This window comes from Phocoena sinus, chromosome 17 (genome assembly GCF_008692025.1).
Source record: "Phocoena sinus isolate mPhoSin1 chromosome 17, mPhoSin1.pri, whole genome shotgun sequence".
In the NCBI taxonomy this organism is placed as follows: domain Eukaryota; kingdom Metazoa; phylum Chordata; class Mammalia; order Artiodactyla; family Phocoenidae; genus Phocoena; species Phocoena sinus.
In genome coordinates this window covers 44532032-44676210 of record NC_045779.1, presented here as the reverse complement: position 1 = coordinate 44676210, position 144179 = coordinate 44532032, and the positions used below count along the sequence as shown (strand labels likewise).

Here is a 144179-nt window from a genome sequence, read left to right as displayed (position 1 = left end):
GGGTCCAATAACTAGTCCCTACTTGGGCCTCGGTGCTGAAACCTGTGCAGAGATCACAGAAACGGTATTACAGCCAATGTTAATTTTCTTGCTCCCAGTGAGATACCAGCCTTTCTTCCACTGAAGTGTATTGTACTTGAGACATGAAAGGGTTGTCTTTGGTCAAATTTTCATCCAGAGCAAAAATAAACTAATGAGGACCTACTGTATAGCACAGGGAACTCTACTCAATACTCTGTAATGGCCTATATGGGGAAAGAATCTAAAAAGAGTGGATATATGTATATATGTATGTATATGTGTGTGTGTGTATAACTGAATCACTTTGCTGTACAGCAGAAACTAACACAACACTGTAAATCAACCATACTCCAATAAAAAAATAAAAATTAAATTAAAAAAATTTTTTAATAAAAGGTAATGTTGGACTCAGAGCAAGGATATTGAACAAAATTCTGAAAAGTTGAAAAATAACATAATATAACATAAAGTAAAATTAAAGTAAATTAAATTAAAAAGGGCATTTAATGGGGAATACAGATGGAATGATCCAGGGTCCTTCCACAGACACTTTTTTAGGATGTAGACAAGAAGAAAGGAAAGAGACGGGAGTGAGAAGACAAATTATATGATATTTCTTTCTTCTATTCCAAAGTAAATTTGTTCCTGCCTTTGCTTTCATCTAATACTGCTATCATAATTTCTCTTATTTGCTTCCCATTCTTGCATAGAAAAATGGAATTCTGCACCATGATTGAATCTAAATACTCAAATCATTTAAGATACACTACTCCTGGGACATACAGCAAAAGGTAATAAGTTTCTCAAAATGTGACCTAATTATAACTGTCCTTTTAAGTTTTATTTCCTACTGGGACCAAATGTCTGCAGTTAAAAATAATTCTTGAAACAGGTCCATGTTGTCACAAAACTTTTCAGAGTCACTTAAATGTTATCCATATCCCCAATTTATTTTTCTCCTCTGTTTCTGTGTGATAAAAGCCAGAGAGCCAGGAGAGGCAGGAGGCCAGGCCACACTTTGGGCAGAGAACATGCTGGGCCTGAATTCTCACAGCCAAAGTCCCCCTTCTGAATGGATGAGGAGTCAGTTTACCACTGGTTCACTGACACTCTGCGCACCAGTGACCCCATATCATTCCCGCCGTCAGCCGCCAGATAAGCTTTGAACGCCCAACAGTCAGAACTTCTTGCCCATTTTTTCCCAGGCCCCCCATGAACAGCAGACTCACATGGTTTGAGCTTTGCTCTCATTTGCTGCACCAAATGGTCCTTGAGATGTTCGGGCCTCAAGCCCCCTCCGTCTCCATGGTCCAGTGTTCACTCTCTCTTTCTAATGTCCATTTCAGTGACTCTCCTTCTGGAGGCAATCCTATGTTTCTGAACAAAAAAGCCCACTCTCGGTCTGGCCAGCATCTCTTGCTTGATTTGCCCTGATTCGAAGAGACCTGGCTTCTCACCGTGGGATTTTCTAAAGACACTTTCAGAAGCTGTTGCTTTTTCAATTCTGCATTTAACTCTCTCCGAACAGGAAAAAAAGATGAGGGTTCTTCTGATCTAAGGCCACATGCCCTGAAGGTTCACCACATATGTCCTGAAGTCACACAGACCTAGGCTTGAATCCTAGCTCCACCACTCATCTGACTCCAGACACAAGCCTGAGCTCCCCAAGTCTCAGTTTCCTCATCTGTGAAATGGGGATGATAAAGGAGGGACTTTATAAAGTTGTTTTAAAGATTAAAATTGATAAAGAATGCCAAGCAATTACCACAGAGCCTGAAGTGTTGTAGGCACTCAGTAGATATGAGCTATTATTATTAGGGCATTTGAAAAAAATCACTTCTTCCAGGCTTTAGTGCAGATAGAGGATGCTTTTTTTGTTTGTTGAGGGTGCCGGAAGGATTCAAGCCAAAGATGGCTAGAAATTAAATTCCCTTAGTCTTCTGGATACTCTTCTCTCCTGAGTCCAGCTCATAGGAGAAATAAACAGCTAAGAAAAGAGAGAAGCCACAGCCAGGATCTTACCCAGGAGGCCCTGGTGAGAGCTCACATGCAAAGACGTGCCATTTCCAGGGCCTTCTACACCCTGAAAAGGAGAAGCTGAGTTTTGAAATGAGCAGATACATTTTAATTTTTAATTTCAGATATGCACATTTATTCTGTGCTAAATGGTACCCTTGAGCCTCATTGGGAATGTGGGTGACCAGCCGACCGCTGTTCAAAGCTAGATATGAAATACCAGATCTGGTGTTGGGAGCTTTATAAATGATATAGAGTGTCACTGGGAGCTCCCCATCTAGTCTTGGCAAGAAGCAGTGTAGGCTTCTACCCAGGGAGACTAGCAGAAAAGAAACAAGGAAAGAACATTGCTGGCTGGAAGCAACAAAGAACAGACAGACAAAAATGAGAACTGTTATACTCCAATAAAGATGTTAAAAAAGAAAATGAGGGCTTCCGTGGTGGCACAGTGGTTGAGAGTCCGCCTGCCGATGCAGGGGACACGGGTTCGTGCCCCGGTCCGGGAAGATCCCACATGCCGCGGAGTGGCTGGGCCCGTGAGCCATGGCCGCTGTGCTCCTCAACGGGAGAGGCCACAACAGTGAGAGGCCCGTGTACCGCAAAAAAAAAAAAAAAAATGAGAGCTGCGGGAAGCACTGCTTGGCAGTGACTGTGATGGAGACCAGTGGGCAGGGGGGAGCAATCAGGAAGGGGAGTGAGAAACCTAACAGGCTTTCTAGCTCACCAGCTGGGTTTCCACACTGTGCTGGGTGCTATGAGGTCCAGAGTCATACGAAAGTCAGTCTCCACACAAAGCATCTGGCAGCATTTCTAGGATATTAATGCACGATTATAGAGCTCACGTGTAAGACAAATGTAATGGGAACACGAGCACCTTCCATTAGATATTAATAAACAGAAGTTACCCTCAACCAGCGAGGAGTGGGCTGTGGATCCCCAAGCCTTCTCACCCCTTCCTCACGGTCTCTCAGAAGGGCCCCCAGGGCAGAAATGCACCCCTTCACATTCTCTTTATGGGCTTGCCTCCCATCCGTGTCTCACGACCCCCCTCCCTCACCTGGGATCACCTGCTGTATTTGTTTCCTAGGCTGCCATCACAAATGACGACAGACAGACTTTCTGCCTTAAAACAATAAGATTCTTTTTCTCCCTGAAGTCTACAAGAGGGAGGCAGGGCTGCAATTGCTCTGAAGGTTCTAGGGGAGAATCCTCCCTTGCTTCTTCCAGCTTCTGGTGGCTCCAGGTATCCTTGGCTTGTGACAGCATCCCTCTAATCTCTGCCCCAATCTCCACATAGCCTTCTCCTCTGTGTCTGTGCCTTCTCTCTTTTTTTTTTTTTGCGGTACGTGGGCCTCTCACTGTTGTGGCCCCTCCCGTCGTGGAGCACAGGCTCCGGACGCGCAGGCTCAGCGGCCATGTCTCACGGGCCCAGCCACTCACGCGGCATGTGGGATCCTCCTGGACCGGGGCACGAACCCGTGTCCTCTGCATCGGCAGGCGGACTCTCAACCACTGCGCCACCAGGGAAGCCCCTGTGCCTTCTCCTCTTTCTCTTCTAAGGACACTTGGATTTAGGACCCACGTGATCCAGGATAATTTCACATCTTGAGATCTTTAACTTAATCACATCTGCAGAAATTCCTTTTCCAAATAATGTCACATTTACAGGTGGTGAGTGTTGGGGCATGAACATAACTTTTTGAGTTCCACCATTCTACCCACTACACCTGCCAAATAAACAACTCACACTTGTCTCAGACTTTGTTTTTGGTAGAACCCGAACAAATCAAGCAGCCAAAGAAATACAGTTTATCTAGCCCACCCCTCCACCACTAGGCAGGTCCCATAGAAAGCACACCAAACAAAGAGCTCATAAAACTTATCAAACTTCAGTGCCTATTTTTTTTTTTTTTTTTTTTTGCGGTAGGCGGGCCTCTCACTGTTGTGGCCTCTCCCATTGTGGAGCACAGGCTCCGGACGCGCAGACTCAGCGGCCATGGCTCACAGGCCCAGCCTTTCCGCAGCATGTGGGATCTTCCCAGACCTGGTCACGAACCCGCGTCCCCTGCATCGTCAGGCGGACTCTCAACCACTGCGCCACCAGGGAAGCCGTTCAGTGCCTATCTGATTCAGCACTGTAGTCCCACGGTTTAGCACACAATGCCTGGTACACTGTAGGTCTCAAAAAATATTTGTTGAATGAATAAAGTCTCACCATCAGATCCCAGGTAGAGAAATAAACTTTTTTTTTCTTAACTGTTCTTTTCCAACAGCTTTATTGAGGCATAATTTACATACAACAAAATTCACCCACTGTAAGTGTACAATGTGATAACTTTTAGTAAATTTATAGAGTTGTGCAATCGTCACCACAAACCAGTTTTAGAACAGTTGCAACACCCCACAAAGTTCCCTTATACTTGTCTGCAGTCCAAACCCCGCTTTCACCCCCAGCCCTAGACAACCACTGATCCGCTTTCTGTCTCTATAGATTTTTCCCTTTCTGGATGGTTCACATAAATGAAATTACATAATATGTTGCCTTTTGCTCCTAGTTTCTTTCATGTAGTATAATGATTTTAAGGTTGATCCACATTGTAGTATATATCAGTAACTCGTTCCTTATTGCTGGATGTATTCCATTGCATGAATATGCAACATTTTCTTTATCCATTTACAATAGATGGGCATTTGGATTGGTTCCAGTTTGGAGCTATTACGAATAATGTTGCCACGAACAGTCACATACAAGTTTACATGTAGTCATATATTTTCATTTCACTTGAGTAAATACCAAAGAGTAGAATCAAACTTCTCATTTTGAAAATTTCAAATCTATAGGGAAGTTGAAAGAACAGCACATCATACATCCTTTACCTCCATTCTCAGTTGGTAACATCATGCCATATTTATGTTATCTTTCCGTCTTCATGAAATATTTTTTACGTACCATCTGATAGAAAGTTGCAGACATCGTGACATATTTCCCTGACTTCACCTCTTAATTATAAGGTGATTCTCCTACATAATCACCATACCACTATCACAATGAAAACTTTTTGCCCAACTTTGAGTTTTTCAAATCTACGGACAGACAAATTGCAGGAATAATACACTGAAATGGTCCTTGACTTTGCCACCATTTCCCATATTGCTGCTTTGACCCTTCTCTCTCAAACCTTCTCACTGCCATTGCTCCTAAAACATTTGTGTTGGGTTGTTCTTGGTGCAAAGCCATGGAATATTCCTGACCTGTCACACTCTTACTCCTCTATTGTTTATTCCCTGAGTTTTCAGGGCTAGCTTCACAAGACTCCAAGGTGCCTCTAACGTGTTGTCCTGAGGGGTATTGCAAAACTCTCAAAACTTCCCTCATCTCTTTCAAGGCTTTGCTCAGATGTCAACCTCTCGATGACACCTACCCTTCCCCTTTCCACATGTGAGCCCTGGCAGCCACGCTGGACCACTCCGTCCACCATCCATCCTCCCCCCGGAGGCACACCTGCCCTGAGTGGAAAAAAGCTGGGTGATCTGCCCTGACTTGCGAGGGATGCCAGTCAGATTCTTTCTCTTGCAGCCTGAAGTGGGAACTGGGGCGGGGGATGGGGGGGGCGTCCTGCATGATGGGGGGCGGGCACTGTAAGGAAGCTGACAAAGAGTCTTGGGTCAGAGGTGGTGGAGAGAGGCCGTAGGAGAAAGGAAGTTATGAGGAAACAAGGGGAGTGATAGCTATGAGACAGAGGAAAGCCCTTGGAAGAATAGGAAGACAGTGAGACATTCCACAGATCCCTGCCCGCGAGGTCCCTTGAGCTGCCCTGGATTCAGGACATATCTGGTTCCAGTCTCTGTGAGGCCTGGACAGTCCACAGGTCCTGTTTTCCTACAGTTTCTGTCACCCTCACTGCTTCGCAATTTCTTCCCCACAAAGCTCATCTCTTTAACTAGGTTGAGTGACAGTTTAATCCTTGCAACCCAAAGAAGCTGAGTAAAATGGAAATACACGGGTGTTTATTGTGTACAAGAAACTGCAGGGAAAAACAAACCTCCTGGAGATGGTCCCTATGTGCGAGGAGCTTACTGTTTTCTCCTCTGCTTTTCTCCACAGCAACACATCCTCTTGTGGTGTCCTACAGGCTTGCTACTCACACTGTGGTCCAAAACCCACCTACATATACATCACTTGTGAGATTGTTTTTTTAAAAAAAGCAGAATCTGGGACCTCACCCCACATCTACTCAACCTCAGGTAAGAACATTAAACTTTGCAGAGCATTGCTTCTCCCCGGCTCTTAGCCCCAAACCCATTGTACAAATCACCTTTCCACTCTCGGGGCTCCCATCTGCCACTGAGTTGATAGCCAACATCAATAATTCTATGGATATCAAAGCTTTCGGTAAAGCTCTCTGCCTATAAAATGCAGGTTTCTTAATGCTCTTCCTTTGTCTGTATCCTTCGATGTCTTTCGTTAGACTTTCTTTGTAATGGTGTTGTAAATGGTTTTCATTTTTTCAGAGGTTCATCCTGCTTTGCGAAAATCCTGTGGAGTAAATCCAAGGCTTGCGGGAATCTCTTTCTCTACCCTGTTCTTTACAACTGCAGATGATCTCTAATGAGCATTTTAACTACATTCTTTCAACATACCGTCATCCTTGCAAAGTATCTATAGGTTCAGGTTACAGCTTGTTTTCATCTCAAAACACCAGAGAAAGATAAAAAAACCCATCAAGAGATGAAACACCAAGAAAAACAATGAGACCATTTTTTCCAGGAGAGATTCATGTTTTAGTTTCCTAAACCGTATGCCCTCAAGTGTCCATCTCATGGGTCAGTTGCTGGGCCGGGTGTATCATACCTTCAGAACCAGTCACGCCCACTTATATTTGTAAATCTTCCTGCAGGTCCTCAGAAAGGGGACATGGAACAGGGTGAAGTTTTGTGTGAGCCACCCTCTGATTTCCCCTCCTATCCTCCCTCTAGCCCTCTGTTCTCTCTTGTGGCCTTTATTCATCTTTCCTTCCTCCCAATAAGATGTCTTGAGGGCTGACAGTGGGCCACATACTGTGCTGTGCTGGGTACTGGAGATGCAGCCACTAAGAGGGTACAGGTCCGCCTCATGTTGGGACAGTGTGGCCTGGGGGCTGCCTTGAGAAAATGATATCTGAGCCAAGGGCCCAAAGGATGAGTAGTGGTGAGCCAGGCTAAGAAAGAAGGGGATCCCCTTGTTCCCTGGAGACCACCCCTGCTCCCACTTGGTATCTTTGCTTGTAGGCTCCACACTGCCCTTGCCCAGTGCCCTGTGGGCTGACAGCTCCGGAGCCCAGGCTTGGACACTTGCTTCCGTTCCTGTCTGTGTCTGACCTTGGCCTGGGCCGTTTTCTGCCCCTCTTGTCCCATACTCGTGCCGACAGCTCACAGGATCCCTCCCCAGTTGATAGGCAATGGCAGCTTTTTTCCTCTCAACTTATTAGAAAGCGCTTCTTTCCTAATAGAATTCTTGTTTGCTCTCAGGACAATAACTCAGGCTCATTGCAGGGTGTATGTGTACGATACAGTCAGTGGTTGTGCAGGAAACCATGTCTAACACAGCTGCATCTTCTCGGCGCCATGCCCCCCGGCAGGTCTCAGTGGCAGGAGAACCACGTGTGCTGGGTCAAGTCTGGCTGCATCTTGCAGATGCCCTCATTCAGGCTGATGGAGGCCTAGAGTAAGTGATATTTCCCACATGCTTCTCTCCGGGTTAGACAAGCAGCTGCTGGATTCCTCTCCCGCTCTGAATAAATTCAGTTGTTTTGCTAACTGGACTACAGCTTCTTTTTTCAGAACTGTCACAGGCATATTTTCGGGTTTCTGTGAACAGGTGCTGCAGGAAGCACGATTCATTTGTTTATTAGGATGTTACCCTGTGTTTTGAAAAACAATTTGAAGAGGAAAATTGGCCTCTCGATGCCTTCTGCTTTTTCTCCTTAGGCCCTAAGCTGTGAACAACTGCTATTACCTTTAGTTTACAGAATCCCCATCTGGTTTGGTACTTTGATTTATGTTGGCTGTAATCCAGAATGGCTGATTTGGTTTATTTTAAGGAGTTTTATTTTAAGACACTTTTGACATTTAAAAATTTAATTGGAACAATCTGTACCCAGAAATTTTTTAATGCAGTCTAGGATTAAAAGATGTTCTTTGACATGTTTTAAAAGAAAGCAGGGTTTTAAAAGAAGGCAAGGCTTTGCACACCTGCTTAGGCTTGGTACTTCAGGATTTCGCTGAAGATGTGGAGGGAGAATCCTCAGGTTGGGAGTCCCACCAGTAATGAGCCTCAAGCCCATCCTTAAGATTGATTTACAAACTCTGCTGGATGGACTGTCTGCTGTGAGCCAGTTACAGGGTGATGAAGGGCGTGCTCTTAGCCCGCTCTCATGAGGTGGTCAGGTCTAAACTGGGTTGGATTCAGGAAATCTGCCTCATTCCCTTCACCAACGGTCAGATTTTCCTGGCTCTGAGAGGCAGAAAGAGACCAGGCTGGATTAGAGCGCCTCCACCTGAGAACTGAAGTTACAGCTAAAAGTTCAAGAGCCTGGTGGGGTCTGATGCTCCCAGAAAGCATCCCAGCATCCAGAGGTTGGCCTGAATCTCCGGGGACATTACACACAGTGCCTGGAATTCTTAGTACTTTTTGGTGAGCCTCAGCTGATCTGGGATCCCTGAAATTGCTGCTGATTGAAGCAAGGAGCTTCCCAGCCTCCAAGAGGGGATTGAGAGAGAGAAAACCCATAGCTCATCAAGCCCAACAGATCCTAAGAAATGGGAGGGGCTGGTGTTCATCAGGCCCTGGGTAGCAACCTGCGAACCATACCCTAGCCCCTGCTTCTCTCCCCAGCTCCAGCTTTGCTGCTGGTATTGCCACATGTGAGCACAACCAGCCCTTGGACTTAGAGGATTTCCCCTAATTCTTCTTCTTCTTCTTTTTTTTGCCGTACGCGGGCCTCTCACTGTTGTGGCCTCTCCCGTTGCGGAGCACAGGCTCCGGACGCGCAGGCTCAGCAGCCATGGCTCACGCGCCCAGCCTCTCCGCGACATGTGGGATCTTCCCGGACTGGGGCACGAACCCTTGTCCCCTGCATCAGCAGGCGGACTCTCAACCACTGCGCCACCAGGGAAGCCCTCCCTTAGTTCTTCTACTTCCCTATTTCTCCAGACAGCACCTCCATTCTCCATTCTCCCAGTCACCATCTTAGAGTCGTTAATCCACTTTACTTTCCTGCCGTAAGGCTCAAACATTTAGTGTGTGTTCTTGGTCCAGTTTCTTAATCTCTCTGAACCCCAGTCTCATCTATTTAAAAAGTACCTACCTCATTTTTAGAAAAACTTTGATGTCAAGAGTTTGAATTTATTTGGGAAATGAAGCGGAGGTAAAAGGTTTTAACTTTTCATGAGCAACTACTATGTGTCGGGCTCTATTAGACATTTTACATTGAAGCTTTAAACTTAATTAACATACCCCTCCCTCTACTTTTCAGTTGTAACTCCTATTATTTGCCTACTTGTATCTTACTCCAGGCAAACTAGATTACTCCTTCTTTCTCACTTGAGCAAGCTTGAATTCTCTCCCAATTCTTTGTTTTTGATCATACTCTTTTTTGTTTCTTAAATTTATTTATGGCTGCTCTGGGTCTTTGTTGCTGCACGCAGGCTCTCTCTAGTTGCGGGGGGGGGGCTACTCTTTATTGCGGTGCGCATGTTTCTCATTGTGGTGGCTTCTCTTGCTGTGGAGCATGAGCTCTAGGCACGCAAGTTTCAGTAGTTGCAGCACCCGTGCTCAGTAGTTGCGGCGCGGGGCTCAGTAGTTGTGGTTAGTTGCTCCTTGGCATGTGGGATCTTCCCGGACCAGGGATTGAACCTGTGTCCCCTGTGTTAACAGGTGGATTCTTAACCACTGGACCACCAGGGAAGTCCGATCATACTCTTCTTTTCTACCTGATCTATCCCACCTCTCCAGAATGAAATCCTATACATCTTTTAAGGTCCATCAGTGATGTGCTGGTAAATATTTAACAACCAGCTCTGCAGACAGAAAGAGCCCTGCTTTGTAGTTTTTGTCAACTTTCATAGTGTAAAAACTCCCACCCTGGCCAATTGCAAGCTACCAACCTGATATCAACTGGCTCACAAAATTTCTGAAGATGCAGAGACCAGAATGAGCTGACTCTAGTGCACCACCGAACCTACAATGTCACCTCTCTTGATACGTGCAAGCTGTAATATTCCTTCCCTCCTCTAAACTTCCTTAGTAATTTGTACTCTCTCGTGAAAGTCTTCTTCATTGTATTATGGTTATAATGAATCCCTGTTATCATTATTAGCTTTTCAAGGATATGAACTGTGTCTTACTCATCTAGGTATTCACAGTGCTGCCTAGAACAATGATGGTGTTTCAGTAAATATTTGCTGCATTAGACTGATGATGAAGATTATCGCTCAGGCTTGACACACGGTTGTGGGGAGGAGACAATGACATCATTAGTAAAGCGCTTACCAGAATGCTGGGCCCAGGGAGTGCTCAATTAGTGATCACCTGTGGCTTCTGGAATTAAGGGGGCACAAATTTTAATTCTAATGGTGGTTCTCAACAACTCCCTCCACCCCAAAATACACACACATTATAAGTACCTCGGAAACTTTTACAAATCCCAATGCCCAGGCCAATAAGTCAAATAATCAGTATTTTTAAACTTCCCCAAGTGCCTCTGTTGTGCACCAAGTTTGAGAATCGCTCTCCTCTGCGTGTCCGATCCTCTCCCTGGCTGATAAGTCAAGAATGTCGAAAAGGAAGTGCAACCAGCTAGTCCTTTAAAAATCCTCCTGTTCACTAAACGATTCCAGTAAATAGGGGGAAAACTCACTTGTAGGATTGCCTTATTTGGTGATCAAGTTGGGTGGAGTCACCTGGGAGGGGCAAAGCTGAGCATGAGTAATGAATGCAGCCTTCTGTAGGGGCAGCAGAGAAATAACTCTGTCAGCAAACTCCTGTAAGTGAAGTTTTTCAAGCTGGAGAGTGTTAGAGGCATCTCATTTAAACTAGATTTGGTCCTTGGGATGATTTTGTGCAGAGTAAACAAAGGTAAATTTTGCTTCAATGAGCATCAGTGTATTTATCCTGATTCTTTTGTTCCACTAGAATTTTCTTGTATTAAAATTACTGAGGGGGCTTTCCTTGTGGCGCAGTGGTTGAGAGTCCGCCTGCCGATGCAGGGGACACGGGTTCGTGCCCCGGTCCGGGAAGATCCCACATGCCACAGAGGCCCGCGTACCGCAAAAAAAAAAAAAAAAAGAAAGAAAAAAAAAATTACTTAGGGATTTCCCTGGTGGTCCAGTGGTTAAGACCTCGCCTTCCAATGCAGGGGGTGTGGGTTTGATCCCTGGTCGGGGTGCTAAAATCCCACATGCCTCGTGGACAAAACCAAAACATTAAACAGAAGCGATATTGTAACAAATTCAATAAAGACTTTAAAAAACTTTTTTTTAAGTTACTGAGCTATGAAGCCTCAAAATGATTCTTATTCTCCTATTTGTGGTAAGGAGGATGGCCTTCCTTTAAGTCAAGATAATATTGCATTTCTATCATTGAGAAGCAAGTATTGCTTTCGCCATTAGAGTTGGTGACACTGAAACAGTGTGAAACCTGATTGGTCCAAAGTGACCAATCCTATTTGACGGGGGTTGCCAAATAGGAAATCAAAGATTCCTGTCCTAACCACCTGACACACTTCATCCTTCATGGATATTTTAGCGATTGAGATTTTGTCATCTATTTCTCATGTTAAAGGTATATACCAAACAAAAGCAAAAACAAAAACAAAACAAACTTTGAAAGGGTTTGATCCGAAAAGTAAACTAAGCAATTCTGCTTTAATAGGTTACTCCCTTTGTTTTTTCTTATAAAAATGATAGCCTGGGAGTTCACTTTAAAGAAGGGGGAATTGGGAGGAAGAGAAAAGAACATATGTGGGCATGTGTTACAGAGTCACATTTTAGAGGTCTAACATGCTAAATTTCTTTGATGTGTCTCTATGGATGAGTCTTTAAAAAATGATTTTCTTTTTGGAGGCACTAATGAAAATATGTAAGCAAGTGTTAAGTGGCTGACGGTAATCCTTCAAGGAGCATTATTGGCTGCGTTGGATCGTACCAGGTGCTTTTGTAAAAACCATGTTTATTCTACACTTAGTCTAATCTGGAACTTTCTTATAGAGACTCTGGATTGTCTTTGAAATAAACATTTTTAGCTATGCTATTCAGTGGATTATAATTTTTTTCTCCTATGGTATACACATAGCATATCATTAAAATATATGGATTTTTTTTTTTTTTTTTTTTTTTTTCGGTATGCAGGCCTCTCACTGTTGTGGTCTCTCCCATCACGGAGCACAGGCTCCGGACGCGCAGGCTCAGCGGCCATGGCTCACGGGCCCAGCCGCTCCGCGGCATGTGGGATCTTCCCAGACCGGGGCACAAACCTGCGTCCCCTGCATCGGCAGGCAGACTCTCAACCACTGCGCCACCAGGGAAGCCCATCATATATGGATTTTTTTTAAACTCTAAAGTAAAACGAACTTTTAAAAGAAATCTTGGCAGAACCTCAGATGTTAGATCAAGGTTCTGTAATACCATAAACCCATCCAATTCCCAGTATCATTAGAACTCTGGCTGCTATGTGAATCACAGCCTCACAACCATAACTCACCTTTCTATTACTTTTTCTCTGTTCTAACATTATACATTTATAAAGGACAGGTATTATGATACCAACTTCTATTATATCAAATTTATCCCAAAGTACCACCAACAGGGACCACTGAACACCATTATGGGTAAAGCTCTGAATCAGGAATCAAGTCTACTATTATCCTCAAAAATCACAGTGATTTTGATTCACCAGATAAAGTTACAGGTCTAGCTATAGAATGAGACTGACCAAAAGATCCAGCAGTTTCCACTTGTTGCTGCAAATCTAACAAGAGACAGTGGCAGTAGAAATGGAGATGTTCCATCTACAGGTCTTACACATCATTCTTTTTCTTTGCACAAGGATTCTGTGATAATCTTTCAGCCAGACTGTTGTATGAGCACTCAGACTCCCCTTTTCTTGAGAAAATGGGAAGGGTTGTACAAACTCCCTGAGTTCTTTGAAATAAGGGCCTGCCCAGAATCATAGTCACCTAAAATCCCATTGTGTTGTAATAAGTGGTAAAAAAAATGGATGATAAACCAAGGTCCAGTTTGGTTGCAAGGATAAATTGAAACTAGGAAAAGAGGGAAGGGCTACTGGTATTGCAAAAATTGTCTGAAGGAGAGAAGGGTGATGGATGAGTTCAACTCTCTCAGTGCCTTAAGTCAGGACCCTTTGGAAGTCTCCCTAATTGCATCTTCTTATTTTTTTTTTTTTTTTTTTTTTGCAGTACGCGGGCATCTCACTGTTGTGGCCTCTCCCATCACAGAGCACAGGCTCCGGACGCGCAGGCTCAATGGCCACGGCTCACGGGCCCAGCCGCTCCACAGCATGTGGGATCCTCCTGGACCAGAGCACGAACCCGTGTCCCCTGCATCGGCAGGCGGACTCTCAACCACTGCGCCATCAGGGAAGCCCGCTAATCGCACCTTCTAAGGAAGGGAGCATTGAAGATACAAAAAGAGCACTTTGCTTGCAAATATGCCTTATTTTAACCGTGGGAATAGCTACACAGAAACTGGCCCAACATTTGTGGGTGTTTACCTGTTATGAAAGATGTTGAGATGCAGAAATTCTAATTTCAGAAGATCTGGCATCCTGTCAGGGTTAGAGCAAATAAGGATGGGACACCCAATATCCACAGGTGAGAGGAAAACACTGCTTATCAATTAAGACTGGCTTTAACTGCTTACAGCAAACAAATAACATTGGCTTAAGTAAGACAGAAATCTCTTTCTTTCTCATCCTGTAAAAGAACCACTCTAGGGCTGGTATAGCAATTGCATGGTTTTAGGGACTCAGGCTCTGCCATCCTTGGCACATGGTTTCCACTTCATGGCTCAGGATGGCTGCTTGAGATCCACCCAAAAAGGAGGAAGGGAAGGGGAAGGAGGTAGAGAAGCTGCTCTACCTCAGCTGGGTACACATCAGCTGTTTTTTTGGCAAGTTTGCCAGAAACTGCCTTCCGTTCATATTACATGGACACAATTAGTCCAACTGACCATCTATCACTGCAAAGGAGCTTGGGAAATATGCTATTTACAGCACTCATGGCCCCGGGAAAAACTGGAGTTCTGTTACAAGCAAAAAGGGAACAGATACTGAGGTAAGAACCCAACAGGGTCTGCCACAACCTGAACGATGTCAGTGCTGAGATTCAGATTTGAGAGGCTGCCATAATTAAGTGGAAAGCCTAGAATTCAGGAGACCTGGATCCTGTTCTCACACCTACCCAAGTGCCCAGTAGTGACTTAGTAATCTCGTCTGTAAAATAGATATTTCATGGCTAAAAAGTAAATATTGTGACACATGATATTATAAGCATATAAGAGAACCCCTTGTTTAAAGTATCTCCTCTCCAATAGAGATATTAAAAAATAATAAATAAATAAATAATATGTTGAAAAAAATAAAATGATTTAAAAAATAAAAATAAATAAAGTATCTCCTGAATTAATTACCTGATCTAAAGCACATAGAATGGTCAAAGAGAATAGAATGGTCAAAACTTTGAGTTGAAAGGGACATTCAAGGATATCTAATTCAACCTCCCTCCCAATACAGGAATCTCTGCCACAGCAACCCTGACAGATGGTCCCCTGTCTTGTGCTTGAGCACCCCTAGAGCGTGTTATTCTGCAGTAGCATTGATAGACAGCTCTGGTTGTCAGATAGTTTATCTGGATGGTGATCCAAAAACTGCCTCCCTCGAACCCCCATCTCCTGAAACAACAGAGAAAAAATCCATTGTCTCCTCTTCATGACAGTGCTTCAGCTATTGGAAAACAGCTCTTCTGTCATCGCTTAGTCTTCTACCCTTCAAGCCAAACATTTCTGATTGTTGCAACTGTTTCTTAAGTAACTGGGTGCCCATCCCTCTCACCATCTGAATATCTTTCTCTACGTTAGTGTTTCTCGAACTCTGTTGACTATGACCCACAGAAAGAAGTCTATTTTACATATCATCAGTACACATATACCTGCATGTAAATGAAACAGAAGTTTCATAAAACAATACGTAGCCTTATTAACAGATGCGAACTTGTATATTTTCCAGTTCAACTCTATTCTATTCAATATATTTGTGTTCTATTTTATTTTGTAAAGGCAGGTTGCTCTCCACTCAATGGATTTCATACTCACTCATAAGTGACAACCCATAGTTTGAAAATCACTACTTCAGATGCACTCTGGCTTATAAATATTCTTGGAGGGTAGTGCCTTGATGCTGCAGGCTGATTGGAGCAAGCAAAAGGGGCATTTACTTCCTGAGTCCAGAACTTAGTGTCTTTATTTTAAGGAAACCTAAATGCATTGAATTTGAAAATAACACCATCACACCATTGGCTGAACATTTGAGTCAGTTATAACTGACCTTCTCCATGTGAATAGCTATCTGAACCTGCTTTACCCCACCCTCTCCTTGTGCAACTGACTTTTTTAAACCTAGATACAGAGCTTTAATTTAATCCTGTTAAATTTCTCTTTTTTCAGTTTCAACTTTTTTCAATGTTTCAAAAACTTTGGGGATCATTTTTGTCACCAATCTTTCCAACTTTATAGCATATATGTATTTTATAAGTATATTTTCCATAGAATAATAAAATTTTGTATGGTTTAGTGCTTAAAAGATGACTGTTGACCTAAAGTCTCTGACCCTATTATAGCCATTTATAAACAAATGGTTGAAAAAGAAGCAGGAAAGATAGAGATCTATAGTACTGGATAAGAAAATAAAAGTTCTGAGAGGTAGGATTTGAAATTATTTTTATTATTTTGTATAGGTTTTCTACTTAAACTCAAATTAGATAATGTTTACCCATCGTGTGGCAAGAGAATGCTAGCATGCTTCAACTTCATGGGCACTCAGTTTGTGAAGATCAAACATGTATGGCCTACACTGCTAAGACCTGGGAATTCCACCCAGAAACTCTGGAGAGATGGAGATCCCCTGATGTGATGCATCTCTTCCGGCTAGAAGGTAAAGTAGGGCAAGTGGACATGATTTTCATTTGTTTATTTATTCATCTATTTATTCTAGAGATATCTGTTGTGTCAAACACTGAGAGGCAAAAGCAGGGGGCCCTAAATTAGGCTCTAGGGTTATGGGGATGGAGGAAATGCAAAGCAGGGAGCCCTGAGCATCTCCTCCCCTGAACTACTCAGTCATTAAGTCTCAGTGAGCTCAAGAAATAAGGACTTTCCTAAGAGCTGGTAAGAGTTAGCTAGACAAAGAGACAGCCATGTACCAGAAGGCTCAGAGGTGAAAGAAACATGGATACTTAATGAACAGCAAAGGACAAGGACATTACTAAAGTTCTTCAAGAAGGACGTGGCTTTGAACACACTGATTAAAAGGTATTTACTTGCCACATGTGCAGGCTAAGGCTGTGATGAGGAAACCAGAGGAGGTGGCCTCCATCTACGTACCATGAAGGACACCCGTGTGTCTGCTTAGGGTTCTCAAGAGTTTAGGGGTAGCTCGAGGACACTTAATGTCTTGGCTACCTGTGGGTTCTAAGTCCTTATTGGATCAATAGAAGCTGAAAGTTGTTGGCCAGAGTGGAAGAAGGAATGGAGAAGAGGAGATGAACTTAGCAAGAAAGGGAATCATTTTCATTTGATCTTCACTACAAATTCCAGACTCAGACCAACAGAAAGTATTGTTTCCCCCTTGATTTTTCTCTTTTCTTTTTTCTTTTTTTTTTTTTTTTGCGGTACGCGGGCCTCTCACTGTTGCGGCCTCTCCCGTTGTGGAGCACAGGCTCCGGACGCGCAGGCCCAGCGGCTGTGGCTCACGGGCCCAGCCGCTCCGCGGCATGCGGGGTCCTCCTGGACTGGGGCACGAACCCGTGTCCCCTGCATCGGCAGGCGGACTCTCAACCACCGCACCACCAGGGAAGCCCCTTCTTTTCTTTTTTTAAACTGTCAGGTTTTTTGTTTTTTGCTTTTTGTCTTTTTGGTTTTTTTCCCTAATGAGTAACTGTATTCTACATGGTCCAAAAACTGAAAAGGTTCAAAAAAGATGGGTGATCAAATTTCCTTCCCTCTTTACACCCTGCCACCCAATTTCTCTTCCCAGAGAAAAACAAGGTCTTTTTCATATTTCCAAAAATAGTCTCTGCACATGCAAGCGATATGTATGCATGTATAACCCCAAAGCTTTAACCAAATGGCAGCATGATACACACACAGACAATAGGTAATATTTTATGTTTTTTTTTACAGAACTGACCAACCCAGAAGGGGAAAACATTTTTTCAGTGAAAGAGAGGGGACCAGTCTTCAAGAAATAAGAAAACGTGAATATCAAGAAGACAGTAAATAATTTTTTAAATATATGTATCTATTTTCCCCCAGTTTCACCATTTATATATCTCAATTTCTCATGAAGAAACAAGAATTCGTAGGAAAAAAATATAAAGGGAAATATTGTTGGTTCTTCTTCAAGATGTTTACTAAAATCCTTGAGTTATAAAAAAAAAAAGCTTGCAATCTTTTTCTGTCAAATATAAGAAACATGATAAAAGGAACGCTGAGTAAAGTAATACTTTGTACTTAAAATATTATGCAAGCTTGAGAATTCAGAAAGCTACACATGACTCTGTATGCACCTTCAGAAATATTAACAATCTGTACTGACAAACGGGGCCATCTAATTTTCTCTTTTGTACTTCCAGATTGATGCAGAAACTAGGGAAGGAATGTTCAGGCTGAAATGAATAAAAGGAACATTATAAACGAGTAACAGGATAATTAAAGCATGAAGCCTTCCACATCTCGAGATAATGGTAATGTCAAGTGTAGTTTTAGCTAATTAATTGGTTAAGAACAATTTGCCTCAGTGACTATCTTACATTTGAATACGGAACACTTTTTGCTTTGCTAGAAACTGAGAAGAGAATTTTCTTGGAGCTTGTAAAACAAATAGATTTTGGCCACCAAAAGTGTAATTACAAGTCAGAAAACACAATTTGAATTAGTGAAGGGGAAAATTACAGAGACAATTTTCCCCTTCACACTAACTTGAGGGATCACACACCTTATTCATCAGATCTGATAACTTTTGGAAGCTTCTAAATATCAAACCCACACTCAAAGTGGGAGAACTTGTCAATCGGATAACATTCCAAAGAAAGTGTCTGCAGACTCAGAAGGTAATTCCATAGGAGGAATTCCAGAAACATTGTGAGCTAAATCAGCAGCATCTAAAGAAATGTGTGGTGATATTATGTCATTGTCTCCCAAGTTACCTTGAGGGGGACTTGCTAATTTTAGATGCTTAAGTTCTGAGAGATTTGCTAAATCAGCATCCTTACTTCATAGTTAAAACGGTACAGACTTTCTGCAGAGGAAATCCAATCTTCCAGGCTTAGAGAATGAGGCCAAGAAGCAAATTCAAGAACTATCTTGCAACTTGAAATTGAATTTCAAATTAGTTAATTTTCTAATCGAATCATATTTATGTATAAAAATCGCACATAAGAAACAGGACAGGAAGAAATTTACCAGAACCTTAAGACAGATCAGCTTCAAGGGGATTTTATCCTTTATTCCTTTAAAATTTACTTCTTGCATTTTACACAATGATTATGTAATACTTTAGTAATCAAGATCAAAGGGGAAAGTTTGCAACTGAAAAAAAATATCTTTCTATCTGCACCCGTACTCCTTTTCCCCTGTGTGGTGGGATAGCCTTCTAAACATTTTTGAGCTTGTCCAAGTTCCACTTTATTGTTCTCTGTGGCGATTTCCTCGGTAGACTAGAGAAGAAATTGAGGAATAAAAAAATACAAATCACTTTTTGTAACAGATTTCCCTCCACCTCTACTACAAAGCAATCTAAATACTACATCTTTACTCTCAACCTTTTTATGGTCACAGAGAACCCAGATGTTCTCTTTCGTTTCCCCTAAAGGGGAAATGGTAAATCACCTCCCCTCCCCCTTTCCCTCTCCCACAGATAATTTGGCCTCCTTCTTTCATATGCTGTGTATTTAAAGCTCTAAATGGTCCCCTGCCTTTTACCCGGGGAAATAATTTCTGCATTTTTAAACCAATCCTGCCAGTCAGTCAGGATAAACAGTCTTTTTAGAAGCTGGCCCCAGATTCTTCCCTCTGTCTCCCTTGGGGCATCTTCAAGACAGTGGCAGGGAGCGAAGTGGGGGCCACGGTAACTCGGAGGAGCTGCAGCTCTCTGGCATCAGAGCCCTCTGGCTTCCGGACACTTGAAGAGGAGGAAGATGACTTCTTGGCCAGGTAAAAGGGCATCTGTGTTTAATCAGGAGACATCCCAACCTTCTCCAGAGGTCCGCTGTGGAAGAGAAGAGGTTGCCTGGATTGCCTCCTCCTTCTCCAAATCCAGGAGACTCAGTGCCAGGATGTGACCTTGAGAAGTCTCTGTTCCAGTTCCTGGGGAGGGAGTTAAACTGGATGGTCCCCAACGCCTCAAAAAGCCTGGGATTCCAATTCCAGTTTATCCTAGTAGACTTCAGGGTATATGAGGACACATGGGAGAACCTTCTCTCTGGCCTCATTAATGAAGAACGTTGTGCTTTTCCAGGGCTGGTTTGTTTTTTTATCTGGGGATTCTGACTCTTGTAATAGTTCCTGCTTCTTGCTAGGAGGCTTAGCAGTGAATCTGTAGCCTCCCTGTAGCAAATATCTAGGGCTTTAAGGCTCGTATTTTGTGCACTAATTTCACTCTAGTTCCCAACTTCCTTTACTACCTTTATTTTCCTTTTTGGGGACTTCCTTGGTGGCGCAGTTGTTAAGAATCCTCCTGACAATGCAGGGGACACGGGTTCAATCCCTGCTCCAGGAAGAACCCACATGCCGTGGAGCAACTAAGCCCATGCGCCACAGCTACTGAGCCTGCAGCCACAACTACTGAGCCCATGCGCTGCAACTACTGAAGCCCGCATGCCTAGAGCCCGTGCTCTGCAACAAGAGAAGCCACCACAATGAGAAGCCCACACACCGCAAAGAAGAGTAGCCCCCGCTCGCTGCAACTGGAGAAAGCCCACATGAAACAACGAAGACCCAATGCAGTCAAAAATAAATTTTTAAAAAATTTAAAAATATATTTATTTTCCTTTTTGTCATTTTTCTTACTCGTTTTTATACTACTGTTCTTACCTGTTTTATCGTGTTATAGTATGTGTCCCTTTCAAAGCTTCTTAACATCTTTTTTGGAACAAAGTAGAATATAAATAAAGTTAAATCAATTTTGAAAATATAGATGTTAGGGGGTATTCACTTTTCTCCTTATCTCTGTCTTCTCATCAATTTCTCCCTAAATCCAAAAGTAGATCTCAACTCCATCATTCTGATTATGCAAATATCTTAAGCTACAAAAAGTTGGTATTATTAAATTATAAATTTCTAGCCAGCAGGGATCAGGTCTGATGAGGGATAATGCAGCTGTGCTAGGAGGAAAGAGTTTGAGCTGGTGTTTTGTTTCCAGCTCTGCCATGTACCAGGTGTCTGACCTTGGGCAGGGCCTTTCTCTCTGGATCTCAATTTCCTTGTTTATAAAATGAAGGGGTTGGATCAGGTCACCTTTAAAATCCCTTCCAGCTCTGAAATTCATTGACTCTCTGACCCATTGTGGGTGCTTAATAAATAACAAGCACACTTCCAGAGAAGAATGACTTGCATTTGGACACATCAGTCAACACATATTTACTTAGCATTCACCCGGAATGTGGCTGCCTTGAGGGGCAAATCAGAGACAGCCCCCTGGGGGTCCCACGGAAGCCCAGAACTAAAGGAGAGACCTAGGCACTCGTTTTTCCCCACTGCTTAAGGGTTCCAAGTTTTTACCAGATCACTAAAAGCTGAAACTCCTTGCCAACATAAAGAACCAAAGGCACAGGGGTCAAGCAGCGTTCGTGAGAGGAGAGTTCATCTGCTTTCAGAGAGAGAAAATTTTGTGGTCCTTTAGCGTAGAGGGCTATAGAGAAAATTTTTTAAATTAAGTAAGGTCTATGTTTCATTTTAATACTCTATAAGTCAAAAGTAACCTGTTTGAAAATAGGAAAGATATTATGTGTAATTTAGTTTTGCCACAAAATTATTGTGCTTGATATATTTTCTCTTTAAAATAAATGCTTGTTAATTATAAATATGCTGATTGACTTTTGTTCTGAACTGTTTGCACTTGTTAACACACACGGAACTCTAAGCTGCTGATAGCATCTTTTAGGGTTTGCCAGTTTGTGAGGGATGGAGTCAAGTTAAGGATAAGCTGGGCTTTCCTGGTGGCACAGTGGTTAAAAATCCGCCTGCCAATGCAGAGGACGCGGGTTCGATCCCTGCTCCAGGAAGATCCCACATGCCACGGAGCAACAAAGCCCATGCGCCACAACTACTGAGCCTGCGCTCTAAAGCCCACGAGCCATAATTACTGAGCCCGCACGCCTAGAGCCCGTGCTCCACAACAAGAGAAGCCACCGCAATGAGAAGCCCACACACCACAAGGAAGAGTAGCCCCTGCTCGCCGCAACTAGAGAAAGCCTGCGCTCAGCAAGAAGACCCAACACAGCCAAAAAATAAATAAAACATAAATAAATTTATTTTAAAAAAAGGAGAAACTATCAACACTATAAAACACACTTGTGAGTGCATTAAGTGTCCCGTAATTATAAGAAGTACCCACCCATTTTCAGAAAAAGGCAGAGAAAGAAAGGAGGAAAAAACCTTGCCGAACACATTTTTGCCCCACACAAGTAACTATCTCATATTCCTTATTTCTCTAAACTGTTCCAGGAAGAGTCCTAACACCTACTGGTTCATTTTAATCATCTCAGAGGATTTCTCTTGGGACATATGTCTTTACTTTTCTAATGGCCAAGTTGTCGCATTCTTCCTCCTAATTATCTACCGAGGCAGATTCCTGTTTTACAGGGTAGTAGACTTGAGTGGTGTCCCGCATCCCAAGGAAGGAAGGATGTGGTTTGCAGAATCCCAGACCAAACATCTGGACAAAACACCTAAAAACCTTTTCCTGTCCTGCTCCACTGAAAACTATATCCGCAACATCAGTGGACAAGCGTGCTTTGTAATTCCAACAAACTCGGGAGCATGATAATGGATGCTCAGGCCTTCTGATCCAAGAGCTTTGCAACGTTCTGACTACTTCCTGCCTCTCACTAAGCATTTCGATTTGTTTCCTCCCATCCTCCCAGGTGGAAATGAACTTGAAGTCTTTTTTTAAAAAAATTGTATTTGTCAAGGTGATTGCCGGAGGGGTAGCTCGTAAAGGGGCCTTTGGCTTGAGACAAGGCCTCTGACACAGTAAAAAAGGCTGGAGGCACTTCCATGCTTTGACGCTCCAGGTCTACTTCTCTTTTAATGGAGACAATTGAAAATAGGGGGAAATTGGGGGTATTTTTTTAAATGCTTAGTTTTAACGAGGTAAAACTTGCACACACACACAAATGCAATGCAATAATAATATAATGAATAATAATAAGTAATAATAAAAAACAGTGAAGTTAAATAAGCCTAGTTAATTGTGGAATTTACTAAATATTAACTCATACTGGTCTAGCGTGTTGTCTGCCTCAAGTCAAAGTTGTATAAAGATCCTTATGTTTCAATCCCCTTAGGCATTTCTGTGACTATGTTTAACTTCATCTGAAGATAAAAGGGAAGCTCTTAAACATACCCTTGAGGCTCCAGCCCCAGGCTCCCCTCCTCCCGTCTTTGGGTTGTGGCCTGAAACTGGCTTTAAAGTCTTCAAGGCCACCTGCAGACAACATCCTCATCAGGTACGGTGATCCCTAGAGCTAAGGAACTGAAAAGCGGTCGCTCATCCCTGTTTTCTTAAATAGCCTCTTTATTTTTTAGAAAACCCGAAGGACAGAACCACACCTTTTCTATCAGTTTCCTAGGGTTTTCAATGACATTGTTTTATGTTATGCATGCTTTTCTTTTGAACACAGCAACTTTCCTATGAATAGCTTTTTATATTGCTTATTCCTTTCTTGGATCTCCTGGAGCTCTGGAGAGCGCCCAACTCGATGATGTCACGAGGAGGCAAGTTTGGGCCACGAAAAGAGCATCTTGTTGTAGTCTGCAACTCACTCTCTTTCCCGCTCTCCCCTACAGCGCCCCTGTTTCCTGCAGAGTCAGCCAACCAGAGTCACCTCTCCCTGCCTTTTGTGGGGCCTCCCACATTGATAACTGATATATGTGAACTTTACCTTTGCTCTTCTCTTCTCCATGAAACAAGCTAACCCAAACCTCGTTGGAGTGTTGGTCTCATAAAAGCCGTGACCCCTCTATCCATTCATATGTAAGTATTTTGAAAGACAACACTCCACTAATTGCTACTTAAGCGGATTCCCTTCCCCATCATACTCTGACTCTAAGAGACCTTTCTCAGAGCCTGCCTACAGGACAAACCACCACCCTGATCTTAATAATTAAAGCACTTCCTGCCAGGATGAATTTTCTGTTGTAGACTGTGTTCCAGAAAATATAGATTGGTCTAGTCATTACCCCTCCCCCACTCCCTGGATCAGCAATGATGCCTGGAATGTTTTTTATTTGATAACTTCTAATGTTTGATTTCTTGAGGCTAATGATTAGTTGCTCCTTGCAATGGTGCTTTACAAACAAAAACAAACCAGCAGCAGTGGAAGATCTTGATCAAGTACACACGGAAGAGATAAAACAAGATGTAGGGTATCACTCATTGTAAGTCTCTTTTGATCACATTTTAAAATTTTATTTTGTTGAAGATACAGCTAAAAAGCTTTACGAGAATACCTCATCTTTTTTTTTTTTTCTTTGCGGCACGCGGGCCTCTCACCGTTGTGGCCTTTCCCGCTGCGGAGCGCAGGCTTCGGTAGCGCAGGCTCAGCGGCCATGGCTCATGGTCCCAGTCGCTCCGCGGCACGTGGGATCCTCCCGGACCGGGGCACGAACCCGTGTCCCCTGCATCGGCAGGTGGACTCTCAACCACTGCGCCACCAGGGAAGCCTGACTTAATACAATTTCACGTTTGCTAACTGCTGGTTTTCCACTGTTAACTTTCATGAGAGAGGACTTGCTTTGACCCTACCCAGAACCCTGTACAAGCCCACATTCACTGTGCTTCCTGATCTCTCTGTCACGTTAAAGGCTTGTCCATGAGCTGCTCCTTTTCAAACTTCACCCTTCCGATATTAAGGATGGTGAAGACGAGTTAGGATAGTTATACTAGCGGGTGGAGATATAAACTCTTACCAGACTCTCAGGGAGAGCTCCAATTGGTCAAAAATAGAAATAAATTAGCATACCCTGCCTTGGGTTTGCTTCTGGACACTTCCCTGCTTCCCTGCTCCCTACTCCTGCCAGTTCTCTGAGCCTCATCAGAGTTAGTTTCTCCCACCATGGCTTTGGATTTGTCTACCAATTCATTCTCTTTTACCTTTCTCTCTTGTTTCTTCCTTGTTTCCTTTCATTGCCTTTTCTTGTCTCCTTTTCTGACACTGGCATTCTTTCTTGACTTCTAATTTCTCATTTCTCATGTCTTCCATGAAAGGAATAACCTTCATCGTTGCTGACCAAGTCTGTCTATTTTTTGTTCTCTGTGGGCTTATGCTGAAGCTCTGTTCAAAACTGCCAATGTACACTGGGCCCTGATAAAACCATAGAAAGTGGAGAACCCACCCCAAAGATAAACAGTCACTTCCTTCTTGGAAGGGCCATTCGTAGTCCAACCAATACTTCTTTCATCAAAAGCTGCGAAAGGCAAACTATTTCCATACCAAATGAGCTCCATGAAACCGGCCCCTCCTGTATTCAATCAACAAATATTCCTTGAGCCTCACAGGGTCAGGCTGTGTGAAAGGTAAGGACTCAAGACTCCACGACTGGCTTGATTTCTGCCTTTGAGAAGTCACTGGAGTAAACAAATAATAAAAGACCCACCAATGCCATCCCTTCTACCATCACCCCGCCCTCTTCCCTGCGTTATTTTTCTCCATATCACTTATCGCCATCTGACATGCCCTATATTTTACCATTTTTTACCATCAGTTTCCCCCTGACTAGAATGTAAGCTCCGTGAGGGAGGGATGTTGTGTCGGGATGCGTGGCTGAATCCCTAGTACCCGAACATTGCCCAGCATGTGAAGGACTCAAACATATAAGCTGAATGAATGAAACACAACATTATGTGTGCAATATCAGAAATGTGGACGAAGAGCTGCGGAATTACAGGGATCCCCATGGAACTAAGGGTCAGTGTGTGTGTGTGTGTGTGTGTGTGTCTGTGTGTGTGTGTGCATAAAAGTCAGATTCAAAGAGAAATTTGATGCTTTTGGAATGATGTAGGTAAAATACCAAAGCCTTCAGAAGAGGCTTGGTCATCTGGTGCTGGGTTGGAGAGCTACAAAGGAGGGGGAAATGTGACATATTCCACCCTTAAAACTTATTGAAGTGTTTGTTGCTTTGTCGAGTTGTATTGGAAATGCTTATATTTCATTTGGAAGGAGAGGGAACGGGGAGCATTCTCAGTGCCTCCTTAGAACACAAAAAGGAACGCTAGGTCACAGCGGTCAGGCAGGCAGCAGGGGCTTAAGAGCTCAGGTGTGGGAAGTCCTCATTTCTCTCCTGTCTCTGCTGTGTGCCCTTGAGCATGTTACCTGACCTCTCTGAGCCCCACTTCCTCAAAATATGTAATAACACCTTGTACATGTTACCTTGTAGAGGTGTCCCAAGGATTAAGTGAGAAAATGGATATAGGGTGTTTAACATGGCACCTGCCTGTTAAGCCCACAATAAAAAGGTAGCTCTTCTTGTAGTAAGGTCACAGCAGAAAAAAACAGAGCTCTACCCTCGCGCATCCATACTGCTGAGGAGAAGGGACGCCGCATCGCTAAGTGTGTATACGTAGTTTCAAGTAAGGCCTAACCAATTTTCCCCAGCTCTTTATTTTTACATAAAGTGGCACCAAACGCAACATAAATTAGGTGCCAATAAAAACTGACACCCCCTCCTATTCCCAACCTTTCCCAAACCTGGTAGAAAAGAGGTTTCTCTCCCGCTACTGAGGAGCAGTGGTGACGTTCTTCCACTCAGACTATGATTTCCTGGGTGACTAAGTCATTATCCTTCTCCTGCCTCCTCCCCACACTCACCCCTTTCTCACCCCCATTACTTCTGCTGAAAAAAGCTTTTAGAAGACAATTTTACAAGCTGCTCTAGCCATCGATTTAAAACAGTTTTTTCTTTCCTGAATGCAATATATTTTCTAAAATATTGAAGAAAACACCTTTTTTCTAAGGCAGAGGAAGGCAATAAAAAGGTACACAATGAAAGAGAAAAAAGGAAAGCCTAGGAAACAGGAAACCCAGTGGGATCCACTGGGCCTGGCTGGACTTCCTGGGGGGTGAGTTTCTGGGAGTTGAGTGGCTTTGTCTTTGTGGGGATTAACTTCTGAAAAAAATGGGATCTGCTTGGCCAACTATGGCACTGGATAAAATTTTGGACCCATAAGGTAAACCTGAGGACTCTAGATTCTTTGTGACTGTTTCATCTGAGTCAATGTTATCACATATAAAACTGAACTCCTTATTGCCATTTTTAATAAGAATTATGTATGTGCCTTGCTACTTGGGTTTGGGAATTTTTACACATGGTGGACACAGCCATAATCAACCCAGATCGAGGTATAGGACATTTCCAATTCTCCAGAAAGTCTCCTCTTGCCCCTCCCAAGTCAAAACACCCCACCCCACAGCAGGAAGCCCTTGTTCTGACCTCTGTCACCATCAATTAGTTTGCCTATCCTTGAACTTCATATAAATGGAATCATATAGTAGATACTCATCTGTCTGTCTGCTTTCACTCAACATCATGTCTGTGAGATTCATGCAAGTTGGTGCATATAGCAGTAGTTTGTTCCTTTTCATTGCTGTGTAGGACTCCATTGTGTGACTACATCACAATTTATCTCTTCTCAGTTGTTGGCATTTGGGTTGTTTCCAGTTTGGGACTACTATGGATAAAGATGCTGTCAACATTTGTCTACATGTCTTGGGCGGACTTAAGCACTCATTTCTCTTGGGTGTTAGGAGTGGGATTTCTGGCTGATAAACGAGTCAAACATTCAGCTTTCAGTAGATCCTGCTGAACAAGTTTTCAAAGTGTCTGTCCTATTTTATACTCACATCACGACTCTACACTACTTCCTGCCTTAATGGAATAAGGAGTAACTGTTATGAAACAAAATATTCTTTGGTTGCTCTACATTCTCAGCCTCATGTGCAAATCAAGGTTCCACCAGTTACTATTAATAACAGTTTTTACCTGTTATTCCCTCTGCCTGGAACACTCTGCCACTGGGTATTCCCTGGCAGCTCCTCCTTATATTCAGGTCCTAGCCCAGAGGATGCCTCCCCAGCAAGGTCTTCCCTGACTGCCCCATCCAACTGAATGCCTCTGCTTCCCTAGCTAGTCATCGTCATTTCACCCCCTGCTTCATGTCCTTTCCGGCACTTATCCTGTTTGTTCATCAGTTTAATTATTGTCTATCTATCTCCTCTCACTGGGAACAAAAGCTCGGTGAGGGCTGGGTGTTGTCTGTCACAGAGTTCAGTACAACCAACACAACCTGTACAACCAATGAAATATTGCAGAAGTGACCATGTGTGACACCCAAGATCAGGGAATAAATCATATGGCATCTGCCGTGCTTTCTCTTGGATCACCTGCTGTGAGGGAAGCCATATTGTGAGGACATTCAAGCAGCCTGGAAAGGCCTGTGTCTTCTGCCAACAGTCTGCATCATGTGAGAGAAGAACCTTGGAGTCAGTGCTTCCAGCCCCAGTCAGGCCTTCAGATGACTACGTCTTGGTTGATCCCATCATGAGTGACCTTGAGCCAGAGCCACCCAGATAAACCACTTCCAAATTCCTGACCCACAGAAACTGTGAACGTGGCATGGACTTATATATACTACCAAATGTAAAATAGATACATTTGGGCTTCCCTGGTGGCGCAGTGGTTGAGAGTCCGCCTGCCGATGCAGGGGACACGGGTTCGTGCCCCGGTCTGGGAGGATCCCACATGCCGCGGAGCGGCTGGGCCCGTGAGCCATGGCCGCTGAGCCTGCGCGTCCGGAGCCTGTCCTCCGCAACGGGAGAGGCCACAACAGTGAGAGGCCCGCGTAACGCATAAAAAAAAAAAAAAAAAAAATAGATACATTTTACATTTGGGGAGCAGTAAATGGGAAGTGGGAAGCAGCCGCATAGCACTGGGAGATCAGCTCGGTGCTTTGTGACCACCTAGAGGGGTGAGAAAGGGAGGGTGGGAGGGAGACGCAAGAAGGCGGGGATATGGGTATATATGTGTACATACAGCTGATTCACTTCGTTATAAAGCAGAAACTAACACACCATTGTAAGGCAATTCTACTCCAATAAAGATGTTAAAAAAATAATAAAATAAAATAAAAAGTCACAGAACGGTTGTAAAAAAAAAAAAGAAACTGTGACCACATTCACCTCATTGTGGTTTTAAGCTACTAAGTTTTGAAGTAATTTGAACACAGTAATATTTAACAAATACCAGCACTCAGCAAGTATTTGTTGAACAAATGAGTGAATTAGAGTAAAAGCAACAGAAAACATGGCCTCACACCATCTACTTTGACCTGGTCAGAATGCATGTGCCACAGGCCTCTCCACTCTCCTTAAGTTTTAGCTTAAGCTTATGATCCTAGAGCAGGGTTTCTCAACCTTGCCACTCTTGTTATTTGGAGCTAGAAAAGTTTTTGTTTGAGGGGCAATCCTGTTCATTGCTGTAGGATGTTTAGCAGAATCCCTAGTCTCTACCCACTAGATGCCAGTGGAAACTCCTCCCTCCAACGCAACTGTCACAACTAAAAATGTCTCCAGACATGGCCAAATGTGCCCTAGGGTGCAAAATCATCCCTACTTAAGAACCGTTGCTCTGAAATAGTCATTGAAGAGAGGTTAGAAGTACAATACTGGTTGGGTTCAGGGCAGGTACAAAATTTTACAGTGTTTTTTTAAGATATGTGACTTACAAGAATCCAATCAACACATAACATATTTTTTCCCAAAAAAATAAATAAATAAATAAGAGCTTAGTTAAGCCAAGTACATCTATACATAAAACAATTCTTTCTTATAAGTAAATGGCCCAATTAATACATATTGTGGCTAGGTGTGAAAAAAAAGACAACACCATGACCAAGTCAAGTTCAACCTCTGGCTTTAAATAAAATATTGGAAAGATGATTTGTCCCATAAATCTCCCTTTGGAAGAGGAACAGAAGTTACTCTTTTTTCTTTCTTTCTTTTTTTTTTAAGTATAGTAGATTTTCAATGTTGTATTTATTAGTTTCAGGTGTACAGTAAAGTGATTCAGTTATATATATACATTTTTTCAGATCCTTTTCCCTTATAGGTTATTACAAAATATTGAGTGTAGTTCCTAAAAGTTACTCTTAAAGTAGAGCAGTACAGGAAACCAGCCTTCCTCAAATCCACCTGTTTACTTCCTGTTCCCTCTAGCCTGGAAGCCTTCTCAAGAGAGCCATGCAGCTTGCCCCTTACTCCCTCCAGGTATCTGCTTAAATATCTCCTCATCAAGAAGGCCTTCCAAGACCAATCTTTACCGATAGCACCCCCGGCATCCCCGCAATCTTCTACTCATCCTGTATAGCAATTATCACCATCAGATAGACTGCATATTCTGTTTGTCTTCAGCGTTGGTCTCTGCATTGCTAAAATGTCATTTCCAGAAGGGCAGGGACGTTGTTGATACTCTGCTGTATCCTTACACCTGCAAGTAGTGCCTCACACCAGGTAGGTGCTCAATAAATGTTTGTGGAATGAGTGAATGACTGATGTGGTGGCTCAAAGGCCAAGGAGGGCTCAAAGTGCTCCCCTGGGATGGGACGGGGTGGACAGGGGAATGCTCACGCATATCGTACTTTTTGCATCTTGAGTCGTGTGAAAATAATAGCTACTTAAAACAATTAAAAAGTGAAAGAAAAACGTGGTCAGTTCCCCTCTTTCACCAAATGGGGCAAATCAAGTCTGCTCCACCATCTCAATATTACTTTACATGTGTGTCATATGCAAAAGGTTTGTTCACCATGTCTCATTCACCCTCAGCGCAAAACTGGCTGTGTTTTTGTTGTTATTTTCACAACATAAAATGATGGATTGTTTTGGATCCTCATTCCTCATTTGAGAGCCTCTTGGCCTCTTTTAAGTCAAGTTTCAGTGTTTCTTCAGTTCTTTCAAGTATTTTCAGCCATAGAAAAGAAAAGAAAAGAAAAAGCCAATCTATCACCATGTGTCCCCTACAATATTGAAGAACAATTATTTCAAGCATATTATAGCTACTTAACTTGATAGCTACTTTCTGAGAAAAGAGAAGTGTAAATTCAAGTTTTGTAAATCAATGAGTTTAAATGCATCGTGGAGACATTCTAAGATGATCCTGTGGTGAATAGTTTTATTGAAAAAAATGAAAAAGAACCTGCAAAACATGAAGAACAGAAGAAAGAAAAAAATTCTGATATTGAACCCAAACCGGGTGATTTGTACCCATTTTTCATTTTGGTCCCATGTTGGTTATTCAAGTGTTGAGTACGTCTTTTGTGTTTTCCTTTACACTGTCTCCTCTCTAGGTAAAAAGTCAACAGTACTTTCCACCGTTCCCAGGGGGAAATATCGGCATCACTGGGATGGGTGCGGGATCTTGAGAGACTTTTGCAAACTCCACAGCACGTCTAGCAGTGGAATCTGACATACCTCAGGTTAGGGGAAAGGAGCCGCCATTGCAGGTTAGGTTCTTCGGGAGGTAGATGCTGAGAAAGAGTGAGGGGCACAGAGGTCTACTGGGAGGTAAGACCTATAAAAGGAGATGGGGAGCAAGCAGAACTGGGCAGGCAGAGTGGTCCGAAGGCCATCAGACTGGACAAAGTCTGCCAGCCCCACAAGGAGCTCAGTCACAGGGACTGCCTGGTAGAGAAGTCTTGTGTTGAGGGGACGTGGCTAGGCTAGCACCGCCCTTTTACTCAGCCCTTGGCTGGGGATCCCCCCAGAAGACTGTGACCTTGACTTGAAGAGCTGAAGCAGATCCTGAGGGAGCTGACGGCTGTAGGCTGTTGGACAATCACACACCCTGTGGCTGGGCAGCCAGTCATTTCTTGAAGGGGGCTCTGAGCAACACATGTCTGTCCGCCCCAGGAGGGAAGGAATGGGAGAATCTGACAGACATTTTGCAGAAGACTTGGCAACTCTTGGTGCTTGGTCATATCTATAGGAAGAGGTTAAAGAGAACCCTGACAGGGCTTCCCTGGTGGCGTAGTGGTTGGGAGTCCGCCTGCCGATGCTAAGGACATGGGGTCGTGCCCAGGTCCAGGAAGATCCCACATGCCGCGGAGTGGCTGGGCCCGTGGGCCATGGCCGCGGAGCCTGCGCGTCTGGAGCCTGTGCTCCGCAATGGGAGAGGTCACAGCAGTGAGAGGCCTGCGTACCGCAAAAAAAAAAAAGAGAGAGAACCCTGACAATTAGGATAGCACTACCATCAGTAGACATAGTTTGGACGGGATGTAACCTCTTCCCACGAGACCCACAGCTGCCTTTTATTGAAAGTAGCCCAATTATTTTCTGCCTAAGTTGCCATGGCCTGTGCCCCCTGTGTTGAGTGACCAGCCATGCTCCTTAGCTGCAACTTATAGGGCTCACCAGGGGATTGATCCGAGGCCCAAGAAGGCCACATGCAGGATGGGGGTGGCTTGATGTGAAACGGTCCCATTTTGAATGAGGACAAACTAACTCAACACTCTTGTTAGTTTCGAGGAGCAGTTGAAGCAGGTGCTCAGGCTGCATCCTAAGGGACACTGAGTGTTGTTCCCACTCTCACCTGCTGCACTGAGCTGACCAGAGAGCCGTGGACATCCACCCTGCTGTTGCCTGAAGAGGCAATATGTCCTTTGCTACCCAGTATCCTTGCAGGAAACTCCTGTCATCACAGGTGATCTGGGGATGCCATTTCCTTAGAGTCTGTCCTTTGAATTTCAAAATGACAATGCTGACGGGTATTTTTTCTTCGTAAAAAGTGGGTGAAAATATGAGATTTGACCCTGAGACTCTAAGAACTGTCCTTTAGTTTTTGGTTTCGGCAACCTTCATAAACATTGAGCACATCCAACTTACCTCCTCACCTCCCATGGTGGTGTTTCCCAGAGCAGGAGCTGTCATGTCTCTAAATTTTGAATGTCAGGCTAATCTGCCCGCCGCATTCTTTACTTGCTGCAGGTGATACAAAGAACTAACTCTCAACAGTTCACAATCTAATTAGCAGGACCCTATCTCAAGCAGACCTTATTTAAAGTTGTTCTGTATAAATAAAACGGTTTACAGTACTATCTGTGGACTTCCCTGGTGGCTCAGTGGTTAAGAATCTGCCTGCCAATGCAGGGGACACGGGTTCGATCCCTGCTCCAGGAAGATCCCACACACCATGGAGCAACTAAGCCCATGCATCACAACTACTGAGCCTGTGCTCTAGAGCCCGCGAGCCACGACTACTGACCCCACACGCCACAACTACTGAAGCCCGTGCTCCTAGAGCCCGTGCTCCAGAACAAGAGAAGCCACCGCAATGAGAAGCCCAGGCACCACAACGAAGAGTAGCGCCCGCTCCCCGCAACTAGAGAAAGCCTGCACTCAGCAACGAAGACCCAATGCAGCCAAAAAAAAATTTTTTTAATTAAAAATGAATACTACCTGTTAATACCAAATCTCTGTAACCTCCCAGTATGAAAAGCCTTAAAAGCTTTCAAACCAGAATTGAGCTACACACACACACACCTGCGCACACACACACACACCTGCGCACACACACACACCCGCGCACACACACACGTACAATTTAGAAGCAGGGGAGGGTTCTGTTTCTATAATTCTCTGCCTCTACTACAGGTTTGGAATTCTTCGACCTTCAGGTCATAGAATAAGGATCATCTCTTCCCAGGCAGAAGCCAGATTAAATGGAAAAGGGGAACTACTAAGAGGTATTGCAGGGAATTTTATTTTTAAAACAGTGATCAAAATTGTAGTTTGAAAATTAAAATTTTAAAGCGCTTAAAGGTGAAAGAGAAAATAAGAAAAAGTTACAAGGGTACTACTCAAATTCATACATTTCCTTTCAATATGGTAATTAAAAATCAGAGTTATACCAACAAATACAATATTCATTCTCTACACTAGTCCTTGGGAATTTTTGGATATTTTTAACTGAATGGAATAATGTGTTGGAAGAAGTCAGCTTCTAGATCTCAGAGCCTGTCAGGGAGAAAACTCAGAAATGCTAAACAGATAACATATTTTTCAAGTTTATATGTGTTACAATTCCAATAACTTAGATGAATAATATCTGCATGATATCTGCAAACATAGCTGAGGGGCTTAAGGTAAGGTGAGGTACAGATTAAGTAAAGCTTAGAATGCAAATAAAAATAAAGATGGGAGGCAAGAGATCGCAGTGGCTAAAATACCAGCGTCAGAATCTGGCTTTGGTTTGAATTCAAGCTCTGCCCCTCGACTAACTGAAGAATCCTGAGCAAGTTACTTCCCCTTTGTGGGTCTCTATTTGCTGTAAAATAAGAATAAGGAGATGATCCAAGATGTCAGTCCCCAGGGCTGTTCACGTGGATGAATGTTCTCCGGTATGCCTGAACCGGTGTCTATGTCCCTGGGGTGAGTCGCAAGCCCATCACCAACACCGCCCCTCAGCAGAGATTTTGCAGTTGCGCCTGTCATCTTTCACATCAGACAACAAGTGGATTACCTGACAGCAAATGGAAAACCAGACTATTAAAATTTTCCTGGTATCAAAGCATCCTGCTCTGGTCATTTCTTCAGGTCACCATTCTCTTGTGAGGGCTCCCGTGTACATGTAAATATTCAATAAAATTTGTATGATTTTCTCCTGTTAAAAAAAAAAAGAATAAGGAAATCTACCTCATGTTAGTTTTGTGAGAATTCATGTATAAAGTACTGAGCACACAATTTGGCACGTAGTAGGTGTCCAATTAATGAAAATGATCTATAATAAAAAGTAACCTAAAGTGAAAACCTTATCACAATGATCACTTCTAATTTTTAAGTGATTAACCTGAGTTGTAGACTAGGAAGACTGAAATATGAGAATAAGAGCTATTATTTATTGAACCTCTACTATTCGCCCTGCATCGTGGCGGACACTATTTACATATCACTAATTTTCACATTATATGTGATATTTTTTTCTCTATTTATAGCTGAAGAAACTGAGGATCAGAAAGTCAGAGAGGTTGCAAGTGACTCTATAACCTAATCTCTATTCACGCTGCCATATTGCCTCTAAGAGTTGTGATGCCATCAAATTAATCTGTAAATAAAATTAATTTATTTTAAACAATGTAACCAATTGCTGACTTCCATATCATTCCTGTCAGATGTGCTTAATGGACTCTGGCCTTGAATCTACTACGGGTCTTCAATCTACTGGATTGAAACGAAAAGCAAAATGGAAGATTCTACTACCCTCCATCCATCTCTAGTGCCACTATCCTACTGGATCGTGGCACTTACTGTCATTCCTAGGAGAGGCATGCCACGAGACACATCTTCTACAACACAGAGAGACTTCTCAAAGTCAGAGAAAGGAATGATTACCTTTGAGAAGGGTCAGAAAAATCGCTAAGAAGTTATTTGCTAAAATGCTAACATGCTGGCTTGAAGAAGTTAAGTTCTTCACATTTGGTTAGCAATATGACCACCAAAGTATCCTGTTCACTTTAATTCAATGAAGGATGAGCAGTAATCACTATGTTTTTTTAGTTATTCTGCTGTATATCTTTCTTTAAACAACTTAGTACTATACATGGAAATCCAAATACACACACTAAATAAATTAGGAAAGTTGTCCTCTTTCTCTCTCTCTCTCTTTTTTTCTAATGAAGAGCGACTTTTGTTTTCCTAAAAACCTAATACCCTTTGAAGCTGGGAAGAAGCACTTCAGAATTCCTTTAAAGGTAAGCTCCCTCAAATACTTATTTGGTGTTTTTTAAACATGTACCTAATAAGTCAAAAAAATTAAAAATATAGAAAATATGCTATACAAATGGCAAGTAAGCACATGAAAAAATGCTCAGCATCATTAGTCATTAGGGAAATGCATTTTAAAACCACAATGAGATAGCCCTACACACTCACTAGAGTGGCTGTAATTAAAGAGACTGACAACACTAAGTGTTTCCAAGGATATAGAACAACTGAAACTTTCATACATTTCTTGTGAAAATAGTACAGCCACTTTAGAAAGCAGTTTGGCGGTGTTTTATAAAATTACACATACACCTACCATATGACCCTTCAATTCCACTCCTAGATATTTACCCAAGAGAAATGAAAGCAGATGTCCACACAAAAATGGGTATGTCAGTGTTCACAGCAGCTTTCTTCATAATAGCCAAAAACAAAAAAACAACCAGATGTCCAGCAATGGGTGAACAGATGAGGAGACCATGGTCTATTCCTACAATGGAATACTATTCAGTAATAACAAGGAACGAACTAAATAGATCCACAAAAATTTGCCCAGCTGATTTTCGGCAAAGTTGCAAAAGCAATTCAATGGAGGGAGGATACCTTTCTTAAAAAAAAAAAAAAAAAAATGGTGCTAGAGCAATTGGACATCTATAGGCAAAAAAGAAAATTGAATCTCAAACTAGAGTCATAGAATCCACAACAAGTATACGAAATAGGTAACAATTTTAGGACTATTTATGCCACTATTAGCTAGGATTACTTTTTTTAAAAATATAAATAAATTTATTTATTTAGGCTGTGTTAGTTTTGTGAGGATTCATATATAAAGCACTGAGCACACAATTTGGCACCTATTAGGTATCCAATAATTTGTTGCTGTGCATCGGCTTTCTCTAGTTGTGGTGAGCAGGGGCTACTCTTTGTTGTGGTGCACGGGCTTCTCATTGCGGTGGCTTCTCTTGTTGTGGAGCATGGGCTCTAGGCGTGCGGGCTTCAGTACTTGTGGCACGCGGGCTCAGTAGTTGTGGCTCGTGGGCTCTAGAGCACAAGCTCAGTAGTTGTGACTCACAGGCTTAGTTGCTCCACGGCATGTGGGATCTTCCCAGACCAGAGCTCAAACCCGTGACCCCTGCATTGGCAGGCGGATTCTTAACCACTGAACCACCAGGGAAGTCCCTAGGATTACTTTTTTTTTTTTTTAATTTATTTTTTTGTACAGCAGATTCTTATTAGTTACCCATTTTATACATATTAGTGTATATATGTCAATCCCAATCTTTTGACTACAAATGATAGACACTCTGAACTAGCAGGGGCTTAATCTCATTAACAAAAACAACAAAAATGCAGGTTAGGGGTAGTACAGAAGTTCCGAGAAGTTCTGAGAGCCCCACGCTCCTTCTGCTTGTCTGCTCCACTTTTCTTGGTATTCTACCTCAGTCCAGGTTGGCTTACCTAGCGCTCACTATGTCCACACTCTGGCCAGCAGGAAGGGGAAGGGACAAAGCAGTGAGCATCCTTTCCCTTTCTGGATACTTCCCAGAAGTCTCACATCAAACATCTCCTTACATGTCTTGGCCATTACAAGGCCCACCTAGTTGGGTGGGTGGTAAGAAATGTGGTCTTTTTTCCAGGGAACATTGTGCCCAGCAGAATATCAGAAATTCTACTACTGTTTCTAGAAGAAAGCAAGAAGATGTATTGGAGAAAACTTGCAGACTCTTCCACAGGCCACATTTACATTTGTTTCTTCAATGGTTCTCAAGCCTCTCTCTTCTTGAAAAGTATGAACAAAAAATATGACTTTTCTATAAAAATATAAAATACCCAACACTCTAGGGAGGGTGGGAGGGAGGGAGACGCAAGAGGGAGGAGATATGGGAACATATATATATATGTATGACTGATTTACTTTGTTATAAAGGAGAAACTAACACACCATTGTAAAGCAATTATACTCCAATAAAAATGTTAAAAAAAAAATAACCAAACACTGGAAATGGCCCAGATGTCCTTCAACAGATGAGCGGTCAAACAAACTCTGGTACACCCATACCATGGAATACTACTCAGCAATGAAAAGGAATGAACTATTGATACTTGTAACAGCTTGGATGCATCTCAAGGGGATTATCTCAAGATTATGCTAGGTGAAAAAAAAGCTAATTCCCAACAACTTCATACTATATGATTCCATTTATGTAACACTTTGAAATGACAAAATTTTAGTAATGGAGAACAGATTAGCGGTTGTCAGGGGTGAAAAAGGAGGTGGGGATACAGGAGAGAAATGGTTGTAGTTATAAAAGGGCAACAGGATCCCTCCTGTGATGGAACTGTTCTGTAACTTAACTTTAGGGGTAGACAGAGGAAACCATGTATGTGGTAAATGGTATAGAATTAACACACACACCCACAAATGAGTACAAGTAAAGCTGGAAAACCTGAATAAGATCTGCAGATTGTATCAGTGTCAATATGGTAGTCAATATATTATACTATAGTTTTATAAGATGTTATCATTGGGGGAACTGGATAAAGGGTGCAAGGGATCTCTCTGTATTATTTCTTAAAACTGTATGTGAATCTAATATTATCTCAATAAAAATTTCAATTAAAAAAACACCCAACACTCATTAATTGGCTCATCATCCATTCAATAAACATGCTTTCTTTTTTCAAGAAACTGTGCTAGATGCTAAATCATTAAGATAAAAACACACTCAAGGGGAAAAATATCCCTCATTATTAGTAGCAAAAAAACAAAACAGGCGAAACAAAAAAACCAAAACCCTTACTATTGATCTGTAGTTTCTTTAAGAATACCTGGTTGTTGTTGTTGTTGTTGTTTTAATGTTTATTTATTTATTTTCTTATTAGTCATCCATTTTATACACATCAGTGTATACATGTCAAACCCAATCTCCCAATTCATCTCACCATCACCCCCACCCACCACCACTTTCCCCCTGTAGTGTCCATACGTTTGTTCTCTACATCTGTGTCTCAATTTCTGTCCTGCAAACCGGTTCATCTGTACCATTTTTCTAGGTTCCACATATATGCGTTAATATACGATATTTGTTTTTCTCTTTCTGACTTATTTCACTCAGTCTCTAGATGCATCCACATCTCTACAAATGATCCAATTTCGTTCCTTTTTATGGCTAATATTCCATTGTATATATGTACCACATCTTCTTTATCCATTCATCTGTCGATGGGCATTTAGGTTGCTTCCATGACCTGGCTATTGTAAATAGTGCTGCAGTGAACATTGGGGTGCATGTGTCTTTTTGAATTATGGTTTTCTCTGGATATATGCCCAGTAGTGGGATTGCTGGGTCATATGGTAGTTCTATTTTTAGTTTTATAAGGAACCTCCATATTGTTCTCCAGAGTGGCTGTATCAATTACATTCCCACCAACAGTGCAAGAGAGTTCCCTTTTCTCCACACCCTCTCCAGCATTTGTTGTTTGTAGATTTTCTGATGATGCCTATTCCAACTGGTGTGAGGTGATACCTCACTGTAGTTTTGATTTGTATTTCTCTAATAATTAGTGATGTTGAGCAGGTTTTCATGTGCTTCTTGGCCATCTGTATGTCTTCTATGGAGAAATGTCTATTTAGGTCTTCTGCCCATTTGTGGATTGGGTTGTTTGTTTTTTTAATATTGAGCTGCATGAGCTATCTATATATCTTGGAGATTAATCCTTTGTCTGATGATTCATTTGCAAATATTTTCTCCCATTCTGAGGGCTGTCTTTTCGTCTTGTTTATGGTTTCCTTTGCTGTACAAAAGCTTTTAAGTTTCATTCGGTCCCATTTGTTTATTTTTGTTTTTATTTCCATTACTCTAGGAGGTGGATCAAAAAATATCTTGCTGTGATTTATGTCAAAGAGTGTTCTTCTTATGTTTTCCTCTAAGAGTTTTATAGTGCCCAGTCTTACATTTAGGTCTCTAATCCATTTTGAGTTTATTTTTGTGTATGGTGTTAGGGAGTGTTCTAATTTCCTTCTTTTACATGTAGCTGTCCAGTTTTCCCAGCACCACTTATTGAAGAGACTGTCTTTTCTCCATTGCATATCCTTGCCTCCTTTGTCATAGATTAATTGACCATAGGTGTGTGGGTTTATATCTGGGCTTTCTATCCTGTTCCATTGATCTATGTTTCTGCTTTTGTGCCAGTACCATATTGTTTTGATTACTGTAGCTTTGTAGAATAGTCTGAAGTTTAAAAAAAAGTTCTATAAAATTGATCTAACCAAAAAGGGATTAAATTTTGGCTTTTAAAGAATATTAGGTTTTTTTGTTATAATACAATCCTTTGTTTATTTGTATATTTTTCAAAAATAGACTTGAAGGTGATATTTTAATTCTAATAGCCATTTTTAAGTTTATGTTTTGAGTCTTTCCCCTGAATAAAGTAAATATTTTTAAAATGACAGGGTCCTTTTTATGTTCAGTATTTATATGTAACTGGATTATCCAGGACTTGTTTCTCTTCTCCTTTGATTCCCCTACCTCATTTCATCACTAACCAAATCTCTCCTGGGGTCCTCTGCAGAGAAATGGACATAAAGTAAATTTACTCAGTTTTTCTTAATAAAGAAATACTTCCTAGTATTTCTGGGTTTAAATAAATACTGAGAATGTTTTTATCAGTGAATTTCATTTATTCATGTTATTATTCATATGTAGCAATATCAGTAGTCTCCAAAATGCTATTCTCTTTTAAAAATCCATTTATTTATTCATTATTCCTCCATTCAACCAGTCTTTATCAATTGCCTACAAAGAGGTGGCTAATATATTTGTCTTTCCCACCAAAATATGACTCTATTGTGGTCCAGAAGTTTCCATCTTTCCACTCTCAGCACCTGTTACATGTGGTATTTAAGTAGCTATTCAATAAACATCTGTTCAGAATGAAAGAATAAATGTGGTCTTTCCAGAACCCAGATCCGTTGATGTTGTTCTGTTTTCCTAAAGACAATGAAGACAATCCATGATGATGTTGAATGTTTCACTGACATTCCAGAATCCCCTGGTTCTGATATTATTTACTTGCCCCTCCAAAAAGGCCCTTGAGATGTTTCAGCAAAGGAGAACATTAGGGTACCATAAGGAAGGCCTGTCCTAGAATGCACTCTCCATTCTCCGTCTCTCTGCAGCAGATGTCGGCGCTTTTCCTGCATTTATATTTCCCTCTATTCTCAGTCAAGTACAACTCTCGCTTCTCCCTGACCTCTGACTCTCAACTTACTCTAATAAAACAATCAAGTCTTCTTTGTCGGCAGCTCAGGTTTGATTGTTCTTTCTAAAGCTTGACCTTTGTACTGTTTCTAATCCCTACCTTCTCATATATGTAGCCGTTGCCTAGCAGATACGCTTTGATTTATTTATGCCACTTGCATGCATAAGCTATTGCTAGCTGCAAAGCTGTGATAGGAAAGTCACAAAAGGAAGGTGACCTCATCTTATAAATTGCTTAGATAGATCTTTTGGCCAATGGTGGTTTAGAGAAACAGTTCAACACATGTGCCCTTTCCTTCTACTGGTCCCTTACCAATTTAAATGTTCCTGCAGTTGTTACTTATTCAGTTTTTAATTGACCAAGCCTGAAGCCTGCTGAGTATACTAACCTGACTGAAAAATCAATGTTTAACAAATAAATGAGGCGTTAACTGTATGAAAGTTAGTCATGTCAAAAACACACATCTTGACTGCCCAAAATAACCATCTCATGTCCTATAGAGTGGGTTTGGTTTAAATTTCCTATCTAGTCGCTGAAATATTGAAATATTTCAGGGATTCCTGAGGATTTCATGGTTAAGAAAGTGTGTGAACTCCTCCTAAACATAATTTCAAGTTGAAAGCAATTGCCCCGGAGGAAAGAGCAGGGAAACTAGAATACAGAAATTCTGCTCTTAGGTCCAGAAAAATTTTATATCAGGTCCTGGGAAAACTGCCAGAAATTCACCTCGCCCTTGATGCCTTTTCCAGATGCCTAAAGGGGGGAATTTTTATTTTAAGTCTTCTGATATATATGCATTCTTATTGTATTTTCAACCCTTAATGAATTCCACATGTTCCCTTTGCTTATTCTTGGGTACTCAGGACTAAAATATAGGCCAGAAGGGGACAAATTTTTCCTCTGACCTTTCCACTCCATGATTGCTTTTGAATTGTAAATGATGCACTTTTGAAACTGTGAGTTCCCAGCTGCTTTCATCTTGCTCAAACCATTATCAAATGGTGGCAATCTCCAAAAGATGATCAGACATGGTGGTACCTGCACCTTTTTTCATTTTGCTTTGTACATATGAGTACCTCTCATATGAAATGATTCCTGAATTCAGAAGACATTTCTGGTAAATATCATAAGCCAGCACCTTCATTTCTGCACCACTAATCTCAATGGTAAGTTCCAAAAGTTATTTTAATGCTTAACACCAAATTAAAGTTTTTACCTTTGCTTACAAAATACAAAAAAATAATATATTAAAAAATATAATTGTTCAAGAGGATGAGAAGACAAACCACAGACTGGGAGAAAATATTTGCAAATGACTGATAAAGGACTGTTATCCAAAATATACAAAGAACTCTTAAAACTCAACAATGAGAAGACAACTGGATTAAAAAATTGACCAAAGACCTTAACAGGCACCTCATCAGAGAAGATATACAGGTGGCAAATAAGCATATGGAAAGATGCTCCACATCATATGTCATTGGGGAAATGCAAATTCAAAGAACAATGAGATAACACTACCCACCTACTAAAATGGCCAAAATCTAGAACACTGACAGCATCAAATGCTGATAAGGATGTAGAGCAACAGGAACTATCATTCATTGCTGGCAGGAATGCAAAATGGTATAGTCGCTTGGAAGACAGTTTAGTGGTTTCTTACAAAACTTAACATACTTTGACCATAAAATCCAGCAATGGCACTCCTTGGTGTTTACTCAAAGGAGGTGAAAACTAATGTCTGCACAAAAACCTGCACATGAATGTTTATAGCAGCTTTATTCATAATTATCCAAACCTGGAAGCAACAAAGATGTCCTTTGGTAGGTGAATGGGTGTATCAGAGTTTTGTGGTATATCCAGACAATTAAATATTATTCAGCCCTGAAAAAGAAAAGAAAAGAAAATCCAGGGAACTTCCCTGGTGGGCCAGTGGTTAAGACTCCATGCTTCCATTGCAGTGGGCGAGGGTTCAATCCCTGGTCAGGGAACTAAGATCCCACATGCCATGGGGCATGGCCAAAAAAAAAAGAAAAGAAAATCCATGGAGGAAAGCCATGAAAAGACATGGAGGAATCTTAAATGTATATCGCTAAGTGAAAGAAGCCAATGTGAAAAGGTGCTACTGTATAATTCCAACTATATGACATTCTGGGAAAGGGAAAACTATGGAGACAGTAAAATGATCAGTGGTTACTGCGGGTTGCGGGGAGAGATGAATAGATGGAGCAGAGAATTTTTAGGTGAAACTACAGTTTTTAGTGAAACTACCCCATATGACACTTTAATGATGGATATATATCATCACACATTTGCCCAAACCCATCGAATGGACAACACCCAGAGTGAACCCAAAGGTAAACCTGAAACTTTGGGTGATAATGATTTGTAAATGTATTTTAACAAAATACCACTCAATTTTAACAAATCAATTTTATCAGTTTTAACAAATATCCCACTCTGGTGGGAGATGTCAAAAATAGGGGAAGCTATGCATAAGGGGGTGCTGGGGCTATATGAAAATGTCTGTACCTTCCTCTCAATTTTGCTGTGAACCTAATATAAAGTCTACTGGATGGCTTCCCTGGCGGCGCAGTGGTTGAGAGTCCGCCTGCCGATGCAGGGGACACGGGTTCGTGCCCCGGTCTGGGAAGATCCCACATGCCACGAAGCGGCTGGGCCCGTGAGCCATGGCCGCTGAGCCTGTGCGTCCGGAGCCTGTGCTCGGCAACGGGAGAGGCCACAACAGTGAGAGGCCCGCGTACCGCAAAAAAAAAAAAAAAAAAAAAAAAATTCTACTGGAGACTGCAACAGGAGACTTAAATGTTAAGATGTTAAAATGGTGCCAAGCTACAATCTTTGCTACAATGGTTCCCATTTTGCCATTAAAATATCATGAAAAAGTTTTTGAAAAATAAGAGTCAGCCATTTGCAAAGGGCATTTCCACTGACTACAGTGCAGAGGAAACTAAACCAAGAAACTTTGTCATGAATACTTTATCCTCTGAGAAAGAAGAGCAAAATGGGTACGAAGAAGTTAAGCCTTCACACTGTTATTCAGTCAGAATCTCCAAATCCCAGGAGAAGGCACAGTAGAATTACAGAGGACGAGGGAGGCAGGGGTGGCTGGTTACAGAATGTGATGGATAGACCCCTGGCATAAGGGGCTGCAGATAAAGCATCGTGCGGAAGCATGCTGACAGCCTTCAGCATTTATGATTGTAGTTTTTCCATTTATCACAGCTGATTAAAGAAGAACCCCAGATAGCCTCTGATTCTTGTCAACATAAATTCTCCTCCTTGCAGACAACTGAACAATGGGTCAGGGGAAGATCCTGCCGTGGCAGTTGCTCAACAGGTGATAAATGTAAATGTCTGCAGGATTCCAGCATTTGGGTAGGTGAGTGTGTTCCTGCACTCTCCCTACCACTTTAGATCTGTTTTCAAGACTACGGTCAAGAGAAGCAGAGGAAATTTCATCTGCCAGTTGGCCAACTCCGAGACTGGAAGGAACTTCCCTTATTGACATGCAATAGGAAAACAATCACCACCCCATCATAGGATCGAAAAAAACTCTATAGCACAAGGAAACAGAGTGCTATCTGAAGACTCCAAAGAAGAGTATACAACTGAAGATGATTTACTATAGGAAAAGAAAACTTTAGAAAATGTCTCTTTGTGTACTCAATAGGATGTGGGGAGATATGGTATCTATCAGTCACTGGTAAGGTAAAAAATGTAAGGAAGCTAAAAATTTCACTGTGGAATTAAAAATGCCATTGGAGGCAAAAAAGCAAAATTGACTCTGCTGATGGGCAAATCAGTCATGTATAGGATGAATATGAGTTTTTCGGGGAAACTTCCTCACTTCTCCATGGACAGTGCTCACAGCTCTGATTTCTCAAAACACACAATCTGCTTACCTTTACAGGCCCTTACTTCACTGTGCTTCACTGTAATTGCATTTGGTGTTTGGCTCTGTCCCTAGACTGTGTGCTCCTTCAGAGAGGGAGCACGATCCATGCATTTTTACCCCTCCAGTGCAGCAGCATCTCTGACCAGTGGGCCCTAGTTAAGAGCCTGATGAAGGGATGAAATGAGAGTTCACAGTTGACTTGGCTTTCTTATTGGTTTACATTTTTGTTTTTTTAATCAGCATGCAAAAAACCCAGTCTGTGACCAAAGTATCATAGAACACAGGGCTAGAGTCTGGGATGTGGGGATACAGTTAAAAGGTATGGACTGAAAGTTTTTTCTGGAAAAATAAGGCTAAAGTAGTAGACAACAGAATGAGGATGGCATCAAGTAAATAGTAAATTAAAAAGTAAAGTAGTGAGACTCAGATTAATTTACTTTTATTTATTATCTTTGGCTGTGTTGGGTCTTCGTTGCTGCACGCGGGCTTTCTTCTAGTTGCGGCAAGTGGGAGCTACTCTTCGTTGTGGTGTGCATGTGGGATCTATATCTTATATATATTATAGATATATATTATACTTATACTTAATATCCTTATTATAATATATACAATATTATGTATTTTATATACATAGTGTCTAGCAGCATTCCCTGCTAACTTAGCTGTTATTATTCATTTGTAGATGGATATATCTGATGTCTCTGCTCTTCAAAGGGTTGTGAATATAAAATGAAACCATATATTTAAAATGTCTTTGAAAAGTATGTGGGATCTTCCCAGACCAGGGCTCGAACCTATGTCCCCTGCATTGGCAGGTGGATTCTTAACCACTGTGCCACCAGGGAAGTCCCTTAGATTGATTTAGAATTGAGCAAATGCTACTTTCTTAAGGTCATGCTAAAAGTCAATAGATTAGTCGCAAATACATAAAATACCTTTTATCACAAGATCAGGTTCCCTTTTCTTACTCTCTCACTTCTTTTCCCTCCCAACCCCCTTTTTTCTTTCCCATTTTCTCTTTTAAAAAAATGTTTACCATGCTTTGGATTTGCCAATGACATCTACAGACATTACAGTGCTAGCCCTTATAACAGATAAATCCTAAATCTCAGTGGCTTAAAAAAGAGAAGATATCCCTCAATAAAGTCCAAAATGTTCAAGGCCGACTCTCATAGACTTTCAGGGACTCAGGCTCCTTTCATTTTACAGTCCCTCTCCCCTAAAGCCTTGAAATCCTCTCCATTTCAGGTGGCAAAGAGAGGTGCATTAAGGGACCTAATAAAGGTTCAAACAGGGAAGTTTTTATGGACCAAGGCCACAAGTGAAGCACATCACTTTGGTCACATCCTATTAGTTACTGATCAGGCTCGTGGCCACACCCAATTGCAAGGGAGACTGGGCAATGGAGTCCAGCTGAGGCTCTGAGAGAGAAAAATAGGTTTGGTGAATAACTAGTCTGCCTCTACCACAAACTCTAGGCTGTTATTCCAACAATAGATAATTGTGATATAGAGCACTATGTGTAGCTCTCTCCTTACTCTATCTCTTACTTATTCTTGCAATAATCTGATGGAATTGGATATTAGTATGTCCAATTTAGTAGTCTAAGGTCATGTAGCTCTGAATGACAAACAAAAATTTGTATCCCATTCTGACTCCAAAGCCCACTGCACTATGTTGCATTTCTACAATCAAAGCGTAATGTTGAAGTGAGATTATAACCTGACTGAATTGTGATTAAGCTTAAAAGATCATGTAACTGCCACATCATCAATAGAGTCCATCCTGTGAGATGTTTTTGCAATTAAAACGATGGACTTACACTAATTCACCTGAACGCCTTCCCATTTTAATGTATAACATAGATCTGAGGAGATCTTTGCAGTCTCTTGTACAGGAATGGAGCAATAATCACTGTCCTACCACTTACGGCTCCTTTGCGCTAACAGACTAACAAAGTTGCATTTCCAGAGTGAACACCTTTATACCTCATACTTTTCAAAGACGTTTTAAATATATGGTTTCATTTTATATTCACAACCCTTTGAAGAGCAGATACATCAGATATATCCATCTACAAATGAATAATAATAGCTAAGTTAGCAGGGAATGCTGCTAGACACTATGTATATAAAATACATAATATTGTATATATTATAATGATAATTAAGTATAATATATATCTATAATATAGATCACTTATACATTATTATATTATACATATGTATATCTTTCACATTTTAAGATACTCATATAATTGCTTATATGATACCTTTATTATACATTTATATATGTATATATAAATATATGTATGTATATACATATATCTTCATTTATTTATTTTTAAAAATATTTATTTATGCATTGGGCTGCACCGGGTCTTAGTTGCGGCATGCGGTATCTTTAGTTGCAGCATGTGGGATCTAGTTCCCTGACCAGGGATCAAACCCCGGCCCCCAGCACTGGGAGCACAGAGTCTTAGCCAGTAGACCATCAGGCAAGTCCCCTATATATGTCTTCATTTAATCCTCAACACCATTTAATGAGTTAAGTGTTTTTATTACCAGTATTTTATTGATGGGGATATCAAGGCACAGAAGGTTAAGCAACTTGACGGAGGCAACAGAGTTGAGCAGTGAAGAAAATAAAAACAGGTTAGGCTACTACTCAAAGTCTCTAGTAATTGTCCTAGAGTTCAAGTTCATAGGTTCTATTTCTTCGTTTTCAATGATGCTTGCCATATATTATTCCTGTTCCTCAAAATACTTATCAATTGGGGCTTTCATGACATTCCCTATCCTTGCTCCCCTGCAACCTCATTACACTTTATTCCATGAGCGTGTTGATCTGAGTATGTAAAACCTAATAGCTCCTGTCGTTTCACCAAAATAGCCTTGCTATTTTTAAAAAATTTTTTTTTTAGCCTTGCTATTTAAAGCAGGAGGCAAAAACCTAACTTAGCTGTTTCCTAAGGTAAATCCACAACTTATTTATGTAGAGAAATCCCTAAACTTCCTCTAAAACAAATGGCATATATTCTATCTGGACATGTATTTGAGATATTAAAGAAACATCAGTTTTTTTGGGGGGTGGGGAGCCCGTGGTTTACAGGATCTCAGCTCCCTGACCAGGGATTGAACCCAGGTCACAGCAGTGAAAGCCTGGAATCCTAACCACTAGGGCACCAGGAACTCCCATCAATTTCCTTTTAAGAAAGATGTTTTAAACTTAGTATCATCTGTCAAATTTCTGGTGCCTAGCACAAAACTGGAGACAAAAAAAAATTTTTTTTAAGAAATCTTCTGAAATATTAGTCATTTTAAGTGAGTCACTCCCTAAAAGAATTTGCTTGGGAGTCAAAGAAAGGTGACTTTAATATCCCAGAAACAAAACCCTGATCAATTTGTTCATCCATTCAGCCTACTATGACTCTGTTCCGATGGGGAAAATAAAAAACACTGAAATTGAACCGGTCACTGGAAAACTCTCTTCCTGGTTTATCTTTTACTATATAAATGCCAGTTGGAACTTCAGGCAAAACGTCATTTGTAGAACAGTCTTGTGGCACAGACACTGTATCCATCATGCAGAACGAGACAAGGTGCTCGTTAGAACCAGGTGCCGGACGAAGGAGGAAACATTTTGTGTCTGCTACCGGTAAGTTCAATCCTCTGCGGAACTTGAGGCTGAACTCCTGTGAGGCTCCACCCCTGTGAGGCTCCTTTGTCAGCTGTGCCTAAAGCAGGGCCCTAGTAAGTGCTCAGTAAAGAGATGTTGGAAAAGTCAATGAGGCCAAGATGGAGTTTACACATGGGTAGTAGGAAGAGCTCTGAGTTCTATAAACTCCAGACGACTTTTGCAACTGGTTTTGCAGGTCAACCAGGCACTACTCTCTTCTAAGCTCTAATACATTTAAAGGAAGACGGATCAGGGACATTTCACACTGTGAATTCATCTCTTAGAACTTCCTTAAATTGACTGGGTGGAGGCCCTACCGTTTTAGGTTGGCACGTTAATGCGGCACCTGCAATTTCCGCCCTTCTCTTTCCTCTCTTCCTGGCTCCCGGTCCCTGCTCCTCGCCCTGCCTGCGGCCCACCGCCAGCTGGGTCAATCCGGGCCCCGGGCAACCCCGAGTCCCTAAAACCTTGCTTCAGGAGAAAATACGTAATCATCATTACGTTTTAAACCACTGCAGCATGAGGTCTTTAAGTGAAAGCTTTATTTGGACACAAAAATGTAACCTACGAGAAACGAGGCAATACGGTCAAACCTCTTTCTTTGCCTCCCTTCTTGTTAAGGCCTCCCCGGCCACCTCAAACCCTCCATCTAAGGAAGCTGTCTTTTCCCCTCGGAGATTGTAGGCTTTCTGAGAGCCTCCTTCCAGGCCTCAGCTCCGCCCGCCCGCCCCACCTCAGCCCCACTTCGCGCCCACCCATTGTCCCCTCGCAGCTGTCACTGCGCGCTGATCCCCAAATCCCGATTGGAAAACCATCCCGTCGCTCAGCCCACCCTCTGGGACCGGACGCCTCACTCTCTGCCGAGCCTTAAAAGGCCTCCGGCCGCTTTCCCCGAGCCAGCAGGTAAAGCCGCGGCGGCGGAAGGGAGAAAGGGAGGGGCCGCGCACCCCGGTCGCCCCGCCCGAAGTGGGGGAGCGGCGGGCTAGCGGGCTAGCGCGCCACCACGCCCCTCCCCGACCCTCTGACCGCGCCCTCCCACTACCCCAAGTCCAGATCAGGATGCTAGCGCCGCGGAGCCGCTCTCGTAATCCCGCCCCTCGGATGGCCCCGGGGGCAGCTACCACCGCGAAACACGGAGGGCGGGGCGGGCCAGGCGGCTGGGAGGTGGTGGTGGGGGAGGATGTGAAAGGTCCCGGATGTTGCTGAAAGGGAGCCCCCTGCTAGAGGGAGTAACTGGCGCAGGCGCAGAAGGATCGCACGAAAAGCTACGGTGGGGGTGGGGAGAAATTTCCTCCTGGCTGGTTTAGAAGAGTGAGCCGGCGGAGGTAGCGGGGGGATCCGAAAGGAAGGCGAGTAAGGGTGGGGGTATTGGTGGCCAGGAGAAAAAAAAAAAAAAAGAGCTTCCCGTTCAGGCGCACTCAGGACAGCAGTAGAAAAGCTGGAAGCCGAGCGGGCTGGGGAGGGGTGCTGGGAGCGGAGAGGACGCGCGCTCCTCCGCTCGCCCTCTAGTGCGGGCAGGCAGGACGGCCTCGCGCTGGGGAGCGGCGGTTGCTCTGGGCCCCCTGAGCTGTGGGCACCAATCAACGGTTGCCATAGCAGCGTTTGACGTCATCGTGCGTGTGGCGCCCCTGCTGCCGGGGCTGGTGATTGGAGGAAACCCCGTGTCTGCGGAGCGGCTGTAGCCTGTGAGCAGCGAGATCCAGGGACAGAGTCTCAGCCTCGCCGCTGCCGCCCAGAGACCGCTGAGCCCCGTCTGTCCGTCGCCACCCACTCCGGACACAGGTAAGGGACCCGGCCGCCGCCGCCTCGCCCGGCTCCTTCCTGTCCCAGGCCAGCCTTCCGAAAGCGCGGGGGCCCTCCCCGCTCCGCATCCCTTCAGCCCCACTCGCCCGGCGGGAGCGGCGCTGGGCTGAGGCGGAGTCTCCTCAGGCGGAGACGGGCGGCGGCTTCTCTTCCGCTGGGTTCGGGCGGGCGGCTCGCGGCTGCTTCGGGCTACTTGCTTCCGCATCGGCCGCGATGAGCGCCCGGCCCCGGTCCCGGCCCCCTCGGTGGGAAGGGCGCCCACACGCCAGATCCCCGGGACCCGCCCGGTCGCCGGCTCCCGGCCGGCCGAGGCACCGCCGGCTGCGATCCGTTCCCACCCGCGCCCCCGAAGGTCCCTCTTCAGCACCTCCCCGCTGCCCGCTTCCGCCCGAGATAATGACTCGGCGGCTGCGGGCATTGCAGTGGCGCAGGTGAGGCCGCCCCCTCCCCGCCGCCTCCCCCCTCCCCTGCCTCTCCCGCCCGCTCCTCGGCGCAGCCTCCGCGCCCCGCGCTGCGGTGGCGGCACCCAGCCCTCCCCCACCCGGGTGGCGGGGCGGCGGGAGGCCCGGGCACCGGGCTGCGAGCCGAGGCGGCCCGGAAGCGCCCGCCAGGTAGACCTGGGCGAGGCCGCACTTCGGGCCAGCCGGCTCCGGGGTGGGGCTCGCCCGCGACCCAGAGCCGAATTTCCTGGGTTCCGCGGCGGGGGGACTTGAATATTCCTGGCGGGGTGGGGGATGGGCTGGCTTTCTATGTCCGGGTGGAGGGGGGCTGGAAGCCCAGGTAGGGATGAGGATGGGGAAGACGGTGGGCCGCGCGTCTCGCTCGTTCCCGCGGGGGCTGGAACTGAAGGGTCCTGGTCTGGGTGTGTAGACGGGGACCCCGCTCTGCGGGGCGGGTGAGCCAGAGCATAACAGCCGGCGGTGGCCCTGCTCGCCTGGGTGTGGCTCGCCCCTCCCCCACCTGCCGCAGCTGTCGGGTCCCCGTAGACTAAGTGAACACCCGCGGTGGCCGGTGGCGGACGGACGCCGGTGGGAGAGTGGGGTGTGTCCGCGGCCGGCCCGTCTGGTTCCGCTTCTGCGGGCGGCGCTGGCGTCGGTGCCCTCGGCGCGGGCGGCTCCCCCTCCCCGGCTCGGGCGGGGGCGTGCGGCTCCTCCCTCCGGCCCCGGTGGGGGAATTAACACTCGGCAGTAGGTTGGACTCCTTGACACAGATCCGCCATGACAAAGAGGGAGACTCGGGGACCGAGCGGAGGCACCAGCTTGGGCGGAGCCAAGGAGGGGGGTTGCGGATGGCGCGGACGGAAGGGTTTGCACTTTAAAGTCGCAGTCGGCCCGTTTTCGTTTCACCCACCTCGACGTCTTAGGCCGGCTAAGGGTTAAATGGGTGCGGCCAGTCCTTGGAGCGCTGGTTATTCTGAGAAACCTAATCCATTTCCCGCTTGTACCCGAGGGGTTGGGGAGAGAAACCTTTGTACTGGTCTTAGATAATTTTCATTAGAAGCAGCGTTAGTCCGAGAGCATTTTTGAGTTCCTAGGGGAGAAATTAGTAATTTCAAGAAGAGGAGAGAAATTGGTAATTTCAAGAAGAGGGGGGTGGGGAGGTTATGCGATCACGAATTTTAGTTTTCGCATTGAAACAGTCTAGTTCCCATTCAAGCTCGCTAATTGCTTGTTCAAACACAGAGGACCTGTGACGATTTGGTTTTTTGAAACAAAAAGTATTGTGGGATTTCCCTGGGAAGGTAAAGAAAGGGAGTCATTTCCCGTAGTGAATGACAGTGACTCTTCTGTTCATCATAAATCCTGTAAAGTATTGTGGGATTTCCCTGGGAAGGTAAAGAAAGGGAGTCATTTCCCGTAGTGAATGACAGTGACTCTTCTGTTCATCATAAATCCTGTACCCTGTGGGACCACTGTATGGGTTAGTATCTTTCTGTGCTGCTTTAGGACCTTTCAAAAGGATATATTAAGGAATAGTAAAACGGGGGAAATTGAAAAGTCGAAGGAGCTTTAAAATGAGAAAGAATTAGGAAGTTACGATATAAGGGCAGCTCGGGTGATAATGTATTCAATTAAATTTTGACTACTAGGAACAATGCAGTAATGCTGCATTTAAACTGAACAGTGACATCAGAAACACTGGTGACACCGGGAAGCACTTAATAGATACATTTTAGTGCTCGCAGATAGTAAGAATCGAAGTTCCAGGATTCATGGGTGTTATTTTTTAAGCCTGTGTGCATATAACAAGGTACAGATAAATGAAGCCTTAGGGTCAGTTATGTATTGATCCTTGGTGGTGGTTTTACATGCACAATATATTAAAACAAGCAGTTTTAATATATTCGTTTATTATATTCGTTTAATATCGTTTAATATATTCGTTTCTCCCAGAAAATTGGCATGCTACGATCAGCTGTTGCAAAGATCAGTGGACTTGGGGTGGGGGGGGATACCAACTAAAATTTAAACACTCCTGACAAGAGTAGCTATTACCAAAGTAAAAGGACATGAATTGCATTCAACTGACAGGTATCGTGATTCTGGGAGTGTGATAGTGTAATGTTCTTCATAGGTGGTGTTTTCACTAAAAGCTGCTTAATTTTGGATTATTTAGTGATATTTGAAACTGGAGTTGAGATTTTGACCAAGTAAGATAACGGTTGGTTTTTAAGGCCGCCTCTTGGTGAATGTGCTTTAACCTTATGTGAAATAAGGATCCTGAACAAAGATGAGGTAATGCAATTTTAGTTTTGCTAAACCAGTGTTAATGGCTTTAAATGTGCCCTCTGCATGCTGAGCATGCCAGTATTTTTTTTCTTAGCATTCTTTTGTGAGGCTGCATTAAATTTCTCATGTAAAGAATCTTCCATAGGTAATTAGGTTTAAGGTGTTAACATAGCTTGTTTACAAAAGGTATAATTTTCAGTCTGTTTGTTTTAATGGAAAAAAATATCTAAATGCTACTTTTCTTTTTTTTTCCCCGGCAGAACATCCAGTCATGGATAAAAATGAGCTGGTGCAGAAGGCCAAACTGGCCGAGCAGGCTGAGCGGTATGACGACATGGCGGCCTGCATGAAGTCTGTAACTGAGCAAGGAGCTGAATTATCCAATGAGGAGAGGAATCTTCTCTCAGTTGCTTATAAAAATGTTGTAGGAGCCCGTAGGTCATCTTGGAGGGTCGTCTCAAGTATTGAGCAAAAGACGGAAGGTGCTGAGAAAAAACAGCAGATGGCTCGAGAATACAGAGAGAAAATTGAGACCGAGCTAAGAGATATCTGCAATGATGTACTGGTGAGAATCAAACCATTCAGTTTAGCGTCGCTATGATATAGAGTTCCTGTAATGCATATCAGTTAGGTTACTCTCAACTTTTTCTTTCTTTGGTTTTTCCTTTCCTTTTGCAAATGGGGTGTTCTAGATTTCCAAGTCTTTCAGGGTGTCATTACTAAAAGATGTTAAAACAGTTGTATAAGGTAAATGCAAAGATGATTATCAATCAGTTCAAATAGATTAGTAGTGTTTTTTGTTCTAATTGAAAAGGTAAAGTAATTGTATATCGTTTCAGTTATGGTTAGAATATTTGTAGTAGTTCTAGAGCTGATTTTCTTTAAAGTACGTATATGGATGCAGGAATTTTACATACCCTGTTTTAGGTGCGATGTAATAGGAGACTCACTGTAGACTTAGTAGCCTTTCCTGGATTAGCCACTATAATGTTAATGTAATGAGTCAGCCATGCGGAAAACTGGCTTCACAGTTGCTTTTGCCTCTTCCTGCGTTTAAGTGTTGGAGGTCTCAACTTTGAACACTGACAACCACAATAAAAGATTATGAAAAACTCAAGCTTGATTTTTCCAGGTTCATTCAAGAAGTATTTTAAGTATTCAGTATCTACTTGTTGAAGCACTGCTTCTCTAAATAGCTTAAAAGAATTGAACATTACATTTTGGTTAATTTTAAAATTTTCTTACAAATGATGATTTTCTGTGGCAGAAAAGTTAAAATCTGAGGATAAATTGGTAGAAGATCCAACCATTTAGCATATAACAACTTATATACACTAATACTTTCCCCTTTTAATGAACCATGAGTTTTTGGAATAATATTTGAGGTGGGTTTTACTAAATGATTTCTCTTGTATTTCAGGACTTCAGGTTACACATTGGGTCTCAGTATGGCAGGGCTCTGGTATATAGAGGGATGCAGTATCCCAATTCCTCTGAAAATCCAGCTGCACTACTTAATTATTTGAACCTTGTTTATGGAAGAACTACTATAACGAGCGATATAGGATTATTTCTCACGTTGTGGGGTTTGGAGTTTTTGTTAAAGTTATAATGGTATTATGATTCCTTTATACTAGTCTGAGACTAATGGAATATCTTCAGTTCCTAAATTATGAGTATTTTTCTTAAATGATGATTTTCTTTAGGCTGTCTTTTTAAAGAACAATAATATTTTTTATCTTAACGTGGGCGCCAGCCTTCTTGTGTGGTATCTGTCTTGTGTGTGGTTTGTTTTTGATTGCTTACTTGAAATCTTTACATTGATAGCTATCATTCATTTCTAAGATGAGAAGGGAGTTCTGGCTTTTATTGATACTAAATGACAAATGCTCATCTTGCGGTTTGCTAAGGTAATAAGAATATTTAAAATTTGAAAATACGATGTTTTCCTATAATAAAAAACATGTCGGGCTTTTCCCACCTTGCTCTGTTTACCGATTAGTACCTGTGTATGTTACTGAGTTTTGTTCGCTCTGATGTTTTTCCTCCAATTATTACACCTAATAGATCAAATAATTTTTATTTTGGTTTCAAAGAGTTTGCTACAAGTTATAATTTCCCTTAAGACAAAAGTCAATTTTAGGAATAAATGGGGGACGCAGTAACATTTACCCTCTACTTACAGCTTATTTGAGATTCCAGGTAGGTATTTGCATGTTTTCCACACAAGAAGTATAAAAGGTCCTGTCATTGTGAGGATTTTCCTAGGAAAAGACTATAGCAGTTTTAACTTTACTTCCCTTTGGTTTCCTTATCAAGGAAAAAGAATAGGATCCGTGGGTGAGAATAACTGGATTAATCTCTAAATAGCTTCTCCTTGTTATGATTATTAAGGGGGTTTCATACTGGTCACTACCCATGTTCTCCTTCAGAATAGCACTGGCTTCTTACCGAGTCTAAACGAAATTTCTACTTCGTAAGTATAGATAAATGAAAGTTTAATTCCTTTATTATACAGAAGACTCAGAATCCTAAACAAGCTTTTGCTTCCAGCCTTAGTCTTTTCTAAAGTAAATCTCCAGTAGTGATCTTTGCATGGCTCATGCCTCTTAACATATAGTAGATACTCAAGTATTTGTTAAGTAAATGAGCGAAAAGGCTTCTTTTGGAAGAGAGGATAATAGAACTAGGTCAGCAGCACTGCTAATTTTCCAAGGCCTTTTCTGTTTCAACTTGGGAAAATACGATATTTACAGATACTGTGATTCGTTACAGGCAGGCTTCTTTCTTTCCCTGTCATCTTTTTTTCAGGCAGGTCATGTTGACTCTGGAAACATCTTGCATAAAATTCCTTTTCCCCTTTTTAGTAAAATGGAAGAGTAAAATATAGCAGAACTGTTATTTCTCCTAGAGAAAATAATTGTTTGAACTGATTTACTTGATGATTAATAAAAGTGTGCTTAATTACATCTCAGTGTCTTACTTATAAAAATATAACCAGTTATAATTTTTTTTTTTTTTTTTTTTTTTTTTTTTTTTTTTTTTTGCGGTACGTGGGCCTCTCACTGTTGTGGCCTCTCACTGTTGTGGCCTCTCCCGTTGCAGAGCACAGGCTCCGGACGCGCAGGCTCAGCGGCCATGGCTCACGGGCCCAGCCGCTCCGCGGCACGTGGGATCCTCCCAGACCGGGGCACGAACCCGTGTCCCCTGCATCGGCAGGCGGACTCGCAACCACTGCGCCACCAGGGAAGCCCTACCAGTTATAATTTTTATTACTCTAGTTTTTTTTCTGAACTTTGACTTTTAATTTGAGGAAAACAAGCAGGTAATTCCTTTTCAGAATTAACATTATTGGCTGGTGGCATCAGTGATGAACCAGACTTCATTGTTCTGTTGAGTACCTGTATCATACTGGCTAAGAAAATATTCTCTTTCTTCCTACTAGGGGGAACTAACCTCCACGGTTCAAAGTCCTTCTGAAGAGCTCTTTAGTCCATTATTAGGTTACCGCCATTCTGGTTAATGGGCACTTTATCAAGTGTTTGCTTAATTTATACCATTTACTTAAGCAGAGAAAGAGCAGGGAACATGTTACTTTGGACAAAAGTTTTAGAGCATTACTGTGGAAAATGGTCACTGGCTTTATTCTTCATAACATGGACTTCTCTTTATGCCAAAAAATTTGCAGTTTTCTTCCTTGTGACGTTAAATTGTGAACTAATGTAGTCTGCCTTTTCTACCAGATCTTAGACCAAAAGCTCTCGCGTTCGTGGGGGAGGGGATCAACACCTCTTCTGTCTAAACTCACAAGAAGCCAAAAAATTGGGTACTTTATCTTGAACATGATGAAGTGGAAAATGAAATGAGGATATGCATACTAGATTGAACCTAATTCAAACTCAAAGAAGAATGTAGTGTTGTAAAAAGAGCTCCAGGTTTTGAGTCAAACCAACTTTTTACCATTGAATAGCCGAGTGGCCTAAAGAAATCTTCCACCCTTCAGAGAAAACTGAGCTCAATTAAATAGGAATAATATCTACCCCATAGGGTTGTTGTGGAGAAAGAAAATCAGGTACTCTTAGTGCCCCAATTTATCTCAGTTTTGGGCTTCTGTTTAAAGCAGTGACAATAGTACAAACCTGCCTCTAATAATATAGAGGTCTCTTAACTCAGGAGTCCAAGAATGGGAATTAAAAGATCCAAGAAGCCTTAAAAATTGTGTATTTTTCTAGGGCAGAGGGCCTGTACTGGCTAGCAAATTTTCAAAGGTTTCATTTAAAAATTGAAAGCCACTGGTATAAGGTAAAGAATGGCTTCCTTTCACAAATCAGTAAAATCATGAGTCTGCCATTTGTAACAGCTGGCAACGGTAGTTGTGTGATTCAGTTAACTTGACTGCGTTCCATTTTATTATGCTTCTCTACATTTTTAAGGTGTGGTTTTCAAGGTGTGGTTGCTGGGCGCTGGGTTTTATCTCCAGCTCATAGAACTGCCATTAAGCAGGAGCAAGCTAGGAAACCAGGCAGCTTTGGGTCCTTCCTAGTCTGAATATGTTAACACTTTTTTTTTTTTTTTTTTTTTTTTTGCGGTACACGGGCCTCTCACTGTTGTGGCCTCTCCCGTCGCGGAGCACAGGCTCCGGACGCGCAGGCTCAGCGGCCATGGCTCACGGGCCTAGCTGCTCCGCGGCACGTGGGATCTTCCCGGACCGGGGCACGAACCCGTGTCCCCTGCATCGGCAGGCGGACTCTCAACCACTGCGCCACCAGGGAAGCCCCTGAATATGTTAACACATTTTTGACCAGAGACAGATTTTGGCCACAGGCGTTAGTTTCTGCAGAAATCCCCCGGTCAATAATGTGTTAATATGTGTCTTAGGCTTTAAAAACTGCTATATAGAGTTTTAAGTTGAAAATTACTAGGCAGTTCACTTATTGGAATAAGGGCTTCTCAGAAGACTTCTGCAGTGTTATATTCATTTTCACTGCTGTACATATTTACATGTTTTTGTCAATAACTGCTTTTGGTATGTTTCAGAGTACAAAGACCTTATGTGACATAGCAGATAGCAGCAGTCCCTTCCAGGAAGGAGTACATTTGATAGTCTTTTGGGGAATAAAATTCAGTGGTCTTTTTAAAAGAGTTTTCATGATAACCATTAAACATTGACCCTGGTGAGGTATTGTATATTTGGGAAGTCTGAGGTGTGTGAAGTGTAAATGAAAGAAAATAAAGGAACAAAGAAAGGAGAGGTAGATGTTTGCCATTTGGTGGGAAGGGGAAGAATAACAGCTTGATCAAGAACAACAGGTTACCTGTCCTTTTTTGGCATAGCAATACTTAGATAAGAATGAAGTCTTTCCTGCCTGTTCTAAGAGGAGATATAGATGGCCTGGAGATGTTTAGTGATTAGATGAGCTGTGAAGATAGTTAAAAGTGAACTAAGAGGAAAAGATGAAAGGATTCAAAATTGGACTTAAAGCAAAAAACCTGAGTAATGGGCTTCCCTGGTGGCGCAGTGGTTGGGAGTCCACCTGCCTATGCAGGGGACACGGGTCCGTGCCCCCGGTCCGGGAGGATCCCACGTGCCGCGGAGCGGCTGGGCCCGTGAGCTATGGCCGCTGAGCCTGCGCGTCCGGAGCCTGTGCTCCGCAGCGGGAGAGGCCACAACAGTGAGAGGCCCGTGCAAAAAAAAAAAAAAAAACCTGAGTAAAATCTTAAAGTAGAGGAGGAACATGCACACTTATGCATCTGATCTGCCCAAGAAAGAGGAAGAAATTGTATTCAGCCCTAGCAGAGGCTTTTGAATTAGAAAGGAGGGAAAATAAAGCTACCTTAGAGTTGTAATAGCATATGGAGAATAATTTTGCTTTTCATTTTTTCTTCTAAAAACCCAACTTTATCAGTAAAGAAATCTTACTGGTAACACCTCAATAGTGGTACAGTAGGAAGACCCAAGTTAGTTGTTTAATTGGAAAGTGGTTCAAGTATGTGTTCATACTTGGTCTAAACATTTATTTTCAATTAAAACAGATGTGTATGTTCATTTGCCCATTGCTAATGTGGAGCTAAGACCTTTGAATATGCATAGATCCACAGTTTGGAAATAATTTACTAGACACCCCTAAAATAGATGCATCCTTTACAAAATGCTGTTTGAGTTTGCATAGCAGAGTTAGAACTTGAAAGCTAGAAGAATAATCAGTTCATAATCCTAGAAATATGCAATTTTTCTAATCTTTTAGTTTGAATAACCCAAGTGGTGTGCGTGTGTGTGTGTGTGTGTGTGTGTGATTGAGTGTGTGACTCTCCTTTAAAAACTAGTCGTTTGGCGCATTCAGCTTAGTTTTCATAGGAACACTTCTTTTCATACTTATATTTCATAACACTTAAGTAACATACCATTTTAAGTAATTATAGCCAAGTATAATGGCATAGTTCAGGAAACAAATATGGGACTCTTAATAAGGATATAACTGCTGAAGCTGAAGGGAGTTCCAGAGAGTAGCCGAAAAACTTATCTGAAGTATTTAGCCCAAAGTCATGGGCATGATTGATGTTTACTTAGGAATGAAAGGCCTAATGTAAAGCCAGTCTATTAGGTAAGTAGGATTTGGTTAATCCAGCAAATTAAGTGATGGTTCATTCTATCAGAACAGTAGGTGGGAACATTGCTTTATCTAAAAGCCTTTTCCAATAATTCTGCAAGAGATTAGGAGAGAGAGGGGGTACTGGTTAGATCATGAAGGGTCTACTATGTTATAAATTAAGGAATGTGGGACTTAATGGCTGTATGAAACAGGCAAAGGAAGTGACACCAGATTTTGCCAACAACAAGGTGTGTTGATAGACATGCAAAAATAATTCTGCTCTTATAAAGAAAATCAGAGCCTTTGATTTGACCATTTTTTTGGATTTCTGATCATCCAGTTCTGTTCTTTGGACTAACTTTCTCCTTTTACTAATGTCAGAAATAGATTCTCAGTGCCCTCCATCATAGTTTATCACATTCATATATTAACCTTGGGTTTTTTTTTTTGGAATTGGGGCTTTAACCTGTGAAAGACATAGGGTTTTTTTTTTCCCCCATGAATATATTACCTATTTTCATATCTGATGACTGGTTCTACCACATAGAGGGAGCCCAGTATGTGAAATAGTTCTTCATTTATAATATTAAATGTTATTGGACCATTTAGATTAATTTGACCACAAGTTTTTTATTCCAAAATAGGTGATCTTTGACACATTTATATTGAAGAACATTTGTGTGTATGAGAAATTTTTTAAAAGTCAAAATTATGGGTGTTCTGATGTCAGCTAAGTTAAAAACTTAATGTAGTCCATTGCAATTCTAATAGCATTAGAATTTTTTTTTCTAGAATTCCTGAGATATTCCTCTTGTGATTTCATCCTGGTTTCCATAGCTCTTTTCTTTATTATGGTTTTACATTGAGAATAAACACTGCTCTTTAGAGGATTTAGAATTGCTGTCAATTTCAGCGTGCTACAAGCAAGAGTTCATCTTCCTTTTGAAACTACCTGTCCTTTCTGACCTCTTAATTTTTAGCACATTTTCTAGACTTAATCAAAATGACATCTTGGACTCAACTTTGACTTCATTTTCTGATTGCAAGTTATTGCTGTGTTGCCTACATCATAGGTTCTCAACCCTTTACATTGTTGATACTCATTTGTATGATGCACTCCTGTGGGTAGTACCCAGGATTATTTGCCATTGCCATTGTACTAGCTAGTAGTAGTTCTACCCCTTAGTCTCCCACTCAGAAGCATATTGGCAAGAAAGTGATGGTGTGAGGAAGGGTAAACTTGACCTAATTTTAATGGACAGAAGCTAAATTGTAAACCTTTTACAGCTAGTGGTGGTCATTCACTTGGACTTGCTATCTTTACTGTTCTTTTCCCGGTTCTATGCTATATACAGACAGCTCTTAACTCTTCTTACCTTTTTATAAAACAATGCTTTCCTTCTGTTCATTTGCTCCATCTTTGCCAGAATACCCTCTATAACGCCTTCAGCTCTAGTTTGGTCTTTTTACTTTCCCTGACACAAGCCATTGCTAATTCCCATCTTTATGGCCCGAGGGTTTCCTGAGGGTTTCATTAATCTGATTTGTAACTTATTTATTTATTTATTTTGAGGTACGCGAGCCTCTCACTGTTGTGGCCTCTCCCGTTGCGGAGCACAGGCTCCGGACACACAGGCTTAGCGGCCATGGCTTACGGGCCCAGCTGCTCCGCAGCATGTGGGATCTTCCCGGACCCGGGCACAAACCCGCGTCCCCTGCATCGGCAGGCGGACTCTCAACCACTGTGCCGCCAGGGAAGCCCTGTAACTTATTTTAATTTTGATATCCATGTTGTTTTTGAACTTAAGAAGATTGGCTCTATTTCTTTATTCCCCTTTACAGGACCATTGACATGTGTGGTATTTAATATGTAAAGTATGCTGAAGGAATGATACGCTTAATATTTAGGTGGCACAAATTTGAATTTGGCTTGGGAGAAATGGCATGCTTAGCGCCACATTCTTATCAGTTCCCATTGTACTAAGTACATTTCTTTGCAACAGGTCATTCTCCTTTATTCTCTAGTGAGCGTTTCCCTATAATGATGAAAAACTTGTATCTGTAAAAATTGCTATGCAGTAGCAGTTGTCGTTTGTCACTGATATAATTTTGCATTTTCTGGTAAGGTATAATGTGACATAAGTAGTGATGAAGTATAAAATAGTCTTATATCTTGGCAGATTTCACTAATGTTTTTCTGTTGACATTAGCTTGCTATAGTGTGGATCTTGGGGGCAACAAAGCATGGTTGAATATATCTGACTTCTACCAGTATGGTCCTGTTGTATGGCACATTCATGTTTGTTTGTATTGGAATAGATAACTAAAAGGTTTCAGCATATAAGCTTTTTCTTTCTTTTGACAGAATTTGTGAGTTTTCTTCCCTTCTCCCCCAAATAAAAATACGGTTACGATGGTATTAACTACAGGTAGGATGGCAAAGTAAGAATGTAATGACAGTCGGTCAAATGTTTATCTATAGAGTTAAGTAAGTCAAACTAAGACTTTGTCCAATTGGTTGACTTGTATGCATGTTCATTCTTTTAAAACTTAGAAAAGGTGCAGTTTTTGCAGTATTGGAATTTCATTTATTTGAATTGCTTAATGAGTTGGACATCATTAGAGAAGTTAGAAATGTTTTAGTGGAGGCTAACTTCCATTTTGCAAACAAGTTCCAGGATCTACAAGTTTTTTAAAATTAGCGGTATTACCAGGGAACCCAGTGGTGAGTTGAATGTTTCTCATCTAAGTGATTAAATACAAATGCTTTTCTGAGAAAGACCTACTTCTCTTGTTGATCCAAGACTCATGAATTTTTAACTCATAATTATTTTTGCCCCTTAAAACAACATACATTAAACACCATTGCCCAGAATTTCAAAGGAATACTTGGACCACATTCAACCAAGGGAAATGTGATGAAAATCCTACTCAAAACACGTTACCTTTAAAATGTGATTCTGGGAAATTGACAGTTGAGGACAGTGTATAGGTAGGCAGTAGTATTATTAGAACAGGCAAATTCTCAAGTCAGTAATTTGATGAGTATTTTACTATGGTGTTTAGAAGATGTTTGGAAATGACATCAAACGGATCATAAGACTTTGTTAACAGTAATGACTTTTCCCTTCAGTTTCCCATTTGATAGTTTCCATCTGATAAGACAGGATTATCATCAGACTTAAATTTAATTGGATCATAGGGATAAGACTTGAAGAATAATCTTATGAATATTTCTAAAAAATAAACTATAAAAAAAAAATAAAAATAAACTATAATGTGTGCTGCTTTACTTTAAAGGGGTGATACAACCTAGCACAGACTATGCAGACTTTTGGTGTTTGAATTTTTAAAATTCATTTTATGACTCTGGGCAGGTATTACATCTCTGTGACTCTTATTTCCACATCTGCAAAATGGAAATAATAATAGCATCTACCTCTAGGATATTTTATATAGAGTTAATACATCCCCGTGGTAATAGTAGATAGCAAATATACTGCTTACCTTCTTTTGTGCTTCTTTGATATCACTTCATTGTGGCTTGATTTATTAATTTTGGATTAAATTTAAGAATTTTAATAAACTGCTTAAACTTTAAATTTAATATTTATTGATTACTTGCTACTTTATAAGCCCTGTGCATAAAGAAAAACATAATAAATATAAAAAGCCTCTGCTCATAAAAAGAATCTCAACAACCTAGAGGGGAAAGTACTGTGTGTTGGTCAAATTCAGAAGAGCTGGTCTTCAACCTTCTTTTTTAAAAGTGGCTGATAATCTGGTCCCACGAAGGAATTATACACAACACACAATGTGCATGTGCAAGTTTAAAAAAAACACTATAAAAAATGAGGTTTTTAAAACAAAAAGTACTTTGTGATGGAAATATTGGGAAATGGGGCCTTGATTGGTGAGAAGCTTCAACCCAAGTAGGTCAGCATTAATGCTAGCTCTGAGAAAGGCTCTGGGGAAGGGGAGAAGGAAAGCCCCCTAGTGTCAGACAGTTTTAGCAGTTATCACTCAATGCTCAATAATTTCTTTTTGGTACTTTTCACCATCTTTTAATCTTTAGGAGGTACATTTCGAATATGACTAAAACACTAATTTTCAAAAAAAAACATTTTAGAACACTCCAGGCTTTCTATCAGCATTGAGTTTTTATGTGGTTGTCTTTTGTTTCATTTTTGGTAAGAATCAGGGAGCCAAACTACTCTGGCTTTTTAACAGGAATTAAAATGAAATTTTAGGCTGGTTTCAACATTCCTTAAACACCAGAGAATAATATATCTTGGCTTTATCAAATTCCTTGTTGCTATTTTAAAAGTTAGATGGTGCAGATTTGCCATCTATTTCTTATTAGTGGAAAATGCATTCAGTTAAGTGACTGGTCAGAGTCCTCTGATTCCATCCTTGAAGTTAAGAAGCTCTGTCCCTTCATATCTATATGACTTTATCATTTATAGAACACCTAAAATTTTACTGTGTGCCAACATTACACAGAAAGTCTTCAAATACGTACCAAATTAGTTCTTGACACCATCTAATTCATTAGCAGTTTCGGTGGAGCACTTTCAGGAGCAGCTGGTGGAGTTGCAATTGAAAGAAAGGAAAGCAGTGCAGCCACAAGAGGGAGTAAGAGAATAATTTCTAAATTGATGGGCCTTCGTTGCAATGAAAATAGCTGCTTGCCTTTTAGAATTTTGAGACTTTAGGAATGATAAAAGTCTCAGGGGCTCTACAGAATAAAGTGAAAGTTCTGGGAAAATTCTCTGTGCACAAGGGAGTTGTGCAGGACCAGAATTGTGAACTTCTAGGTTGTGCTATAGAATTTGAATTAAACTTCATATTGAGGATATTATTTAAAATGACATTTGTGGGGCTTTTGAGTTTTTTAATTGAATAATAAATTGGGAGGTGAATTTTATAGAATCATTGGATTTGGGGCTTGAAGGAGCATCTACCCTAGCTTTTTCATTTTCACAGATCAAGAAGCTGAAGCAAAATAAGACTTTGTCCAGTTGCATGACCTGTATGCATGTTTGTTAATCTAGGAGAGATCCTGTTGCATTTAATTTACGAGGAGTGCCCAATTTTTGTTGCATTGGAATTTCATGTATTTGAGTTGTTTAATGAGTTGGACATTAGAGAAGTTAGAAGTGTTTTTTAGAGAAGGTTAAATCCCATCTTGTAACTGGAAAAATTACCACTTTGTTTAATTTCATTAAAAGTGATGGCTTTAGTTTTAGACTATATTTTAGGGTTCTGTACTTAAAATGAAAATAGCAAGAATCATACTTGAGGGCCTTGTGCCTCAAGTTCTTGGCACCTTTTCCCTTTTAGCCATTGGCAGTTTTTGTGCCTGATTGGTATGAAAGCATACTATCTATATCGTGGCCTCTTTTCCTTTGTGTTCAGGGAAGAGGGCCATGATAGTACAGTCTAAAACAGAGCAGTGGGTTGTAGAGGCTTGGTCTTCCCCATGCACACATCTGGTGAAATCAAGTCAGAGGAGACACTTGCCCTATGTTTTCAAATTGCAGTCCGTAAATGTCTCATTAGAGGTTGATTCTTTTGCTTTATTATTCTGGGACTATTTGCTGTTTGTGTAGTGACTTTTTAATGTATATTAATTAATGGAAATTAAATTTAACAGTATAACCAATTGTTGGAATACTCTCCAAGACAAAGCGGGAACCTCCTCTCCACCCCTCATTTTAATTTGCAAACGCATCACTTATTTTTGTGACTTTTTTTCTCCTAAATACAAGTTTTACCAGCCTAATAAGGAAATTTGAAAAACACAGATGAGCACATAAAGGGTATAAGAGTGGAGAGCAGAACTCACTGATAATGCTGTCTTCCAGAAATAGTCACTTTTTTTAAAAATCACTTTAAAAAAATTATTTATTTTTGGCTGCACTGCATCTTCGTTGATGTGCACAGGCTTTGTCTAGTTACGGCAAGCGGGGGCTACTCTTCGTTGCGGTGCACGGGCTTATTGCGGTGGCTTCTCTTGTTGTGGAGGACAGACTCTAGGCGTGCAGGCTCAGTAGTTGTGGCTCAGTGGGCTCTAGAGCGCAGGCTCAGTAGTTACGGCACACGGGCTTAGTTGCTCTGCCACATGTGGGGATCTTCCCGGATCAGGGCTTGAACCCATGTCCCCTGCACTGGCAGGCGGATTCTTAACCACTGCCCCACCAGGGAAGTCCCCTAGAAATAGTCACTATTTAGAAGGTTTTTCTTTAAAACTTACTTTTATATAAGTGTAATATTAAGTAACCAAAAGTGAAAATAGCTGCTTCTACATATGGTAATTAAACTGCCTTTCTAACCATTTATTTTTTAACTTTTTATTTTGAAATAAGTTCAAATTTTCCCATATATCCTTTACCTGATTCCCCAAATGTTAACATGTGTAACTACAATATAATGATCAAAATCAATAAATTAATAAAATAATGGATAAAATAAACTATTATATAGCCTATAGCAAATTATACCACTATAATTGTCTAATTCTGGTCCAGAATTCAATCCAGGATCACAGTTTGCATTTCATTGTCACGTCTCCTTACTCTTCTTTAATCTGGATCAGTTTTTCAGTCCTTGCCTTTTGCCACTTTTTTCAAAAGTACTGGCCAGTTGTTTTGTAGAATGTCCCTCAATTTGGATTTGTCTGGTGATCCCTCATGAGTAAACTCAGATTGTGCATTTTGGGGAAGAATTCCTGGAAATGATATTGTGCCCTCCTTGGTGCATATTAGGAGACACATGTTGTTCTGTTACCGAACCATTATATTTAGGTAGGACATTATATTTTCTAATTTAAACAGCAGGGAGGACTTCTAAAAACACCCTGTGGTGCAAAAGTATCAATTTTTTTTTTTTTAAGATAGATGCCCCATAAGTATGGTTACTTTATCAGAGGTTAGAACTAAATATAGTTTGCCAAAGTCCTTTTTAAATGGGTTATGCAATTTTATAATGAATGGATTACTCTTTTGAAAGGGGGAAAAATCCCAGCTCTATAACTTGTGATTTTCCTTTGAAATACATTTTCATTAATTGGCTTCATGTATTCTAATTGACAAGCTAAATCACAGCCACTAGCCCAGTGATTTAATTTGCATAGTGGCAGGTGGTCATTCTTTAGGGCTGAAATAAATATATAAATGGTTTACAATGAGTTCTTGTTAATTTTTTAAAGTTTAGTCTAAGGACCCTTACTCTCTACATTGTCTGATTCCCATTTAAGAAAAAAAGGAAAGGACAAGTGAGGAATAGTGGTGGTGGGCGGGACGTGTTCAGTGCGTTAGAGAAGCTTTCCTGGGGTGAAATTCAGAAGGAAGGTTTTGAAATGAATGCTACTGTGAAACACAAGAAAATCGAATGAGGAGGTGTCATGATTTTGTGTTTGAAACTCCCATCACTCCTCTTGGTGGCAGAGTTGTAGTACCAAAATCTAGGTATCCTGACTTGCAAAAAAATTTACTCTACCTTGCTGCTTCGAACTGTCCTCCCACCCTATCTCTGGTGAAGCTTTGTAGTTGTCTCCCTTGGTTGCCCCCTCCAGAGGCATTACATAGTACCTGGCGCTTATCCAAGGGTCCTGAAAGCATATTAGGATATGCTTTGGCTGCCCTTTGGCTGCTGTTTCTGAATATATGTGCTTAGTACAGCATCCAAACACCTGTCATTTTTGAGCAATTTCTAGGTCTTTAAAGAAGCAGAACATTGTTCCTTTTTGAGCAAAATATTCATTATCTAACCTACAATATCAACCTCAATTTTTACTACATTTTATCTTAACTATATATTTAGAAGTTTGGTAAGATGATGAACTTTTGATAGTCTTGATGTTAGGCTTTTTTCCTTTAAGATTGTTCTAAGTTTCCTCTGCTATATTTAAATGAAGCAGTTCAAATTAGTCTACAAGTTTGGCCTGGGGATTTGATGTTTGAGTGCCTAATATGTGCAAAACGTTTGTCTTTAAGGAGCCTATAAGTAGATTAAGAATACGTATGTGAAAAGTCAAAGGTGCAAAATCATAATTATTTTAAATTACACTTGCTCTGGATAACATGTTGCGGAGCATAGGACATAAAGTTCAAAAAACAAAACTCTTCTGATGTCATCCCACTTCCTCAGAGGTAATGTCTAATCTTTTTTGTATCCTCCTGGGAACTTGCAGTGCCCACGCAAACAGTTCTGTCCTTGAAGAATATACACAGGTAGGATCATAGTTGAACCCACACACTTTGATGTGTATCTTATGCTTCATTCCATACTGGCATGTACCGCATTCTTTTTAACGTCGGTATAGTGTTTGATGAGTGTAACAATTTATTTAGCTAGTCCATTGTTGATATTGACAGAAAATGGGATATTTCCTTTTGTTTTTCCTTCAGTTGAAAGCTCTTCAGACCTGGGAGGTACAGAAAATGTAGACTAAACTGAATATTTTTGAGAATTGGCTTGAGGGAGAACATAGTGTTAGAGCTGGGTATATTGAAAGGTGAATGGTACAGATTACTTTAAGTCAGTCAGCAGTTCTTAGAGTGATCTGTGGACCCCTGGGAGTCCTGCTGGGGGGAGATTCATGAGGTCACACCTATTTTCTGTCTCTTTTACAGATGAGAAACCTGAGGCCCAGAGAAATTTCAGAACTTCGTCAAGTTGACATAGCTAGTAAGCAGTGAACTGGGATTTGAACATAGGTAGTAAGCAGTGTAAGCTTGTGCCTTTTACAAGTCTGCTGTAAAAAGAACAAGTACTAACAGAAAATGTTTCCTTTATCTTATGTACTTTGATATAATTTAATCCTGTAGGTTTGTTTTTGGTTTTGTTTTGCTGTAATTACTTCAGTTTATTCCTTCATCAGAACCTTCAGGAGGCACCACAAAACCAGGTGGGAAAGCCCAGAGCAAAGCCTGTCCCCACCCTCTTTAATCTTGTGTTTTTAAATGAAAGTTTTTTTGTGCATTATTTCACCACTCTTATTAGATACACAAATTTTTGATTATGGAAGCTGAACTGAAGTACTAAAGTTGAGAGTACAAGTGCACTAAAGCAGATTTTTTGGTTGTCAAGATCCCCATGTCTTACATTTACATCTAACTGAGTAGAGCACCTACTCTTTTAGGAGCTGTGATTGGTGCTTTCCTGTTTATATAAACTACACTCTCATTTAGACCTCGTAGTGGCCTTTTGAAGTAGATTTTCATTTTAATCATTTGTAAATATGTTTTTTATTAAAAAAATCATTTTATAAAATTAAATTTCATTTAATTCTTTAATAGATGAGAAAACTAAGACTCTGAGAGATTAACTTGCCTGAGATCTCAAAATTGATGAGAGTGGGATTTAAGGTCTTTCTGATTTTAGTTTATACTGTTTCTATTACACCAATCTGTTGCTCCAAGAAATGCTTGGATGCCCAGAGATTAGGGCCTTGCCACCAGCTCAGGCTGCAGTTTTGGTGTTTTAGATAGTTTATAGTCTTGATTGTTCCTACAGATTTGATATTTTACTCTTCTTAATTTCCAGCTGTAATCATATTAAAGGACAGTGAGAGAGGTATATCACTAGAATAGAGATGGATTTTCAGTTTACAAACTTTATTAGAAATATTTGACCACAGTTAGAATTGAATGTTTACTGAAATTCCTAGTGGGGGCAGGTTGAACCTAGCTCAAGAAGGGCAGTCAGAACTAGATAACCTGTCAGTTTGTGTGGTTCCTTAATGTTAATCCACTCCAGAGTCAAAGCATTGATGTTATGTAGACCATCTTTGGATCAAGCACGTGCTAGAAACTATTGTTAATATATTCTGCCCTGGGTAAATTGACTGGCTTGGGGGAAAAATCATTACTTGACCCCATATCTTAAGTGTTCTTACAACCTAAGAGGTTAATTGTACATGGTGCTGTAGAGGAAAAAAAAAAATCTTTTAACTCTAAAATCTCAAGCTCCACATAATTTATCCATTGATTAGATTAAGGTTCAGCGCCCTCTCCAGAGCTATAGCATGTATTTAGCTCTGGATTATAAACCATTTACAGAGACATTTCAGATGTGGGCTTCATGCTTTCAATCCCACATAATGTTAAATGGGGATGGCTACTGTATAAAGTCAGAATATGCATTAACTCTAATTCAGCAGATTAATTTTAGGTATTTTTAAATGGCCATGGTTATCTTTAAAAGACAGTAGCTGTCATCAAAAACATTTTTTTAAACTGCTTGAGGGGAACTATTGTGAATCTCTAAAACAAATTCTATTTCGGCAAGATCCGTATTGACACTATATATAGTACAACTGCTCTTCAGGCAAGTAACTACTCCCTCCCTGTTGTGTGATAACATTTTAATGTTCATATTTAGCATATAATGCTGATGTGAAAATTTTAAAAAAAATCATATAGGTAGTGATTATAAAAAGATTTCGCTTTTTAATTTTTTCTACAAAAACTTCATACCATTTTTCCATTTTCACTAGTTCTTTTCAATTTCATATTAATAATTCATAATCAATACCAGTAACTAAGAAAAAATGCTTCCATCAGTTGTGTGACAGAAACTGCTATCTGTTTAACAAAACTGAGGCTCCCCTCTAATTCCTGTGCACACAGCTAGACCAAATTTCCCAGTGTCCCTCTTAAATGCAGGCAAGTGACTGTTTTTACCAATGGAATGTACATGCGGGCTGTGGGTACTGACTCCAGGCTACATGCTCCTTCATGTTATTTTTTTCTCTGACTGGCTAAAATGGAGATCAGCTCAATATTAACATTGTAGTCTCAGTTAAGTGCTTGAGTGTAAGATGTTATTAAAGTTTGTGTTTGACCTGAAAATCCTTTTCTGTTATAAATTACATTTAGATTAGAAAGTCAGTGTTATATGGAGAATTTTACAAGTGGAAGGTTCATCAGTAGTCAGCCTAACCATTATTTTATAAGTAGAAATTGTGACACCTCATTTGCTTCTTTCCTTATATTAATGCTATGTCTCCTTTTAAATTTAGATTCTCACAATGTCCCACAGTTGTCATCACCTCCACTTTACTACTACAACATGAATGAAATACAGGAAGTTGTATACTTAGCGCAGGGTATTTTCTGAAGTTTTTGTATGTTGAAAATAGCTATTAGTTCTTTCCTCTCTTCATTTTCTCTTCTCCAGTTTTTCTTGTCACTGCTGCTTTCTGATAAGTGCTGCTTCCTTTTTTTCCCCTGTTTTTATTTCCATCATGGTCTTCTCCCTACATTTGCCTTTCTCTGGCTTTTAAATCCGGAAAATTGAACTTTTATTTCTCTTTGGTTAGTTTGATAAATTAACATACTTAATCACCTCTGTAGTGTTACAATTAACTTAATTCAGTGAACTCTATATCTTCCATATCTTAGAGTTGAATGAGACCACATCTTATTTGTGAATCTCCTCTAAAAAATAGTGATTTTTCTCATTTCCTCTGAAAATCTCTGTAAGAAGAGTAGAACTTGCTATCTGACGAGATGGCCTATTCCAAATTTGTTTCGTAAGCTTTCTCATACTGAGCAGAAATCTGCCTCTGCCCAAATTTAACTAGTCTTGTCTTCTGGAGCCATTCATGTCATATTCTTTCAGTTTTCATGACTGTTTCCAGTTTTCATCAACACTCTTGCTTGCTTTCCTGGATACTCTCCAGTTTGTCAAAGCCTGACTTGATACTTTTGGCGGACACTGGGGGGGTGGTGAGCCACGCAGCATGTGGGGTCTTAGTTCCCTGGCCAAGGAATCGAACCCATGCCCCCCCTGCAGTAGAAGCCCAGAGTCTTAACCACTGGACTGCCAGGGAAGTCCCTATTTTTAAAGGAACAATATACTCCAGGTTTGGTTTCCTCAGCACAGCGTAGAACTGAATCATCATCCTTCATTTTGATTTCTAATTAATATCTTGGAATCATATTCTCCTTCTTAGTAGGCATATCGTCCTGCTGGGGCAGAGAAAACGTAGAATAATGTTGTAGAACAGGTCAGATTGCCTAGTTGGAGTTGTACCGTCACAACTTAGCTGTGGTTTTCGAGCTTGGCGCCATTTGTTGTCTTCTATGAGATGGCGATAATTGTAGTTTGTACCTCATAGGTAAGGTTATGGAAGGATCAAATTAATCCATGTAAAGTGATTAAGTATCAAGAATGGCATGTTTATTATTGAAAATGATGTTTTTATTATTTTTCTCAGTTGTCTATTGCTGCCTAACCGATCAAAACTAAAACAGTGATTTATTCTGTTTTGTAACTCTTTGGCTTGTCTGGATTCTTTTGGACAGTTTTTCACATGGTGTTGGCTGTGGTCACTCATTACTGTTTTCAGCTGGGGCTTAAATATCCAAATGGCTTCACTAAACATGTTTCATGACTGGGGCTGACTTGACCTTTCTCTCCAGCAAGATAGATTTTTTTTTTTTTTTTTTTGGCTTCTGTGGTGGCGCAGTGGTTGAGAATCTGCCTGCTAATGCAGGGGACATGGGTTTGAGCCCTGATCTGGGAGGATCCCACATGCCGCGGAGCAACTAGGCCCATGAGCCACAACTTCTGAGCCTGCGCGTCTGGAGCCTGTGCTCCGCAACAAGAGAGGACCGCGCACCGCGATGAAGAGTGGCCCCCGCTTGCCACAGCTAGAGAAAGCCCTCGCACAGAAACGAAGACCCAACACAGCAAAAATAAAATAAAATAAATTAATTTAAGAAAAAAAGAAAGAAAAAAAAAACCTTAAAAAAAATTTTAAAAAGATAGTTGTTTTTTTGTTTTTTTTTTTTTTTTAATGCTGGCTTAGGGCTCCAAGAGGGCAAAAGGGGAAGTTGCTAGTCCTCTTAAGGGTTAGGCCTAGAACTGGAACAGGAGTCATTTTCACCACATTCTGTTGGTTAAAGCAAGAGAACAAAGTTAACTGGGACTCAGGAGAAAGGAAATGAATTCCACCTCTTGACAGGAGGAGTGGCATACATGAACAGGGATGGTAGGGGAATTGGTGGAGGACATTCTGTTCTTTCATAGTTAGCTTTTTGAACCAAATTTAATCTTTAATCCAGTCTATCTTGCTTTTTGTTTTTTAAATTTTAATGGTTCTTACCTTTATGTCATCAGAAGATTTTAAAAGTTTGTCATTTATCCCTTTCTCAACTCTTTTATTTTAAAAATTCCTCATCCCTTTCTCAACTTCTTTTATTTTTAACAGCTTTATTGAGGTATAATTGACATACAAAGAACTGCACATATTCATTTAATGGGTACAATGTGATGAGTTTGCTTTTTCAACTTCTTGTAGTCAGCATTTTACCAGAAACATTCGCCACTGTTGATCCTTCGTCCTTTTAGTCTATCATTAGGCCAATAAACAGCCTGACTACTGGTATCTTGCCTTCTTGTTACTTGTAGGTTCTGGTTAATAGCTTTAAAGTAGTTTTTGCCATTGTTACTGTGTAAATCAGATGTTATGGCTAAATTCAGCTTGAGGGAAGAGGTGCTTAATTGCTAATTTAAAAATTCTCAGTGTGGGTTACCCAAATGTAAAACAACAGTTTTTAGAGATATAGAAGTTATTACTCATAAAAGATGAGTTTCAATTTCTTATGACATTTATTGACACCTTGCCTAAATAACTTCTGCAAGTTTTTGGACGTATACTTTAAAGTTTTACATTTTAAGTGATTCACCCTTAACTAACTGCACATGTTTGTGGCCCTCATCTTTACATATATACAGTGGGTTAGATAAAAGTCATTGAAAAGTGAGGGACATGACGAGGCGTGTTCTTCTGTTTCGGTTGTCTTCCCTGCTAGACATTTTATCCTCAGACTTAGAGACTGTCTTGCTCACTATTCTCAGTGCCTAGCCCAGTCCATTTAAGTATTGAAGAATAAATGAATGTAAAAAATATGTTGAAGCAGTAAAATACGAAATAGAAATGCCTAGGTAGAGAATTGATTTCATGGTTAGGCTTTTACTTGTTGTCAGTTCTTTCATTTGAAAATATTCTTTGTCAATCTTAAATATATATAAATGAGCCAGAGAGCAGTTCACAATCGAATTGTACATGGAACCTTCTTAAGATTTATATATATATTTCCCGCTATTTAATTTGAAGTGATTTGTGAATTCTGGTTAATCTCAATACACTTTTTCCTTAGTTGGACTTCATAGTCTAACTTTTAGCCTAGCCAGTCAAAAGTGGAATTTGTCCCTCCAAGTGTGGAGTGCCGCAGGTTAAACCTAGACTTCTGAATCCAAAGCCATTATGCTATACCGTCTCCCATAGTGGAATGAATAATGCATTTTGTATTAAGATATAAAACTTGAAAAAGCCTGGTCATTTGTTTCTTAAGTTAAAAAAAAAACCACTTACTATACTAAATGGAGCTATCTTTTGCTGTTTAGGCAGATCCGCAGATCCCCAAAGAGCAGCTGTAGTGTTCACAGAGTGTTCATGCCTCAAAGAGGTTGATGGTGTTTAAAGGACAAAATGACGGGAGTTTGAATTTTGCCAAGTCTTAGGTTATAGGCATTCCTTCTTCGGAGGAAGCAGTGGTCTTCCAAGCCCAGAGGGTTCCTTTATTTCTAGTTTGGTTGAGATTTCACACTAGAAGCTGCCTGCCTCACAGTTTAAATGAATCAATGAATGAATGAATTCCAAAACACTTTTGCAGCTGAGAGATCTTTGAATATGGAAGTCTGGGTGTGGTGTAGTAAGAATTTTGTTATCCTAACCAAAGGGGTCTTCTAATTTCAGGCCAACGGTTTCAAATATCAGTTAATAATCACAGGAAACATTATTTCAGGTTGAATTCTCTCATCTCCAACCCTTTCCTGTAATGCATTGCAACCTGCTCCTACTGCCAACTTGGAACTACCCATTTCATCTGAGTATCTGTTGCTTAAGTTGCAGAAAGGGGGAGAAGCCGGGTTAAAGCTTACTCTCCCACTCACCATTTGGAACATAATGAGGTAGACATACAAAGTTAGAGTTATTATTTAAAAGCATTTTTCAGCCTGTTTGGCATATAAGTAGGTGCTATATAAACTACTGGGTTACTACCAGAAGAATAGAAACCAAGAATTAGATACCCTTTTTCCTTGTAAAAATTGAGACTTGTTTGGGGCTAAGCCCAGTTGAAAATTGACTTTCACCTTGATTCCTAGAGTGTATTTAGTAGGAAGAAGTGGAGTGTTTAAAAAAATTTTTTTTGCCTAATTCTACTACTGGAATATTATCTTTCTCCCCCTTAAAAAAAAAAAGAAAAACTACTAGTTTATTGTGTCTTATCTCCCTAATACAGTGAAATCAAGTTTTTCTTTAAATCCATTGTAGAATATAATTATTAGCATGTTAGGATTTACTTAGCTTAGATTGTTATAGTTTTGAACAGAATTACGTAGAATGAAGTTTAACCCGTTTGGGGTGATCGGTAAATATGTATCTTATTAGCTGAAAATCACTTTAATGAAACTAAAGGTTTACTCTTCAGATCTTTAATTCTCATACTCCTACCAGTGTCTTAATTTAGTTAGGAAAAATAAAACTTTGAACAGGGGCTTCCCTGGTGGCGCAGTGGTTGAGAGTCTGCCTGCCGATGCAGGGGACGCGGGTTCGTGCCCCAGATCGGGAGGATCCCACATGCCGCGGAACGGCTGGGCCCGTGAGCCATGGCTGCTGGGCCTGCGCGTCCGGAGCCTGTGCTCCGCAACGGGAGAGGCCACAACAGTGAGAGGCCCACATACCGCAAAAAAAAAAAAAACTTTGAACAGCTTTTTACCTGTTGTGAGGTATTACTTTAATTGTAGTCTTATAAATGACGTTTTGTTCTTTTGTTCTGTTTCCTCTGTCATGGACTCTGGTAGTGTCTATTATACTATCGGTTTCTGCTTAAGTCATATATTCCTCCAGAGTACCAAAAAGTTAATCTCTTACGTTCTTTGCATTCTAGTGTCATGACTACCTTGAAAATGAAAAGTTTGCCATTTTGTTAAATAATATAGTAATAAAACATAATAACAGATATAATATTATGAGCTATCATGCTTTCACATTCATTGAAACATGCAGTCTTTATCAGCATGTAAATTGATAGCACTATGGGGGAGATGCCAATATTCAAATTATCATCCTTAAATAATAAGCTGAACACTAATTTCAAATTTTAAGTATTGCTGTCCAAAGCATTCTGCTCTTAAACCACAAATTTACGAGCCTACAGCATTCAAAAATTGTATTATTGGCAATGACTGGGTATTAAAGTTTTATAACTTAGGCTATAGTATGCTCTTAAAAAATGCAGATTCTTTCAGTTTTGTAAGTATTTTAGTCTTATTATGACTGTTTCTTTTCTTCCCAAGTCTCTTTTGGAAAAGTTCTTGATCCCCAATGCTTCACAAGCAGAGAGCAAAGTCTTCTATTTGAAAATGAAAGGAGACTACTACCGCTATTTGGCTGAGGTTGCTGCTGGTGATGACAAGAAAGGTATGCTGCCTCAGCCTGTGCTGGACACTTAGAAAATGACACAGTACGGAAGGAGTCCCTTCTGGAGTGTAGAGAATTGTTTTGTTGTTTTTTAATTGCTCAGAGCACTAAATGAAAAGTAATAATGGACTTTGCGCTCTCTCTCTCTCTCTTTTCTTCCTTCCCTCCCCTCCCTTCTTCCCTCCCCCCGTCCTTCCTTCAACTAAACAGTTGACCCTTGAGGAACACAGATTTAAGCTGCACAGGTCCATTTACACAGAGATTTTTTCTGTAAATACTACAGTACTACATGATCCAAGGTTGGACATGAAGGGCCGCCTACAAAATTATACTCAGATTTTCGACTGCATGAAGAGTTGGCATCCCTAAACCCCTTGTTGTTCAAGGGTCAACTATATATCTCCTGCTGAATAATTGGTATTCTGAAATGTATGCTTGCTAACAAGCCAATTTTATGTATAGGAATGTTTCCTCACAATTTTGATAGTGGTTATAGTATAACTGTAGAGCAGTACAAACTAATTATTAAAAATAATACTGAGATGGTTAGAGTTATTTTGTCTTGACATTGATCAATGGCTAGTGTAATTTTCCAAGAGAAGCTTTTCTTTTTTTGTCTTTTCATTTTTTTTTTCTTTTCAATTGAGGAGCCTTAATCAGTTAAGGTTGCTATAGCTTAATATTTCAGAGTTTATAATTGGATAGTAAAGGTTTGGTTTGAGGGGTGAAGGTGAAGTGCAAACTTTTATTGATACATTTTGGTGCATTTTATTATCCAGGGATTGTGGATCAATCACAGCAAGCATACCAAGAAGCTTTTGAAATCAGCAAAAAGGAAATGCAGCCAACACATCCTATCAGATTGGGTCTGGCCCTTAACTTCTCCGTGTTCTATTATGAGATTCTGAACTCCCCTGAGAAAGCCTGCTCTCTTGCAAAAACGGTATGTATTTTTTACCTGTTATGTGGAAATTTAGTAATCATTATTATTGGAGCATTGAAATGTATTTTTTTTTATCACAGGCATTTGATGAAGCCATTGCTGAACTTGATACATTAAGTGAAGAGTCATACAAAGACAGCACACTAATAATGCAGTTACTGAGAGACAACTTGACAGTAAGTACATACCAGCATCATGGGCGGTTAACATGGTGAAGAGATTATAGTCATACCTCTGTTTTATTATGCTCCGCAGATACTTCGAGTTTTACACATTGAAGGTTTGTTACAACCCTGTGTTGAGCAAGTCTATGGGTGCTGTTTTTCTCAAAAGCATTTGCTCATTTCATGTCTCTTGAGTTCACATTTTGGTAATTTGCAGTGTTTTGAACCCTACACCAGCAAAAATTTCAACTGCTGAAGGCTCAGTTGATGATTAGCATTTTTTAGCAATAAAGTATTTTTTAACAAGGTATATACATTGGTTTTTTTAAAGACATAATGCTGTTGCATACTTAATAGACTACAGTATGGTGCAAACATAACTTTATATGCACTGGAAACAAAAAATTCGTGTGACTCAGTTTATTTTTATATTCGCTTTTTTTTGTCTTTTTTTTTAATGTAAGATCCTATCTGCTTTTAAAACTCTGAAGAAGACCATCTTACAGAAACTGAAATATTAGACTAAGGACTAAAAATATATCTTTTCATTAGTTACATATACCCATTGTTAAAATTCTGGTTTTTAAAATGACTTTGTAATTCATGGTTTTGAACTTTCAATTACATAAGCCGTTTTATTTTTCATTTCAATATAGTTGATTCTTTTCTTTCCATTTTAGTCACAGAAGAGTTTTGCCTTTAGTATCAAAAGCATACTTAAGTTCTCTCTTTTTTTAAAATAATTTTTATTTATTTATTTGGTTGTTCTGGGTCTTAGTTGCAGCAGGCGGGCTCCTTAGTTGTGGCATGCATGTGGGATCTAGTTCCTTGACTAGGGATCGAACCTGGGTGCCCTGCATTGGGAGCACGGAGTCTTAACCACTGCGTCACCAGGGAAGTCCCTTAAGTTCTCTTATTTATTTATTTATTTTTGGCTGCGTTGGGTCTTCGTTGCTGTGTGCGAGCTTTCTCTAGTTGCAGCAAGTGGGGCTACTCTTAGTTGCGATGCGCAGGCTTCTCATTGCGGTGGCTTCTCTTGTTGCGGAGCATGGGCTCTAGGTACTCGGGCTTCAGTAGTTGCAACACGTGGGCTCAGTAGTTGTGGCTCGCGGGCTCTAGAGCGCAGGCTCAGTAGTTGCGGTGCATGGGCTTAGTTGCTCCGAGGCATATGGGATGTTCCCGGACCAGGGATTGAACCCGTGTCCCCTCCATTGGCAGGAGGATTCTTAACCACTGCGCCACCAGGGAAGCCCTTTCTTCATATTTAAATTCCATTAAAAACGGTGACCATAAAGTTGCTTCTATATTTATGTAGCTATGGTAGGGCATTAATAACTTTACAAAATTTCAGATACTCTACAGAGTCCAAGTGGACATCTATTTTGCCTAGTCTCTTAGTAAAAAAAAAAAAAAAATGACTTACTGTGGCAGGTCATGATCGTCCTTGGTATACTGCAGACTAAAAAAAAAACCACAATGCCAGTACCACACTGAAAAAATATATAGTTAATTCCTTAATAATATTAAATTTCTAGCATTCAATTTCCAGTTGTCTTTTTGTGTTTCTTTGTATTGTCTTTTTTTTTTTTCTTCCAACAGTTTTTTATTTACATTGGGATCCAAATAGTCAATATATTGCAGTTGGTTGATATGTCTCTTTGGTCCCATAGGTTTTCACATTCTTCTCCTTCACATGAATATTAAATTTGAAGTTTTGAGGCTTGGGTGAAAAAAGTATCAAGTATCTTCTGTGTGCCAGATAAAGAGCTAGGAATGACGATTATAGTTTAGTGCTACTGGTTTTTATTAGCTTTGGGGCATTTGTTTTGGGGACTGTACATCATCATTGTATACATTTAACTTTTCTCAGCTTTATTTTATCTAGCCCATTGCCAATTTTCTGAACCAGTTATATTCTCAGCAGTTTTTTGAACGTCATTATGTACTTGTTTATTATTAAACACTGAAAATTATTTTAGAAAGTATAATTGGAGGCTACCTACACACTCTGGAGATTATTTTAGTCAAGAGGATAAGGTATAGAGTTCCTTAAAGAATGAATCTTTTTATGTATATCAAATGAAAGAAGCACTTCAGTTTGTTAGCTAATTTTAATATTAAGAATTTTTCAAATTTTTCTGGTTTGAAATGATGAGATAGTTCTAAAAGGTAGAACTTGAGACCTAGTCACTACTGAGTTGTGTTATCACTTTTTGAGAAGGCCTGATCTGAAATATATACTTGCAGCTGAATCTTGGTATCAGTATAGCATGAAGAGCGTATTACAACAGCTGAGTAAGAAGAAAACCAAGGTTCTGATTCTGATTCTGTCACTATTTACTATGTGCCTTCTCTGAGCTCTTGTCATATTGCCTGTTATCATTATAGGTTGATTGGATCGCTTATCTGTCAAGTAAAGAAATTTTGTCAAAACTATCTAGTATCTGAGTCTGGATCTGGTTGACCAGTATTGTCAACACATAACCCTAGGAAGAGAAATATAAATATCCTTCATCAAAGTTTTAATGTTTATATGGAAAAAGCAGGATCCATGAAAGAACTGGAAAGAGATGATAAAAAAATAATTCCATCTTGTCTTACAAGACCACCAGTTTAATAGAAGCTTACAGACTTCTAGAGGTCATTCAGATAACTGTATGATGTTCAAAGAAGTCTCCTTTCCAGGCCAGTAACATATTTGGTTAATAAATAAATAAAACTAATGGGTGATTTGGGGGATAGAAAAATATTGAGCTTTTCCCCCCTTCATTCTGCAGTGTATAAGCAATATAAAATTTAAGGTATCTTGAAACAATCCTTTTATAATTTCCTCTAAAAATCATTATAGGGTGCTAAGACTTGTAAAAAAAATATTTGAAACAGCTGAGATAATTTTGAAATCATCTTTTTAAACTGCTGAAAAACTGTAACATTAATCTAAAAATTAATAGACACCATAGGCCTACTGCTATGGGACAGTTCAGGTTTCACCTCTTCGAAGATTTGGTTCTGACCACACTGTTTTGTGTCCATCTATTTATTTTGAATCAGACAAATTCACAAAGGTAGTTTTTGTGTTTTTTTTGTATACTAAAAATGTTAGTTAAATTTGTATTTTAGTTCTGACTTGGTCCTGACTCTTGAATTTCATAGAGTGTGGTATTCTCTTTAGAGTGGCAGTCTAAAGTCTACCAGGGGAAAGTAGTCAGCCTGAGCTCCTTGAGCATGGGGACTGAATTTGATGATTCTGGTTTAGTTGCACTAAACTTATACATCCGTCTCTCACTGGGGCTATTTGGGACAATCTACTATTCTGATAGCTATTGATATTTAGAACTGTAGCGTTTCTATGATTTCTTCTACTTTTTCTTCACCTATGAATAACCAAGAATTTCCTGTATCTGACTTTGTTATTTGAAGACAACTCTGCTGTGTACTTACTATGCTTACAGAATGATTAGGGAGGAAATAAATGTATTATATTGATGTCTTTTATATCTTTTTAAAAAATTTATTGTATTGAAGTATAGTTGATTTCCAATGTTGTGTTAATTTCTGCTATAGAGCAAAGGGATTCAGTTATACACATATACATTCTTCTTCATATTGTTTTCCATTGTGGTTTATCACAGGATATTGAATATAATTCCCTGAAGGCATTTTACATCTTGAAGCTATCTTAAATGCTGCAATTTTTTAAAGAAAGCCTTCCAACAAAAACTGCTTAGATTTTGGTACTTTGGCATATATATTAAGGTTTTTTTAAAACTGAAATATACTAAAATTTCTCTCTCTCCCTCCCTCCCTCCCTGCCCCCCCCCCCTTTTAACTAGTTGTGGACATCGGATACCCAAGGAGACGAAGCTGAAGCAGGAGAAGGAGGGGAAAATTAAAAGGCCTTCCAACTTTTGTCTGCCTCATTCTAAAATTTACACAGTAGACCATTTGTCATCCATGCTGTCCCACAAATAGTTTTTTGTTTACGATTTATGACAGGTTTATGTTACTTCTATTTGAATTTCTATATTTCCCATGTGGTTTTTATGTTTAATATTAGGGGAGTAGAGCCAGTTAACATTTAGGGAGTTATCTGTTTTCATCTTGAGGTGGCCAATATGGGAATGTGGAATTTTTATACAAGTTATAAATGTTTGGCATAGTACTTTTGGTACATTGTGGCTTCACAAGGGCCAGTGTTAAAACTGCTTCCATGTCTAAGCAAAGAAAACTGCCTCGTATTGGTTTGTCCTGGTGGGGAATAAAAGGGATAATTGGTTCCAGTCACAGGTGTAGCTGTGGGTACTTTAAGGTTTGGAGCACTTATCAGGCTATAGTAGAAATAGATATCCCATGGATATTACATGTTAAACCATGTGTTATCTGTGGAATACTCAAGTCTCAATGTGCACACCATTGACTACAGCTACAGAAGCGTTCCTTTAGTTGTGACTCAATTTACTCTGGATAAGGGCAGAAACGGTTCACATTCCATTATTTGTAAAGTTAACTGCTGTTTGCTTTCATTATTTTTGCTACACTCATTTTATTTGTATTTAAGTGTTTTAGGCAACCTAAGAACAAATGTACAAGTAAAGATGCAGTAAAATGAATTGCTTGATATCCATTACTTCATGTATATCAAGCGCAGCAGTAAAACAAAAAACCCATGTATTTAACATTTTTTAGGTTTTTTTTGCTTTTGTGGGTTTTTTTTGTTTTGTTTTGTTTTTGTTTTGTTTTTTTGGGTTTTTTTTTTTTTTGATACTTGCCTAACATGCATGTGCTGTAAAAATAGTTAACAGGGAAATAACTTGAGATGATGGCTAGCTTTGTTTAATGTCTTATGAGATTTTCATGAACAATCCAAGCATAATTGTTAAGAACATGTGTATTAAGTTCATGTAAGTGGAATAAAAGTTTTATGAATGGACTTTTCAACTACTTTCTCTACAGCTTTTCATGTAAATTAGTCTTTTGGTTCTGAAACTTCTCTAAAGAAAATTGTACATTTTTGGAAATTTATTCCTTATTCCCTCTTGGCAGCTAATGGGCTTTTACTAAGTTTGAATACAAAGTTTATCATAACAACAAAATACTACTAAGATAACTACTACTGTTCCCAACCATGTCCCTACTTCCTCATCCCCCTGAAAAAAATTTTTTTTTTTTTTTTTTCAGAGACAGGGGGATTGAATGAAAAAAAAAGTAATGTGTTCCATTTAAAATTTTGGTATATGGCATTTTCTAACTTAGGAAGCCGCAATGTTCTTGGCCCATCATGACATTGGGTAGCATTAACTGTAAGTTTCGTGCTTCCAAATCACTTTTGTTTTTAAGAATTTCTTGATACTCTTATAGCCTGCCTTCAATTTTGATCTTTTATTCTTTCTATTTGTCAGGTGCACAGGATTACCTTTTTTAAGCCTTGTGTCTTGTCACCAACCGTTCCTACTTGGTGGCCATGTTCTTGGGGAAAAGGCCGCATGATCTTTCTGGCTCCACTCAATGCCTAAGGATACCCTGCTTCCTTTGCTTGCATCCCACAAACTATTTCCCTCATCCTATACACTGCAGCAAATCTCTCCCTAGTTGATGAGATTGTGTTTATCTCCCTGTAAACCCTACCTATCCTGAATGGTCTGTCATTGTCTTTGCCTTTAAAATCCTTCCTCTTCCTCTCTTTGAATAATGATGGGGCTAAGTTATACCCAAAGCTCACCCTACAAGCTATTTCCTCAGTACCTTGCAGAAAACACCAAACAAAAATACCATTTTAAAAGAGGTGTATTTTTTTTTTTTCTTTTAGAATGTAAGCTCCTCGAGAGCAGGGACAATGTTTTCTGTATGTTCTATTGTGCCTAGTACACTGTAAATGCTCAATAAATACTGATGATGGGAGGCAGTGAGTCTTGATGATAAGGGTGAGAACTGAAAATCCCGAATACTGTTTTGTTGCTTGTTTTATTATGACCTCAGATTAAATTGGGAAATATCAGCCCTTTGGGACAATTGTCCCAAATGTTACATTCAAATAAAAGTGCAATGGAGGCCTTGGGGTCTTTCTTTCAAGGAGAAAAAGATCTCTTATGCATTTGGGACAACATCATAATGCATCTTCACACACAGCTCTTTTCTTTTTCTGTTGATTTTTCCTGACCCCCAGGCCAAGGACATGAAATAATCATTTTATAGCTACGGAGAATGAAGTAAGACTGAGGAGATGGGTTTTATTCAAGTAAATTATAAATAAAATCTAAAGCTTGTCTCATTTGCCTATTTATGTGCCTCAGTCTTATCTACTAGTTTGATTCTGAAATAAATTGTGATAATACTTCATTAATATTAGGTGTTAATAGGTTTCTACATAGTAGTGCCCAGTAGATAAAGGAAGATTTCAACCTGAGATTTTTTTGCCTTGAGATTTGAATAATAAATTTTTTATAACATTTCTTAAATTGCCCCAAATTCAGGCTTCATGTCTGTTTCTGTCAACAGTTTCAGGAATTTGGAGACTCCAGCAATGTAATGTATTTGGTGTGTGTGTGTAGTATTGGAGTTGTTAAATGTATTATGTCCACTTCAGAGTTGTGCCTTGAGAGTGGGCAGGAGTGTGATCAGTTAAAAGGATGGATTTTGCTGCCACTTTGGCTTATGGTCTTGGCTTTTCCAGTTAATAGCTGTTAGTTTTTTGTGTGATGAAGATAGAAATTGGTGTGGGGGAGCAAAAGAATTAAAAGAATGTAATGTCAAGTGGCTTAGTAACTATAGGAGCTCAGTTCTTTTCCTGTCTTCCCTAAAAATAGTCACCAATCCTGCCATGGCCCAGTACATATTTTAAAACTAGTTAAAGCCAATTTGTGATCTGCAATCTTAGATTATTTGAGGTCAGGTCTCAACTTGATTGAATAATTTGGGAACTCTAACAATGGTGAGATGTTTAAAAATCTTTAGTAGGCTCTGAATGTAGATCTAAGAATTTGACCCTTTTCAGCGGTGGTGGCATCATTTAAATGGTTTCTCTCTCCATTAGGAAAGAATGGCAGTGTATTTGGATTCAAATACATCATAGTCACTGCATGAGAGCCTGCAGTGTGTGAGGAACTTTAACTGGTGCTAAGAGATACACACCTTCCTATGGGAAAAGGTGAAGGAATCATTAAATTAATTGCTTTATTATACTTTGTTATACACCATATAGGAAATTACAGTGGTGGAATTGAAATATCTATAGTCTTAAGGTGGTGGCTTAGACGGGGCCCTTGGAAAATGGCTGGACTTGGATACTTTTCTGAAAATTGCATCTGTAAATACTTTTCTGTTATTTTTAGTGTGACCTATAGCAGTCACAATCTCGATTAATTCTAGTTCCTTTTAATAGACTGGAGACCTAAACATAAGATACTGCTGGGTCTTTGTAGGATTTTTGTTTTTTTAGAAACTTTACAACAGGCCTCTAAGGAAACTGATACTCTTGGATAACAAAATGGTATTCAAGAACCCAACACAGTGGTAGATCTGCTTTAAAAGTCTGAAAACTAACCTTAAAAATGTTGCTTGTGTACATCCAAGTCTGGTTATGCTACTCACCTGGGTCCTTTGAAGCCTACTTTATGTATGACTGTCAACCCCCAAGTATTTCAAAACTTGATGGTAGACCAACTATTTGGAAGACATATGCTTCTGACCTGTGTACCGTAATTACTCAGTTTGTAAGAATATCCAACCATCCTGCTGGTCAAGCAAGCATATGTGTCTTTTGGATTCAGAAGCCAAAAATATATTGAATGCATATGTTTAGGCACAGCTATTATCAATCCTAGGTGATGCCAGGGACTCGTTGGTGACGAGTACTTTTTTTCTTAAAGTCCATTCCATAAAATTTCTGAAAGACCAAACTTAACTAATGTTAATCGAAGACTTGTCCGTAGTAAATTTATTTCCAATTCAAGAACTTCTAAAACCTATCAGTATTTCAGTAGGGGCTTACTTTTTTTTTTTTTTTTTTTTTATCGGAGGTTGGTTAGGGCCAGTCACTGTTCTGAGTGATTAAGAAGGACTTTTCAGAGAAGATTTATGTTTGAGTCAGACTTGCAGAATGGATGGTATCCGATGGAGTATGAACAAAGGCATCAAGATAGAATTTAAAGACGACTTCCGTGCACTCACAGGTGAGGAACTCTGAGAGAGTGTAGGAAGAAGAAGTAGGCTCTGCTTTCTAAGGAACAGGCAAGTGGCTTTCACTTTTAATGCTTTTGATCAAATCAGGGTTAAAGTGCTTATTCCCAGCACCCAGTCTCTGGGATTCTAATTTCTAAAGCCCAGGGATATGCATTTACTTCATGAGCTGTAATAGTGTTCACATTGCTGAAATCTATAGCAGGAGAGGGAATGTGTAACGTTTGGGAAAACAAGGGCGTGTAAAACCATGGCGGCCCCCACCCCCCAAAAATAAAAGCTGTTTCTAAACTTGAGAACTTCAGTCTGCAAAACAAAAGTTTGTGGATCTGCTCAGCAGATCATGTTTCCCAAGCAGAGATTAATGATAAAGTTTACCTGTCACAAAAGGTTTTTCACATTAATGATCCTGGTTTAGTTTGGAAACAGGTAGGTACTTTAGAACTTCTAGTGTGTCACGAGAAGAAAGGTAACACATGATTTTATGGGGGTTTTTGTTTGTATTTTTAATGAATGCCGTTTCTACTGTTTAACTTAACTCCTGCCGTGCATAAAAATCAAATCCAGGGAATTCCCTGTCAGTCAAGTGGTTAGGACTCACTGCAGAGGGCACGGATTCAATCCCTGGTTGGGGAACTAAGATCCCGCAAGCCACGAGGCGTGGCAAAAATCAAATTAAAAATGAAAGATTTAAAAGCAAACTTATGGAATGTTCATAAGATGTAAGTGAATAACTTGCTGACCTTGAAGTTTGTAAGGAAGGATCTCTTAAGATGGACATAGAAAACCTAACTAGAAAAATTGTATGTAAATTCAGGATCTTAATATGTGAACGTTAATATAAATTCAATTGCATAGAAATTTTTATATCTGGAAGTGGAAAGAAGCACCTGAGAAAAAACCTAGTGGACAAAAAATTGGTATAAATATATAAAGAATTACAAGAAAATAGAAAAATGGACAAAGATTTTGAAAGTGCATTTTTATAGAAGAGATATTTGATCAATAAATACATGAAAAGAGGCTTAACCAGGAAAATGCAAACCAAGACCACAATCTTGATTAGTATAGTTGAAAGTCTGGCCATACCAGACATTAGACAAGTTGTGGGTGGAGATCTCATACATTGCTGATGGGAGTTTAAATTAGTACATCCCTTTGGAAAACAATTTGGTGTTGTGAAGTTGAACATTCCACATCCCTACAACTGAGCAATTCTCTGTTGAGCATATCTTTTTAAAGTATTTAAAATACTTGCATGTGTGCTTTCAGGAAACTGAAAAAGATTATTCAGAGCTGCACAATTTGAGTTCGAAAAAATTGGAGACGATCCAAATGTTCATTGAAAGGAAATGGATATTTTCCTGATGACATCGTCTTCATTTGTGAAAATAAGTCAACTGTAGTCCAGTCGGGAACATGGTTGAATTTTAATAACAATATTGAGGGAAAAATAGCCCCAGTAAACTACATAAAACAGTACAATATCTTTATAAAGTTCAAAAATGAGCAGATCTTATGCTTAGGCATACATATACGTGACAAAACTTTCCTTTGCCAAGGGTATGAATGACAAGTACAAAATTTAGAGGTTAACTGGAGAAGAAGCAGGGGGACAGGCCAGGACAGGAAGACAAGGTAAGTGTAAGTTATCAGCTTGGGAGCAGGGCGGTGGGTTCACAAATACTCATTAGAAAGATCCATTCAAGAACGGGTGAAACAAGGATTATGATTAATCCAGTTCTGGGCATGAGAAGTCACAGAAAGGAAAGGAACTAAATGAAACAGTACAGTAGGCCAATAAATTCACTAGTCAAAGGCTTGCTTGAATGGTAAAAAGATTGGCACAGTTTTAAAATATGAAAAATAGCAAGTTTGATGCAACAACATGTGAAACTGTCAATAGAGACTTAAAAATTGCTGCCCCATACAGTACACCCTAAAACTGTCCTACGATCCTTTCCATTTAACTCCGCAGGAGCGGGAAGCAAGCACCAGAGATCTGGGCAGAAGAAAGACTGAGCTGGGAAGGCTGTATTAGGAAACACGGAAGCAAGTGAGAAGTGAAGGGTTTCGAAAGAGGAAAGTCTTCAAGAACTTCTGGTAGCACGTTCTGAGTCTGTCCTTGTGAGGCCTGAGGAATTTTGTCATACCAGCCAAACCAGCAGATTCAGCCTAAGGTTCCTCACTTCTTAACCTTTAGAGGAAACGTACTGCATTCAGTCCTGGATCACTGAGGCATCTCCTATCGTTCCCTATGTATAGCCAAGTCTTAAATTTTTCAATATTTTTTCCTCATCTTCTCTTGGATTCAAGAGTTCTTAATTGGCTTCTGTAGGGAAAGTCTACTGACTTGAGTTTAAAGTACAAAATTACTTATATGATCCATAAACAACAGTACTAGGTCAAATAGACATGGTTGTTGGTCCTTTATTTTCTTTTCTTTCCCAGGATTTGCAAGAGAGGTGTCCAGAAAGTCATTTTTGGTGACTTTAGTCCATGCTTGGAGGGTCTTATGAAGGATCAAGGTAGAAGAGCCAGAAAAATTGGAAATGAGACAGTTTCTTTGGAGAATGCTTTAGAGTGCTGAGCATGTCCCTCCACCACCACCTGCCTGCTCAGTGGAGGAGAGGAGGGGGGCACTTCACAAACTATTCTGGAATCTAATATATGACACAGAGTGAAGCTAGGCTCATTGGAAATTCTCAAGTCGAGATAGTGTCTAGCTGGCAATGCTGATGGCAGAGCCCTGAGAAGTAACTGCATTAAGAAATCGTCCGCTCTCTCAGGGTTTGTGGAGGCGAAGAATGTAGACGTGTTTCCAGGAAGCCAGGATCAAGACAAGGAACTTGGCCTAAAAGGGCTTCCTGGATAGGATCCCCGTACCATAGTCTGAAGGGCAGAGCAGCAGCAGCCGATGGTGAGAGTGCTCAAGATCTAACCTGTGACTTGTCTCCAAAGAATCAGCGAGTGACTAAGAAAGTTGGCTGTAACAACTGTCATGGTCAGAGGAGAGCAGTGCCTAGTTTCCTTCAGGTTCCATCCTGTGAGACCTTTTCCGCCCTCCACCCAAGGCAACCGCGGTGGAGCGAGTGCAGCCAGTGGCTGAGGGAGGAGTGGGGGCCAGGTGAGGACATGGAGAATGAAGCTGCCCACAAGTCCCTCCAGTAGTGGACCACAAAGGAAAGGAGCTTTAACAGGAAGTGCAATTAGATCTTCATCCCCACTTATAAAACAATCTCAGCTCAGTGAAAAATGACAAGGGTGAGTCTGCAAAAGACAAAGGATTAGCACACCAAGAGCTTGAGTGAAAGAGCCATCTGAAAGAAGTTATAAAATGTGTTTGATATATTAAGAAGGTGAAAGAAAGAATAGAAACAAAAATGAAAAAAATTAAAAACACTGAAAAAAATGAATTGAACAGGTGGTTGAGTAATCTGGCCAGTAATCTAATTTAGAACTAAAACCCAGCTCAATAAACTAAGAAAACATGTTCCTATTTCCTACTTGATTTTTTTGTTTCATTTTTTTTTTCTTTCTTTGAAGGAACTTTAAAGCAAAACACTAACAATGAGGAATTTTACTTTTCCCAGGAAATAAAATCTTTTCTGCCTAATGACACAAAACAGCAACTATTTTTTCCTGAGAATAAAGTCTTGTCTTTTATTAAGAAAAAAACATTTATTATATATTGTACCTTATTTTTAAAATCTTGATTGTATCATTTAGCAAAACTTGAGAGTGGCCTCTCATCGAAGAAATAGACTCAACATTGTGGAACTTCAGGTAATTTGGAGTTAAAGGCCTTTTTTGGTTGCATTTTCTTAACTAGAGTAGCAAACGTGAAATAATCTTCTTAAAATTTTAGACTTACAAAAAAGTTGCAAAAATAGTACAAAGAATTTTTATGTACCTTTCACCTAGATTTTCCAAATGTCAATATATTACCACATTTTTCTCCCTAAATATTTTTTTCTGAATCATTTGAGAGTAAATTTGAGAGATATGATGCCTCTTTACCTCTATATGCTTGAGTGTTTATTTCTTTAAAAAAAGATAGTCTCAGGAATTGCCCAGCAGCCCAGTGGTTAGGACTCAGCGCTTTCACTGCCAGGTCCCTGGTCCAGGAACTAAGATACCGCAAGGTGTGCAGCACAGCCAAAAAAAAAAAAAAGATAGTCTCATGAAACTATATAATTATCAAAACCAGAAAATTTACACTGATGTGATACTAATATCTAATCTGCAGACCTTATTCAAATCTACCAGTTATCCTACAAATGACCTTTGTGGCAGAAGAAAGAAACTTTTTGTCTGGGTCTCAGATCCAATCCAGGATCTTCAGTTGTATGTATTTAGTTGTTATGTCTCTTTAGTTTCCTTTAATCTGGAACAATTTCTCGGTTTTTGTCTTCAAGGCATTTTGAAGAGTACAGACCAATTAATTTATAGAATGTTTCTTTTTTTATTGTTTCCTTTATTTTTCCCTGATGTTTTCTCATTAGTTTCAGGTTGTGCCCTTTTTCAGGAGTCCCACTGAAGTGATGTGAGCACTGGGACACACTTTCAGGTACAGCCCTGCTCCGCCCAGGCCTCTGGTTGTCTTTATAGAGACAACTGCCTTCCAGCTCACACATGGACCCCAGATGTCTCAAGCTGCCTTTATTTGTTGGTCATATTCTTTACTTCAAAGGATGAAGTCAAAATCCGCACTGTCCAGTGCAGGAGCCACTCGCCACAGGTGACTGTGAAGAACTTGAAATGTGTCTGGTCCAGACTGAGCTGTGCCGGATTTCTGAGGCTTAGTATGAAAAAAGAATGTAAAATATCTCATTGATAACGTTTTTATCAATGAAGATGTTTTTATCTTGATTATAGGTAGAAATGATAATGTTTGGTGCATATAGAATTAAAAGACATATATTTTAAAAATTAATTTTCCTTTTTGTTTTTGCGGTACGCGGGCCTCTCACTGTTGTGGCCTCTCCCGTTGTGGAGCACAGGCTCCGGACGCGCAGGCTCAGCGGCCATGGCTCACGGGCCCAGCCGCTCCGCAGCATGTGGGATCTTCCCGGACCGGGGCACGAACCCGTGTCTCCTGCATCGGCAGGCGGACTCTCAACCACTGCGCCACCAGGGAAGCCCTAATTTTACTTTTTAATGTGACTACTAGAAAATTTTAAATTACATATGTGGCTTGCATTCTATTTCTATTAGACAGTGCTTGTCTCAAAAGTAAAAATCACAACTCTCAAATGTGTCATGAACGTGTCAAGGATTCTTTGAAACTCATTAATTAATGAGGGAACCAATATGTGAGAAGCCAAGATGTTAGGATTTAACAACGAAATTTAATAACAAAATGTTAGGACACAATGGCTGGGTTAGATATAAAACCAGTTAATCCTTAAGGGTTATTTGTTCCACTCAACAGAAATTATCTGCCTCTTTACTGGACAAAATTTATAATTCATTTATTTATTTATATTTGGCTGCGTTGGGTCTTCGTTGCTGCGCGCGGGCTTTCTCTAGTTGCGGCGAGCGGGGGCTACTCTTCGTTGCGGTGCACAGGCTTCTCATCGCGGTGGCTTCTCTTGCTGTGGAGCACGGGCTCTAGGCGCAGGCTCAGTAGTCGTGGCTCGCGGGCTCTAGAGCGGAGGCTCAGTAGTTGTGGCGCACGGGCTTTGTTGCTCCGCGGCATGTGGGATCTTCCCAGACCAGGGCTCGAACCCGTGTCCCCTGCGTTGGTAGGTGGGTTCTTAATCACTGCCCCACCAACCACTGTACCACCAGGGAAGCGCCTGGACAAAATTTATAAATTAACAAGTAACATCACTAAGTCTGGGACTTTTAATCAATAGGAAACAATGAGATGTACTAAGTACATTCCACTGGACCAGTGCTTACAATAGAAATAAAATACAAACCACATACGTAATTTAAAATTTTTGAGTTGCCGTATTAAAAAAGCAGGTGAAATTAATTTTAGTAATAAATTTTATTTAACCCAATATATCTGAAATATTATCACTTCAACATGTAATCAACATGAAAATTATTAATAAGCTATGTTACAATTTTTTTCCATGCTGAGTCTATGAAATCCAGTGTAGATTTTCCACTTACAGCATGTCTCAATTCAGAGGCAACCACTCAGAAGCTCAGTAGCCGCAATGGCTAGTGACTATTGCATTGGGCAGGGTAATTCCAGACACTCTTGGGTGGTCTTTTCCTGCTATGATATGGAAAGGATGTGCCGTCCGCCTTATCTGCCTTATTTCCAAATGTTGGTTGTTTTTTCTGACAGTATCCAGAGCTTCATATGAAATAGGTGGGCTCTAAGGATGTTTGGGATGCAAAAGTTCATGCAGTGAATCTGAGTGTGGGCTGTGGAGACGGTCTGGGATCGAATCCTTGCAAGGATTGAATGAGATGATACACATCACATCTAGCTCAATGTCTGGCACATAGGAGGTGCTCCATAAGTACCAGTGGCCCCTCTGGCAAGGCAGAGAGTCACTCAGATGAGTCATTAGTACACACAGAATGGCAGTGACTCGCCCCAGCCAGGGCTAAAGTACTGCTGGCTGAGAAACCCTTTTCAGAAACTTCCCCTGTTTTTAGTACTCACTCTTCCAGAATTCTCTGCGGCCTCCAATGGGGCTCAAACACTTAGCTTCCTCCTTCTCCTTCTCCTCAGAAAGGCTGAGAAAGGGAAAAGCAGCTCCTAAACTCCCTCAGGCGGATCAAGTCCCCTAAGACCCAAGCAGCAGGCAGAAGGGACAACCGTGCCATCCACTCCACAGGCGGCCTGGAAGTGAAGCCCAGCCCGGACCCAGCCCACAGAGACGACTCTTCTCCCTGGTCTGAGAGCTGTCCATTTGATAAAAGAGAAAGTGAGGTCAGGGGAGTCTGATGAGAGAGGGCCACACCCTTCCGTGAAAATGCAGATGCATGAAAAGCTTTTATAATACATAAAGGCAGGCCTGATATTCAGCCATTGATGCCATTCCGGCTGTTGACAGCCGCTGCCTGTTCTGATGGGCTGGTGCCCAGGCCTTTCCAGTTAAGATGTTGTTATTCAAATAGTACCTCTGGATGGAGGTGTCCTTTACGGAGCCTCTCAAGATGCCTCATTATGCCAAGATGGACCTACGGTCCTTCACACGTGCTACTACCTTGCCCTTTCCATCTGTCTTCCTACCTCTTCTCCACCAGATTCAACATCAAACAAGCCAGCTACTCCTCTGTAGCTTGCCTGGCCCTTGGAAAAGAAAGTTCCCGATAGTACGCGCTCTGTTGATTGGACCAGAGATGGTCAGCTGAGCCCCAAACAGCTGACCATTGGCTGGCTAGTGAGTTGGGTGTCCTGGATTGGAGAATTGAGCTGGATCAATCAGCTTCTATACACTGTGGCCAGCTAGTGATAAATAAACAAAAACAAAGCAAATCAAAAATGGTACTAGGGCTTCCCTGGTGGCGCAGTGGTTGAGAGTCCGCCTGCCGATGCAGGGGACACGGGTTCGTGCCCCGGTCTGGGAGGATCCCACATGCCGCGGAGCGGCTGGGCCCGTGAGCCATGGCCGCTGAGCCTGCGCGTCCGGAGTCTGTGCTCCGCAACGGGAGAGGCCACAACAGTGAGAGGCCCGCGTACCGAAAAAAAAAAAAAGGTAGTAGAAGTTTATTTGGATTCTGGGCTTGGAGCCTATGGCTGCCATTTGGGGATCACTTATAAACTGATGAGCCAGCAGAGAAGCTGATCTACAGAGGAAAAGGAAGACACACAGAGGGAATCAGAAATGAGAGGGAGGCAGGGAGGGAGGGAGGGGAGGAGTGACTGCGAGAGGAGGAATGAAAGAGAGAGAGAGAGGAAGGGAGGGGCAGGGAGCCTCTGTGTCTCCTCTACACTTTCCAGTGTCCTGTTCCAGATTAACGACCCTGGGCTACATAACTCATTTCCTGGCTTAGGTTCCAGGAGATCTCTCAATTCCTAATTTGAAGAGATTTCTATTCCTTGAAGACAAATGCACCTTGGCTACAATATTATTCTTTGAGACTCAGATAGAATGCCTCCTTGTGCAAGGACTCCCCCGTCCCAACAGTCACTGCCCTTGGCTGTCTCCTCTCTTGACTCTAGGCTCCTCCAGGTCAGGGGCTTGTTCTACATTTCTTTGTATTCTCAGCACCCAGCACAGGGCTCGCTAAGTATCTGTTGCCCTATGTATGATTGTTGATTGAGAGAATTAAATATATCTTAGTGTTTTCAGCCTCCAGAAGAAAATTCCTTACCTTTGCATGGCTTTTATAGTTTATAAAACATACTCATCCCCAGGCTTCTAGCTTAGAGATGAGCTGGTCAGTGTAACTATATGTTTGTATTCTTCTAGAATGATACCGACTTAGAACTGACTGCTGGGGAGGGCTTCTGGGGCTGCCTCTCACTTGACAGAAGTGGGCAATAGAGAAGTTCAGTGACCTGCCTGACGTCATGCAGTTGGTGACAATACTGAGACCGTAAGTCGGGTCTCCTGACCCCGAATCGGGGTATTTCCTGTGCTCGTAATCTGAATCCTTGTATTTATCTCCACCTTAATGAAATAGGTTGTGATGACCCCCCCCAAATGCTAAGTCGATCCTTGAAGAAGGCTTTTTAAGGGCCACCTCTGAAAACCCTCACCTTGCTCCAAGGACTGACTGCTCAGTGAATCTAGGGCAAGGTTTTAAAGAACATCGGCTCCCTAGGAACTAGGGCGGCACTGCCGCTCAAAGCAGCACTTGTCTCCCTGGTTGATCTCCCGGGCTGTAACCCCACACAAAACCATAATAGTCAGGCCTCTGAGCTCCACGCTGTCCCCATTCCCCAGAATTCCTCCTCAACTCATCCATCGTATTGCCAAAGCATTCCCAGTGATTCCCACCTGACTCACCATTTCTTGGTACCACCAGGAATGCTAAAGGAAACACTCAAGCCCCAGAAGCAAGCGTCATATTTCCCTGCTTCTGTTAGCCACTCCTTCCCACCCTTGCAGCATTAACATGTGGGATGTCTAGTCCTCAAACCGTTACCCTTTAATCAAGACGCTCCTGATAAGAGAACAATTCTCTACAGAATTTTAAGTGGAGTCTACAAATTCTAAGTGCTCACGTTAGTGGATTTTTTCCTACATATAGAATATTACACTACTAGGAATATACATATTAAACCAGTAGTCTGGGTATATTCCAATTACTAATGTGATTAAAACCATTTTATCATTTTGGAAATGCTGCCAAGTTTGTCAAAGAAAATGGCTTATCCTCGGGGCTTCCCTGGTGGTCCAGGGGCTAAGACTCCACGCTCCCAATGCAGGGGGCGCGGGGTTGATCCCTGGTCAGGGAACTAGATCCCACATGCCATGATGAAAGATCCCGCACGCGGCAATGAAGATCCCGCACGCTGCAACTAAGACCCGGCACAGCCAAATAAAGAAATAAATAAATAGCCCCCCCCTCCCCCGCAAGAAAAAGGCTTATTCTCTTATTCTGCACTCAGTCCTCCATGGCAGGCCAGTATGTGTGATTTTTGACAAATGCAAAATGTCCTTTGAAGCTCTCTACAACGGGGGAAAAAAGTCCCCAAATTATGAGAAATACTTTTTTTATGCTCCACAAAGGCAACTACCTTTATTTTTGTATTGATGTGAAATTCATGTAACACAAAATCATTTTATAGCGAGCAATTCAGTGGCATTTAGTACAGTGTCGTGCAAATACCACCTCTGTTGAGCTCTAAACAATTTTCATCCCCCGCCAAAAGGCAATAGCATGTCCATTAAGCAGTTGCTCCCCGTTTCCTTCTCCCTCTAGCCCCTGGCAACCACCAATCTGCTTTTGGTCTCTATGGATTTACCTAACCTGGACATTTCATATTCATGTAATCATAGCATAAGTGGCTTTTTCTGTCTAGCTTCTTTCACTTAGCATGATGTTTTCAAGGTTCATCCACATTGCAGCAGATATCAGTACTGCACTTTTTATAGCCGAATAAGTTTCCATTGTATGCATGTATGGAGCCTGTCTGAACTCGAGGGGACAAGACACAGACCTCAACTATCTATGGGAGGAGTGTCAAAGAATTTGTGGCCATCTTTAAAGCACCACAATAAGTAAAATGAAATCCTTTCTTTCGCTTGCACTTTTTTGGGGGGGCTGGAGGGCGTTGCTGAGCGTAGCTAGTTGAATTTGCACAGTCTCACTGTGACCAAGTGGGCCTCCGCTGTACTTCGAATCATGGCTGCTCCGCACTGAGGGCCTCCTATAGGCCAGGCACCTGCCTTATTTCTCATAATCACAATGCCTTCAAGTGTAGGTGCTGTGCTATTTCACAGGAGAGACCCTGACAGGTTAAGGAACTGTCCGACGGCCAGGTAGTATCAACCGCCAAGCCCCTGACCGCCACCTTCCCATGCTGCGTCTAGAGCTCATTCCCCTCTTGGCTTCTGCCTTTGCCCATTCAGGCTACTATAAGAAAATACCAGAGGCCGGGTAGTTATAAACAAGAGGAATTTATTTCTCACGGTTCTGGAGGCTGAAAGACTGACAGCAGGTGCAGACATGGCCTGGTGAGGGCCCTCTTCTGGGCGGTAGACTCCTCCTTGCATCCTCACGTGGCCGGAGGGTCCAGGGAGCCCTCTGGGGTCTTTTATGCAGTCCCTTTCACGAGGGTTCCACCCTCGTACCCTAAGCACCTCTCAAAGGCCCACCTCCTGATACCATTATACTGAGGGTTAGGAATTTAGGGGCACACAAACATTCAGTCCATAGCAACTGCTCTTTCTGGTCGCCTGACCTTGAATCCTACCCTGTCTAGGTCACAAATCTCACCCTGTCCCTTTCCCGTATCCTCCTTCAGCACATCAAGCAACAGTCACACCTCTCAGCCTGACCTCACCTTCTTCTCCTTCTCACCTCGAGCTGTGCCATCCAGCCCTACTTAACTGCTTCTGGTTGACAGAATATTCCAGCTTCCATTACAGCTCTGTGCCTTTGCACATGCTGTTCCCTTGACTGGAACGCCCTCGTTGTTTTTCTCCTTGGCAAACACCTACTTATCCCCCAAGTCTCAGCTCCTCTGTGAAGGCTCCCTGGTGCCCCCATGTAGAATCAAGAACTCGTTCCCGTGGGTCCCCGTGGGTCCCCATGGTGCCTGCGGGGCCTCTCCTGTAGCCTTTGCCTTCCCGTCTTGGCATCTCCAGGACTCAGCATCACGCCTGGCCCTGGGCCCGCAACACCTGCTCCTGAAGCGGCTGCCCCCTTGCCCAGCCCCTCGGGCCAGCCTCCTGGACGGTGCTCCAGATCTGCAGCAGGTCATGGGGCCCCGGGCCAGATGAGGCAATTCTGAAAGGCACACAGTGTCTGGGGCAGTTGTGCAAGGATTTGGTGGAGGAGGGGTTAGAGTTCTCCAGTTCTCTTTTGCTGAGATGCTGGATGTACATAATCTTTTCCTTTTTCTGGTAAAAAAAAAGGACAAAAGTCTCTCCAGAACTTTGGACATCCCTTGTTTGGTCCATTTCTTTTCCTTTACCTCTGTTTCTCCTGCAATTATTTTATCTTCTTCTCCTTTTCCGAGCCCTGGGTGGGGGAAGAGGCCCAGGTTGGAGAGAAGGACAGTGAGGGGAAGAAGCAGAGGGAGGAAAAAAATTGTACATTTTTTTATCCCGAGGGAATTTTTTTGTCTTCTGGGATTCCCCTCTGCAAACAAGTGCACGGAAGCCAACATTTTTGTTTTACTGAAGGGCTTTCCCTTTTCTTGGGAATTTTCCTGGGGAGGGACAATAGTTAAATGCTACAGTCTCAGGTGGCTTGGCTACTGAGTCAACACCGAGTTAAGAGAGTGGGAGCTGAGAAAAGAGTGTCTGAGAAACTTGCAGATAAAATTTGTTTCAGAAAAGCCATTCAGCGCTGGTCTCCTTCCTGGGGTCCCTGCCCCCTTTTAGGGGCATACTCAGCCCCTCTAATGCCAGAGTTGCTCCGATCTAGTTAAGGAACCCAACGTGACTGTAAGGAATCTAATTCCTAGAGCTTGTCTCAGGCAGGGTGAGAGGGTCAGAATTTCTGAAAATCATTGCATCTCTGTGCCATTCCTTCATTCGTGGATTCTTGTATTTATTCAGCAAATATCAATTGAGCACCTTACACACCCCAGGTAGTGTGCTGGGCCCTAAGTTTTCACCAGTGAACAACAGAGACTTTATTTGCCCTGTGTAGCTTCCAGGAAAAATAGATATCACACATACTTCCTGCCTGATTTCTGCCTGTCCTCCTTGAATTGTAGAGCCAAAGAACTTAGAAACACCTAGTTCAAGGCATGTGTGTTCCAGGTGAGAGGAGAAAATGCCAGAGAGTTCAATGATCTGCTCAAAGCCACTCCAATTGGTAAGTGGGAGCTGGGACTCCTACACAGATCCTTTGAGAACTAGTTCTGTGCTCTGGCGATGACCCCAGAGACCGAGAAAACACAGGGGTTTTTTTCCCTTAACCTTTGAGATACATGAACATTGTAGCAAATCCACTTTCCTGATGTTGATTATCACCCTAACAGATGCTCTGCGGGCTTAGCATCTCTTAGGATGGTGCTTGCACACATCTTAGCAGGGCTGGTGCTTGCGCACACTAGGTGAACAGAAGTGGTCCGGACCCTGTAGAAGCTGATGAGACTAATAGCGGTGACACAGGGCACTATTGTCCAAAAGCCCTGGGCCTTCAGGGTCAGCGGTGCCTACCTGAGAGCGCTCTGGAGCCAGCTGGGCGCAGACGAGGCATGGAGCTCCAGGACTGAGCCGGGATGCCCCTGGGGCCGGGCCCGGGAGACAAGCAGAATGCAGAGTCTTCTATATGAAGAGGGCCAGGAGTCAGTGCAAAGGAGAGAAAGCCAGGTCTGGTGTAAACCGCTCTGTTATAGGTTGAAATGTCTCCCTCAAAAAGGTGTCGAAGGGCTTCTCTGGTGGCGCAGTGGTTGGGAGTTCGCCTGCCGATGCAGGGGACACGGGTGCGTGCTCCGGTCTGGGAAGATCCCACATGCGGAGTGGCTGGGCCCGTGAGCCATGGCCGCTGAGCCTGAGCGTCCGGAGCCTGTGCTCCGCAATGGGAGAGAAAGATGTTGAAGTCCTAAGCTCCCGTATCTGTGAATGTGGCCTTATTTGGTAATAGAGTTGTTTTGTTTTCTGCTTCTTTTTTTCCTAGCTTTATTGAGATATAATTAACATATAACATTGTGTACATTTATTTATTTGATTTGATACACTTATATATTGCAAACTGTGGTAATAGGACCCTTTGGACCCTTATTTCTTAATTATTTGGAAACAGGGTCATGAAATGGATAATCAAGATGAGGTCAGTAGAGTGGGTCCTAACCCAATATGACTGGTGTCCTTATAAAAAGGGGAAATTTGGATGTGGGGACAGACCCACTCACAGGGAGAGCACCATGTGAAGATAAAGGCAGATGTTGGGATGATGTGTCTGTAAGCCAAGCAACACCAAGGATTGCTAGCAAACCACCAGCAGCAAGGAAAGAGACCTGGAACAGAGCCTTCTTCAGAAACCTCAGAAGGAACCACCCTTCTGACTCCTTGATCACAGACTACTAATGTCCAGAACTGAGACAATAGATAGATCTCTGTTGTTTTTAAGCCACCCAGATTGTGGTATAGTTGACCCTCGAACAACACAGGTTTGAATGGTGTGGGTCCACTTATAGGTGGCTTTTCTTCAGCAGTAAATACAGTATGACATCCCTAGTTGGGTGAGCCATGGATACAGAGTGGCAGGTACAGAAAGCTGACTATGGGATTTTGGTCTTGGAACCAGTCTCCCGTGGATACTGAGGGTCGACTGTACTGTGTTACATCAGCCCTTAGCAAAGTAGTACAGGCTCCAACTGGAGTGAGCAGACTAGAGTGGGAGCTGGACACTGCTTGAGAAATGCCCAGAGTCCTGGAGGAGCCATCAGGGATTCACACTAAAATAAAGAACATCACGGGGGAAGGGGGGAGGGATAAACTGGGAGACTGGGATTGACATATACACACTACTGTATATAAAATAGATAACTAAAAAGGACCTACTGTATAGCACAGGGAACTCTACTCAATACTCTGTAATGGCCTATGTGGGAAAAGAATCTAAAAAAGAGTGGATATATGTATATGTATAACTGATTCACTTTGCTGTACACCTGAAACTAATACAACATCGTAAATCAACTCTACTCCAATAAAAATTAAAAAAAAAATAACATCACTGGGTAAGCCCATGATTCTGGCCAAGGTCTCCTGCTGCTTCCAGACCTGGTCAGGGAGAGTCACAGACCCTTTGAAAACCTGGATCTCCTCACCATCTCTGCCCACAGGGGCCTTGAGCATCTCTGAAGATCAGAAATGCCTCCACTTTATTGGGGGCAAAATTAATTTAAATTGCTGTCAGCTTGTCTTCCAACTGTCAGTTTGGGCCAGAGCTTCATATATTTCCTATCAATAAAATTATATCAGCAGTAGAGGCTCCAGGGCTTCCCCGGGGAGCCAGCGAACACCATTCATTATTAAGCTCCAGCCTGGATGCCTACCCCGTTACTCCTCCCTTCCTTTCTCAGCCCTTTATTTTCATCTCCTTTTTCTACTCTTTCTCTGAGTCTGTTCCCCATCATCTGGTGTAGACACCTTTCAGATTTTGTACAGTTTTCCACACCCATATGCTGTCATCCTACACATGCAGAGATGCAAGAGTCTAAGAGGAAAGATGTAGTTAAGAATTCTTCCAATTCTTCATCATACTTAAAAAGGCTTTGTGTGTAGGAACATTTATAGGTTTTTGCTTGTTTGTTGCTCTTTTTTCCCCCCAAGATCCTTGTGAACAGGGCATCTTGGCCGGGCAGCTGGGGAGAAGGACCACAGGCTTCCTTCTGATGGCTCCTTTGTACACCCTGATTGCCCGGGAGCCTCTGGTTGTGTGAGTGGTGGAGAAGAGGAGTGAGTGGGTTGCGTAGACTGTGTAGCGGCCACTGGAGAGGCGCAGGGCCAGGAGAAAGGGATCAACCGTGGGCTGGCTGTTTCCCACCTGGCTCATTGAGCAGGACACAGCCTTTGTTAGGGGCCGAGGGCCAGCAGTGAAGGAACTGGCTTCACCAGAGACCTCGTGAGACTCTGGGCTCGTCTCACACCAGGGATCAGTGGCCAAGACTGCACCTGGGGCAGCATCCGTGACAAGGCCAGTCAGCAGTGGCAATGGTGAGACAGCTTTCAGTGGCATCTCAGGCAGTGAACAGAAATGAGTGGGATTTGGAGCATAAGAGGAGTAACATTGGACAGTCCATGGTGACTGCCAGCAACAGACAGTCTGGTTTGAGGGCACATAGGGGCTCCTACAAGTAACTGGGAGAATTGAACAGAGTGAGGGCGGGGACAAGGCCTATGGGCTTGCAGTCAAGCAGCTGGGGGCTCAGGACCACTGTATTTTGGAGATTGACGTTAATCTGATCTCTTTGGAACTCATAGTCTGTGGAAGTCTGCAACATACGACTTATATCCTAAATACAGGGTGATTAAAGAAACAATCGTTGGTCACTTTCACTTTCAAATATTTATTCTTCAGTGTTCTGGTGATCTATAGCTAGGAAGCAAAATGCCCCAACATTTAATGGCTTGAAACAATCATTTTTATTTTGCTCATGATCTTGTAGGTCAGGAATTCGGGGTGGGTTCACTGAATAGTTTATCTCTGTCCCACACAATGTCGTCTTGGGCAGCTGGAGGACCCACTCCTGAAAGGGCTTTTCACTCACATGTCTGGCCCGTTCAACACTCCTTGGTCTCTCTCTCCCCATGTAGTGTCTCATCCTCCAGGTCCTATGCATGCATGGTCCTTCTTACAGCATGGTGGTCTTGGGGTAGCAGCATTTCTTACATGGCAACTGGCTTCCAAGAGGCAGGATGTAGAAGATGCCAAGCCAATTAAGGGCTACAACAAGAACTAGCACTGGGTCATTTCCACTGTATAACATTGATCAAAACAGGCCTGGAGTCTTTCCAGGCCAAAGGAGTGGAGAAATAGACTCTACCAGTTGATGAAGGATGGCAAGTTCTCATTGCAGAAGAGCATGTGGAATGATCCGGCCATCTTCAGAAAATTCAACCTGCCACACTCAATAACTATGTTCTGTGTGAACATGCAGTTAAAATTAATTTGAGAAAAATCATAGTTGTCTTGATAATCAATATGCATGCCTTGTGTCACACAGCACACTTTAATCCGACAGACTTATTCACCCCAGATGCCTTGGAGCACATCACCATCAGTGGTGGAAAGGACAGCCATGATGCATTCTTTCATTTTCTTAAGGCTATGAGGAAGAGGGTGACAAACGTGATGTTTCTGACGTGTCACCACCAGAAGAGGTCTCTACATAATAACTTGTGGAAAGTTTGAATTTCCTTGTATACTAATTGCGTTGAGTCAGTGAAAATGTCAAGTTATCCATAGCACTTATTTTTTTTTTTTTTTTTTTAGCACTTATGTTTTAAGGTTGGTATCATGTGTTACCATTAACCACTGTTGTGTAGCAACCTCCCCAAAACAGCGACTTAGAACAGCAATTTCTTTCTTATAATTCTGTGGGTAGGGAATTTGTGAGAGGCTCAGCTGGGCGGTTCTTCTGCTCTCAAGGCATCAGCTGGGATCACTCTCACAGCTGCCTTTGGCTTGCCATTTGACTCAGGTGGAAGGTGCAAGAAGGCTTCACTCACATGTGGGGTGCCTCAGAGCTCCTCCCAGTGGCCTCTCTCCACATGGTCTCTCATTGTTCAGTGTTCTAGCCCAAGCTTCCTTGCAGTGTGGTTCCTGGTTTCTTCTGAGTGAAAGTGGAAGCTGCCAGTTCTCTTAAAAGTTAGAGCCAGGGGCTTCCCCGGTGGCGCAGTGGTTGAGAATCTGCCTGCTAATGCAGGGGACACGGGTTCGAGCCCTGATCTGGGAAGATCCCACATGCCGCGGAGCAACTAGGCCCATGAGCCACAACTACTGAGCCTGCGCGTCCGGAGCCCGTGCTCTGCAACAAGAGAGGCCGCCATAGTGAGAGGCCCGCGTACCGCGATGAAGAGTGGCCCCTGCTTGCCACAACTAGAGAAAGCCCTCGCACAGAAACGAAGACCCGACACAGCCCAAAATAAATAAATTAATTAATAAACTCCTACCCCCAACATCTTCTTTAAAAAAAAAAAAAAAAAAAAAAGTTAGAGCCAGAACTAGCACAGTGTCATTTCCACCTTAGTTTATTGGTCAAAGCAAGTCACATGGCCATCCCAGGTGTCAGGGGAGGGGAAACGAACTCCACCTCTTGGTGGGAGGAGTTGCTTGTGCACACAGGGAAGAGGGGACTGGATGGCAACCATCTCTGGAGACTATCAACCACACCAGGGTCAAATGAGACAGTTTACGTAAAACGCATAGCACAGTACGTGGCATCCAATAAATGCTTGCTAATAAATAATAATTTTTAATGTGTAATAAAGATTTTATTTTTCTCAAAATGTTTGGCTTCCACTTAAGAAAGTCATCAGAGAATGGGTTGTTTTGTATCTCAAAAGATAATGCTCTCATGATATTATTGGAAGTGATTCAATTAAAGTAATCTTTTTGAGCATCTGCTCTGTGTACAACATTGTGATACACAGTCTCTACCTGCAAAGATCATATCCTAGTAAAATGGGGGCCAGAGGAAGAAGGAGATGGAATTTTGGTAGGAGTTGGGATGTTGAGAAGGTTTCAAAGAGATAGAAGAAAAAGAAAAAAGAGCAGCCATTTTAAGTTATGAGAGGGAGACATGAAAATCCTTAAGGATCTTTGAATTTTACATTTTTATCACTGCTTGTCAATTCTACCACTTCTTTTTTTTTTTTTATTCAGCAACTTGTTTACATGGCATTTGTGTAAAGGCTAAGATATCATTTCAATAAAATGATATATGAAATCTTCAGATTAATGACTGGCCACAGTATTACAAAAAAAATAAAGAATTTAATGTACGGTATCCCTTCCATACAAAGGTCTCGTCTGATTTACCTGCCTCCTTTGTGTACAAACATTTAACTATCTCCCATTGACAGTATTTATTGAAAGTGACTGTATTGCACTAAAGTCTATTGGTATTATCTGTTGTAATAAATAAAGCCACTCATTTGAAAAACTCAGTTCCAAACACTACAGTTTATTACACAGAAAGTAATGACTCTCAATATGAAAATGAGGGCACTGAAGCAATCTACCGTGACAATATTTCATTTATGGACAAAAGTACCTTTAAAGGAGATCTCTGGAAAATTTCTAGCAGAAAGGTTTAAAATAGGACTGCATTTTGCAATACAGTTCTATGAAGCTAGAAATCATTACAAGGGGAAGCGATAAACAAATGAAATAAAATGTCCAAACTACTTATAGTTAAGAACAATTTAACTTGTTCTAGTTGCTAAGGGGGCATATTTAAAATGTAAATAAAATAAGTAAAAAGCAATGTACCTTTTAAGACTAAAGAAATTACAAAGGATGTTAATTTTTCAAGTTATCATGTTAAGAAAACATGATGGAATCAGACAGATAATTGAAAAATTACTTACTAATTGTCTTCCTCCCCAAATGGTCTAAGAGGACATTAATCGGTAAGCATTTTGTTTTAGATAAATATTTTTACAAAATGTGCTTTCAAAGTCCCCACTGGAGTCCCATCAGCTGAATCATGTCCCTTTAGAGTTAGACTATCAGAACTGAGTTCCAGGGTCCTAGGAAATGTTTATGGGTCACGAAGGAACAGCCGTTTACTTCCCAGGCATTAGTGTTCACATCCAGTCACTTGATCTCCATAGCTGGGCTACTCTGTACTCTCCTGTGTGGGACACGTCACCAAGGAGTCTGGTCTGGTCAACTTTAGCCTTCAGCTAGTTTTACCGCAAAATACACTCTCAAATTCCTTTTTAAGAGAATCTCCATGTCTTAGGATCCTGAATATATTTCAGGAACGCTGTGGTCCACTGCAGAGTCGTTGCCTTATCGGTCTCGGCGTTGCAGAACGGGACTAAAAGATTCAACTCATCGCAACAAATGCGGATTCTGCGCCTTCTATCTCTTTCCATGCAGTTGTGCCTCTCCCTGTGCTGGGACCTGCCCCACTGGGGCCCGCTCTGGGTCTGCTCCCCGAGGGTGGCCTGGGACGACTCCACCGACTGCCAAGCACCCTGCACTGCTGTGGAGCCTTCACCCACATTCTGGAGCTCTCCAAGGGCTCTTCGTTCTATGTTTGTGTCCAACTGACGTATCCTACTCCGACTCCTCTTATTTATTGCCTGTTTACATAGCGCTTCTCCTACTTTAATCCAAACCTGCTCAGGCAAAGCTTTGTTTCTACTACCCGAAGTCTGTTTAGGGATTCAATTTCTTGCTGATAACAGAAAAAAATGCTCTCGGCAATCCAATATCCTGATGCTTGGTAGCTTCAAGTACAGAACATGAGTTACTAGAACTCTGTGTTTGTGAAAGATTAGAATTTCCACTAGTAGAGCAACTATTTGCAGTAAACAGAGGGTATGGAAATTGCAGAGCAGTAGTTGCAGCAGCAGTTTTATTTTTCACTAATGTTGTACCATTTGTTTTGTTGCTGATGAAGAGGAACATTCATTAATTCGGATGGATGGGGAATAAGAGTTACCAAATTGTTGAGCGCCATGCCGGGCTCGGGGGGCATCCGCGCCGCGCGGGGCTGGCGGGGCCTCGGCTGGGATGCTGTTGAAGCGGTCCTCCAGGCGGACGCGCACGGCCGACTTGGCCCGCGCCTCGGGCGCGCCCTCCACGTTCTCATTGCAGGCGCCGTCGGGCGCTTTGGGCCGGCGTGCGCCGGCGCCCGGGCCGTCGGCGCCCGGCGTCTTCTCGGCGGCGGGGCCGCGCCCGCCTCGTTCAGCAGCATCACGCGCAGTTCCTGGAAGTCGATGTGGCCCAGGCACTGGTTGGCGCCTGCGAAGCCGCCATCGGCCGGCGCAGGCGGGCACAGCACCGGGTACACGGGCGACGCGCCCCCCGCCGCCGCGCCCCCGGCCGCCGCGAAGACCCGCGCCTTCCGCGCCAGGAGGGCCGAGTTGAGGCTGCCTCGAGCTCGCCGTCGGCCGCCGCCGCCTCCATGTGCGAGTAGATGTGCTACAGCTGCGTGTACTCGATCTCGGTCATCTCCACAAGGCTCAGGTCGGTGGTCGTGAAACTCAGCCCCGCCTCGCCCAGCAACGCGTCCGCGCTCTCGGGGCCCGCGGGCCCTCCGGCCAGCCCGCCTGCGGCGGCTCCGGCTGTCCGGGGGCCCGACATGCCAGCACCAACGGCGTGGGGCGCACGGGCGGGCCGGCGGGGCTAGGCCGGGCGGGCTCTACCATTTCTTTATCTCTAAATTAGGGTAATAATATTTACTTGTATCAGAAAGTATAGGCTATTTTATGCTGCAGTAACAAAGACCCCCAAATCTCAGCTGCTTAATACCACTACAGTTTATTTCTCACTCATGCAAAAAGTCCAGCAATTCCATAGTAGAGCTGTGGATCCAGTGATTCTCCAGGGCAGCTGTTCTCCATGAGTTGGTTCTTCTTTCCAGGGTGCGTTGGTCTTAAGGCACATCTATACCAACATGTGCTTCCAAGATCACTGTAGCAGGGGAAGAGAGTTTAAATGCTTCAGTGCAAAAGTGACTCACATTTCATTGGCCAAAGCAAGTTAAATGGCTAAGTCTAGTTTAAAGGGGGAAAGGAAGCATAATCCTCCCTGCCAGAAAGACAGGAGGACCTGACAGAGTGGTGAGCAGCAGTGATGTCATTTCACTACTCCAGAGGGTAGAGGTGATGATTAAATGAGATCAAGTCATCCCTGAGAACCACACAGCCACACTGAGAAGAGATTTCTAGAAGGCTAGTTAGCCCCATTCAACAATTATTCCTGCTCAGTAACCTCAGGGACACAAATTTAACTGGTGAGTTACAATTGCAGGTTTTGGAACTTCCATGGTGTCTTAGTCCATTCAGGCTGCTATAACAAATATCATAGACTGAATGGCTTATAAAGAAAATTAATTTATTACTTACAGTTCTGGATGCTGGGAAGTACAAGGTCAAGGTGCTAGTGTCTGGTGAGAGCCTGTTTCCTCCTAGATGGCCGGTTGTCTTCTCACTGTAAACTTAAATGTCAAGAGGGGCAAGTGAGCTCTCTGGGTTCTCTTTTTCTGAGGCCACTAATCTCATTTGTGAGAGCTCCATTCTCATGACCTAATCACCTCCCAAGGCTCCACCCCCTAATACCATCACCTTGGAGGTTAGGATTTCAACATGTGAATTTTGGGAGGACACAAACATTCAGACCATAGCACATGTTCATTCTTAAAGAGTTGAGACTCTTAAGTATCAAATTTGAGAATACAAAAATTTTGTTAGTGTAAATGAGTAGACATAATGACTTCAGAAAACTCACAGTCTATTAAATGTTTCTTTCCACTTCCTTATACTTTCACCCCTTCCAACTGCAACCCCCAAAGCGAAAAAGTAACCCAAAACAAAGCACTTTCTCTAATAGGTAACACTAACAGTCACTCATAAAAAGCCCTTTCCTTGTGTTTAGGGACTTCGCACTGGCTGTCACCTAGCTTCAATTTGCCCCAGGAAGGATGTCAGTCGGGATGAAAGCACATTCCAACCAATTAAGATCTTAGGGCCCTACAGAGATTGATTTTGATTAAATTGTGGGTTTTCTATTCATGCTCCCCTTGAAGAAATTTTAAACCACTCACTATTTTCCAGGCCTGCATGACCTAATGGGGAGATAGCTGTGTACAGTTTTAAAATGCCTTCAGCGTCCTTGGGAAAGGCTACTTAATATTTAGCCAACTACTTTTTTCCCTTTAATCTCTGTAATTACCTTTTTGTAACAGAGGCAGGAGGTGGGCTGGTAGCCAAACAAGCCCAACAAGCGAAGAAATACTAGGACGAGAAGGGAAAATTAGACAATCAGAGTGAGGTGGAAAGGCAGGACAGACACGGGAAGCTAAATGCTGCCCCAGACCTCAGAAGGAGGGGCCAGATGGAGGCAGTCAGGGAGCAGAGATATTAAGAAGGAATTTGACCCTTTTAGCAAAAAATTATGCAGAAAATATATACTTTCCTGCTTTAGTATGTGGACGGTGCAGGGAATAATAGAATCACTAATGACTGCCTCATCCTACACCAGCCTGCAATTATACTCATTTGTGAGCACATTGAAATGATGGCTTCCACCTCCACTGGTCTGGACACTCCACCAGATGAGGTCTGGGTCAGGCTTTGTTCACCGTGGTAACCCCAGAGGCTAGCACGATGCCCAGCACATGTAGCTCTTAAAACGGTGCCTGGTAAAAAAAAAAAAAAAAAAAAAAAGAACGGTGCCTGGTAAGTGTTAATACCAGTGAGTATAAAAATGTTGGGTGTCGGGCTTCCCTGGTGGCACAGTGGTTGAGAGTCCGCTTGCCATTGCAGGGGACACGGGTTCGTGCCCCGGTCCGGGAGGATCCCACATGCCGCAGAGCGGCTGGGCCCGTGAGCCATGGCCGCTGAGCCTGCGCCTCCGGAGCCTGTGCTCCTTAACAGGAGAGGCCCGTGTACCAAAAAAAAAAAAAAAAAAAATGTTGGGTGTCATCATCATTATTGCTCATATAAGCTAGAAAATGGTTTTGGATAAATCTCTGACTTTGCATTGCTTTTTCTCTTTGTAAAAGAATGTAGCCTGGGCTTCCCTGGTGGCCCAGTGGTTAAGAATCTGCCTGCCAATGCAGGGGATATGGGTTCGATCCATGGTCCAGGAAGATCCCACATGCCACAGAGCACCTAAGCCTGTGCTCCACGACTACTGAGCCTGTGCTCTAGAGCCCAGGAGCCACAACTACTGAGCCCACGTGCCACAACTACTGAAACCCATGCACTCTAGGGCCCATGTGCTGCAACTCCTGAGCCCGTGTGCCACAACTACTGAAGCCCGTGCCCCTAGAGGCCGTGCTCCGCAACAAGAGAAGCCACCGCAATGAGAAGCCCATGCACCACAATGAAGAGTAGTCCCCGCTCACCACAACTAGAGCAAGCCGGCGCACAGCAACAAAGACCCAACACAGACAAAAATAAATTAAAAAAAAAAAAACTTTAAAAAAAAATTAAAGAAAAAAAAAGAATTTAGCCTAAGCTAACCAATAGTCTCTGAAAGTCATGCTGTTTTAAATGTAGTGAAATTACGATCCAGAGGGGCTGGTGGGTTCCAGCTTATCCTCATTCTTCCCACATCTGTGACCAGCTCTTTTTTCTGACCATTGGCCCTGCTGACCAATAGCAACTTCAGGCTCGACCCCAGATACAGAGGTAACAACCTCTCATGGGCTTATCCACCAGCCTTGTGTGGTCCCTCCAACTGCTGGGCATTCCTGGCTCCCCAGGGTCCCTGAAAGCACTGACTGGTCCATCCATGCCAGTGCTTAGGCTGATCTTCCAGCCCTTTCTTTTAAACCCCTCTTTCTCAGTTTCTTCCACAATTGTGTAAGGTTTTATTCATATAACAAACCTCTTATTTTGTACCCTCAGTGGTTCTACTTCCCTAATCAAATTCCATTATGGTTATGGTAGCTGGTCTCCAGACCTGCACCCGTGTGCCACCCAAAAGTTACAGCTCTGTGAAGTCTGGCTGGCCCTGTGGCTCTCTTGAACCAACACAGACCACAGTAGAAGTGACAAATATCTCTTCTGGCCCTAAGACTCAAGAAGGCCTGGCGACTTCCTCTTTGGCACTTGTAGGATCCCCCAGGCACCACATAAGAAGTCCAGCTACCCTGTGGAGAGACCACATGGAAAAGCCTGGAGAGGGAGAAGCCCTTCTCTCATATAGAGAAGCCCTCCCTCTATATGAGAGAGAGCTCCCCCCCTACCCGCCTCAGTGTTTCTCTGAGCCCAGCCTCCCGGTCACCCTCACCAAACACGGAGATGAGAAGTAGAGATGCGAGGGGCGCCATCTTGGATATTCCTGCCCCAGCTGACATCTGACTGTAGAGGCAAAGAGATCCTGAGTAAGACCAGAAGAAGAACTGACCAGCCCCACAACCCACAGAAGCAGGAGGAACAAGAAAATCATTGTTTTAAAACTCTTTCTATTTTGACATAATTACAGACTTACGGAAAAGATAAAAATAGTACCAAAAAAAATCCCATATACTTTTCACCCAGGTTGCCCAAATGTTAACATTCCATCCACCTACCCTCTACCACACTAAACTACTTGAAAGTAAAACGTGATAACTCTTTATCCCTATATAATTCAGTGTGTATCTCTCTAAAAACAAGAAAATTCTCTTTCATTAACACAGTAGAATTACAAAATCGGAAAATCACATTTTTTTCCTTTTTTCCTTTGCGGTACGCGGGCCTCTCACTGCTGTGGCCTCTCCTGTTGTGGAACACAGGCTCTGGACGCGCAGGCTCAGCGGCCATGGCTCACGGCCCCAGCCGCTCCGCGGCATGTGGGATCCTCCCGGACCGGGGCACGAACCTGCGTCCCCTGCATCGGCAGGTGGACTCTCAACCACTGTGCCACCAGGGAAGCCCAGAAAATCACATTTTTATAATGTATCATGTAATCTACACACCTGGCTCAAATTTTGCCAGTTGTCCCAAAAATGTCCTTATAGCAAAAGAAAATCCTGGATCACACATTACATTTGCTTGTCATGTCTCTATAATCTCCTTTAAAGTGGACCAGTTCCTCTGGCTTTCTTTGCCTTCCATGACATTGACACTTTTGAAGAGTTCTAGCCAGTCAGTTTGTGGGTTTCTGTTGTTTCCTCATGATTAGATTCAGGTTATACATTTTTGGCAGGAAGTACTACAGAACAGATGTATTTTTTTTAGCGCATCGTATCAGGAGATATGCAATACTGATTTGTCCCACTACCAGTGATGTTGAATATGAACTTGGTTATGATGGCGTGTGACAGTGTTCTCCATGTTGAGTTACTATCTTTTTCTTTGTAATTAATAAGTGTCTTACAGAGAGATTCTTTGAGACCATGTAAATATGCTGTTTATCACGATACTTTGATCCACTATCTTTAGTATCCATTGATGAATTGATGAATCAGTTATTACCATGATGATTGCCAAATGACAATTTTCTATTTTCATCATTCCTTCTGTGTTTAATTTATTCCAGTGTAAGAAAGAGCTCTTCTCTCCCATTTGTTTATTGATATCAGTTTTCACTAATTTATTTACATTTGGTTCAGTGGGTTATAACTGGTTATTATCATGATTTATTCTGATGCTTAAATTGTCCAAGATTTGGCATTTAGGGGCCTCTTCAACTGGCTCTGTGTACTTTCATATATTCTATCAGTTTTTGAGCCCTTCTATACTTTTTTGGCACAAAATGTTCCAGGCTCATCTTGTACCATCCCTGCTCCAGCCTTGAAATCAACCATTTTCCTAAGGCGCCCCATTGCTTTTTAGTGGGGAAAGGTATTTAGAAGCTATGATCTGGGTGCTAAGCATTCTCATTGCTACTGAGTGTCATCACTTTTTGGCCTTCTTAGTGGAAAGAAGTCAGAAATATATGTACATATACACATGCACAAATATATATTTCAATATATAGATATATATATCTCCACATTTTATTTTATATCTATCTATCTATCTATCTATCTATCTATCTATCTATCTATCTATCTATATTAAAACCATTAGTTCCAACCACACGTTCATACTGATACCTCCCATTCTAAGCCAATACCATAGGGCTTTATTCTAACTCTCTCACTTTCTATATTGATAATTTCCTTTTCCAACAGTGAAAAACCTGGGTCCTATTATCCATGACATAATGTCTTATCTTCTTAACCCTAGAATATATAGAAAGTCGTTTCAAAAGTGTTAAACCATACCTCGGCAGAAAAAAAGCAAAACAAAACTGCTGACCTGACTTCAGTGTTTACAGGCAACTTGTCTCTAGCTTCAGGGTATATGGCCCCAATACTTTGTTAAAAGTTACTTGAGATAGTTATGGTTGTTGTTTTAAGCCACTAAGTTTTGGAGTGGTTTGTTCTGCAAGGGATTATAGAATGACTTTGCAAATTAGAATTTATAACAGGTCCAGTGTGAAGAAGGAATCAGGCAGAATCTAAATGACATCAAGCTGTGGGGAAAGAAGCTTCATCTGACCCATGGAGAAATAGGCATTCATTAGCTTAGGCACCTCTTGGGTGGGTCGGGGAAATGTAGTACTGGCCTTGGGTCTAATTAAAAATCAGGTGAAGTTTGTCTTAGACATCCTGTCTCTCTCCTTTCTCCAACATACGCATGTGATGGAAATGTCACTCCCTAGATATTCATTGCTCTCTGACTACCCACAACATCCTGCCATGTTTTCCCAGCTTTGCTTGGGAAGTCCTCCCCCAATCCTCCAGGCTCCAGCTGTGAATAACCTGTGAGTCCTTGAGAAAATAGCTGTATAGTTCAACAAATTCACAACGGAGCGCGAGACTATTATCTAACTAGTGCTACACTTGTTACACTCAGGCCCTGGGGAAGAGTGGGAGATACCTTAGGACCAAGCCTTTCCTGTCTTGACCCCTGACCTCTTTCTACTTAATCTGTGGGCTAGAATTGTCCTGCTGGGAAGAGCTAGAGGAAATGTATATAATGTTTGCTGGCTTGAAATCTATTACAGATCATTTCTTTATCACTTGAATGGTTTAATGCATAAGTAAATACACTGAGTTTATACATGTACGTATGTTACCGAACTAGAGAGTTCATAAGCAACTGCGTTCCTGTAAATCCTGAGGCAATGAATGTCTTTACTATCCACCACTTCAGTAATGCATGAAGAAATGTGTTAGCTGGAAGAACTGGTCAGTGGAAACCTTAGCAAGACTGCTGCTGGCCTTGCTGCCATCACTGCAGGATGGGACATTGGTGACTTCTCAAATTAAGGGGGTTTGAAGAGAACTCATTGATCTGCTGACTTGTTCGGGTGCTTGGAGCACTTCATGTACTGAGCATCACAGCAACGACCCCAAAGGGTGGTGCGGTGGTCTTCAGAAGCAGCCAGAAGGATTGATCACAGACTATGTAACCATGTCTCAGGGTTGTCAGAAATTATTTAGCGGAGGAGAAGCTTATAATAAGAACAGAGTTTCTGTCATAATCAAGATGAGGGCTGAGTCATTGTATTTGAATTTGCAAAGAGATACAACCTTATTCTGTACTCCAGACTGGCAAGGCAGGGCATAACTCCTCATATAATGCCATGTCAGGTGAGAAACGGTGCCTGCCCATCCGAATTGTTCTCTGCAGCTAATTTCACAAGTGTCTCAAGGGCAGAGCAAGATAAGTGAGCCTAATGAATTTCAGTATTACAGAGAGATTTCCAGGGCGTTACATTACAGATTAATAAGCCGAGATGAGTTTGGAGAGATGATTATTAAAGTGCCTGGCTAGTCTATTTTCTGTGGCAGAGCTTCTTAACTTGAGGTTCAGTGATGCATTTCAGGAGATCCATCCTCCCCCAGATTTTATTTAGAGCTGTGCTTGTGCATTTTTATGAGGAGAGAGGCTGCAGCTTTTTTTAGATTTTCAAGGGGGTGCTTGACCCCTCAAAGGTTAAGAATCTTGATCTATTTCCACATCTCTGAGACTCAGTCTTCTGAGCCCTGTAGGAGACCTCCAGCTGAAGGATGCCCTCCCGTAGTGTGTTCAGATTTTGACATCCCTCCCACTTCCACCCCCAAATTGTGGCAGGAAGCAGAGCACCACCTGGCTCACAAGTGCTAGAACTATCTCTGCTCCCTTAGTAGGAGTCCCTTTCCTCCTGAAAAGAGAATATTTGAATGCAAGCGAGGATGTGTGAGGAGCTAACTGCCCCAATTTATTTCAAAGAGGAAATTAGTCCCAAATGAAGTTATTTCCAACATTCCTCACGCTGGATTATGACAGACTTGAGAATCAATGCTCAACTGAACAGCGAGATGTCTTCTGGAAGAACAATGAAAAACCAGTGTGAATTATGCAGTATTTGTGATCTGGTGATCCTGTGAGCTCTGGGGCAGACTTCCTGGGAGGCAGTCTTGGCTCTACTGCATCCCAGCAGTACAATCTTGGTAGATTACTTCACATCTCTGGGCCTCAGTTTCCTCATCTGTAAAATGGGGATGATAATAATAGCACGACTTTGTAGGGTTGTTTGTGAGGATTTAATGAGTTTATCTTTTGTAAAGCCCCAGAACAGTGTTCAACATGCAATAAAGAGCCAATAGATGGCTATTGCTCTTGTCTTCACCATCAATTTGATCCACTACATAGTCAAATTTATCAGTTAGTTCGGAGTCAGTTGATCACTGGTGTAGACCCAAATTTTGCATCCACTTAGCTTTCGACTGCTATGATAGATTTTCATTAAATGTTAAGTAAGTTTGATTGATCATTTCAGGTGGCATTTATGTCAGGGAGTGGACGGGCTTGTTTCTTAAGGAAACCTAGCTTCAGTCCCGAGACTGTCGATATAGCATTTCTGCCTGCAAGCAAAGATCCAGACCATGTGATGTAGAAAAACAATAATGATCCTAATGACCACTTACTTAGGGCCTTCCATATTGTAAGGACCCTACATATATTATTACACTTATTTGTCATAATAATTCGATAAGATTAGCCTGACATACCATTTCGCAGATGGGAAAATTGAGACTCAGAGAGGTTGAGTACTTTCCTCAAGGTCACACAGCTGACTTGTACACACATGGACTGACTCCAAAGCCCCACACTCTGTCTTCTAGACTTAGCTTCCTCCTGTTTTCACAATTACCAACCAATGAGATGAGAATAATTTTATGATGCCTCCCAATGCTCTTTTATTAGCAGTGCAGCTTGTTTCAAGGGGCCTGTCTGGGAAAAGGAACAGGGAATGGGATCCATTGATTTCGTCATCTGGTCATCTCTCAGACTCAGTGTGTGCTAAGCTAGCCTTACTTCCCCACACTCCATGTTCTGTGTACCTCCGTCTCAATTCTTACTCCTTCTGTAGCCTCTGTCCTACTTCCCAGCTCGTTCTCTTCCCTATCACACTGGTAGGAAACCGAGGAACCTCTCGCTCCTTCACCCTCAGCCTCCACTTTCAATCAGTCACCAAGTCCTATTGTTTCAATTCTTAAAATGCTTCTCCATCCTCACTACCTTTTCTTAATTTGGGTCTCGTCATTTCGTGGTCTGGTTATTTCAACACTTTCCCAAGTGGTTTCCCAGTCTTTAGTCTCTCCTCATTATGATCCATTTCCATGTTGTCTACAACATTTCTAAAGACAGATTTGATTTTGTCTTTCCTCTCAGTCCCTCCAGTTGCCCACACTATGAAGTCCAAACCCCTTATTGTGCCTTACAAGGTCACGGGTGAGAATTTCTGGGGTATCCACCCAGTCCACGAGTCACAGATCCCCCTTTCTCTGGGAATCGTCCCCTCTCTCATCCAGGGTTGGGTTATCAGGCGCCATATTTGCAAAGTGTGGCCTCACCCCTTAGCAATAGTTGACTGAACCAGGGGTGGTCCCATGACTGGCGCTGTACCAGCCAGAGATCTTGCACCAAGAATTGGAATTAGGACCACAGAATTATTTTCTCTGTGTGTCTGAGTCTGAGTTTCTATGGAAACGCTAGAGCTATGAGCAGGACAGGTGTTCTGTCCCATAGACTGGATTGGCCAGAAATCCCGTCTGCAAGGAGAGAGAAGGAAACATTCCTGTCTGCAGAGAGAAGTGTAAAAAATGAAGTGTGAACACTGCCTGGACTCACCATGACCTTCCACTTCCAAGTGTTAGTCCTTCTTGGCACCCTGGTGTGTTCCTGTCTTTGGGTTCTGAGAGATTTCCTGTTTCTTTATAGCAAATCCATCTGTTCAGCTTAAGTCAACTTCAGCGGTTTTTACGTACAGTCAAAGCCCCTGCTAATTTAGCAACGAGCTAAATGGCAATGAGCCAACTAGAATGGACCACTATGTGACAGGCCCTGGTGCCAGACTTCCTGAGATTGAATCCTGACTAGGAACTGGAATAATAGTAGGAATAATAATGGTTCTTACTTCATAGGACTGTTATACAATTTAATGCATGTGGAGTACTTAGAACAGCAGCAGGCACACAGTAGTTGCTCAATAAGTTATTATTCATGGGTGAAGATAACATTGTTCCAACTTGAAGACACATGACGCTGACAATTTGGTGACCCTTCAAAGCAATATTACTAAATACCTGTTCAAATTGTATTTAGAGCCATGGTGCTCAAACTAGGCTGTACATCGGAACTTTTTAAACACTCAACTCCCGAGTTGTACCCTGTGGAAATAAATGAAAATGACCCAAGGAGAATCAAAGGCTATTTATTCAGAGCTTTTGCTCTAGCAAGAAAAAGAGCCACAATCGCTTGCATTTGGTAGCGGCTCAAAGGCAGGCAGAAGAGTAGGAAAGCTTTATGGTGGCAAAAGGCAAGGCTCCAGGTGTGCCCTGACTGGGGTTGTTGACGCGGGGAAGCTGGAAGCAGGCTCACTGGAAGAAGAGCTTCCTCCTGTGTTAGGGGCACATATTTGACTTTCCCTGGCTCTTCCTGAGTTGGAAACAGAGGCCAAAATTAGGCAGATCTTAAGCACTGGGTGTTTGGGGCCAGTTGCTACAGAAGTTGTAGTTTGTCTTCCTGGGCTGGTTACTGCAGACAGAGGATCAGCGTTCTGTTGTCATATGTGGTCTCGCCGTTGTCCGTTTGTATATTCAGTCTCTCAACCCAGGTCAATTAAATCAGAATTGGTGGATCCAGGGGTTCGAGCTTAAATCTTTTCTTATAAACTCTCCAAATGATTTCCTTGAGAGCCAGGGTTAAGAACCATGATTTTGAGAGAGAGCCTGAGTACTCTGCTGGAGAAGGGTGGAGAACAGAGGTACAAGGGAAGTGTGTTTCCTCTGCCCTGTTCCCCTCAGGAACAAGTCCCCTGGGTGAGGTGACGCACCCTCCAACAAGCTGGTTAGTGATCATCTTACACCTTGAGGTACCTTTAGAGGATGTGTCCCTAACCCCAGTGCAGAAACTTACCAAAAATATGACAGCTGGCGGGATTTTCCCTCTGTTTTAGCATCTCCTATAGATTGGCTTTCATTGAAATTAGAATAAAAATCCAAACTCACCAGGACGTACAAAGCCCCTGACAATTCTCTGGTCCATCGACTGTCCCTGTTTCCCTGTCTCCACACCCGCCCTTTACATCCCCAGTTCAGTCTGGTCCTGTTGCAGGGCCCGTGGTCTTCTCCATCGACCATGCTCTTCCTTCAGATCTTTCCATGGCTTGCACCTTATCATTCAGGATTCAGAGGAAATTCACATCTCAGAGAAGACTGTCCAGCGCCCCTCGCTAGGGCACTTCTCTCCTCTTCCAGTCCTATTGGTTTATTTTATTTTCCTCATAACACTTACCTATCTGAAATTAATCGGTTTATATGTTTATTGCCTCTCTCCCCCAACAGCCCTATAAGCTTCCTTAGGCAGAGGTTTTTGTCTGTCAACAAGACACAGCTGATTCTTTTTTATTTTTCCTAATGAGTTTAGAACTCAAACCTTTATTCATGCTGTAAAGGGGAAGAAAAATGATGAGCAGTCACATACATGGTGTAACAAGACTGGTTCTTCCCATACAGAGCAACATAAAAGTACTTTTTTTTGTTTTGTTTATTTTTTTGCGGTACGCGGGCCTCTCACTGTTGTGGCCTCTCCCGTTGCGGAGCACAGGCTCCGGATGCGCAGGCTCAGCGGCCACGGCTCACGGGCCCAGCCACTCTGAGGCATGTGGGATCTTCCCGGACTGGGGCACGAACCCATGTCCCCTGCATCGGCAGGCTGACTCTCAACCACTGCGCCACCAGGGAAGCCCCATGTCAACATATTCTTAAACATTAAAAAGAGAACCTAGAACGATCCCAAGTGTATAAATATTGGGGATTTAAAATTTTCAAAGTGAGATTCAGTGGGAAGAGGGACATGATAAAAAAGCCACTGGTATTACTTTATCACAAAGGATTCAGATCTTTCCCTGAATTTTCGCAGACACACCATAATCTAGTAATAAAGCACCTCCCCATCCCCAGTTTTGCTTATTTCCCAAACTGATTTTGGCTGATAGTTTCCCCTCTAATACGGTTATCACTTAAAACACACAAACATTCAAACTAAAGACCCAGTGGATTAGTAACTGTAACCTCAGCAAGCCTACATGGATTGTTCGCTACCACACGACAGTAATTTTACAATGATCACAAAAAGTCATTAGGTTCTCCTTGTTACGACGACGACGAAACGTAAAAACTCTTGCACAGCTGTATTCTTAGTGCTTGAAACGTAATAGGTGCTCAATACATGTTTGTTGAGCGAATGAAGGGGGTCAGGACTTTGCTCTTAATGCAGCCCTCTGTCATTTACTAACTGTTGTGACTCTGGATCAGTCACTTCAGCCTCTCCGAACCTCAGTTTTCTTATCTGTAAGTGGGAAGAAATGATACCTTCCTAGACTATCTTTCAGAGCTGCTGTCATGGCCCAATCATATTTTGATGGATTGAAGCTGAGACGTGCTCTTCCCTGTGGGGGACACGATCTGCATTTCAAAAGGGGCTTCACACAACATGATGGGTTGAATGTCCAAGAGCAAGTCTAGTGAAAGTGGGGATATTTCGAGGAGACTGGGCACTTCCAGGGTCCTCAAATTCTGCCACCTAAGCAACTACCATCTCCAGCTACACCCAGAGCCAGCCAATGGACTGCCTTCCAACAGAGTCTGTATCGCCCCTGACAGGGGTGCTGCAATTTCTTGGTGTCCTTTGGGTGAAATCTACATCAGCTGGTTCAGGGGTGGAGGTGTGGCGGCCAAGGAGGTGCTCTCCTCCCATCTCCTTTCAAGAGGACCAGCAGGAAGCATAGGTAACTGACAACTTCCAGCTCTATACGTTTGTCCCCACCATGGCATTCAATACCAAGACCGTGCTTTCCCAGAGCTGCTCCCAGCTAATGGCTGAGCACAATAAAGATTCTGGAGCTGGGCATTCCTGTCCCCAATGTGGGACTCTGTATTGTCCAGCTAAGACTTTCTCAACCTGCACCACTGTTAGAGGTTATTCTTATCTGGGGCCCCTCCTTCCCACTCTCCTTGCACGGGTGTCAGACCTGCAATGTGGTCTGAAGCCTCTCCCTGCCTACTCCTGATTCCTCCCCTTTATCCTTCACAGGTATTTCCCTCAATATATCTCTGGCACAGCTAATCCCACTTTGGTATCTGTTTCTCAGAAGACTTGAACTGACATAGAAGATTTGGAGACAACTCTTTATTTCTCCCTGTAAACGTAACCTCCTCGTTTTGACCTAGGCCCTGTAACAACTGGCAAGGTATAAAATTTTAATAAGCATCATCGATTAGGAAGCATCCTGTCTCCTCCTCCTTTAATGGAGTCTGGAGAAAGCTGAGCTAATGGAGTAGATATCGCTTTCCTAGCTCAGGGCTGAGTGAGGCAGCCCAAGGGCCCTGGTAGAGTAGAGTTGTGGAAATCACAGAAATGCATACTTTGGGAAGTCCTCTCTTTTCTAGAATCCCCAGTGGACATACGATTCATTGTCCTTAAGTCCAGCTTATCCTATAAGGAAAGAAGAGCTGGGAAAAGAGGGTCGGCAATTAAGACAAACATGCCAAGTAGAAGAAATCAATGATAGGATGCAAAGGAAGTCAGGGGGGAGGAATTAGCAATGCACTTAGGAAAATGTGCCGGTGGACAAGATCCAGGAACAATCCCCACTCATCATCTGAAAGTATTCAGTAAGCCCCCAGTGCAGAAAGTACTGCTTGGAGGGCTTGTCCAGAGTAAGTGAGAGACAGGACCACAGGACTTTAGAGCAGGGGTCCTGAGAGAACATCTTCCAGCCCCGTGCATTTCAAACAAGCCTCCTGGCATTACCTCTGACATTTTTTGGAAGGGGACGTGGAGGTCCCTAAGGATATGAGTCTTGTCTTCTCACTCTGCAATCAAAACACCTCCACCGGGGCTTCCCTGGTGGCGCAGTGGTTGAGAGTCCGCCTGCCGATGCAGGGGACACGGGTTCGTGCCCCGGTCCGGGAGGATCCCACATGCCGCGGAGCGGCTGGGCCCGTGAGCCATGGCCGCTGAGCCTGCGCGTCCGGAGCCTGTGCTCCGCAACGGGAGAGGCCACAGCAGTGAGAGGCCCGCGTACCGCAAAAAAAAAAAAAAAAAAAACACCTCCACCACAAGGGTTCTGCCTCTCAAAACAAAGTTTGGAAATCACTAAGGTGGTCTCACCCTTTCCTGTTACCTACAGAATAATGGAAGCCCAGAGAGGCTGGGTGATTGCTCAAGGCCACACAGCCAGTTAACAGCAAAGGTGATAGGATTAGAACTTGGAACCCTTAGTCGACCTTAGTCATTGCTTAGTCGTTAGAACGACCTTAGTCGTTCCTGTTCTCTTTCTGCTTCATAACGTCACTCCCCTGAGGAATTTATAATTTCCATGTCAGCTTGGACATAATCCATCAAACTGAATCGACACATTAACCATAGCAAGCAGACGTTCAGGCTGGGGTTGGGCAGATGTGTCAACTTTCTGTTCAAGAGATGAGTCCAAAGAGATTTCCCTGCTTTTCCCTCAAGTTGTCAGTTATACATATATTACCTGGATTTACTCATGGATATTTAAATCCATCATTTGACAAATGTTCTACTACAGAGGCAACAAAGTGATTGAAACAGGTAGGTTTGACAGTCGGACGAGTCTAAGGTTGAGCCCTGACTCCTACACCAGGACCTCAGACAAGTTTACACAATCTTTTGGAGCCTCAGATCTTCGTCTGTAAAGCACGGGGAGCACCTACTCTTAATTTTTTTTTTAATTAAAAAAATTATGTATTTATTTATCTTTGGCTGCATTGGGTCTTTGTTTCTATGCATCGGCTTTCTCTAGTTGCGGCGAGCGGGGGCTACTCTTCATTGCAGTGCGCGGGCTTCTCATTGCGGTGGCTTCTCTTGTTGCGGAGCATGGACTCTAGGGAGCGCCGGCTTCAGTAGTTGTGGCATGTGGGCTCAGTATTTGTGGCTCGCAGGCTCTAGAGTGCAGGCTCAGTAGTTGTGGTGCACAGGCTTAGTTGCTTCATGGTATGTGGAATCTTCCTGGACCAGGGATCGAACCTACGTGCCCTGCATTGGCAGGCGGATTCTTAACCACTGCGCCACCGGGGAAGTCCAAGGAGCACCTACATTTTTACAGCTTGCTTTGAGGATTAGAAATGATGTAAGTGAAGCATCTAGCTGCTCCTGGCACATAGTAAGTACTCTGTAATTGGTGGAGAGAGTAATAGAAAGATCAGTTTTTTTGTAATTAATTTTTATTGGAGTATAATTGCTTTACAATGTTGTATTAGTTTCTACCATACAGCAAAGTGAATCAGCTATTACGTGTACATATATCCCCTCTTTTTTGGATTTCATTCCTCATTTAGGTCACCATAGAGCAGTGATTAGAGTTCCCTGAGCTATACAGTAGGTTCTCATTAGTTATCTATTTTATACATAGTATCAATAGTGTATGTGTGTATGTGTATATATATATATATATATATATATATATATATATATATATATAGCAATCCCAATCTCCCAGTTCATCCCTCCCTTTCCCCCCTTGGTGTCCATACGTTTGCCCTCTACATCTGTATCTCTATTTCTCTTTTGCAGATAAGATCATCTATACCATTTTTCTAGATTCCACATATATGTGTTAATATACTATATTTGTTTTTTTCTTTCTGACTTATGTCACTCTGTATGACAGTCTCTAGGTCCACCCACGTCTCTACAAATGACCCAATTTCTTTCCTTTCTGTGGCTGAGTAATATTCCACTGTATATATGTACCATATCATCTTTATCCATTCCTCTGTTGATGGACGCTTAGGTTGCTTCCATGTCCTGGCTATAGTAAATAGTGCTGCAATGAACATTGGGGTACATGTGTCTTGTTTTGAATTATGGTTTTCTCTGGGTATATGCCCAGTAGTGGGATTGCTGGGTCGTAAGGTAGTACTAGTTTTCGTTTTTTAAGGAACCTCCATGCTGTTCTCCATAGTGGCTGTACCAATTTACATTCCCACCAACAGTGCAGGAGGGTTCCTTTTTCTCCACACCCACTCTAGCCTTTTTGTTTGTAGATGTTTTAATGATGGGTGTGAGGTGATACCTCACTGTGGTTTTGATCTGCATTTCTCTAATGATTAGTGATGTTGAGCATCCTTTCATGTGTTTGCTGGCCATCTGTATGTCTCCTTTGGAGAAGTGTGTATTTAGGTCTTCGGCCCAGTGTTTGATTGGCTTGTTTGTTTTTCTGATATTGAGCTGCATGAGTTGTTTGTATATTTTGGAGATTAATCCTTTGTCAGTTGCTTTTTTTGCAAATATTTTCTCTCATTCTGGGGGCTGTCTTTCCATCATGCTTATGGTTTCCTTTGCTGTGCAAAAGTTTTTAAGTTTAATTAGGTCCCATTTGTCAATTTTTGTTTTTATTTTCATTATTCTGGGAGGTGGGTCAAAAAAGATCCTGCTGAGATTTATGTCAAAGAGTGTTCTGCCTATGTTTTCCTCCAAGAGTTCTATAGTGTCTGGTCTTACATTCCGGTTGTTAATCCATTTTGAGTCTATTTTTGTGTACGGTGTTAGGGAGTGTTCTAATTTCCTTCTTCTACATGTAGCTGTCCAGTTTTCCCAGCACCACTTACTGAAGATGCTGTCTTGTCTCCATTGTATATTCTTGCCTCCTTGTCATAGATTAGGTGACCATAGATGTGTGGGTTTATCTCTGGGCTTTCCATCCTGTTCCATTTGTCTATATTTCTGTTTTTGTGCCAGTACCATACTGTCTTAATCAAGCTACCATACTGTAGCTTTGTAGTATAGGCTAATCGGGGAGCCTGATTCCTCCAGCTCTGTTTTTCTTTCTCAGGATTGCTTTGGCTATTGAGTATAATAGGTAGATTAGAACACTTGCTCTGAAAACCCTTGAGGAGTTTCCGTGCTGTGGGGAAAACAACGCAAGTGGCAATGAGGGAACGATGGGCTGCTCAGTTATCTCCGGATGGTAAGGGATTCAGAGATGCGAGAAGAAGGAGAATTACTTCCCAAAGATGATTTAGAGGAGAAGGGACTTGACTTGAAACTTAAGGGTTGAGGAGGTGGAAGGTATATGAGAAGGGCATAATAACATGAGCAAAGAGGCAGAGGAATAAGAATCAGGGGTTCCTGGGAGTGGCCTCTGCGAGCAGCGGCTAAATCGCTGGAGCGTTAGGAGGAGCTTTGGAAACCCATGTCACCGGGTAGATTTTTACCACTCCAACAGGAAGGAAAATTCTGTGACGTTTCAGTGATTCCAGAAATGGTTACTTGTTGTTAATGTGAATGCTGCTTTGGTTTAAGAGCCGAGGAAGGCGTTAACCCTTGGTTTTCTCCTTTTCCTGTCTCTGAGCCCTTACCCCAGTTTTTCAGAGGTGAGGAAACTGAGAACCAAATAACCAAGTGCCTTTCCCAAAGTCACCCAGCTGGGAAGTGGCAGAGTTGGAATTGGAGCCCAAGCCTTCTGACTCCCCAAATCTATTGCCCCCTCCGGTTTCTCATTTCTTTGGTTTCTCCATGGTGCCAAACACAGGACTGGGCAGATAGATGAGAAATACTTGGGGGGAAAGCAATTAAACCTTGACTGCAGTTCAAATAAATCGCAAAGCCTACAACAGTGTTCTTCAACACTAAGTGCACATTGAAGTCATCCAGGGAGCTTTAAAAAAAAGAGGTGTTGATCTCCAGGCTCTGAAGCACCACGTACAGCAGAACCTCAGGGGCAGGGCCTGGGCATAAGCATGTTTCAGGGCCCCCAGGTGGTTCTAGTGTGCGGCCAGGACTGTGAATCATCGAGCTGGACTGTTTAACACGCCTGGTCCAACCTACGTTGGCGTTTCTCAGAAGAGCTCTTGAATGACACGCCATCTGTTTGATCTGCGGGCCCTTCCGTGCTCGCCTGATCCGCAGGCAAGGATCTCCCTCCCTCCCTCATTCTCTGCCATATTGTCTCTGGATTTGGTCTTCATACTCGCAGTGGTGACTAATTAATCCTCCTGGAACAATCGAAGAAGACCTAATTGTGGGTGAGCCATCTGGAGATGCTTTCTGGTTGACTTGGACTTTGGGGAGGCTGAGGGGAAGAAAGTGGGAAATGACTCATACTCAAGATGAAACGCAAAAATTGCACTTATTCAAGGAAGGTTGTGGTACTTGGGGCTGTAACTTTTCCTCCTGCTTTTCAGTGCTTCCAGATGGTCCGTTTTCCCTTTCCACACCCCCGTGTCCACACTCACCGCCATATATAGGGATGGTGTTTGAGCCCTGCCCAGATCCCCTTGCCTGGGTCAGGGTACTCAGCCCTCAGTTGCAAAGCATGGTGGCCGCAGATGGCTTGCAGCTACCTCCCTCTCTGAAGAAGTGGCCTCGGCCATTAGGTGCCTCCCCACCCAGGAAGTGGCGCCCCTCAGGCCGGCCCATAGCCCATGACTGATAGGGTGTACAAGATGCCAACCCCTTGCTTCAAATCAGGGGTGGTTTATGCCCCTCAAAATCATGGCTGGTGTTGACCTGAGCCACATCCTTGCTTAGCATTTTCCCTTCTCTGTGTCGGGCTTCCCCTAACCCCGTTACAAGTCTTTTCTCAGGCCACTGCCTCTAAAAGTCACAGGCTCTGAGATCCTTTCTCAGAATCCTTTCAAGGAAACTGACCAGAGACAGAATGTTCTCTAGGTGATATGAGAGCTGCAAAGATGTTTAAGACCCAATTCTTATTGGTGAAATGCTTCTTGGTCCATTACAGAGGCAACACATTAACATGCAAAAAGTGAAAAGGAAAAGAAGTGAATAACAATGAGATACTTTGGGACCTGTCACAAGGTACTGGACAATATTTAGATGAGTTTTAAAGGTAGAATGGCTTGAAGGAGGGTGGCAGAAGCATGTGGGAGGAGGAAATGGGATGAACGAAAATAAGAAAAAACAGGGTACAGGATGCACAGCTGTAGTGCAGGCTTCCCAAACCTTAGCATGCATCAGAATTACCAGCAGGGATTGGACAAGCATGGATTACCAGCCCCACCCTGTTTCTGATCCCGTAGATGTGTGCTGGGATGCAAGAGTTTGTAATTCTAACAAGCTCCCAGGGGATGCTTGTGCTGCCGGCCTGGGACTGCACTTTGAGAACCACTGCTGTCATGAGATAAGTTTTGTGAATAAAGCTTTATTGGCGCACAGCAATACCCTTTCGTATACACGTTGAACAGGTGCTTTCCTGCAGCAATGGCAGAGTCAAGTAGTCGCCACAGAGGTAGAATGTTCCACAGAACCAACAATATTTAATAACCGAAAAAGTTTGCCAACCCTTGCCATCAACCACAGAGTAAGGAAAAGAGGGCGTGGAAGAAGGGGTTTGATGATGGGAGAGCAGTTTTCCCATCTCTGAGAAAGAAGACCAATGTCTTACCAGCTGGAGGGAAAGTAGAAAATCATTCAGGTTATAATGAATTTCTCTCTGAGGCCCCTCATGAGCATACAAGCAAAGTTATGTTCACTTATAGGAAAAAAACTTCCATTTTTGCATTTCTGAATGATCTATAAAATTCATAGCTGCACAGGGGTAATTTAGCAGGATCAGAACAGGAAGAGTGGAAGAAAGTGAGAGAAAGGTATGTGTGGGTCAAACTGTAGAGCGTCCCTACACTTGGAGGGTGGGGACCGGGTGTCCAGCCCTCGTGCAGAGCAGGTCGCTGGCTGGGAAGAGCTGTAAAACCATCGTCATCCCAAAGCTGTCCCCCCGGGACCTCATGCTTGGCGAGCTGCTTTCAGGCACTTCATCTCATCTGAGGCTCACATCACCTCTGAGATGGCACTTCCTGTTCCCTCTTAGAGTGGAGTCACCAAAGCTCTGAAAATCCCAGGGGAGATTGTCTTGGGATCAACACCCAGGTATCTAACTCCCTCTTCGGGGGTCTCCCGCTTCTGCCCAAGGAAATGGCACATACCCCAGGATGATGACAGCCAGAACTTCCTCCTGAACTGGGTAACTGGGTGTGAGAGAAGATAGAACATGCAAGGAGGCTGTGGAGGATGGTTCTGTTTGTAATCAAGGGAATACATTCACTCATTCACTCATTCACTCATTCATTCATTTTCTATTTCCAGAGGAGTTCTTCCTCCTGACTTCTGAGGAGAAGCGCATTTTGGTTCTTTTTTTTTTTTTTTAAGTCCTTAAAAGCTGTTGATCATCCTTCATAGTTACCCAATCACATTAGTTTAGCAAAGTAGCACAGCAGGAAAAAGAACAGCGTGACGCTCTATAGTCAGGTAACTTTAGATTTCAATTCTAGTCTTACCCATTTGTCCGCCAAGTGACCTGGGGCAAGTCATTTAACCTCTCTGTACCTCAGTTCTCCCTTCTTTAAATTAGAGTTAATAAGACCTGCCTTCGAGCCCGGTAGGTAACAGGCGTGTGAAGTGAGACAGGTAGGATTTTCTGCTGAGTGACTAGGTGCAAACTCCAGGTTGCCCGGCGCTGAGCTGCCTGAGACACGGGCTCCCCGTCCCCCAGGAGAGGGGCTGTGCTCACCCCGTTGCGGGGCTGTTGGCTGCTATCAGCTTGAGTGTGCACCTCCAAGAAGCCTTTCTCTGCCGGCAAGCCCATGCTAAGGACCGCAGAAGCCTGCATTGTTATATGCTCACCAGCTGCTATTCTGTACCCACCTGGAGTCCCTACATAAAAGGAAAGCAGGACTTCCCTGGTGGCGCAGTGGTTGAGAGTCCGCCTGCCGATGCAGGGGACACGGGTTCGTGCCCCGGTCCGGGAGGATCCCACATGCCGCTGAGCGGCTGGGCCCGTGAGCCATACCCGCTGAGCCTGCGCGTCCGGAGCCTGTGCTCCGCAACGGGAGGGGCCGCAGCAGTGAGAGGCCCGCGTACCGCAGAGCGGGTGGGTCCCTCTCCTGGAGCACAAAGCAGGAATTGTTCAGCCACGCCTGGACAGGACCAAGCAAGGTGGGCCCCTCGTAGTTCCCACCTGTGCTGCACCAGGGGTTAGGATGAATCCCACCATTCACGCGGCATGGGTTGAGGAGCGTGCTTTATGGGAGAAAGGGGCAACTTGCAGAGGCCAGTGGAGAACCAGAGAAGAGGAATCTCCCTGGATTCTCCCTTCAGCCACAGAGAACTGTGCCTGGGCCCAGGCTCTGCTGTCCTGCAGTTTGGTCTGTGTCCCATTATGAGGCCCTGCCCCATGGGCCCCTCTTGGTCTAGGGTAATTGCAGGACAGTAGCCTTGACCCTGAGGAACAGCTAGGCAGCTTGGGCCAGTGGTCTGGCCTGGGGGGGACAGGCAGGGCACAGAGAATGTGTTTCCTGGCCTGAGGAGCCAGAGCAGCTCCAGGCTAGCTCTTCCCCTTCCTCTGGGCCGGGGAAGCCTAGGAAGAGAAGGGGGCTCTGCATCTCGTCACTCTGCACGAAAACCACCCACAAGGACGTCTTTAACACTTGGGCCTGGACCCCAGGCTCTCTTCCCGAGGAGGGGAGACAACCAGGCTGACAACCTCGAGTACAACCAAGCTCCAGGCCTTCTGGAAACATTCACACTTCACAAAGCAGGGTCGGCTTTTAGCAGAATCATGGGTTTCGTTGGGGGATCAAATAGGATCTCCCTCCCTGAGAAGTGAGTTGAATCAGAAATGCTCTATTTCGGGCTTCCCTGGTGGCACAGTGGTTGCGAATCTGCCTGCTAATGCAGGGGACGCGGGTTCGAGCCCTGGTCTGGGAGGATCCCACATGCCGCGGAGCAACTAGGCCCGTGAGCCACAAATACTGAGCCTGCGCGTCTGGAGCCTGTGCTCCGCAGCAAGAGAGGCCGCGATAGTGAGAGGCCCGCGCACCGCGATGAAGAGTGGCCCCCGCTCACCACAACTAGAGAAAGCCCTCGCACAGAAACGAAGACCCAACACAGCCAAAAATAAATAAATTAATTAATAAACTCCTACCCCCAACATCTAAAAAAAAAAAAAAAGAAATGCTCTATTTTGACTCAGTGACAGAGTGGCAAGTCTGGGTGAGATTGGATGACTGAAGGATGGCTCACAGAAGGGTTCTTATTTAATCCTATTCTTCCTACAAGGTGGAGAGTCAGTGCACTCACCGGGCATTGATGCCACTGACAGCCCTGCAGGAGGAGGGACGAATAACGCCAGCTGATGGGTGAGGCCGGCTGCAGGCACTGTTGTGAGCACCCACAAGTCCTGGGGTGAGTTAAGGTAAACTATTGTATCCACTTTGGAATAAAATGACTAAACAGTAAGATCCAAGCCTTGTTCTGAAAGCAACGATTTATTTAAAAATAAACTTTCCCCAGGGAAGAAAAGAAAGGCAAGCAGCTCACATTTCCAGTGACGCCTTCTACATAAAAACCTGAGAGTTCCAAGTGGAGACTGTGAGACATAGAGTGGGCTGGACAGGAAGGCCGTGGGGTCTCCTGCCCTGGCAGCCATGAGTGTTAGGCCGTCCCTGGTGGTCCAGTGGTTGGGATCCACCCTCTCACTGCCGAGGGCCCGGGTTCAATCCCTGGTTGGGGAACTAAGATCCTGCAAGTCTCATGGCACAGCCAAAAAAAAAAAACAGCCGGAATTCTCATTGGCCTGAGATGATTGAAGTGTAGTTCTGCCTAAAGGCAAGTAACTGAACAATAAAAGGGCAAGCCTATGGGGCAGATGATGGTGTCTTTAGCTGCGAATCTTGTTTGAGAAACCATTTACTCAGCACCAATATCCTCGTGTTTTATCCTAGCAGTAACTCCATGAGGTAGATTTTAATATGATTGTCCCCATTTTACAGGTTAAAAAAACTGTGGCAACGTCCTTCAAAAGGTGCACGGATCAGCTGTGGAACAGCCAGGTGACGGAATATTGTTCAGCACCGAAAAGAAATGAGCCATCAAGCCGCAAAAAGACATGGAGGAACCTTAGATGCATATCATAAGTGAAAGAAGCCAGTCTGAAAAGACTACATGCTGTATATATGACATTCTGGAAAAGGCCAAACTCTGGAGACGGTAACAAGTCAGGGGCTGTGGTGGAGGGGAGGATGCATAGAGCACAGAGGATTTTTCTGGACAATGAAAATACTCTGTGTAACACTGTAATGGTGAATACGTGTCATTATGCATTTGTCAAAACCCATAGAATGTACAACACAAAAGAGTAAACTCCAATGTGCACTATGGATTTTGGTTGATTAGAAAAACAAAACGAGGGAGAGGAGGAATAAATTGGGAGTTTGGGGTTAACAGATACATATTACTATACGTAAAATAAACAACAAGGGTCTCGTCTCCCCTTGCCCCAGCATCTACAAGGTTACTTCTGGCATAGAAGGGGCTTCCAAGACTTTGCTCTGGGGCTATAACCAGCATTTGATCTGTTCTGATTAGCCAAGGGAAGTTTCTAAGGAAAATTTCTCCTTGAATAGAAAAGCAAAGCCTCATGCCTTTTGCTCATATCCTTTCTTCCTGCTTTACCACTGTTGTTGGCACCATGGCAGCCATCTTATAACCATGAGGCAACAAGACAATGAGAAGACAAACAGAGCCTGAGTCCTTAATGGTGCTGTAAGCCACACCACATCAAACCTGGAGCTGTCCTCCCTCTAGATGTGTTATTACTTGAGACAATTAAATACCTTTTATAGAAGGCTTAAGGGGTTCTGTTATTTGCAACTAATCAAACAGATCCTAAACAATACAGACTCAGGCTCAAAGGGTTAAGTAATAAGCACGTTGACACTGAGTGCTAAGTGTATGTGTCAAGTGCTGTGCTAAACTATTTGTGCCCATCATCTCCTCTGCTCTTCTCAGTAACCTTAGAGAGAGGTACTATTGTTATGCCCACTTTTCAGATAAGGAAACTGAGGCTTGGGAGATTTAAAAAACTTACTCAAGCTCATGAAACCAGCAAGTAGTGAAGCTAGAACCTGCACCCAGCTCTGGGCTGGACTAGAACACAAATTGTTTCATTCTCAGCCTTGTCTTTATCTTAATTCTGACTGCACACGAAGAAGAGCTTGTGGGGAGGTTGTTGGGGGAGGGAAGAATTCACCCTGGGAAGGCCCTTGTCCCTCATATGGGTCCCTGGCTTGTGGCAGCTCCTTGACCTGGTCCCACATACCACTCCTGGCCCCTGCTGTACAGGTTGAGAAATTCAGTTGTGAGTTACCCCAGGGCTGAATGGGTTCCAGTTACCTGCCTCACAAAAACCCGTAAGTGGGTGAAAAGAAGAGCTATCAAGCAGATCCAATGCAGGTGAGATTTTGCTGACACCTGATCTTCCTTGAGGCTTGAAGATGCAAGTACATGGAAAACTAGATTACAACCAGGAAGCTGCCTGCTAGGCATGGGATCTGAGAGGGTAGAGAGGTGGTGATCCTGCAGATGTTCCCAAGCTCTGCAGCGTCTGCAGACAGATGGGGGAACTCGCTGGGTGGGCCAAGGCACCCACCCTGCAGACACTTATATCACTGGGTCTCCTTGGATTTGCATTTTTTCTTGGATGTGTAAATGCCTTCAGGCAGCTCTCCTCCAGCTTCCCAGCTGAAACCAAGCCATTCTCTTTCAGGGTGATTTTGCCTAGTCCGTGTGCATCCAATACGATCTTGCTTCATCATTAACCCCCATTCACAGGAGTGGAATTGCCGAGTCAAAACTTGAACTTTTTTATTGTAATGGATGTTGTCAGATTGCTTTCCAAAATGCCTGGAACCATTTGCCGCTCCATGAACAATGCAAGAGAGTTCCCTTTTCTCTGTATCACTGCCAACAAAGGTGTTCTAGCTATTTTCATTTTTTCCAGTCCGGTAGATATAAGGTTACTTTAATTTGCATTTCCCTGGTGAGTTTGGACATCTCTTCAGATGTTTGTTGCTATTGAGCTCTGCCTTTCTCTGAGTTGGGTTTTTTTTCCTTTCTTTTCTTTCCTTTCTTTCTTTTTTCTTATTTTTTGGTACTTTCTTGTCAATTATATATTATATTATTTATATATTACAAATATGCTCGTATATTATAAATATAAATATTTCTTATTATAAATATATTTGTATATTATAAATATTCTATATTTGTATATTATAAATTTGTATATATGCATATATTACATTATACATATCTAAATATTGTATATTATATACACAATAGATGCATATTTGTATATTATAAATATTTTACTCTGAAGATTGATGTCCTTCAGCTTGAGAAAATTATTTTCTGTTATTTATTTGATGATTTTTCACCCTTATTTTCCATGGTCACTATTTCTGGAACTCATTAATCAGCTTGAAGTCCTGAGGGCAGGCCGTTGGAAGGGGAAGATAGGGGTGAAGCGGGAAGAGCACGGACGAAGTGGAACCCCAGGTATGAGCTGTGCCCCACAGGGGGGACGGGGTGACACCAGTGCCTGTTCTTGCTGCCTCTGCCCTTGGTGGTGCGGAGTGGGTGTCCGTCTTCGGTCATGGGGCCAAACATACACCCAGCCCAGGAGTCAGAGCAGCTGAAGGAGGATCCAGGGGAAGACAGAGCAGGTGCTGCTCGTCAGGAGATGAGCCCACAGATAATTTGAGCTGCAAATTGGTTGCTGATACACTACCACCCTCAGAATTGCTCAAGAGTCTCTCTTGTGGCCAAACCCAACCAAAATATACAGGGAAGGGAATTCTGGGAAATGTAGTTCAGCCTAGACACGTGGGCCTATCGCAAAGCCAGCACAGCGCACTTGGAAATCATACTTAACACTCATCTAGCACACATATAAATATATGCCAGCTACTATTCTAAGCATTGTATGTATATTAACTCATTTTTTATAATGCTCCTAAGAAATAGCTATTATTGTTAATATCCCCATTTTACAGAGGGAGAAACTGAGAACAGAGAGGTTAAGTAAGCTGCCTAAGGTCACACAGCAGGTAAGTGGCAGAGCTGGGTTTTAAACCCAGAAAGTCTGACTCCAGGGTTTGTTTGCTCCACTACTCCACTGTGCAAAGGCAGTGTTGCTCCCTGGCCAAATGGATACTTAAAAGTGGAACCTGGTGAGTTGTAGAGCTTTATCTGGGGAGTTGTTTATGTGATTGGTTGTGTTTTTATTTTGGACTCTCCCAATGGAAGTGGTTTGTTGAGTTTTTGGGGGCTAAGGAATGGGTGTTTCAATAAATAGAGGGTCAAGGTGAAAGCAAACTGCTCAGAGAATCTGCATTTTGTCCTCTCTTGGTCCCTCTGCTTTAATCTTATGAGTGCAGGCCCTGCCACCAGAGAGGTGAGGTGGTTTCTCAGGAGGAGGGGCGGGCGCCACCTCTAGGCTCCTCCTGTCTCTCTGCAGGCTCTGGACGGCTGGGGACTGAGTCCCCTGAGCTGGGTGTAACCCCGGCAGGCCTCTGCACCCCCTGCCTCTCTCTTCACCTTATAAACGTGAGCTAAGAGTCTTCTTTGGCCCCAGTGCTGTTCTCCTGGTGCAGAGGACAAAGCACTGGTGTCTCCATGTTTACGCATAGCCGGGTCTTCCATAGCGAACGTTCATCCTGTCGCAGCCACCAGGGCGGCACAGAAACGGCAAGCCGCCTGCCCAGCCGTTTGGCCTTGGAGTAAGTAGGCCATCGGAAGGAGCGAGGGTAGCGACCTTCTCTTCTGGCATTTGATAACCCCGGCCTCCTGCTCTGAAGCCCCGTCACCTGTGTCTGCAGAAGCCTGGTGCGCCCAAGGAGGAAGGGGAGGGTGGGGTCGCCCAGCCCCCTAGCCCCGCCCAGGAGCTAGGGACCAACGCTCTCCTCGGGGAACAGCCTTCCCAGCTGCGCTCCTGGGTCCCACCTGGGGCTGCTGCGGACAGTGCAGGATTTAACAGAGCAGCCTCCGGCCTGGCTTCCCTGCACTGATCCCCATGCCTGAATTCAGGGGAAGGTGCTGGAATGGATGTTGGGACTGGCCAGCTAGACCCTTGTCTGCTCGGCAGCTGGCCCCTGGGAGTCCCCACGGTGTGAGAAGGCAGGCTTCGCAAACTCAAGTGCACGTCGGAATCCCCTGGAGGGCTTAGTCCAGCAGGCCCCGCACCCAGAGCACCCGAGGCCAGAGAATGTGCATTTCTTACAAGTTCCCAGCTGCTTGCAGCTACCTCTGCGAGGAGGACCCCACTTTGAGAACCACTGCTGTGCAGAATGCCGCCTTCTCCTCTGAGGCATGACACCGTTCCAAGACTGACTGCTAAACTGTTGCTGCCCGCCCGGCCTGGGAGCAGTCCGGAGGCCGTCCTGTCCGGCCCCGCCCCCCCGCCCCCAGCACGGAGTTGGGCAGCATCAGCAAAAGCCGTCAGGGAGGCCCCAGCCCTCAGCTTAGCTGATGGTCTGCACAAAGCGTCCTCTGTGGTGCAGACTCGCTGACGAGCACCACCCTGTGTTTTGGGGATGAACCAAATCTTCATAACATTAGACCCGTGGATTCCTGGCTCTGAAGACTGAGGCGAAAACTCCCCCTGCTTTCCCAGCCAACCCACCCTGGCCATCCTCTGCAAGCAGGCGGAACGGGAGGCCCAGAAATGGAGCCAGGCCGGCAGGAGGTCTGAGAGCTGCTTCCTGTGTCAGCTGATACCAAGACCCCGTGCAGCTAAATCACGAACAGTATACTCCACAGCTGCCTCAGCCTCTTCCCCTTTGGCCTTAAAGAGCCTGTGCCCCGATCTAGCGCTCAGAACCGGAGACACGGGCCGGGGCTGGCGGTGGGGAGCGGCTCAGGCCAGGTCAGGTCTGTCAGCTTTACAGACAATCGTGGAGCTACAGGGCAGCCCCACTTGACTTGACTCTCCTTCTCAGAGCTTCCATGGACGCCCAATGGTTTCTCCCTCCTTGGCTTTCAGGTAGAGTCACAAGTTTCCTGTTCTCTCTCCCTTTACCCATCACTGTGAACTTCAGGTGAAGAGAGAGGGATTTGTGCATACACAGAGCTACTGCCGACCTCCTTGGTGTTTAAACCCGGACTGTCTGGTCCACGTGTCTTAACCTGGGCCCTGAGCCCAAATGTGGACTACAGGGTGGGTAGGTCACAGGTGTCATCTGTAACGTGCCCCCAGATGGCACTGGAAGATTCAGAAAGATGGCGCCTCCTAATTAAAGTTTCCACAGGCAACACTTGCCCAAGTGGAAACACCTCAACTGCCCCTGTTCTCAGCCTCTAGCAAAGAAAGAGAACATTCCTCACTGGGGTTCTTTCTGTTGAGTGTTTTTGCACGGTGCCCAGCCTGCAGACAGCTACTTGACATTCACAGTCAATGGAATAAATCATGGAGTTGTGCTGGTTACCAGAAGCTAGTAATTTATTTCACTAGCTTTCACATGAATTCAAGAAGTTCAGAAAACTGCATGGATATGAGTAAATTCTAAACTCAAGCACAAAAGGGGGCAGGAGTATTCTTTCTTTCTTTCTTTCTTTGGTTATGCTGGGTCTTAGTTGCGGCTCCCGGGCTCCTTTGTTGTGTCATGTGAACTCTTAGTTGCGGCATGCATGTGGGATCTAGTTCCCTGACCGGGGATTGAACCCAGGCCCCCTGCATTGGGAGCGTGGAGTCTTATCCATTGCGCCACCAGGGAAGTCCCAGGAGTTTTATTTATATAAAATTTGTTTCTCTCTGCTACTGCTAATAAATATTAAATAAATATTTGTTAAAAACTGATTTGAAGGGGATGCAAAATGATAGCTTGCCTGCCACAGATCTCAATCGGACCCTGTGTAAATGTTACCGAATTAAGTCATAGGGACCTAGCTCAGGCCCTAGGCTGGCTGAGGCTCTGCGTCGGAGGGGGAAGCTCCTTTTTCTGTTCAGGTTCAAGTAGACAAATAACCGAGATGGAGACAGCGCAAACTTTATTCAGTGACCAAAGAATGGAGAAGCGGGAACTAAGTTCACAGGTTAACTTCTAACCCACCTGGCGAGAGGGATTTAATTTTAGAGTAAAGACAAAGGGAGGACGAGTGAGGCTAATGACGGAGAGGCATATGCATTAGTCTACCGGGGAAGGGGCAGGGCTTCTTCTGAGGGAGTGGGTGCCACCCTCTTTTCATCCTTTTTGGTCCTTACTGTCGGGTCCCGGTCGCGGATAGGTGTGTCATTTTATATGCTGATGTAGTAAAATCAGAGTATAATGAGACTAAAGCATCTGTTGGAAGTCAGATTCGTCGCCATCTTGGTCCCAGCTGGTTCCATCTGGCTTTTGTTTGTTTGTAGCTTCCTTTCTTTCTTTTTTTTTTTTTTTTTGCGGTATGCGGGCCTCTCACTGTTGTGGCTTCTCCCGTTGCGGAGCACAGGTTCCGGACGCGCAGGCTCAGCGGCCATGGCTCACGGGCCCAGCCGCTCCGCGGCATGTGGGATCTTCCCGGATCGGGGCACGAACCCGTGTCCCCTGCATTGGTAGGCGGACTCTCAACCACTGCGCCACCAGGGAAGCCCTGTAGCTTCCTTTCTAATCTCTGGATGCTTTAACTTAAAGATTTATGTTAACTCTGCTAAAGGTGCCGGTTGGAGGTTTGTGAGCAAAGACCTAGAGCAGCTCTGGCAACATCAGCTCTATGAAAACGTGTGTCTGTCCAGTTTTCTGGGTGAGTATTCATAGCTTTCATTGCGTTACTAAAAGCACCACCAACTGGAAAAGGACAGGAACCAATGGCTTAGATAAAGCTCTCAAGCCACTCCCGACCTCTCCTCCCTCCCCTCCTTCCCTCTGCCCAGCTGTCTCCATTCCTGGCTTTCCATGTGGATCTGATGAGAGACTAGAATGGAACCACGTGTTTCACGAGTCGCCACCCACCTGTGGATGATTAAAGTGAGCTGGAGGGGTTTTTTGAACCAAGTGAAATAATAAATATAAAAATACTTTACAAAATCATACAAAAGGAAGGAGTTGAAAAGGTAGGGGGTGGCCAGTATTGTAAGTGTTAGTGTAATGACTGATTCCCCATCTCCTGACCGACCTATCCACGGGCTGTTTACTTAATGTTGTAAGTGCTGAAGGGTACTGATAATCACAGCTAAGGTGTGCTGGTAGCTTCCTGTCCCACTGATTTCCCACACCAACCCTATGAGGCAAGCAGTGTTACCCCCACTTTACAGATGAAGAAACCGAGGCCTAAGAGAGTTCAGGTAACTTGTCCTAGTTACAGGAGAAGGGTTTGAACTGAGGCATTCTCGCTTTGGCCCCCAGGTCTTAACCACTGTTGAGCAGCTGCTACGTACCAGGAGCTGGGCTAACGGTGCTATGAGTATTAACCTACTGAATCTGTACAACAGATCTGTGAAATGAGTGGTATTATTATTCCCATTTTACAAAAGCCCAAACTGAGCTAAAGATTACCTAGCCCTGACCCCAAGATTGCAGAAACTAATAAATACTGGAGCTGAGATCTACCCCAGTCTCACTCCAGAGTTCATACCCTTAACCCTTGTGCTGAAATGCTAGGCTTTAAAAAGCTGCTTAAATCAGCCTCCAAATAACTGTGGGGGTGGTGGGGTGCATTCATTAAAGGCGATTTCTCTTAGAGGAGGATCTGAGCTATTTTCTTAAGATTCAAAAACTCAGCAGAGAATAATTTCATCATTCTCACACTTCAACGATCACACTTTGGTTTCAACAGATGTTCACTGTACACCTACTGTGTAAAAGCACTGGGCGCAGGGCGCAAGGGCTGCAAAGTTGAAGAAGGGTCCTCGCCCGCTGGGAGCTCCCATCTAGACTAACAGACCCATCCATGTAAACGTCACAGAAAGCAGACTGATGAGAGGGCCTGACAGGTGCTAAGGAGGCTGGGGAGTATTCTGTGGCTTTTGCTGACTGTTGAGTTCCCTGTTCAGGAGGGGTGGGCAGGTGTCCCAGGCATCAGGGTTTTAAGAAGTGCCTGCAGGCAGGGGAGACATGCAGGGCTGAGATACTACTCAGCCCACTAGCTCCTCTGCTGGTTCCAAGCGGTAAGAAAAAGGAGGATTTGGTCTCCACATCCGTCTGGTCACATGCCCCAGGCAGCACCTTGTTTCTTCTGCCCAATTTCCTTGTCCATGCCTTCCCTGCCCAACGCAGGGACACATTTCAGGGTTGTGGGTTTCTGCAGGGTCACACAGGAACAGACCCATCTCTCAACACTTGCGGCCTTGTGTTGGGGGCATGGAGCTCTTGAGGCGCCCGCCTGTCCATTTCCCAAATGATGATTAACTGTAACTGACAACCCTGCATTACATAAGAGGATTATGAAACTCTGTAACAGGGAGGTAGGTGATCTGTGTGTATAAATAGACGAAGACCTCATTATTGTGCTTCTTTAAGACTCAGAGACATCTAGTGGCAGAAAATTGTATCTGCAGCCCTAGCAGATCCTCTCCAAATAAGTGACTTGAAAAAGTTCTAATTTGTGAGACTTTTGTACATACTCAAATTGGGAGACTTTAGGTTAAATTACTTTGAAAGAGAAGGAATGTACAGGTTTTCCATTTGTAGAAGTACAGTATGTTTTTAAACCTGAAGTATAGTTGATTTACAATATTTCAGGTGTACATCAAAGTGATTCAAATATATGAATATATATATATATATTTCAGATTCTTTTCCATTATGGGTTATTACAAGATATGGAGTAGAGTTCCTTGTGCTATACAGTAGGTCCTTATTGTTTGTCTACTTTATATATAGTAGTGTGTATCTGTTAATCCCAAATTCCTAATTTGTCCCTCCCACCCCTTTCCCCTTTGATAACCGTAAGTTTGTTTTCTATGTCTGTGAGTCTGTTTCTGTTTTGTAAATAAGTCCATTTGTATCATTTTTTAGATTCCACATGTAAGTTGTATCATATGATATTTGTCTTTCTCTGTCTGACTTACTTCACTCAGTATGATAAACTCTACGTCCATCTATGTTGCTGCAAATGGCATTATTTCATTCTTTTTATGGCTGAGTAATATTCCATTATATATATACGTGTACCACATCTTCTTTATCCATTCATCTGTTGATGGACATTTAGGTTGCTTCCATGTCTTGGCTATTGTAAATAGTGCTGCCATGAACATTGGGGTTCACGTATCTTTTCGAATTAGAGTTTTCATCTTTTCTGTATATATGCCTGGAAGTGGGATTGCTGGGTCATTTGATAACTCGATTTTTAGATTTTTAAGGAACCTCCATACTGTTCTCCATAGTGGCTGCACCAATTTACATTCCCACCAACAGTGTAGGAGGGTTCCCTTTTCTCCACACCCTCTCCAGCATTTATTACTTTTAGACTTTTTCATGACGGCCATTCTGACTGGTGTGAGATGATACCTCCGTGTAGTTTTGATTTGCATTTCTCTCATTACTAGCAGTGTTGAGCATCTTTAGTATGGTATTGTATTTAATAAAAAGTACCGTAAGTCTACTTTAAGCCTGTTCTCCCCAAAGTTTTAGATGCACCCAACTGTATAAAGTGTGTGAAAGAGAAAATTAGACAATAAAAAAATGACTCTGTTAACAGCCTCTACATATTCACCTGTCATGATGCTGAACTTTTTTGATATAATTAGGTTTTGTACCAAATTCACAATTATCACTATCAAATTGGTCTTATAGGTGAGCATGCATAGATTAAATAACTACTAAACCAAATATTTAGGAGAATGTATAAGGAGAAAGCTTCCCCACAATCAGACTAGAAAGTACCTGTCCTAGACTCGGGGGCAGTAGAGCTGCTGGGGGAACAATTGAAGGTGGGTGTTGGTGGGTCCCAAAGAGTGAGGCCCTATAGCCTGCCACAAGCTGGGACCCAGCAAGACTGTAAGATACATCATGGAAGGTCAGTGTGGGAGCAGCAGTGGGATGTGTGTCGTGTTTCCCTGGCAAAGCCCTAAGGGAGTGGCCAAACCTAGAGAAGCAGTGGCTGTACATATGATGTGATGATGGGGCTCAGGCAGCCTCCCAGTTTCCTACACCCCAGAATATGACAGGAAGAGCAGAACAATACCTGCGTGCCTGTGGACAGCATAGAAGGAGGAGAAGGAAACACTGAAACTCTTGAATTGCTCTCTGAGAACAGAGGAGCAATGGGGTGTCCCAGGAGTGACATCCGGTGACATCCCACCGGCCAGTGCCTTGACACCAGGAAAGCTCCCCATTTCTTAGGCACGAAACTGGGGAAAAGTAGGTGGTGGAGTAAGTCCCATATTGAGTGACCTTAAGTGTTACCACCCCAGTGGAATGGAGCCTCTTTCCCCCTTTTCCTTTCTGCTCCCCACGCACAGAGCAGAAAGGAAAAGGGAAAAAGAGGAGTTAGCAGGGGAAGTGGAAGATATACAACACTGACGGCTTTGTTCAAACGTGCTCACCTTAAGTATCTGCTTTTATCTCACTCTACCACTTCCCTCTCTCTCCCTCTCTCAGCTCCCCCCAACCCACGCATATTCTAGCCATTCCTTCATTTGCCTGCTCCTTGTTATTCAAGGTACAGCCAGATTTTTTTCTTTTCTTTACTTATTGATTAATTATTTATTTATGTGGCTGAGTTGGGTCTTAGTTGTGGCATGCGGGATCTTCACTGCGGCGTGCAGGATCTTTCGTTGCGGCGCACAGGCTCTTCGTTGTGGTGCATGGGCTTCTCTCTAGTTGTGGCGCGTGGGCTCCAGATCACGTGGGCTTAGTTGCCCTGTGGCATGGGGATCTTAGTTCCTCGACCAGCGATCAAACCCACGTCCCTTGCATTGGAAGGTGGATTCTTAACCACTGTACCAACAGGGAGGTCCCCAGCCAGATTTTTTTTCTGATTATAAAAGTAATACGTATTCATATTTTAAAATACATAAAGGTGTAAAAAAGAAAGTAAAACTCATCTTAATTCCACCACACAGAGATGACCACTGTTAATGCTTTGATCTATATCCCCTTAGACGTCTTTTCTATGCATATCTGTATGTATATATTTAAGAAATGAACCTTGCCATGCAAGGATATTTTATAGCCTATTCCCACTCTATAAATGCATAACTCTTTTCATGGCAATATAGTTGCATGTCATCATTTTTAATAGGTACGTAGTATTGTATACTGCTTATAAATAAACCATAAGTCACTTTTTTGAGGGCCATGTAGGTGGTTTCTAATTTTTTGCAATTATGAACAATGTTGTGATAAACATCCTTGTGTGTTGGGGGGGGTCTTTGGTTTGCTTGTCCAGTTCTTCCCCCAGGACAGTGGTTCTCAAAGTGTGTTCCATGGAGCCTGTGGAAATGTGTGAGGTGCTCCTGCAGGGGTGAGGTGAAGGCTGCAGGGCTTCAGCCCTTAATCTTCCTTCAACAATCATAGGTTCACGTCTCTCTGCTCCATTTGGGGAGAAGAAAGTGTTCCATCACTAAATGCAGCTGGAAATCCAGTGCTTTAGGACAGAGTCAAGGAAAATTAAAATTGTTATGTCAGAGAGTATGCATGTTTAAAGATCTGATACATACTGCCAAATGACTCCTGAAAGGGTATACTAATTTTCATTCCTACCAAAAGCATATGTGTGCCTGTGTTTCCCACACCAACACTTTGCCTTTATAGAGCTCTAAAGGCAAAATCATTTTTTTAATTTCTATTTCTTTGATTAGTCTTTATATTGCTTTCTTATTGCTGCTGTAATAAATTACCACAACTTGGTAGCTTAAAAGAACACAAATTTATTATGTTGAAACAGAAGAATCTATTTCTTTCTTCTAGAGCCTCCTGCATTCCTTGGCTTGTGGCGCCTTCCTCCATCATTAGTCTAACTTCTGCTTCTCTCCTCACATCTCCTTCTCTGATTCTGACCCTCCTGCCTCCCTCTTTCACTTATAAGGACCCTTGTGATTACTTTGGGACCACCCAGATAACCCAGAATAATATCACATCTCAAAATCCCTAATCACTTCTGCAAAACCTCTTTTGCTGTCACAGGTTCTGGGGATTAGGACATGACATCTCTGGTGGGTCATTTTTCTACCTGTCACAGTAATGATATAGAGCATGTTTTATTTATTGACAATCTGTAGTTCTTTGATAAATTATCCTTCTGTGACCTTTGCTCATTTTGCTATTAAGATATTTGTATTTTTCTAGTGGATTTGTAACACAAAAATTATATATTTTGGAAATATAGACGTGTTGCTTATTACGTATGTTGCAAATCTTTTTCTTCACATTTCTGGTTTTTAAACTTTCTTTAGGCCGTGTGTTAGTCCGCTTGAGTTGCCATAACAAAATAGAATAGTCTGGGTACCTTAAACAACAGAAATTTATTTTCTCACAGTTCTGGAGGTTAGAGCTCCAAGATCAAGGTGTCAGCATGGTCAGTTTCTGGAGAGAGCTTTCTTCCAAGTTCACCGATGGCTACCTTCTTGCTGTGTACTCACACGGCACGGAGAGAACAAGCTCTCTGGTGTCTCTTCTTATAAGGTCATGAGGGCCTCACCCTCTTGACCTCATCTAACCCTAACTACCTTCCAAAGGTCCCATCTCCAAATACCATCACATTGAGAGTTAGGACTTATGGCTTTTATGGAGACACAAACATTCAATCCGTAACAGGAAAAATTTGGAATTTCATGTGGTCTAATCTGTCAATCATGTTCTTGATGCCTTTTGTCTTCAGTGATATGTTAGCTTAGCAAGGCCTCTTTCACCAGAGATACATAAACATGTACATACACTTAAACTTTTATATATTTGCCTTATTTTACATTCAAATTTTAATCATTCTGGAATATAATTTGGGGTAAATTCTGACTCTGTTTTCTTGCCAGTTAAAGTACTTTGTTTACCATTTTATTCTTCAAATAACAGCTTCAAAATAGTCTCTAAGGACATAAGCTTTTACCAGACAGGAGTCCTGGATTTGCCATTATCTGAATACTGGCCTTTTGAAACCAGTTTTCCTCCTTCCCTTTCTCTGCTAGTTATAGAAAATTACTTTTTGTCTTTCTGGAAAATCCATTCATTCAGTAAAAGACCAACAACTAAAGCCAACTTTTTTTTTTAAAGGAAACAATGAGTGTCCTTAATATTTCAGGCTTGAACAGCATTCTGTGTATAGCAATTTACCATCAACCCATATGAATGTGTACTTAGAGCTTTCACATTCCTTTGAATCCTAAAGTTATTTGGTTTTCAAAACCAATGGAAAAACACTATCCATGGAAGAAAACTATTTAGATATTTGAACTATAAAAACTTTGGGCTTTATCTGTTGGGGCCACTTAGTGTTCTGCACAAGCCAGCATGAAATGTTTGTGCCTGGGAATGAAGGCTAGGGGTAAAGCTTCAAACCGCAGAAAGGCGAGTTCTAAATCTTATGAAACAGACTCAGTGATGTGTAACTACACACAATGCTGGTATATTACACATTAATAATCCTAATTCTAAAATAACATAACACAGTATATCATAGTACAATAACAGGTATAAAGTGATTCTAATGATTAAATATTCAATTGGATTAAAATTCCCATTGAATCCAATGCCTTTCTTAAGCTCCTGCTATGTGTCTTGGCCCTGTGTTTCCAGGCAGTAAAAAGTGCATGACAACAAAACAAACATTTGTGATGCAAATAATTTTGAGATGGAATACAAATTTGTTGAGTTAATACATAAATTTATGTGCTGTATACATGGCGTGATATTACATGATACAGTATAACTAATACCGTGAAAGTAATTTTTCTATTTCACAGTCAGACCTTGAAAATGAGTAGTTTCCAATCCACAAATGTGTTGAATTTCAAAGGTCTGTTTCTAAATCAGTGGTTCAAAACTCAGAAATTATGTCACTATAAAAATAAGATTCTAAGTAGTGGTGAGAACCAGCCTAACTATGGATTTTTTGTTTGATTGAAATTATACACATTTTCTATGAGAGGTAGTTGAAATTATATACATTTGTTACAAGGGATACTTTTCAGATATGATACTAGTGATTAAAAGAGGAAAGCAATAGAACTTAATGAGACACGGTCTGTTTATCTAGAAGGATAGTCCTTAAGGAAGTTGAAAGTTTAGTACAAAGAGAATGACTTTTGTGGAAATTCCAGAAAGCTTCAGAGACCTTTTCAAGGGGTTAGAGGTTGATGGCATGGGTCTGAATTATGTCACAATTGTTCTTCTCCTTGTTTTTAATACAATGTGTTGTTCCACTGTTCATGCTTATCAGCCATATTTACTGCTCTGTTTTAATTAATAAATGGGATGCTGAGAAGCCAGGAGAGCAGTGAGTTAATGAAGGAGAGGGCACAGCATTTGTGAGATCACCCCTCGGGGGAAGAAAGGAGATGGTAGAGAAAAGAGTCAGTGGCCTCTGTGAATTGGCCCCAAGGCCATTGTGGGGAATCCTGCTGAAGACGCATAAACTTCCTCAAATAATAACGATGGTCTCTGCTGCCCAGCTTTCCTCACCTAACTAATGGTTCTGGTACTGAAAGTTGCCACAATTAGGACTGAGACTATTGCTCCCTCAATGGAGGGGAGATTTACATAACCTGGGGGAGAATTGGGGGCTTGGTGATAATTAAAGAAACAAAAACAACAAAGTCAATTATTAATTCAAGAGAAAACAAAAAACCAAGTAGGGAAGGAGAAGTGATTATAGTACACTATACACGGCTCAGCTGTCAGTAAGAGTTTTACAATCATAAAAGGTAAACACTTATACCATTTAGCAATTTGTTGCCTTTGGCCCCAGATTCAAACTCCATTTCTTGACCTGTGAAAATTGATCTGGATCCTCAGCTCCTCCTTTGCGCTGACATGGTGTTAAAAGCTTCGTCAGTAGAGGGCACTGGAGGGAAACTGCAGGAGGAAGAGGCTTCTCTTCCCAGTACCAGTGTTTTCTGTTTTCCTCCTTGCTCCTCCTGTTTGGTTGCCAGCTATGGATGGGTTGGGGAAGACATTCAGTGGCATTCACCTATATTAAGTCTCAGTGGTACCTCATAGAGAGCTTCCTAACAAATTTTTGCAGCCCCCCAATGAGTAGATTCCCACTGAATCATGCCAGCACTCCAGTGGTTGGCCTCTCAGCCCTGGCCTGACAGCCCTTCAGAGAGGCTTCTTCTGCTTGCTACTCCTGGCCATGCTTTTCTACCCACCTGCACCCTGGAGCAGTGTCTCCTGCTTGTCCAGTAACTGTTGACTGGCTCTGGCCTGGAGCAACTCAGTATACTTCTCTGCCATCTCAGCCTCAGGAAGGGATGTTTCTTCCTTGAGTAGCTTTGTTCATCTCTAGGGTATATTCCAGAGTTCTCTTTCTTCCATAGATGATCCTATATTGCAGTTAATAATTCTTATGTTAAACTTTCCCTCTACAAATCACTGTGCAGTTTCTGACTCCTGATTGGACCTTGATTAATTCAACACTAAATACTTAACAAAAATTATTTACCTATTTTGGGAAGATGGGGAGTTAGAAAGGGTGTGTGTGTGTGTGTGTGTGTGTGTGTGTGTGTGTGTGTATGAGAGAGAGAGAGGAAAAGAGAGGGAGAGAGAGAAGGTAGCTAAATCCTTATCTTCCATAGTAGGAAGTTGATAAATAAAATATAAAATTGAAAAATACATAGACTACAGTATAAGATTGTTATCTGGAGATTTGAAAGGGGTTGTATTAGGAAATGAAGTGTGAGGTATCTGCCATTTTTGTAACAAACCTCGTATTTGACTCTTTATGGTCATAGATAACTTTGATAAGAAAAAATGATAAAAAGAAAATCACTGAGGTTGAAACAAATAAACAAAAAGAGAAGGAAGAAGAGAAAGTTACAAAGTTTGTGGAATATCAAAAGATGTGTCATTGGGATAGTTTG

The 144179-nt window shown here is 42.5% G+C and overlaps 1 protein-coding gene and 1 pseudogene across 3 annotated transcripts; one reads left to right on the top strand and one right to left on the bottom strand.

The window, feature by feature from the left end:
* The first annotated feature begins 48988 nt into the window (after positions 1-48988).
* YWHAZ (tyrosine 3-monooxygenase/tryptophan 5-monooxygenase activation protein zeta) lies at positions 48989-82967 on the top strand. Of its 3 annotated transcripts, none has more exons than XM_032609439.1 (6): positions 48989-49092; positions 52982-53286; positions 75689-75812; positions 76592-76755; positions 76836-76931; positions 80753-82967. In XM_032609439.1, the coding sequence occupies exons 2-6, from the start codon at positions 52993-52995 to the stop codon at positions 80810-80812; spliced, it is 738 nt and encodes a 245-aa protein (XP_032465330.1). In that variant the 5' UTR covers positions 48989-49092; positions 52982-52992; the 3' UTR covers positions 80813-82967. The 3 variants fall into 3 exon arrangements, with proteins under 3 accessions (XP_032465330.1, XP_032465329.1, XP_032465332.1); XM_032609438.1 differs by lacking the exon at positions 48989-49092 and adding an exon at positions 49417-49971; XM_032609441.1 differs by lacking the exon at positions 48989-49092 and adding an exon at positions 50249-50423.
* A 21000-nt stretch (positions 82968-103967) lies between these two features.
* LOC116742583 lies at positions 103968-105416 on the bottom strand (annotated as a pseudogene).
* Between the last annotated feature and the right edge of the window lie 38763 nt (positions 105417-144179).

Excerpts from the sequence above, each read along its gene's own strand:
- YWHAZ (XM_032609439.1), top strand. The coding sequence starts at position 52,993 with ATGGATAAAAATGAGCTGGTGCAGAAGGCCAAACTGGCCGAGCAGGCT. Across the intron at positions 75,813-76,591 it reads TGCTGGTGATGACAAGAAAG|GGATTGTGGATCAATCACAG; the intron begins GTATGCTGCCTC and ends TTTATTATCCAG. Across the intron at positions 76,756-76,835 it reads CCTGCTCTCTTGCAAAAACG|GCATTTGATGAAGCCATTGC; the intron begins GTATGTATTTTT and ends TTTTTATCACAG.